Source organism: Tenrec ecaudatus, chromosome 1, assembly GCF_050624435.1.
Source record: "Tenrec ecaudatus isolate mTenEca1 chromosome 1, mTenEca1.hap1, whole genome shotgun sequence".
Classification (NCBI taxonomy): Eukaryota; Metazoa; Chordata; class Mammalia; order Afrosoricida; family Tenrecidae; genus Tenrec; species Tenrec ecaudatus.
Window position 1 is genome coordinate 10333238 of NC_134530.1, and position 135207 is coordinate 10468444.

General features: G+C 55.2%; 7 protein-coding genes, 2 long non-coding RNA genes and 1 other non-coding gene across 14 annotated transcripts; 5 read left to right on the forward strand and 5 right to left on the reverse strand.

Moving 5' to 3' along the window:
* The first annotated feature begins 416 nt into the window (after positions 1-416).
* On the forward strand, positions 417-9030 carry LRRC8E (leucine rich repeat containing 8 VRAC subunit E). Its single transcript, XM_075546072.1, has 3 exons — positions 417-496; positions 3479-3621; positions 3955-9030. The coding sequence occupies exons 2-3, from the start codon at positions 3484-3486 to the stop codon at positions 6226-6228; spliced, it is 2412 nt and encodes an 803-aa protein (XP_075402187.1). The 5' UTR covers positions 417-496; positions 3479-3483; the 3' UTR covers positions 6229-9030.
* Positions 9031-10733: 1703 nt separating this feature from the next.
* MAP2K7 (mitogen-activated protein kinase kinase 7) lies at positions 10734-19009 on the forward strand. Of its 2 annotated transcripts, XM_075546085.1 has the most exons (12): positions 10735-10942; positions 12629-12676; positions 15150-15291; positions 15376-15442; positions 15547-15660; positions 15755-15874; positions 16073-16180; positions 16267-16446; positions 16524-16604; positions 16682-16824; positions 17123-17168; positions 17268-19009. In XM_075546085.1, the coding sequence occupies exons 1-12, from the start codon at positions 10819-10821 to the stop codon at positions 17400-17402; spliced, it is 1308 nt and encodes a 435-aa protein (XP_075402200.1). In that variant the 5' UTR covers positions 10735-10818; the 3' UTR covers positions 17403-19009. The 2 variants fall into 2 exon arrangements, with proteins under 2 accessions (XP_075402208.1, XP_075402200.1); XM_075546093.1 differs by lacking the exon at positions 12629-12676 and having other exon boundaries at positions 10734-10942.
* Positions 19010-19446: 437 nt separating this feature from the next.
* TGFBR3L (transforming growth factor beta receptor 3 like) lies at positions 19447-21931 on the forward strand. Its single transcript, XM_075542069.1, has 6 exons — positions 19447-19516; positions 20218-20354; positions 20432-20743; positions 21311-21437; positions 21541-21699; positions 21864-21931. Exons 1-6 carry the CDS (start codon positions 19447-19449, stop codon positions 21929-21931), a joined length of 873 nt encoding a protein of 290 aa, XP_075398184.1.
* Positions 21932-24287: 2356 nt separating this feature from the next.
* Positions 24288-25040, reverse strand: LOC142444830 (uncharacterized). The gene is made up of 2 exons (XR_012783935.1): positions 24749-25040; positions 24288-24505 (listed from the first exon to the last, which is right to left on the reverse strand). It is a non-coding gene; the product is annotated as an uncharacterized LOC142444830 (long non-coding RNA).
* On the forward strand, positions 24668-27010 carry SNAPC2 (small nuclear RNA activating complex polypeptide 2). Of its 2 annotated transcripts, none has more exons than XM_075546103.1 (5): positions 24668-24889; positions 25424-25534; positions 25653-25721; positions 25891-26155; positions 26221-27010. In XM_075546103.1, the coding sequence occupies exons 1-5, from the start codon at positions 24707-24709 to the stop codon at positions 26577-26579; spliced, it is 987 nt and encodes a 328-aa protein (XP_075402218.1). In that variant the 5' UTR covers positions 24668-24706; the 3' UTR covers positions 26580-27010. The 2 variants fall into 2 exon arrangements, with proteins under 2 accessions (XP_075402218.1, XP_075402227.1); XM_075546112.1 differs by having other exon boundaries at positions 24670-24889; positions 26248-27010.
* A 975-nt stretch (positions 27011-27985) lies between these two features.
* On the reverse strand, positions 27986-29363 carry CTXN1 (cortexin 1). The gene is made up of 2 exons (XM_075536170.1): positions 29217-29363; positions 27986-28853 (listed from the first exon to the last, which is right to left on the reverse strand). Exon 2 carries the CDS (start codon positions 28832-28834, stop codon positions 28586-28588), a length of 249 nt encoding a protein of 82 aa, XP_075392285.1. The 5' UTR covers positions 28835-28853; positions 29217-29363; the 3' UTR covers positions 27986-28585.
* Positions 29364-29930: 567 nt separating this feature from the next.
* On the reverse strand, positions 29931-46683 carry TIMM44 (translocase of inner mitochondrial membrane 44). Of its 2 annotated transcripts, none has more exons than XM_075546143.1 (13): positions 46594-46683; positions 40610-40714; positions 38239-38409; positions 35982-36062; positions 35197-35346; positions 34299-34438; positions 34094-34179; positions 33461-33553; positions 33239-33363; positions 32725-32775; positions 30750-30839; positions 30531-30641; positions 29931-30428 (listed from the first exon to the last, which is right to left on the reverse strand). In XM_075546143.1, the coding sequence occupies exons 1-13, from the start codon at positions 46636-46638 to the stop codon at positions 30309-30311; spliced, it is 1368 nt and encodes a 455-aa protein (XP_075402258.1). In that variant the 5' UTR covers positions 46639-46683; the 3' UTR covers positions 29931-30308. The 2 variants fall into 2 exon arrangements, with proteins under 2 accessions (XP_075402258.1, XP_075402249.1); XM_075546134.1 differs by having other exon boundaries at positions 40610-40717; positions 46594-46679.
* A 16399-nt stretch (positions 46684-63082) lies between these two features.
* On the reverse strand, positions 63083-63272 carry LOC142438055 (U2 spliceosomal RNA). Its single transcript, XR_012782521.1, has one exon. It is a non-coding gene; the product is annotated as a U2 spliceosomal RNA (small nuclear RNA).
* A 5997-nt stretch (positions 63273-69269) lies between these two features.
* Positions 69270-116279, reverse strand: ELAVL1 (ELAV like RNA binding protein 1). Of its 2 annotated transcripts, none has more exons than XM_075546169.1 (6): positions 116205-116279; positions 89700-89896; positions 78511-78614; positions 75192-75345; positions 72491-72716; positions 69270-70594 (listed from the first exon to the last, which is right to left on the reverse strand). In XM_075546169.1, the coding sequence occupies exons 2-6, from the start codon at positions 89869-89871 to the stop codon at positions 70270-70272; spliced, it is 981 nt and encodes a 326-aa protein (XP_075402284.1). In that variant the 5' UTR covers positions 89872-89896; positions 116205-116279; the 3' UTR covers positions 69270-70269. The 2 variants fall into 2 exon arrangements, with proteins under 2 accessions (XP_075402284.1, XP_075402276.1); XM_075546161.1 differs by lacking the exon at positions 116205-116279 and adding an exon at positions 101885-102042.
* Positions 104628-114333, forward strand: LOC142444848 (uncharacterized). The gene is made up of 5 exons (XR_012783936.1): positions 104628-104737; positions 105391-105434; positions 106153-106278; positions 108231-110138; positions 113230-114333. It is a non-coding gene; the product is annotated as an uncharacterized LOC142444848 (long non-coding RNA).
* Positions 116280-135207: the final 18928 nt, after the last annotated feature.

Below are 135207 nucleotides of genomic sequence, written 5' to 3' on the forward strand. Positions count from 1 at the left end.
CCTGCCCGGGCGGAGGACCACTCCGCAGGAGCTTCCTCTCAGTTCTTGGTCCTTGGTCTGACCGGCCCTCTAGCCCAGGTGAGCCGGCAGCAGGGAGGCGGCCCTGCCCTTCCTTCCCAACAGGGTCTCCAGGTGGCATGGGGATGCTCTGGGGACCGCAGCGCCTCCGCCTCCAGGGCTCCGAGATCAGAGTCCTGTGGACCCGGATCCTCCGGCCACCCCCTGCCCCCCTCCACGTCCCACCACCCCTGACCCCGCGGCGCCGGGGGTGGGGGTCGCCCAGGGAGCGCCCAGAGGGAGGCGGGCCGAGTGGGCCGGGGGCGGGGCGGCCGGGGCGGGGCCGGGCGGGGCGGCCCGGGCTCCTGCTGCGCCCGCCCGCCCGCCCTGACTCACCCTCGCTGGCTGGGGAACTCTGCAACTCTGCGGGAGTCCCGGCCGAGCCGCTCCCAGGGACCCAGGAGTCGGGGCCCAGCGTCCGTCCGTCCGTCCCGGAGCGGTGAGTGGGGTGGTTCTCTGTCCCGGGAGGTGGGTGGCTGCTGTAGGTCGGACTGGGAGCCCGGTCGTCTTGTCAGGTGGGCGGAACTGGCCCAGGTGCGGCCGGCGGCTGGCACTGTGGCCTGGGCGGGCCCTTGGGACACGCGAGGAGCTGGGGGTGGGGTGGGGGACAGAAGCTGGGCCATGGCAGGCTCGTGCGGCGCCTGTCCAGGGCGTCGGGTAGGCCCCCCGACCAAGTGACAGAAAGGAGTTCCACAGGCTGGGGTCCACCTTGGGGTTCTGGACCCCGTTCTCCTTTCTGGGAGGTGTCTAGGCAAACAGTCACAGCTCAATCCTATTGCACCTGGAAGCCTCCAGACCCCCTTCCCCCAGGTCCTCACCAGTCTGTCTTCTGAACTTTAAGATCCACCCCCCCCCACCCTCTCCACACACATTATTGGGACGTCCTAGGTTACACCAGAACACCTTGGTAGCTGTGGTCCAGATCTGCAACTATCAGAACCCTCTCCCCTTACCCTCCCCACCCCAGCCTCACTTTCCCCTAAAGCTCCCAGGGGCCCTGCTGACAGCAGTCCCCGGTCTTCCTGGCCCCTGTAGGCTGGGCTGGGTGGGGAGGGGCACTTGGAGTCCCACCCATTTGCAACTATCAACAAGAAGTCTTCATCTCTTTGGGGAGAAGTCAGGGCATGGGGGGAGCTGGGGGTAGGGAATGCGGGGAGGTGGGTGGGCTGGAGGGAGGAGCAGGCCTCTGACTGTGCTGGGGGTAGGGCGCACACCTGGGCCAAGGTGGCCACTCTGGTCACTCCTCTGCCCAGCCCGAACTCTGAGAGCCCTCTCCAAAGATGCCCCCATCTCAAGGGTCTCTCCGGAGATTGATCAGAGTGACAACAGAAAGACAGGACGCAGGCAAGTTCAGACAGAGCATCCCGTGGCTGCCTATGGGCAAGTCATTTCTCTGCACTGGAAAGTAAGGGTCCTGTCCACCACCGCCCTCCACCCCGGCCCCAAAGCACCCTGGTCAGAGGAGGTGCGAGTGGGGTTCCAGTTAGCTGCCGATCTAGGCATCAGAGGTTCAAGTTCACAAGCCCACTCCAGGACAGAGAGGCCTCTCTTGGTCTGCTCCAAGACAGAGGACAAGCTCAGGAGCAGCCCACTGCCAACACATGGGGGTCTCCACAAGTGGATGTGGGTGTGGTTCTTGGCCTTAGTCATCCTAAGTACGTTGTTCTTCTCTGGGTCCCTGGCTCAGCCAGCCTCTCTCTCTGAGCCCTCCCCACAGCCCTGCTCAGGCAGGGGAGGTGGGAGGTGGACAGCTACGCAGAGACTTAATGGCAGGCTTGCAGTGACCAAGTTTGAACCAGCAGACAGATAATGGTACCTCTGAGGTAGCCCCTGACTCTGTGTACGTCTGCACTGTGCGGGCAGGTGGTGGGATTGGGACTCCCTGCGCGCATCCGGTCCACATTTGGAATTGAATCGTCTCACCCCCCCAAACACACACACACACACACACACACACACACACACACAGGCATACCAACTGAGAGTGGGTGTTGTGTCTCTGGGACTCCCCTCAGTTCTCCCGCCGTGTGTCCTGAAACTTTGCCACCACACACTTGCCTGTGCACATGCCAAACACCCCCAGCCATCCCTCGGTGGCTGCCGTGTAGTTGGCTTCTGGGTTTTGTTGTTCACCCCAAGTTTCTGCCCATTACCTGGTGACAGGCTGTCTGCAGCCGAGTGCTCCCACTCGGCCTGGGACAGGATGTGCCCCTGAGCGTGTGGGCTGTGCCCTATGAGGCACTGCTGGGGGACCCTGAGCAAGTGTACACACGCACACACATGTGTGTGATGTGTCATGCATCTGCGTCTGGCCCCATGGAGGGGTGAGGCCCCCCACGAGGCCCCAAGTGTGGGCAGGCTGGTGCTGCCCTCTGCCTGTCAATCCCTGGGCTCAGGTTCGCCGGGGCTGGACTGCCCCATCCCAGTCCAGCTAGGAGCCATCTCCAGCCCTGTGTGAGACAGGGGGGAACTGGCCAAGCTGAAAAACAAGAAATCTTCCCAGGAGGGGGTGGGAGGCCTGAGGGGATCATGTAGCAACCTGGAACCTTGTTCTCTTTGCCTGGGGAGGACTGGGGGCTTCTGGAGGCTGCCGGCCAAGGAGGCCAGGGAATGCAAGAATGCTGAGAGTACAGAATGTGCGGGGCATCCAGAAGGCCCCTCAGAGGTGTGTGAGTGTGTTGGGGGTGGGGGGAGTGTCCTGCTGCCTCCTTGTCTCACCCCTTCAGCACTGGAAGAGGGTCCCTGGCTGTGACTGAGGGTGCTGTCTGGCTTGTTGCCCATTTCCCAGCAGGCCAGTGGGCCCAGGCAGTCTTCGGTGTCTCCCTGGCCCGGATAGTGTGCCAGACCCCCACCCTCTGTCTGCCCAGAGCTCTATTCCACACCGCAGACTGGGCTCAGGTCACTCTGCAGACCTAGGTGTCCTATCCCCCAAGGCTGACCAGCCTTCCTGTGGCCACTCCCTACCCTTGGGGCTGTAACCAGAGCCTGGCTCCAGCCTGCTTTTCCGGTTGGAGGTTGGAGGTGGTGCCCAGAGCAGAGTGCCCCTGAAAAGGGGAGGGGGGGAAGGACACCCCAGGCTGGTCCCAGGCACACACCCCGGAAGTCTGGGGCCTCGGGAAGCACCCAGGACCCATGGGGGTGGGTGGTGAGAGTGAGGTGGGGAATCCTGAAGTCCCCGGTTCCCAGGAGAGAGCCCCTCTGGGGAAGGTGAGAATCAGGAGTCCTGCAGCTGTCCCCTGAACTCAGAGAGAGAAGTCCAAAGGGGCCACAGGTGCAGGCGGAGGGCTGCCAGGAGCAGAAGACAGGTGAGGCCCTGAGCGGCCAGACTCAGGGAGAGGAGCTGGGGCAAGGGAGGGGAGGGTCCTGAGAGCCCGGGCACCCTCCCCTTACAGTCTCTGCGCGGCTCCCTCCTCGCCCGTAGGCAGGATGATCCCCGTGGCCGAGTTCAAGCAGTTCTCGGAGCAGCAGCCCGCCTTCAAGGTGCTGAAACCCTGGTGGGACGTGCTGGCGGAGTACCTCACGGTGGCCATGCTGATGATCGGGGTCTTCGGCTGCACCCTCCAGGTGAGGGGCGGGGCCTCTGGACCGGGGCGGGGCTTCCCCGGAGAGGGGCAACGGCTGGAATGGTGGTGCTGAGGGGGCGGGGCCGGAGAGCCAGGGCCGGCTGGGTCCCCGGGAGCAGAAACTCAGGCACTCACATCTGCACCTGCCCGTGGCGCTGCCCCTGCCGCGTTCTGGGGTCCTCTGGGTCCCGCCCAGGCCTCGGCTTCACCCGGGACGTTCACAGGTTCGTAGCCACACCCCTCTTGCAGACAGACCAAGTGAGGGGTGGGGCGGGCCCCCCCTGGCCTGCCAGCCCCCTCATTCACGCAGCCCGGCCCTCTCCCTCATCCGCAGGTGACACAGGACAAGATCATCTGCCTGCCGAGTCATGAGCCCCGCGAGAACGCGTCGGCTGCCCCGTGCCGGCAGCTGCTGCCGCGGGGGGTGTCCGAGCAGATGGGGGCCCTGCAGGAGTTGAGTGGCCGCAAGAACAACTTGGACCTGCAGCAGTACAATTTCATCAACCAGCTGTGCTACGAGACCGCCCTGCACTGGTATGCCAAATACTTCCCCTACCTGGTGGTCATCCACACACTCATCTTCATGGTCTGCACCAGCTTCTGGTTCAAGTTCCCGGGCACCAGCTCCAAGATCGAGCACTTCATCTCCATCCTGGGCAAGTGCTTCGACTCGCCGTGGACCACCCGCGCCCTGTCCGAGGTCTCGGGGGAGAACCACAAGGGCCCTGCCCCTGGGCGCATGGTGGCTGTGGCTGCAGGTGTGGGGGCGGCCACTAACGGAGGCGGTGGGGGCCCAGGCTCGGGGAAGGCAGGTGAGGGCGAGAAAGAGAAGATGCTGGCGGAGCCGGAGAAGGTGGTGACAGAGCCGCCGGCCGTCACGCTCCTGGACAAGAAGGAGGGCGAGCAGGCCAAGGCCCTGTTTGAGAAGGTCAAGAAGTTCCGGGTGCACGTGGAAGAGGGGGACATCCTGTACAGGATGTACATCCGGCAGACGGTGCTTAAGGTGTGCAAGTTCGTCGCCATCCTGGCCTACAACCTGGTCTACGTGGGGCAGATCAGCTTCCTGGTGGCCTGCAGGGTGGAGACATCGGAGGTCACGGGCTACGCCAGTTTCTGCTGCAACCACACCAAAGCCCATCTCTTCTCCAAGCTGGCCTTCTGCTACATCTCCTTCATGTGCGTCTACGGCCTCACCTGCCTCTACACCCTCTACTGGCTCTTCCACCGGCCCCTCAAGGAGTACTCCTTCCGCTTGGTGCGCGAGGAGACGGGCATGGTGGACATCCCCGACGTGAAGAATGACTTCGCCTTTATGCTGCACCTCATCGACCAGTACGACTCGCTCTACTCCAAGCGCTTCGCCGTCTTCCTCTCCGAGGTCAGCGAGAGCCGCCTCAAGCAGCTCAACCTCAACCACGAGTGGACGGCAGAGAAGCTGCGGCAGAAGCTGCAGCGGAACGCCCGCGGCTGCCTGGAGCTGGGCCTCTGCATGCTGCCCGGCCTGCCTGACACGGTCTTCGAGCTCAGCGAGCTGGAGGCCCTGCGGCTAGAGGCCATCAGCGACGTGGCGTTCCCGCCGGCCCTCTCGCAGCTGGTGCACCTGCAGGAGCTCAGCCTGCTGCACTCGCCCGCCAGGCTGCCCTTCTCCTCGCAGGTCTTCCTGAGGGACCGCCTCAAGGTCATGCGGGTCAAGTGCGAGGAGCTGCGGGAGGTGCCCCTCTGGGTGTTCGGGCTCCGAGGCCTGGAGGAGCTGCACCTCGAGGGCCTCTTCCCCGCCGAGCTGGCCCGGGTGGCCGCCCTGGAGAGCCTGCGGGAGCTGAAGCAGCTCAAGGTGCTGTCTCTGCGCAGCAACGCCGGCAAGGTGCCAGCCAGCGTGACCGACGTGGCCGGCCACCTGCAGCGGCTCAGCCTGCACAACGACGGTGCCCGCCTGCTGGCCCTCAACAGCCTCAAGAAGCTGGCGGCACTGCGGGAGCTGGAGCTGGTGGCCTGCGGGCTCGAGCGCATCCCGCACGCAGTCTTCAGCCTGGGGGCCCTGCAGGACCTGGATCTCCGGGATAACCACCTGCGCTCCATGGAGGAGATCCTCAGCTTCCAGCACTGCCGGAAGCTGGTCACGCTCCGGCTCTGGCACAACCAGATCGCCCACGTGCCCGAGCACGTGCGCAAGCTGCGGAGCCTGGAGCAGCTCTACCTCAGCCACAACAAGCTGGAGGTCCTGCCCACCCAGCTGGGCCTGTGCATCGGCCTCCGCCTGCTGGACGTCTCCCACAACGGGCTGCGCGCCCTGCCGCCCGGCCTGGGCCTGCTGCAAAGCCTGCAGCACCTGGCCCTCTCCTACAACGCCCTGGAGGCCCTGCCGGACGAGCTCTTCTTCTGCCGCAAGCTGCGGACGTTGCTCCTGGGCTACAACCACCTGGGCCAGCTGTCGCCCCTCGTCGGGACGCTGAAGGCCCTCAGCCGCCTGGAGCTCAGGGGCAACCGGCTGGAGGTGCTGCCCGAGGAGCTGGGCCACTGTGTGGCGCTCAAGAGGACGGGGCTGGTGGTGGAGGACACCCTCTACGATGGTCTGCCGGTCGAAGTGCGAGAAAAGATGGAGGCGGAGTGAGGGCCGGAAGCCAGGCAGGGTGCGACAGGTGGAGGTGATAGGGTGTACCCCGGAGATCTCTGCCATTGTGTGCCAGTCTCTTTGTGGGACTGGGGCAAGCGCCCGAGACTGGTTTGGCTGGGGAAGCGACAGGAAGCTGGGGATTTGGGGTGGAACCCCAGGTGTGGGGATAATTCACCATTGTCTTAGTCATGGAACTCCTAGGCTCAAGCCTCACCCCGTCCTTACTTCACCCTGGATCACAACAGCTTCAGCTCCCCTCCCACTCACCCCACCCCATTAGTGCCTCTGGGAAGGGAGGTAGGGGGAGGAAAAATTCCCAATGGGATTTCTAACTCGCTTCCCACCAACAAACCAGTGTGTATCCAGGGTTCTCTCCCATGGAGGGGACCCAGAGAAGAGAGACCAGCTCCCTGACTTTGATGCCAACTGCCTGCCTTTTGGCATTGCTGTTGGTTGGATCCCACCTCCTGGCTGTTCTGTGCATTGGTTTTCTCCACTGTCATCTGCACAGGAGGGGAGCACCAGGCCTTTCTGCCACGTCGCCGCTGGGTGGGTTCCGACCACCGACCTTCTGGCCAGGGGTTAGGTGTGTAACTGTGTGCTCCACACAGACCTTACTCTGAGGCCAGTCCCTTATTTTTATCGGCTGATTTGTGACCTCAGAACAATGACCAATTGGTAGGAGTTGGTGTGAAGGGGGTAGTCCCAGCCCCGCCCACTCTGATTCAGGTCTGTGCTGGGCCCCAGGGTCCTTGGGAAATGCTCACCACCTGGAGGGTGGCAACCTGGATGGCCAGAGCAAGGATCCGGGACTCTTCCTGTCCTACCTAAGGCCCCTGTGTGGAGGAGCCATGGTAGCTTAGGGGTTATGTGTTAAGCTGGCTAACCACAAGGTCAGCTGTTCGAAACGACCTGCTTCTCCGAGGCAGCAAGATGAGGCTTTCCAGTCCTGTGAAGAGTTGCGGTCCCGGCAATCACAGGAGCAGTTTCACCCTGTCCTGTAGGGTTGCCATGAGTCAGAGAAAGTAAAGGGACCTGCTTTCTCTGGTGAGACGTCCTCAGATGGCCTCAGGCTGTTCATGGACTCAGGACGCCTGCTGTGGGGGCGGCAGTGCTCTGAGGACTCATGGGCCAGTCGCTGTCATGCACATTCCACACGGGTCAGAGTAAACTGGGTACTACAGGGTTTACAGTGGCTGGTTTTTCAGTAGGAGATTGCCAGGCCTTTCTTCTGAGACACCTCTGGGTGGGCGCAACCCTCCATTTTTCAGTGAGTGAGTGCGTGCACGGAGAACCGGTGCACCACCGAGCCCTGCTGAGGACCCACGCTGAACTCTGTTGCCACGGCGTCCATTCTACATGATTGTGGCGACCCTGCAGGTGACAGAGCAGAACGGATCTGTGGGAATGTTTGGGGGGGGGGGCGGGGGCGGTAATCACTCAATTATCGTCACAAACTACGGATAATATTGAGAGTGGGGATTCCAGAACACGTCATGGTGCTCATGCGGGACCTGTACACGGAGCGAGAGGCAGCCATTGCAGCAGAACGAGGGGAAACTGCGTGGCCCAAACTCGGGGAAGGTGTGCATCAGGGCTGTCTCTTCTTAACCATGCTTAACTCCATCTCTAAGTTGAACAGATAGCCGGAGCAGTGGGGCTAGATGGAGAAGGACACAGCATCAGGATTAGGAGACTCATTGTTAGGTGCCATCGAGTCTCAGCTACGACCCATAGCACCCCCATGCACCACAGAGGGAAACACGGCTTGGTTCTGTGCCATCTTCACAATTGTCCCTATGCCTGAGCCCATTGCAGCCACTGTGCCAATTCCTTTCCACAGACTCATTAAGAACCTGTCATATGCAGATGACGCCAGCTTGCCTGCCCGAAGTGAAGAGGAAGCACCGACTGATGATGGATGATTTAAGACTACAGCCTTCAGTCCAGATCAACAGTTAAAAAAAATCCTCACAACCAGACCAATAAGCAAGATCATGATAAACCGAGTAAACGATAAAACTGCTACCAAAAAGGTAACAGTTGCGAACGATTTCATGTACTTGGATCTGCAACACTGCCCATGGAAGCAGCAGTCAAGAAATCAAGCAAGGTATTGCATTAGGCAGATGTGCTTCGAACGACCTCTTTAGAGTGTGATAAAGCAAGGCTTTCATTTTGAGGACTGCGTTGTGTCCCACTCATTTCCATCGCCTCATGTGCGTGTGAGAATTGGACAATGAATACAGGAGACCAAACAAGTGATACAGGTGACATCACTGTAGCAAAGATCTTAAGATCATGGACTGCCAGATGAACAACAAGCACAACAAAAATCTATCTTGGGCGAAGTCTGGCCAGAAAAATACTTCGTCCTAGAGACGTGGGGCATTTTGCCAGGAGAGACTAGTCTCCGGGTAAGGACAACATGTTTGGTGAAGCAGAGGGGCCGTGACAAGATGCATAAGGTGAATGAATGACTTCGACAACGGGGACTCACCCCTTACCAGTTGTGAGGCTGGTGCAGGATCAGGCCGAGGTGCATTCTCTGTTTCAAGGCGCTGAGTTAGAACTGATTGGATGCACTTAACAGTGTACGATGTGGAAGCAGATGCCCAGGCCTTGCTTCTATGGTCTCAATGTGTAGGTTTGAACTGCCAGCCTTTAAATGGCTAGTGGAGTACAAACTGGGCGCATGGTACTGAGACCCCTTTCTGAAGACAGAGTGGGACTCGGTCTTTTGAACGTTCCCTTTGGAAGGGAGCATATATTAGCAGGTGCTTAATAAAGAACATACGATGGGAATTCGAATCCTGAACTCTGGTGCTCACTCACCTCCTGTGTGAGCCTCCTACTTCCCCAGGCCAATTCCACAGCACGTGGGGGTGTCACGTGCCGGAGCCAAAGGTGTGCGTCTCTGGCACTGGGGCAGGGGCACGGGAGGGGGTGGAGAAGAGGAGGGACCGTGTGAGTCAACAGGAGGAGAAACTGGCTGTTTATCTTCTGTCTGGATTTCTTAGAGGATCCAAGCTGGACCAGGTATTGACAGCCAGCACCTGGCACGCCTGACCCTGATCTGGGGGCGGTGCTTGGCTACCTGCCAGGTGGCCAAGGTGTGAACCTCCTATTGTAAGGTGACCAGGCGTCCCAATTTTTAACAATTTTTCCCGCGTCCCGGGGCGGTTTAAAAAAGTCCCGATTTTTGGAAAGCATGCACGACAAGCTAGGGTATACAATTTTCGGCTGCCATGTGGCTATTTCGCCAGGATATGAGTTTTATCAATGGTGTTAAAATCTGGTCCCCTTATCCTATTGGCACCTAAGAGCAGAGGTAAGTAGCCGAGGACCAAAGGCTTCTTTCAGATGGGTGTTTTTCCCCAGCACCCGTGTTCTTTTCTGCCGTCACATGGACCCTCAGACAGCTCAATGACTATGCTGTCCAGGCGCCAGGATCATTGCAGACTGGGCCCTTGTGACCCATAGGATTACCATTGGCTCATTTTCAGAAAGACGTACCCAGGCCTTTCTTCCTAGTCTCCATCTGGAAACTCTATAGGAACACGGAAGAGGCCCCTACTGAGGACAGACAGTGACTGTGTGCGTTTCCTTGGGGCTATGAGGTGGGGGAGAATCAAGCTAGGGTCCCCCACATAAAAAGTGGGAATTCTACCACTGTACCACCACTCCGGATGGACTACCTTAATTAGCTGCCTCTAAGGCCGTGGGCATAGGGGCCCGCTGGGCAGAGGAGCCTAAACCCACTATTCTGACTGTCCGGGGGCTGGACTCTATTCCAGGGATGAGCCGGTGAGTGAGTGCTAAAGCTCCACCTAGTCTGGCAGGACACTGGCTAGCCTGGACCCTGTTGCTGAGGTCAGGGGTCACACCCCAAGATTCCGCAGGTCCCACAGCTGGCCCGAGTCCAAACCTTTGCCTTTTGCCCGTCCTCGGCCAACCTCGGGCATGTTGGCATCGGCAGAGGTGGGACGGGCTCCCCACAGGTGCCTAATTATGGTTAGGAGGCAGCGCCGGCTGCGAGACAGGGCGCTGGCCAGCAATAAACATAACAGCGATCCTAAGGAAGGCAACTACCCAGCCCAGGAGGCCTATCCTGACAGGATCGGGCCGGGAAGAGCGCGGCGAGGGAAAAAGTCACGGCTGTGAAGCCCCGGAACCGCTAGGATCAGAGACGCCGGGATGCACGCACGCACCGCGTGATCCTCCTTTGTACGCATGCGCGCCGTCTTCCCAGCCTCCCGAACTCCGAAGGCTGGATTTCCGAACCATACGCCGTCAGCGCGGGTCGGGGACTCGCGCATGCGCACTCCAGTGGTGGCCGGAGGCGCGGAACACGCACGATGCCAGCCACGAGCTCTAGGTGGCGCCATCGCTCCGGCTGGGGCGAAGCACGCACGCGCGGAAGTTCTCACGCGACAAGGGCGGGGGCGCGTCGCGGGCATGCGTTGTGCAGGGCGAGACGGCGGCTCGGTGGGGTCATCGGAGCGCAGGCGCAGTGCGGTGTTTGTCTGCCGGACTTGACGGGCGGCCGGGCGGTGTGCGGCGGCGGCGGCGGCGGCGGCGGGGAAGATGGCGGCGTCCTCCCTAGAGCAGAAGCTGTCCCGCCTGGAAGCAAAGCTGAAGCAGGAGAACCGCGAGGCCCGGCGGAGGATCGACCTCAACCTGGATATCAGCCCCCAGCGGCCCAGGCCCAGTAAGCACGGCGACGTGGGGGAGGGGGCGGGAAGGGCGGAGCGCGCGCCGCGGGAGGCCCCGCCCCGCCTTCAGGCCCCGCCCCCGCTTCCGGGGCGCTCTCGCTCCGCTTCTGCTCCGTCCCCCGGTCCTCAGCCCATCCCCCCGTCGACTCTTGGGGGACAGGGTCACGATGACTCGGGGGACACGGGGGTCAGCGGGGACCCTGACCCAGGGCTGCTCTCGCGCGCCCGGGCGACCTTACCCGGCCTGGGAGCCTAGGTCCCCGGTCCCACGTGAGGACGCCCCACCTAATGACTCTTGGCCCATCACCGTGAACCTTGGTGTCTCTACCACCTACTCTGTCCGCGTCGGGTGCCCTCTGCCAGGTGCCACCGTAGCCACATCCAAGATTTCTCACAAACAGGTTTTTGTTCCCCTACTAGCGGATGACCACCCCACCCCACCCCTTCCAGCCTCACGGACTGCGTGCAGATGACCCCTTCCCCAGCCTGGGCCCTTGCCTTCTGACTTCAGACACACCTGGCCAGGGGACACCTGAGGTCACCTGACGACACATAATTCTTCCCTCCCATCGAACCAGAGGCTTCACCCACTCCTCTGCGGCTGTGTCTAGGGGTCCCGTCTCTCCAACCTGGGACCCACCGACCCTGCCATCTGGGCGCACATCCTACCCACAGAGCCTAGGCCCCAGACACGAACTCCACCCCCTCCCCCAGGCCATCCTGGCCTGCCTTAGCCATCTGGTGACTTTGCCTAGCCCTTCCAGAAATAAACGGCTAGCCCGGAGCCTAGTGACTTTTGTCACCTGGGCTGAAGTGACTGTCCCCTTTGGCCTACCCGCCCCACAATGGGGTCACCTGCGGTCATGAGGATTGTGTGTTCAGCCCAGCAACGGTTCCCACCATTACAGGGGCTTGCCCTGGCTTCTTGTCACCAGGTGCCCCACGGTGGCCTCTCCTACATAACCACAGTGTCCCAGACCTCCTGGGGACTGCACGTAGTCTGCTTCCCTTGAGGTCCACAGAAGACATCCCACCCCCGCCCCGAAGTGCTCCCTCAGCTGGGAGGATTCTGCCTGGCCCAGTCCCAAGCCCTATTTATTCCCTTTTCCTCGTCATTCTTAACCTAGCAGATTGTCCTTATGTCGCCTGGGATTGGGATGTTGTCATTTCCCATGACCCTTGTCACTTAGCTACCTCCCTGTGGGGTCATCTCCCTGGGCCCCATACCAGGCATACCCTTCCTCTCTCCCCCCCCCCTGACCCTGCTCTGCCTAGGGCCCCGTGGGGAGCTCTTTGGCCCCAAGGGAGAGGGTCTTGGGTTTGACAGCAGGCCAAGACATTGAAGGCATCCTTCCTGGGCTCTGCAGTGCTTCCTCCCCTCCCTGAGGTAGATGAGGTAGGGCTGGGGAGAAACCTGGGTGCCTAGCACACACTCTCCCCACCCCGGTCAGAGTGAGGCCCACGGCAGGCAGGCTAGCCTCAGGAGCCCCCCTCCAGGCGTCTGTGTCTGTGTCCGCTCCATCCCTCCTCCCATCTCTGTCGGTCCCCCTCATCTCTGCAGTTTGGTGCCTTGCGCCCCCTTACCCCCACATTATGATTTGATTTCTTTTCTTTTGGACAAATTGGTGTTTCTGTTGTGATTTATGGTGGTGTTGTTTTTTTTCTTCCTTTTCCCCATCCAGTTATTGTGATCACTCTAAGCCCTGCTCCTGCCCCGTCCCAACGAGCAGGTACCGGCCTTTTTATCATCGCTGCTTGGACTCTGCACCGTTGACCTAACGCTGCCCCAGCCGCCCCCTGTGCTGCGCGTGGCCCCGCCCCCACGCCCACCTGCTGCCTCCTCCTTCCCTCTGTCCTCCCCACCTGCTCTCCTGCCCTCCTGTGCAGGCCTGGGCTCCCTGCAGGAGTGGAGTCCGGCCAGGAGCGTGTGTGCACGCACACGTTTGTCTGCGTATGAGGGTCAGTGTGGTCGTGGGCTGGAGGAGTGTGAGTGGGAGTGTGTCTTGTGAACGTGAGAGTCTGAGTGCACGTATAGCGTGTGGTATGAGTGCCCGTGAGTGTGCTGTGAGCGTACGTTGTACGTGTGTGAGGGAATGTGAGGGTGAGTGAGCGGATGTGTTAGTGTGCGTGTGTTGTGAGGGGTATGCGTGTGCGTGAGTGTGTTGGGAGCTGTTTGAGCATGTGTTACGTGTACATGTACAGACAAGTGAGACTCTACCTATGTTGTCAGCATATGGTTTGTGTGCACTGGGGCGCCTGTTGGTCCAGGTGATGGCTGTGCACATTCTGTATTGTCCAGTGGCTCCGTAAACAGCACCTCCTGTGTCCTGGGGACCCAGAGTGACCAGCACAGACCTGGGTCCCCTCTGTGTGGCTCTGACACTCCAGGGGAGAGGAAGCCAGTGAGCCTGTCACCTGGAGTTTGGGATGGGCCAGCAGCACCTTGGAGAAAAGAGGACATAGAGCCGGGAGGGGTCCTTGGCAGTGGGGGTTTGGGAGCGCCTTGAGAAGCGGGGTGTTGTGAGAACCCAGGGGTGCCTCTACTTCACCTGGGCATGAGGGGGTGCAGGAACAATAGTCAAGAAGGTCTGTGGCGACATAGGCGAGGGTTATTGTGTATGTGTGGCTGAGTGTAAAATTTTATACCCACAGATGTCTGGTCCCCCACCCTCTCTGGCCCCCATGTTCTCCCTGCTATGTCCCCTCCCCCTGCTTTCCTGTTCACCTCCTTGCTCTCACTCCACCCTCCGACCTGCTGTGTGGCCCATCACCACCTCTCACCTCTGTTCTCAGGGCCTCTCGTGTCACTGTCCCCTCCCCAGCCCCCAGCAGCCCCTCACTGTTCATCAGAGCATCTTGCCCTGAGCTCGGGCTCCCAGGCCTGGGAACTGCACGGGTCCTGGGTGGCTTCACCAGGTGCATAGGGGGTGGGAGTGGCCCTCACCCCTTAGCTGACAGAGCAGGCAGAGAAGGACTCATGTCTCCCACTTGTTAGGCGTGTCCCTTGAATGCCCAGGGGTGGGAGGGGGTAGGCACAGGCCCTCGGGAGAGGGAAGGGCTGGGGCTCTGATTCTGGTGCTTTCCCACAGCCCCCGGGCCCACAGCCTGCACTCATGCCTCGGCCCTTGCACACATGGGTCGAGCACCTGCCCAGGGCTGCAGGGTAGGTCAGGTAGTAGCCCTCCTGCTCCAGCTGAAGCTAGGGACCACGCTGCCAGCATCCCTGGCATAAGTGTGCCCTGTCTGCCTGAACGGTTCTTGGGTCTTGTGTCCAGCTGCTTACTGAGCCAGAAGAGGCATGCGAGCCGTGGAGGCTCTTGTGGCCCTTGTCCTGCCCAGTCAGTGACCAGCCCACCCCCAGACAGATACACCCCAGGGCCTCTTGTTCCTGGGGTTCTGAGGCCTCACCCAGTTCCCACCCTGCCCTCAGCTTCCCTGTCGCCAGCCCAACACGGGCACCCGGTTCCCAGGGAGGCCATCTGCCACTTCTGTGGCCAGCTGGGTCCAAGTCTTGGCTCCTATCTGTCTGCCTCCTGTCCCCCATCCTTTATGCCACCGCCGCCGGCCTGGGGTGTCTGCTGCCTGCCTGCTGCCTGCCCGCTGCCTGTAGCATGCCCGAGCTGTCCGCATGCAGGCTCCTGGCCTAGCCCCACCAACCTCAGTCCTGTGACCCCTGGAGGGGCGCCACCCCCAGGATCCCACCCTCAGCGCGCAAGCCCTGCCCCATGGGCCAATCTTGGAGGGCCAAGCTGGCCAGGGGCAACCCCCACCCCAGAGCAGAGCTGAACCCTGGGTCCTGCCTGGCCAAGTGCTGTCCTTGGCCCGAGCCCAAGCTGGTCTTGGCACCATCCCCTCCTGGCTGGTACAGAATGCAGACAGGCCTTGGGTCTGTGTCCTGGGCAGAAGGGACCAAATGAACACCCCAGGGAAGCCGCTTGGCAAAGGACCCTGTCAGATCTTCGCCTTCGGGCTTTGTTCCCACCCCTGGGGCCACCCCTTTTCCCAGATCCTGTTAAATGGGGAAGAGGGTGGGGAGCCGGGGCCATGAGAAGGGCCCCAGGTTAGGGAAACGATCCCAGCTCCTCCTGCCCAACTGGGCAGAGGCCTGTGCTGGTCTTCATGCGGGCCCAGGGAGGGGACGATGAGGGCCCCAGCCTGCAGCTGGCAGCTCACCCTGCCCTGCCCTGGCTCTCACTCCCCCAGCCCTACAGCTCCCACTGGCCAATGATGGTGGCAGCCGCTCGCCGTCCTCAGAGAGCTCCCCGCAGCACCCCACGCCCCCTGCCAGGCCCCGCAACATACTGGGACTCCCACCTCCCTTCTTCACGCCCCGAAGCATGGAGAGGTGAGCTGCTGAGCAGGGCTCAGGGTGGGAGGGTCTCTGGCCAGCAGACAGGACCCCTGCAGCCCTCGCTTCCTGTCCCCCCAGCATTGAAATTGACCAGAAGCTACAGGAGATCATGAAACAAACGGGCTACCTGACCATCGGGGGCCAGGTACAAGCATGGGGCAGGCCGGTGGTGGGGACAGGCTGGCTCGGGCACCTTGGTGTGCAGGAGCCGAGGCCCAGTGGACCCTACAGCCTTCGCTCTCCTGGTAGCGCTACCAGGCGGAGATCAATGACCTGGAGAACCTGGGCGAGATGGGCAGCGGCACGTGCGGCCAGGTGTGGAAGATGTGCTTTCGGAAGACGGGCCACATCATAGCTGTCAAAGTGAGCTGTGTACCCTGGCCTATTCCCCTGCAGGGGGGTCGGTGCCCGGAGCTGTCACTGAGTCCGCCTTTCTCCCCTGTGTTTGTCCATGCAGCAAATGCGGCGCTCGGGGAACAAGGAGGAGAACAAGCGCATCCTGATGGACCTGGACGTGGTGCTCAAGAGCCACGACTGCCCCTACATCGTGCAGTGCTTTGGGACCTTCATCACCAACGTGAGCCCGCCCTCCTCCCCAGCAGGCGCCCTGCCCCGGCGGCTACAGACCCTAGCTGGGTGCTGCATTTGGGGGTCTCCTCTGAACCCCATGTGCTGTGCCGCTAGACGGATGTCAGGCGCCCTGCCCTGGTGGCTGCAGACCCTAGTTGGGTTGCTGTGGTTGGGGTCCCCTCTGACCTCCATGCTGCACCCCTAGACGGACGTCTTCATCGCCATGGAGCTCATGGGCACGTGCGCCGAGAAGCTCAAGAAGCGGATGCAGGACCCGATCCCGGAGCGCATCCTGGGCAAGATGACGGTGGCGGTGAGCACTGTGCACCTGATGGGCGGGGCGGGCTGGGGCTGGCAGGCCGTAAGTGGTGCCCCCCCACTAATGCCCCCACCCCCCAGATCGTGAAGGCGCTCTTCTACCTGAAGGAGAAGCACGGCGTCATCCACCGCGATGTCAAGCCCTCCAACATCCTGCTGGACGACCGTGGCCAGATCAAGCTGTGTGATTTTGGGATTAGCGGCCGCCTGGTGGACTCCAAGGCCAAGACGCGCAGTGCCGGCTGTGCCGCCTATATGGCGGTGAGTGGCAGCCCGGACAGGGGGGCAGGGGGCATCCAGGGCAGCCTGGGGACAGCATGCTCTCTTCCCACCCACAGCCCGAGCGCATCGACCCCCCAGACCCCACAAAGCCAGACTACGACATCCGGGCCGATGTGTGGAGTCTAGGCATCTCGCTGGTGAGTAGAGGGGGGGGCGGGGCGAGGGGGCCCAGTGTTCCCCGCCCACTGCTCCAGCCTGACCACTGGCTCTGCAGGTGGAGCTGGCCACGGGACAGTTCCCCTACAAGAACTGCAAGACAGACTTCGAGGTTCTCACCAAGGTCCTCCAGGAGGAGCCCCCCCTCCTGCCCGGACACATGGACTTCTCGGGGGACTTCCAGTCCTTCGTCAAAGACTGGTAAGCAGGGGCCTCCTCAGGCCTGCTGAGGTGTGGGGTGGTGGCCCGCACCGAGCTGCCCGTCTGTGACAAGCAGAGGGACGTGAAGGTGAAGGGACTGTGCGCTTGTGCTGGTGAAGAAGCCCCCAACTCCGTTTCCTCCGGGGTCCCTGTTGGAATGGAAAGGGCATGGGAAAGGGACCAGCCCACACCGCCCTCGGAGACCCAGGCTCCCAGGGCAGCAGGGCGGGCAGGTGGAGATAGCCTGACCCCTGCTCCTCCTCACAGCCCTCACCTCGCCTCACCCCTCTCCTTCCAGCCTTACTAAAGATCACAGGAAGAGACCAAAGTATAATAAGCTACTTGTAAGTACCATCTCCGACTCTCCCCCAACACCCCCTTGCCTCCCCTAGCAGCTCCTCTGGACAAGGCTTACACTGAGCCCCTCCTCCTTGGGCCCACAGGAACACAGTTTCATCAAGCGCTACGAAACGCTGGAGGTGGATGTGGCGTCCTGGTTCAAGGACGTCATGGCCAAGACCGAGTCACCCCGGACTAGCGGGGTCCTGAGCCAGAACCCCCTACCTTTCTTCAGGTAGCTGCGTGGAGGCGGCCAGCCCTGCCATGGCCCGAGGGCATGGCCACAGGCCCCCTCCCCCACCTGGCCACCTAGCTGCCCACCAGGGGCGACTTGAGCCCTGGAGGCCACCGAGGACTGAGGACAAAAAGTAGGGGCCGCCAACCCACCCCTGACTCCCTGCCTGGCAGCTGTGGGCTGTGGGCCCCCAGGCCCCGGGGCCAGCCAGTGGAGTGCGTCCCCGACAGACACTGTGAACTGAAGGAGGTGGCCTGCCCAGACTCGCTATTTATTCAGTTGTGACCTCTGGGCTGGAGCGGCCCAAGCGCCGCTGTCCCCTCGCCTTGTCCAGCGCACCTGTTGCCATCTCCCCTGCCTGCCAGTCCCCAGGTGGCTCTCTCCCTTGTCTCCCTCTCGGTCCTAGTCCCTCTCCTGGACCAGGCCTGGCCTCAGTGGGCCCCCAGCAGGGCAGAGGGAGCGGTGCAGCAACCCAGCCATTGGAACGGCCGCCAGGCCAGGCCTGGTTCTCTCTTTGATCTCAGGGGGTCCTTTTTGGAGTTTATTGTATTTTATTGTACTTGGTGGGGTGCGGGGGGGGAGGGGCGGCGGGCCGGGGGAGGAGGGAGAGCTCGTGCTGGCGGGCTTGGTCGGTACCTTCAGAAACTTAACCAAAGTCATGTTGAGCTGCTTGTGCTTCGGGCCTGGCCCTGGGCTGTGGGGTGGCAGCACCGCTGCTCCCTCTTGGGTGGGGCTGTAGTCTGACCACAGCTTGGGGTGGGTTGAGGACCTCAGGGCGGGGCAGTGGGAGCCAGGGAGGGATGGTGGTCATGGGTGGACGAGAAGAACAGAGCAGGGGCTGCAGGGAGGTGGGAGGTGGCCGTAGTGGGACCCAGAGAGGCTAGTGGAGGGCACAGAGAGTGGGTGGGAGGCTCGAGGATGTGTGACAGGGACAGAGGCAGGAGTGTCGGAGCCAGTGGGGGCCGGGTTTGGTTTGCCCCTGAACCTCCCTCTGCTCACCCATTCTGGGGCACAAGGGCCAGGGCTGCCGCAGCAGCTGGAGAAGAGGCCCTTTTTGTGGGTGATGCATACAAATCAAGTGGACAACGAAACAAAATGAAACAAAGCCCCACACACACCAAAGGCAGCAGGGCAGGCTGTGTCCTTGTCCCTGGGCCCCTCCCGGCGCTGTGCTCGCTCCGCCCCTGGCCAGGGGAGGCTGCCTGCTGCTGCCCTGTGTCCCCTTTGTGAGGGGAAGGACCCAGCCCCGGGGCAGCAGGGCTTACAAGGCCCGAGGCCCAGCTGCCTAGTTTGGTTTTATTTAACTTTTCTGTTTTGTGTGTGTGTGTCACCCTCCACCCTGTCCCTGCTGCCCCTTCAGTGTTAAGCAGGAACTTTGGGGGAGCTACCCTCCCCTACCTCCCTGCCTCTCCCATCCTTCACTGCTCACCAGCCGGCCCTCCAGACTGGGCAGAGGCGGGTGCCAGGTGGGCAGGGGCTTGGGGGCGCCGGCCCTGTGGCCCCAACCCCTTTCTCAGGCCGCCAGTATTGCCCCGACCCTTTTTAAAACAAAATCCCCATGTTTGTAAACCTTTAGACGCTTGAGAATAAACCCCTCCTCTTCCTCCCTCACGTGGTGCTGTGTGGTATGAAGGGACCCAGCCTGGGGGGTGGGACATGCCTGGTAAAGTGAGGTTTATCAGGTGACTGCAAGGAGGGTAGTCTTGGGGAGCATAAGATGCCCAGGACTAAGTGGAAGGTAAGAGGTCCAAGATCACCCTGAGATGCCTATCTGCTTCTGGAAGGTCACAGCCCTGGAAACCCCATGGAGCTGGTCTGAATTCTGCACTCACGGGCTGGCTGTCTTGGGAGTGGGGGAGGTGTGTGTGTGTGTCCATAGTCACAGGGTGGCCAGTAGGAGCCCTAATCCCTGGTAGGCCTTGGGCTGAGGCTCCAGTGTCCCCTGAATCCCCCGCCCCCACTCCCTGCCAAGGCCAGGGTCACCTACCTGTGCCTTCCTGAGTAGGTGCCTCTTACTGGCTACACACATGCACAGTCTGCCACACAGCATGCTGCCTGCCGGGCTCCTGCTGCTGGCCCTGCTCCAGGGGACCGCTACCCTGCGCAGCGAGCTGATGGGTACGTACTATGGGCTAGGGCCACTCTTCCTGTGTGCCCTCACCACCACCACCCATAACTGGGGGCAGGGGCTTCACCTGGCCTTTAGCTTGACCTAGATGTCTGAGCACCTTCTGTGAGCGGCAGGGGATAGGCTGTCTAGACTGCTGCTCAGGAATGATGGCCATGCGGAACATTCCAGAACCCTCTGCCTGAGGGCAGGCACCTGAGTTAAGGGACCCCTGCCCTCTCTCACCTGCTGGCCTCAGCCTGGCTGGCCTCTTCCCCCTTAGCCTTGGTGAGGAGCCTGGACAAACGAGCCCCAGATTTTGGTGGCCTGGTGACAAGTTGTTCCCTGAGGGACTAGAGTTAGGGACCCCCATCTCCATTCCTTTAGGAAGGGAAGGGGGAAGGGTTGGCCCGCCTTCCCTCCTACCCCAGCCTGATGTACCTCAAGAGAAGCCTACACCCCTAGAGTGAAGTGCCTCAAAGGGAGGTCTATGATCCCCCAGTCTAGCCACCACCTGCAGGCAGCTAGTTATCCAACCTTTCCCGGGCTACAGAGCCCCTGCCACATTCTTCAGGGGCGGGGCGGAGGACAGCCCGACCTGTGGGGTGGCCAGGGTCAGTCAGGCTGGGGATCTCTACCAACTGAGCATGTATCCTCATGGAGCAACAAGGTCACTTGCCCAGAGGACCTAAGAGGCAGTGTCCCCTACTAGCACCCCCATTCCCAGCGGCTCCTGGGCCCTGGCTGCGCCGGCCCCTCTTCAGCCTGCAGCTGTCGCACACACAGGATGCCTTCCCCCGTCTTGAGGGGCCGATCGAGGTGCCTGCGGACAGCCGAGTGTTCGTCCAGGTGCGGCCCCAGGGCCTCCTGGGGCGGGAGGGGGTGGGGCGATGGGGGCTGAGTCTGATGGCGCCCCTGCACCCCAGGCAGCCCTGATCCGTCCCTCCCGGCGTTGGGGCCTGACCCTGCATCGCTGCTCAGTGACACCGTCCTCACGGCCTGGCCCCGGCCCCGCGCTGGCGCTGCTGCACGGGGGCTGCCCCGCGGACCCCTCGGTGCTCTTTGCGCCGCCGCCGCCGCGGTTCGGTGCCGCCCACCCCGCGCGTTTCAGCTTCCTTCTGCGGCCCGTCTTCAACTCCTCCATGCAGTTCCTGCACTGCCAGCTGAGCCGCTGCCGCCGCCTCCCGGGAGCCCGCCGGGCCACGCCGCCGCCGCCTCTGCCGCCCACTGCTGGGAACGTGGGTGCCGGGCCCCTCGGGGTTTGGGGATCAGGCGATGGGGCACTTCTGGAGTCTGGGTGTAGACACTGGATTCACACAGGGCCCCCTAAGGGTTCTTCAGGGGCCAGTGAACATTGGATACACTGTCCGGGAAGCGGGTTGCAGGGACCCCTGAGGGCCTGATGCCGGGGTTCTCCTGTTGATTCTGAGGTTAGGGACTAGTGGGGCTGGCGGAGGATGGCCCCACCCTTTGAGGCTGGGCTGGGCTGAGCGCCCCTAAGGCAGTGGTTCTCAACCTTCCTCATGCCGCCACCCATTTCTTACAGCTCCTCATGTAGGGGTGACCCCCAGCCATAACATGATTTTCGTTGCTACTTCATCACTGTCATTTTGCTACTGTGATGAATCAGCAACCCCTGTGACAGGGTCGTTCGGCCCCAAAGGGGTCGCAACCCATGGGTTGAGAACCGCCGCCCTAAGAGGTGGGCTTTATGAGTCGGACTCCTAGACACGTGGGTGGTTTATCTGTTAAGGGTGAGGCTGGTGCAGGGCTGGCCTCCTGACGCTCCTTCCCCCCACCCCCAGTGTCTGCCTCCGGATGCGGCGTGTGCGGGCGCCGGCAGTGGCATCGGCGAGAGCCTGGGCGCCCGCAGCCACCACCTGCACACGCTGACGCAGCCCATCATGGTCACCCTGCCGCGGCTGTCCCCACGTGAGCCGCAGGCCTGCTTTGCAGGAGACCCTGGGACCAAGGAAGCGGGGTGAGGTGGTGCCCATATCCCAAGCCCAGTCTCAGCCTTCCACTCCCCGCCCAGGGCCGCCCAAGGGCGTTCCAGGCAGGACCGCGCGTCCACAGTCCGTCACACGAGCCTCCCTGACCCTGGAGGTCGCCCCGGTTGTGGCGCTGGTGTTGGCCGCCTTCTTGCTGGGCGTCGCGCTGGCCACCGGCCTCGGCCTCGTCTGCACCCACTCAGGTACCAACTCCCGCCGGCCAGGACTCCTTGCTGGGCGATCCCAGAACCGGCTGACCGTCCCCTGCAGACCTGCCCCTGCGATGCCCGCAGCAGCCCCCAGGGGGCGGCCGCCCCGGCCCAGCTGGCTGAAGCCCCGACTTCTCAGCTGCCTGCCTTTCTTCCAGCACCCCCATCCCTTGGGCCACCCCCGAGGGCCACCCGCAGCAGCTCTCAGCCCAAGAGGTCCCAATGAGACAGGTAAGAGAGAGAGAGAGATTGAGATTGGGGTGAGTGGGGAGGAGAGCTGGGAGAGGGGATGGTCAATCTTAATTTGCGCCCTGGCCCTGTTGGAAGGGTTTTACTTTAATCCCAGAACACCTTTTAGGGTGTTACAACTGCAATGCCCACTTTAGATCTGAGAAGAATGAGGCACTCTCTGAAATGAAGGAATTTACCAAGATTTACACTTGGTGGTGCTGCGATTTGAACTCATGCAGGGGGGTCACCTGTGGTGGAATGTCTGCTCTGTGGGGGAGAGGGGCCCTCCGGCCCTGAGCAGGCCATAGGCAAGGAGAATTCCGGAGCCAGACGCAGACACCACTCATCCAGCTCACACACAGACTGACCCAGGATGTCAACGGCTGACTGGGAAAGAGATGGTCTGCACAGTACCCCTCCCTACCCCCATGAGCCTGCTCAACTTCAGCCAACTGCCCTGTTCTTGTCCCCTCACCCCACCCCACCCCCACCCCCAGCAGGACCAGATCAGCCAGGAGCCTGATGAGACCACCAGGACCTCTGTCACAGCCCCCGCCTTCCCTCCCCCTGGGCTCTAAACAAACCTCCTAACTGCACTGACCTGCTGAGTCCTTGAGTCTTTGCACTGGTGCAGGGCAGGGGTGGGGGCGAGCCCGAGGCAGGGCTGGGTAGGGCAGGGTGAGGCCTGGGACCAGAGCTTGGGAGCATTCCTGATTGGGAGAGGTCGAGGTCTGGGATGGGAGACACATCGCGTGTATCACACCAGGAGGCACCCTGGGACACAGTGGTGAAGGGGCTGGCTGGTAAGTCAAGGTCAGAGGATGAACCCACCAGCTGTGCCCTGGGGAAGGCGTGCAGCCCCTTCAGCCAGGAGGTACCCTGGGGCAGTTCTCTTACAGGGTGGCTGAGTCGGAATCAGCTCTCCTTGGTACAGGTAGATGCACATGAGTACACAGGTGGCCGAAATGCTTTGTCCCAATCCTCCAGTTCCACCAGCTGCCCTCGCACCTGTCCAGTTGCCATCAATTCTCCGAAAGCCAAGCCTTCTTTGCTCAGGGATTCCGCCTCACGCCTCCACTCTGCTCCTAGATTTTCAAGTGCATTCCTTAAACCTCTCATGCGGAAGCTCCTCTCTGCAGGAATCACCTGCCCCAGCCCTGCGGTCAGCTCTGACACATAGTTTCCCAGAGGGCAGAGTGAGACTGTAGGATTCCCATGCTTTCCGCATCTGGTTTCAAACTGCTGACCTTGCAGTTGGCAGCCTAACCTGTAACCCACCACCAAGAGCGTCAGTTGGTTTTCGGTGCCATCGAGTCGGCTCCAACCCACAGCGACCCCGTGCACAACAGAAGGAAACACGGCCAGACCTGGCACCAGCCTCCCAACCGCTCCTATGCCTGAGCCCGATGTTGCAGTCACAGAACCAACCCATCTCCTCGGGGACCTTCCTCTTTCACTGCCTCTACTTGATTTGGCAGGACCACTGCAGGGAGTGGTCTCCGGGCAACGTGGCCAAAATGCATGAGAGGAAGTCTTGTCATCCGTGCCTCTGAGCAGCATTCTGGGTAGACTTGTTCCCAAGCACATGTGCTGGTTCTCTTGGCCGTCTCTGGTACTTTGCAATATTCTCCCGCACCGCAACCCAAACACATCGATTCTTTTCCATCTTACTCAACCTTCAACTCTCACCTACATATGATGCAGCGTGGGTCAGGTGCAGGAGCCCCGGGGGCACTGTGAGTTATGTGTTCAGCAACAAACCACGAGGTTAGCAGTTTGAAACCAGCAGCCACTTCACCGAGGAAAAAAGAGGCTTTCTACTCGTGTAAAGAGTTACAAGTCTCAGGAACCCACAGGCGCAGCCCTACCCTGCCCTACGGTGGTCACCATGAGTCAGAATGAACTCAATGGCAGTGAGTTTGAGTTTGGGGTCAGGTAGGCCGTAGTCCTCAGAATAGTCTTGCTTTTCAATACTTTCCAGAGGTCTTGTGCAGCAGATTGACCCGGTGCAATTGTTTGATCTGTGGATTGCGGCTTCCACGATGGTGGATCCAAGCAAGATGAAAGTCTCGCCCACTTGAGTCTTTCCTCCATTCAACCCCCCCCCCCCCGCCCCCGAGACCATTAGCCCCATTGTACAGACAAGGAACGAAGCTCATCGAGGCCAAATCATTTGTCCACGCTCTTGGTCACGACGGGGGGGGGGGCGGGGGGGGCCTTCTGGCCCAGGTCCACCCCACTACAGAAAACAAAGCATATAGATGATTAGGGATAATCTGCTCAAGCGACCCCATGGGGCAGAGAACCTGCCCCATAGAGTTTGGATGGGGTTGTAATAATTTAAAAGCAAAACCAATAAAAAAAATTTTTATTGTGGGAAATTGAGGGAAGGTTTAACAGAGCAATAAGTTTCCGTCTGAGGTTTGATCTTTCTGCAAGGCCCGCAGAGCAGGGAGGCGGGTTGTAACCATTGGTATCTACATGCTGAACCGCTGTGCCACCGGCGCACCATAAAGCGTGGAGTCAGAGTTTCATGAAAGTCCAAGAGCTCAGTTTCCGTTCACCCTTTCTATTGGAAATGAGATAAAACGCGAGACGGTGTGATTTGTCTACAACATTCCCCAGCCCAAGAGGTTCCCTCCGGGCCCAAAGCGAGAGCCACGCCCCCGCCTGCGCCCGCCTCCGCCTCCGCGCGGCCCTTTTTGGCCCCGGCAGCCGCCGTAGCTCCGCCCCCAGGAGCGCGGCCGCTGCGCCTCCACGGCCGGGCAGCATGAAGCCGCCGCAGCGGCAGCGCGTGGCCCCGGCGCGCTACCTGGGCGCGGTGAGCGGCCCCGCGGCCTGGAGCATCCGCGAGAAGCGACAGCTGCTGCGGCTCCTGCAGGCGCGGCGAGGTCAGCCGGAGCCCAACGCCGCGGACCTGGCCCGCGGGCTGCCGGGCCGGAGCGAGGACGAAGTAAGGGGCAGGCTGGGGAGCGGGAGCCGGGCGGGCCGAGGGCGCGGCTGCGTCCCCCGCCCCCCAAGTTGACACGCAGTCGGTGGAGTGCGGAGGCTGAGAGACGGGGCGGAGCTCGGAGAAGTCCGGCCGGGGCGGGCTTGGGAGTAGTGGGCGGGGCGATGGGCGCTAACCGAAGTTGCGGAGTGGGCGCGGCTAAGATGTGGGCGAGACCGAGGGGCGGGGCAAACGGGTGGGGAGAGGGGAGCGAGGGTAAGGGGGAGTAGAGTGGACGGATTGAGCAGGAGGCCGCAGCAGTACGGGGGAGTATTTGACGTGGGGGCGAGTTCATCGTTCTAACGAAGCTAGTCTGGCTCTGGGGCTGACCTGCTGGCCCGGCTACAGGCTAAGGGGCACTAGGTGCCCTGAAAGTACAGAAGAGGGCTGGCCCAGGGGTCTCCGAGTGGGCAGCGGCTGTGGCTTCTCCCCATTCCCGGGGCGTGTGGAAAGCCCAGTGGACTTCCTCGTGCCCCCTGCCCGCCCCCCTCCCCCCAGGTCCGGCACCTCCTCCAGCAGCTCAAGGGCCGGGTGGCCCGGGAGACCATTCAGAGGCTGCATCCAGGTGGCCTGCTGGGTCGACAGCGGCAGCCCCCAGCGCCCATCGAGGTGAGGCAGGTGGCAGGGAAAGGCTCCCCCGAGCCAGACCCTGGGGGTTAGGTTGGGAATCAGGGACGGCAGGGCTTGGCAGACCCCTGAAGGCTGCACCCTCTTGATGCCGTGCCAGGTATGGACGGAGCTTGCTGAGAAGGTGACCGGCCCACTGGAGGATGCCCTGACTGCAGCCTTCTCCCAGGTACTGCCTCTCCCAGATAGGGTACCCCCTACCCACAGTCTTTCAGTCCAAACCAGATGGCCCAGCTGTGAGCCTGGCCAGTCCACGGACAGCCTGAGCCACAGGCCCCATCTGAGAGGGTCTGGTGAAGGGATGTGGGGGCCTTTTCTCTGATGACCACGTCCAACAGGTGCTCACCATCGCAGCCACCGAGCCCCTGAGCCTCCTGCACTCTCGACCTCCGAAGCCCACTCGGGCCCGTGGGAAGCTGCTGCTGAGCACCCCCGGGGGAATGGAGGCATCAAGCCCTGAGGGCCCTGCCACCCCAAAGGCCCCCACTGAGTCCCCAGCTGGCCCCTCCTCGAAGGAAGACTTCCCTGTGGACTTTGAGAAGATCTACAAGTTCCTGGCATCCTTCTCACGAAGCGGCCCAGGACCGGAGCTCTCTGCAGCTGGTGAGTGTGCAGCCAGTGGGCCTGGGGTTGTGGGCACACTCAGGTTGCAAGCCAGTCCCCTCTAGGTCGCTCCCTCTTTGCTTCCTCCCTAGAGTCAGCTGTGGTCCTGGACCTACTCCTGTCGCTGCCCGAGGAGCTGGCCCGCCTGCCCTGCACAGCCCTGGCTGAACACATGACGGGAGCTTACCTGCGCCTGACGGCCCCCCAGCCCAGCCCAGCCCAGGGAAGCCCGGAAACCAGGACTGAGGATGGGAGTACTGGCTCCAGGGGGCACGAGGCACCCAGCCAGGCCACTCCCCAGACCTCCGAGTGTGCTGGGCCCAGCAAACCGAAGTCAGCCTGGCAAGCAGCTGGGGTCTGCCCCCTGAACCCTTTCCTGGTGCCCCTGGAACTTCTGGGCCAGGTGGCCACTCCGGCCACATGAGGATCCTGGCCTGCAGGAGCCACATCTGGACAGCATGCTCCCTTCTGGCAGGGGTCAGCCCCCGGGCTTATGGACCCATTGTGGTGGAGGGTCCTGAACTCACTGCCCAGCCCAGTGTGGCCTGGAGGCCTCAGGAACCAGGCACAGTTGGGGGGAGGACACAACCAAGGGGGGTGGAGGTGAGGGTGGGGCAGGTGCACGTGCATGGAGAACCCAGGCTACAGGACAGACTGACTGAAGGCCGGCTTTCTCTGCTGCCAAGCCCGTGTGGCCTCCTTCCTGGCCAGAGGCTCCAAGGGCTGGCACCTCATACAGCCAACCCTCCACCGGCCACCTCTGTCCCAGAGCTTCCTCAACTTCTCTGTCCTTGACTCCTCAGACAAGTCCTGTGCACTCCCCTCTTGTCTTGTGAATAAAGTTCTGACCAGTCAGCCTGCTTGCCTGCCTCCCTCCCCGTGAACTTGAGGTGGGAGGGTGACGTGACACCAGAGCCAAGGAGTGTTCAGACCTGGAAGAGGGCCTCTGCTCCTGGGGCCACTGTCAGGGGCGCGCAGTGGTTGCATGGTTGTGTGATGAGGCGACCTTTGGGGACAGTGGAGAGCTGAGGTCAGACAGAATGGAGAGGGAGGGACTGCGGAAGTGGTTATCAGGAGGTGGGGTCCCAGCACACAGCCTGGAGGGGAGAGGTCTGCTGACAGGAGGGGCCCCAGCAAAGACCCTAAATTCCAGGAGGTGTTGCCCTGTGGAGGGGAGGCAGGACAGGTCAATTTGCGGAGTGTGAGATCAGGATTCTTCAGCAGGAATGCTGCATGCCCTTCAGGCTCCACCCTCTCCCTGGAGTAGCCTCCGCCCTCCAGCTCCTGTGCTGTCAGAGTGGGTGAGTTTCTTGCCTGCGGGGCCAGAGCTTGCACACAGCCTTCCTTTTATAGAATCATGTTCCCCCACACATTGCACACGGCTCCCCGGGGGCGCACAGCATCTCCTGGGCGAGGAGCCCAACCAGCACACTCCGTGGGCAGGGCCGTGCTGCACCAGACCCACGGTTTCTAGGCGCGCATGGTGGTGGTGGGCAGCGGGGGTGGTGAGACTGCTGTTGTGGTCCCTGTGCCAGGAGGCGGGGCTAGTTCATAAAAACAATACTGCTGGTGAACGGAGTCCCCCCCACCCACCCATTCTCAGTGGCCTAAGTCCATCCAACAAAAGGTGAGGGAAAGGTTGGAGATGCAGAAGACCCTAGGGATGTCGGACAGACCAGCCCTGTTATCTCCGAACCCCAGGACTCTGGACCCCGGTGGCCTGGCATGTAGAACGGGGCTGCTCTAGGGGGATCCAGCTCTCGGCCCTCCCTCCAGACTTTTACAAGGAGGCGCCAACTTGGCACCCCCTGCTTGGCTTGTAGGCAGTGCTCAAGAACAGCTTTTTATTTCCATCACCTGCCTGAAGGCAGGGAGGAGTGAGGGAGGCCTGGGAGAGGTGGGAGGAGGGGTCAGAAGAGGCAGCGGGTGGGTAAGGCGCAGGGATGAGGAGGGGCAGGGGGCTCTGGCCTGCCAACGCTCGCTCACGGAGGCCTGGATGTGTCCCGGGCACCGCAGCGACTGTGGTCGTTCCCTGGGCGGGACGCTGGCCCCAGGCTCCATCTCCGGGGCAGGCTGGATGCACAGCGGCATGCACGTCCACTCCGTGGGCTCAGACGTGGCTGCCTAACACCTAAGGGGGATACGAGGGCAGGGCGGAGGGGGCACGGCAGGGCTCCGAGCCCCAGGAACACGCTGGCACTCATGCCTGGTGGCAGGGCAGAGCAAAGCCACCTGCGCGCTTGGGGCGCTCCCAGCTGAGGATTCGAGTGGGGGGCCAGCCATGCTGGTGAGAGGTGGAGAGGACAGGGCAGGGCATGAGGGAGGCTTCCGCTTGGCGGCGACGGGCATCGGGGGGGGGTGCGAGGGGAGTTGGGGCCGGGGGCGGGGTTCTGGGAGACCCGCGGAGGCCGGCCCGGGGCGCGCCCGCACTCAGACCAGCGCGTAGTCGAACTGCCCGCGCTCGAGCGCCTCCTTGTGGTCGGTCCAGGACGAGGCGGGCATGCGGCTGTAGGGGTCGAGCAGGATGCGCACGCAGCGGACCATCAGCAGCACCAGCACCACGAGTAGGCAGAGCACGAAGGCGAACACCGTGCGCTGCTCCGCGTCCAGGCCCGCGCCCACCGGGGGCCCGGTCGACGGCGGGAGCGGCTCCGGGGACAGCGTCCACGTCGTGCTCATGGCTCACATCGCCGGGCGCCTGGCGGCACGAGAGGAGGTTCGCCAGGGCCGGGATAACCGCAGTCCCGCCGCCACGCCCTTCACCTTGCGGGGCCCCACCCCGCGTCCGCACCTCTGTCCCTGGGCCACGCCCATGCTGGGCCGCGGACTCGCCGCCACCGCCCGCCACGAGGGGACCCAACTCCGGGCGCGCGCGCAGATGGGGGTGCTGGGAGCCACAGGGCGAACCCCAGCCACCGGGCCGGCGCACAACAGGTGCGACGAGCGGTCGCGGCTCGGGCGGCGCGCGCGGGGGCGAGTCCCCTTGTCCCCGCCCAGATGCCTTTGTTCTGGTGGCTCTAGACCCCCTCCCCCACCGCCCCCGGTCCCGCGCGCCCCTCACCCTGGGCTCGACCCGGCGGACACGGACCGCCCGGCGGCCGCGCTCTCCCAGAATCCGTGCTGGCTCCGCTCAGGCCTCTCCCAGGAGACAGCAGCGGTGGCGACGGCAGCAGCGCGCCTCTGGCTCGGCTCAGCCCACCCCACCCTACCCCACCCGCCCCTGGAGCAGCGGAGACCAGGCAGGCGAGGGCGCGCGAGCAGGGCCGCCGCCGCCGTTCCCATGGCGACAGGGGCGGGGCCTCCGCGGGGCGGGGCCGCGAGGGGCGGAGGCTGCGCGGGCAGCGGCGCGTGACTCCGCCCGGGTCCTAGGAACTCCGATGGTTCGTCCAGTTTGGAGACGCTAACCAGAGCACCCAGTACCCTTAGCTGCCTCACCTCGCCGCCAGGGACCCTCTCATTCAGAAACTCCCCCAGGTCTCTAGGGGAGGCCTGGCCCCTTTTCTTTCTTATGGGAGTCTCTTCGTCTTACGGCACCGTGGCTGCTAACCTAAAGCTTGGCGGTTCGAGGCCACCCACAGGTGCCTCAGAAGACGGTCTTGGCTATCCGCCTCTGAACGCTCACAGCCTGGAAGCAGCGCAGTCCGCTTCTCTGCTCACCGGTTCCTCCTCCTCCTGCCCTCGCCTCGGCCGCAGCGACTCAGCAACCGTGACTGCCCTGCACACCGCTGCCCCCAGCCCCCCTCCGCACACACAGGCTGAACAGTCAGGTTGCTCCTCTGCACTTTGGCATTTTATTATTTCCAAAATTCTCAGACGCACATACAAGGAAGGGCACTGTTCAAATAAAAGCTAGTGGCAGTCAGCCGCTGCCTGGCAGGGTCTGGGCCTCACCACCATGCTTCCAAGGGGCTCCACGCCCCAGGTCAGTCTCGGCAGCGTCCAGGCCACCAACCCTCTCCGGCCAGCTTTTGATGGAGCCGGGGGTGGGGGTGGGGGGTGGGCTGGCGCTGTGGGGAGGGTGTTGGCCCGCAGTGGCCCTCCGCGCCTGGCCCTTCCCTCGATGCTGGCTCTGCCGGGCCGGGGTATCTGCAGAGGCCCCAGGCTGAGGCCAGTCCACCCGTCTGTCTGCGGTGCGCAGGCGGTGCAACGGCACTCAAAGGATCTGCTCCGAGCTGGAGGCCGAGATATCGAGCAGCCGCCACGCGGCGTAGGGGTTCAGCTCATCCTGGTCCCGGCAGAGCGCCCACACGTAGAGCATGCGCAGCACCTTGTCCTGCAGAGACCGGGTCTTTTAGAGGACGTCCTGGAACCCGCTCCAGCAAGCTGGCTCAGGGACCCTCTGTCACATCAGGTCTGCCGCACCTGCCCCACTCACCGGGTCGCCCTCAACCACCTCGCCCTTGGCGTTCTTGACCACCATCACCAGCTGGGCCTGGAAGGTGATGATCAGCACGGGTCCCTGCTCCATCATCTTGCCCATGGCCAGCTGTGGGGGAAGGGCCAGTGAACCGGCATCAGCTGTGTGACTTGCCTCAAAGACCACCCCCCCTTGATCCGCTCCGTCCCCCCTCCCCCTCCCACCAGAGGCACTGACGTCAATGTTGTCGATGTCTAGGATGCGGGAGTGGAACTGGAGGCCCAGCGCCTTGGCCTGCTGGATCGGGTGAGCCATCTGGCTGTAGGTCTGCAAGTAGAGGACCCGCTGTGTGGGAATGTGTTTGCGGGGAAGGGGTGCCTACGTGCGGGCTGAGATAGCCCTGGGGCAGGCAGCCAGGCCCTGGGGAGGCCCCCCTGACAGGCAGCTTCTGAACTTCACTCTGGGCTTTCAGCCTGGAGGCTGTACATGCCTCTCAGAAACAGCTCCTGGTGCCAGGGACTCAGGCAGCCAGGCCGGCAGGGGGCCTGGCCTATGGGCCCAAACCCACCTCACTGCCATCAAGTTAGTTCCAGCTCAGAGCCACCCTTCAGGACAGGGTAGAACTGCCCCTGTGGAGTTTCTGTGATTGTAACTGTTAACGGGCGTAGAAAGCCTTGTCTTCCTCCCAAGGAGCAGCTGGGGGTTTCCAACTGCTGATCTTATGGTAAGCAGCCCAACATGAAACCCACTGCACTGCCAGGGCTCTCAGGAAGAGGACCGCACCTCTCTATTAGGAAAACAGCTCGGGGTCCAGACCAAGCCTTGTGTGCAGCCGTCTCGCCCCTGCCCGCATGTCCCCCCTCAGCCTACCCCCGGGTGACTGGCCAGCCCCAGGCTGAGAGGAAAAAGGTTCTTGTCACCACGCGACATGCCACATGGGTCAGAGCACACCTGGGCGCCAGAGGGTTTGCAATGCCTTTTTTCAGAAGTAGATTGCCAGGCCTCTCTTCCGAGGCGCCCCAGTGGACCCAAACTTCCAGCCTTTCAACACTCACAGCAACCCCAGTCTGCCCTGTGGGACGGAAGCCCTAACCGCTGAGCATGACCTCAGCTGCCCCAGGACCCGGCCCAGGACACGTGGGGCTACACGTGCTTTCCCTCACAGCCACGCCGGAGCTTGGCAGACAACTGCGTCGGAAGATATTCCAACAGCACAGACTTTTTATGGAAATAACCTCTGCTAGGGAAAAACAAAGCCACAAGGCGCTAATCCTGCTTGCCAGCTTTCTTAAAGAACGCCATTTCAAACCCTTCCCCTCTGGGCGAGTGCGGGCAACTCAGGCTGCCTTTCTGGGGTGTCTGGGTGGCAACCTTTGTGGATCATCAGCCCTATCTTAAAGGCCCCAAGTCAGAAAACTTGGAAATGCCAGTGGGATTAGTCACCATGCAGGGGAGGGTGAAGGATGGATGGGCCTCTGAACCGGGCCCAGGACAGCACCAGCCGCCGGTCTGCTGGCTTTACACACAGGCTGTCCCCGGGCAGGGAGTGAGCAGGGTGAGGCGGCAGGGAGGCCAGGCGGTGGCCCTTGGCCCTCCTCAGGACAAGTTGCTCGGCTGGCGTGATGCAGTCCTGTCTGTGCGGTTGTTTCGGGAACTGGTCAGTGGGGCTCATTAATCTGTGTCTACAGCACAGGCTGCCTCTGTGGGGGCTTGACCCTCAGGACTCAGTCTGTCCAAGGGAAGGCAGGATCTGGATCGCCACAGTCCTTCTGTCCCTTTCCTCTGTCCCCCTCCCTCTCTGGCCCCTTTCACTCCCTCCCGCTCTGTATCTCTGTGGGACACAGACAAGGGCAGGTAGATAAGCACTCCGAACCACAGCCAGCAGGACTAGGATTAGGGGTGGGGGGAGAGGTGCCCTGCCTCTCCCTCACAACACCAGAAGGTCCTGGAGGCAGTCCAGGATGGCCATGTGGGCAGGACAGTCGAGCTTCATTAGTGAGGGTCCCTCCCTGAGGGAGGAGCGTACTGTGGGGGTTCCACAAGGCCAGCGAAGGGCCCTAGAGGTCCAGCAGGCTTCCTTGGTGGCCAGTCCTCAGGCACAGAAGCAGGCAGGGCTGGCCTGTTGGACTGTGCTGACCCTACAGTACTGGCCTCGACCCCCTCCCCCGGGCCCACCCAGGTGGGCAGAGCTCTGCGAGAGGGTGGGACTTACGGCCTCGTAGCACCAGTCTCTGAGGATGTCCAGCTCTCCGCAGATCATGGCCTGAAAAGGGGAGGCTGAGGCTCAGTGGGAGATGGGACCCTGAAGGAGGGAGGGGCTCCACAGGCTGGTGGAGAGAGGGAGGTGGCCAGTGCTGGGCTCTACCTGTCGGTCCAGGGACTTGGCTACTCCAGGGCAAGATGGTCCCACACCCTGGGCAAGGACTAGAGAGTAGCTGAGGGCAGAGTGGCTGCCCCGGGGGCAATGGGATAGTCCCACAGCAGCCTAGAGCCTGGGCTGAATCCTGAGAGAAGGCAGTGCCAGGGCCTGTGCAGGGGCTGCAGGCTAGCTGGAACCCTTGGCATGGGGCCCTCGTCTGCGCTCCAGCAGCAGGCTTGGTTTTGAAGGCTAGAACTGGGGAGCCTAGCCTGGACCTGGGGAGCCAGGAGGCCACTGGGTCTCGGATGACAGCAGTGAGGAAGCACTTCCTGGTGGCCCCCGGCCCCCCATGTGGTGCAGTGCCCACCTCCAGCACATTGGGGATGATGTCAGTCTCACACTGCTGCAGGAAGCGGTCCTTGTCAAAGGTGGGGTCCACCCGCAGAATCTCTGTGAGAACCTCGGACATCTCCGTCTTCGAGAAGAGGCCCCCTGGAGGAGCCGAAGGGAGGGTGGGTACTGGGCTGGGTCCCTCTGACCCACCCACTTCGCCATGGCTGGCTGGCTGGGGGCGGGGTGGCTCACTCACCCAGCAGGTCTGTGACTTTGTCGGTGAGCGCTCGGGATGCACGGATGAACGCGTTGTCGCTCTCATCGTATTTCATCTTCATCTCAAAGAAGCCTGTGGGGGCAGGGCGAGGTGGCTCAGGGGCTGGGCAGCGCACCATCCACTTCCACAGGCTGTGGGTGGGGGGCCGGCCTGGCGCTTGCCACACAGCACCCGGGGTCTCTCTGAGCCTGCATCCTCTGTCCACGTCCAGGAGCCTGCCAACCTACCTGGCCAGGGCGCCGTGGCCCCTCAGCAGGGCCTAGAGGGGCTGTGTATATTATGGGATGCCACCCTGCTGGCTGGTGCTCCCACTACAAAGGAAACAGGCCTCGGTGACCCTCACGGGGCCACGGTCCCATTGGCACCCACAAGTCCCACACCCCACCCGTTGAGGAGCTCCAGCCCAGAGGGGCTGCCCCAGCTGCCCACCCGCTTGCCTGGGGTTTGCCTGGCACTGCCCCTGCGACCAGGTTCTATTCCCCCGGCGCCCTCACTCTCTGCACTTGCCCTGTAAGGGACGTAGTCACGTGGGCCTGGGGAGGGACTTGCTGACCATGGAAGGAGGCACTGCCCCTCCCTCCCTGCTGCCACGTCCCCAGCCTGCACACTCACGGTTAAAGACAACGTTGTTGTCCTTGAAGTCCCTCCACTGCTGGTACCACTTGGAGTCTTTGTGCAGCACGACGCCCAGGGCCTCCCTGGGAAGGGGCAGACAGGTGACTGGGGGGCAGTGGCGCGCGGAAGGCAGGACGGCATCCCCCCACACACATCTGAGTGCCTCTCGGCAGAGCAGGGCAGGCAGCCTGAAGGTACGTACTCATTGGGCTCAAACACCTTCTCTGCCTTGAGCTTCTCCCCCGCGAACTCCGTCCTTTTCCGGAGCCGCTCGGGCCGCCGGTAGGACCCCGTCTGGCCTAGGCCGCTCTGGTCCAGCTCCTTCCTCACGGACTCCACGCCCTGCGGGGACGCACGCACGCACGCAGCCTGGCCCACACGCGCCTCACCCCCCAAGGCCAGGCTCCGCGTGCCCCATCAATCAGCAAGCCCTCCTGAACAGCACATGTGTCCAATAGTCCCCACATGACCTTCCGATTCATTCTGCACACCCTCACATCTACTAGCTCATGTGGGCCAGCCACCCCAAGGTCATCTTAAGACCTGCCTCAGCTCGATCCTCACCCCCCTCCAGAGGTACCCCAACAGGCCTCCAATCACCATTCTCTGCTCCTGCAGGCCTACGACCCCTTCTAGCCTGAAGGCCTGCTCCCCACCCCCAAGCTCCCTGCTGCACCTGAACTAGAACCTTGCCCAGCTTGCCTTCCCTTGGGCCTGGTCCCACCTCAGGCCACCAAGCTGCATGGTATCTCACAGAGCCTTTGCCCACAGGCCCACCCTCCGCTCCTGGAGGCCCGAGAAGCTCAGAGCCCCTCCCACTTGGGCTTTCCCCTGTGGGCCGGTGAGCAGTCTGTAACCTCAAGTCCCCTGGGCCATCATAGCTCTCAGGGGAGGGGTATCCAGTGGTCCCTCCTACCAGGTTCCTCAGGGAAGCTGGTCCTCCCAAGGGCTGAAGCCCAAGAACCGAGGGAACTTCGACCTCCGGGTCTCAGATGAGCAGGAGGCCTGAGCCAGGGATGCTCCTGGGCAGCCTTAGCTCCCCGGGCCCACAGCCCAGCCCCTGCCACCCGCCAGCAGTGCTGGGCCAGGCATGCACTCACCTGTGAGAGAGCCTTGAAGGCTGCGGTCTGGCCCAGCTTCTCGCCACCCTTGGACACCGACTCAGCCGACTGTTTGGCCGTCTTGGCGGCTTCTTCCACACCTTCCTTGATCTTCCGGCCCAAGTCGCTCTTACTGACCTCATCAAGACTCTACTGAGCCGGAGACAGCACAGGGGAGGGGTCAGTACAGCCCCTGGCAGCCCAGCACTGAGGCCAGGCCAGCTGACACCTCTGGTGTCGGAGTGGAACTGCAGGTCACTGGGCCTTTCTCCCAAGGTGCCCCTGGGTGGATTGCAAGCTCCACCCCTTCGATTAGCCATGGGGTGCAGTAGCTCTGCCTCTTGGGCCCTCAGTTGGCCACTGGGTGCCTTTGGCTTGGACCCTTATTAAAGGCTATGGGCCAGATGCTGGGCCAACGGGCCTCTCCCCTAAATAGGTGGTTGTCGCCAGACCTCTGTACCTGCCCAGCTAAAAAGACTCCGGCAATCTGTGTGGAGTGGGTGGTGGTGAAGGAGGGGCACGGTGGGCTGCAGCTCAGAACCGGAAGGCAGAGTCAAGCACAGCCCAGGCCAGAAGGCCAGCCCACCTGCCTGGAGGCTGCCCTTCCTGGGAGCCTACCTGGCTCAGCCTCCTGTGCCAGGAGCATCACATGTGAACTCAGGCAGCCGCCATAGAGCAGGCTGGCTCCATCTGTCGGTTGCCTCCACCCGCCCACCCGCCAAGGCGCTCTCCTTGCAAGGGTCCCATGTGCCCTGGCTGCAGCCCAGCCAGCAGGCGACCCTCACCTCCTTCACTGTGCCCGTGATCTCGCCCAGCTTCTTCCTGATCACCTCGCTGGTCCGGACCGTCTCGGATTCGATGGTTTTCTAGGAACAACACATTGCTGCTCTGTGCTACAAGTCAGGCATTAGCCCGGGCGCCTCTGCTTGCTGCTCAGTGTGAGGGGCCTTCTGGGCTGGCACAACATGGCCTAGGGGGTCCCCTTGCCAGGTAGCTGGGCTCCCCCTGGGCACAGGAAACCCACTGATGGTAGAGGGGTGAACTCGGGCCACCTGCTACTTGTCAAAGTGTTTCCAGGTGTGTGTGTGGGAGGGTGATGCTCTCAGCACCCGCACTCCTCGGTCTCTGGCCCATCAGTTTTTGGCTGATTGCAGCAAGCAGGGGGATGGGCTTCCCGTGACATCACCGAGGGCCCCGTCCGTCCTCAGTGACCACTTTTGAGTGAGACAGGCAGCAGGTCCTATGCAGAGGAGCAAGGACCCACGAGGGAGGGGTGGGGCTGAGAGGGACAGGCCCTTCCCGAGCCCAGTCCTCCTGACCCCTGAGCCTCGAGGCAAGAAAGTTCTCCACCTGACGGCTGCCACTAGGGCCCCTCTGTTAGAACAGTACCAGGAAGCCAAAGGACCCTGGGCTAACCAGCTTCCTGGAGAAAGGAGGTCGCTCTTCCACCAGGGACCCAAGTGGTAGGCAAACTCTACCCCCGACCCCTGAAATTAGCTTAGCTAAGTGACAAGAGATGCCCTTGGAGCTGATGACCTGAGGTGGGGTGGGAACACTGCAGCTGCCTCAGTGGGTCCTTACCCAAGGTCCAACTAATGGCCACAGCGCTGACCGTGGCTGGAGCTTAGCAGCTGCCCAGCGAGAAAACATAGCAGCGATGGACCCTCTGCCCCAGCCCCACAGCCCTCGCCCTTGCTCAGAGCCCCAGCAGGGAAGCTCTTGGGGACAGCCTGGTTCAAACCCAATGTGCAGTACATCCTCTCCGGGACCTGTGGAGATGCTTCCTCCGACATTGTTCCACGCTTGCCTGCTTCTGATGGAGAGCCTGCTACAGAATCCTCTACCTAACTGCTCAGCAGTGGGAGCTGGGCACCATCTAGTTCTTTTGGTCTCATGGCAAAGGAGGGAGTTGTTCGTGGAGGTGACTGGACACACACTCTCCCCTTCCTCCTCTGCTTCCTGCCTCTTCTACCTCGGTGCTGTCAGCAAGTGGACACCAACTGGTGTGCCCTGGAAGGCTGCTCATGAGTGTTTAGCCGCCCGTGAACTAGGAGGCAGACCCCAAACTCCAGTGCCGGCAAGTCAACTCTCAGTCATAGCAACCGATGTGACGGAGAACTGCCCCTGAGGGTGTCTGAGGCTGTCTGTGTTAAAGAAGCCAATGGCCACACATTTCTCCCTCAGGGCAGCCGTTGGCCTCTCCTGACCATCTTTTGGTTCGCAGTCAAACGCTTAACCACATAGCACCACGAGGCTTCTTCCAAACTCCATGTTCAAATTCTCATGAGACCTGACTGTGTTAGTCGGGCCCAAATGAGCCCCTACAAACTACTACCCTGAGCACATCTTTAAACTAACACAAGGTCACCTTGGAATGATATGGCTGAACCCAAAGCTTCTTCAACTGGAACTGTATGTCAGGGGTCACACCAAAAACGTGGCAACAGTAAAAGGCCTCTGAACGCAACACCCAAGAGTTCACTCAAAATTGAACGCATCTGAAATCGGGGGTGTTCCCGGCGGGGCTTGCCGGCGCTGCACACTCCTCGGGCTAAAGGTGTTGAGAATGGTGAACGCTTCAGAAGCCCTGGTTGAGCCCGACTGGAGAAGACTGCCTGTCTGAGCAGGCCGGTCCTCTGGAAAGGAAGGAACGAAGAGGAGACCCACGGGAAGCGGTTGTCGAGAAAGGTCACCTGTGGCCCTGAATTGTCCAGGTGGAGACTGTGCGTGGTGGAGGTTCTCACTGCCCCCTCCCCTTGACCCGCCTCTTCATCAATGAATGAATGAATGAATGGAGAAAGAAAGGGGGCAGGCTTTGAAGCGGATGGTCAGGAAGGACCTGAGACCCTGCATTTCACAGCAAGTCCTACGTGAAGCCTGGGCTGCTGGCCAGTCTCCCCCTGGATCCGGGAGTGTGGGTGGGCCGCTCCTGCCCCTCGGTGCCGTGGGTTCTCCCTGACATGAGCCACCCTGTCTAGAGCTGGGCTGGCTGGCTGGCTGGGCCCCAGGGAAATGCTGGCACGGAACTGAAGAGGCACTCACGTATTTCCTTCGAGCTTCCTGGAGCGCATCTGACTCTTCCAGCTTCTTGGCCTCGTCACGGAATTTTTTAATACTTTCCTTCATTTCTTTGTTTTTGGCTAACTCCTGTTTGATGTTATCCATCAAGCCAGACAGGAAGCCCTTCCTGTTGCCAGAAGAATAGGATTTGGACTGGAAAAAAATGTGAAAGAGGAGCGTTTGGAGAGAAGCTACGTACAGACATCAAAGAACAAAAAATCATGTCATTGTGAATGAGGGGGTGTGCGGAATGGGGACCCAAAGCCCACTGTAGGCCACTGGACATCCCCTTACGGAAGGGTCTCAGGGAGGAGACGAGCCAGCCAGGGTGCAGTGTAGCAACTTTCCTCTAGTTCTTAAATGCTTCCTTCCCCCACTATCATGATCCCAACTCTACCTTACAAATCTGGCTAGACCAGAGGATGTACACTGGTACAGATAGCAACTGGAAACACAGGGAATCCAGGACAGATGATCCCTCAGGACCAGTGGTGAGAGTGCGATACCGGGAGGGTGGAAGGAAGGTGGGGTAGAAAGGGGGAACCTATTACAAGGATCTAGGAACTGATACCAAGGGCTCAAGTAGAAAGCAAATGTTTTGAGAACGATGATGGCAACAAATGTACAAATGTGCTTGACACAATGGACTGTGATAAGAGTTGTATGAGGCCCCCCAAAAATGATTTTTTTAAATTAGACCAGTAGATGGTTGCCTAATTCCTGGTTTATGAAAGGAGAAAATAGAACTAATACTTTTTTGGTGAACAGATTTGATTTGATTGCACCAATGACAGGAGTCAGCTTCATGCAGACTTGCTGAAAGAGAGAGAGAGGGGAGCTACAAAGGGCAGAGGTGGGGATGTCTGCTCAGGACTGGTGTGTGCGGGCAGTGATGGCCTCACTCTCTTCCCCTGGCAGATGTGTTAACTGTCAGCGGCTCGCTCTCGGGTGAACCTGAGCCAATGACCAGAGACGTAGTGACGCCCCTGAGCTCCCTCCTTCATGGAAGAACGCTAAGGACAAGGCGCAGGTGCACCTCAGGCCACGAGAGGGGGACCCTGACGGGAGGAGACAAACGTGAAACAGAACCTCAAATTCTGGATGGGGAGGAGTCAAGTCAACAACAGACTTAGTGGGTCAGAGACTCCGAGACAGCAGGCCTGAACTGAAGCCGCCCCCGAGGCCCGTTGGTAAGTGAGCAAGAGACTGACTCACAAACTAGAGGCTGTCACTCCAGAGCACTGGGCTCCTTTAAAAATCGCCAGACAGACCACCTGGCCAGCAGGGACTTTCACAGAGAAGGGGAGGGGACTGGGAAGCGAGGCACAGAAAAGCAGGACTCCAGAGAAGGTCCACGTGTGGTGACAGAACTAACCAATGTCAGGAACAACTTGTGTTCAGGTTACTGGGGGGCAGTGATGGGAGAGTGAAAGCAGCTCGGAGTCCTCGTGAGATTTCGGGCCCTGGTCCCAGAACAGGAGTTGGAAAGATTCCGGGGTTCTGAATCCCCAGGTTGCCACCCGGGGTGACTTCCTGGGAACCCAGGGTTGCGATCATATCCTCCCCACTCCACTCAGACAACGGTCCTTTGGGACCACTCCAGGGACCCGGGCACCAACTTGCCCAACCCAAGGGCCTGGAGATGGACACAGGCCTCCCTCTGTGCACCCACAGACCGAGTCACAGGGAACCCAGGCACAGCTTCCCACTTCTGGGAGACCCCAGCCTCTGCCCGGGGCTCTAGGTCAGCAGCGCCACCTCCAAACCGCTGTCTTGCCACATGTGTGTGTGTGACCGAGAGTGGCGTCAGAAGATGAGAAGTTGCAGTGATCAGGGCCGCGTCATGGGAAGTGGCACATCCCCAGCCACAGCAGTTGGGGGTCACTCTGCCAGTCAGCAGCAATGGACTCCTGGCCTTCATTAAGCCACAAGAGCCTGAGCCGGGATGACACAAGGCTTCAAGCAGCTCAAGCAGGTAGGGTTAGCTGTCGGCAGGGGCTGTGTGCCCACTGCACAGCAACCCAATCTGCTGCTGGGGCATTTTGCTCTGAATAGGAAACCAACAGCGCTGCCCCGCTCAAAGGTGGCAGTCATCCGAGGGGCCATGAACGTCCCGCTGATAACCCAGTCTCCCGAGTCGGGCCCGCAAACGGTCAGGCAGGGCTTTAGGAGAGCGCCGTGACAAGGGTGAGGAGTGACTAACGCTGTCTCACAAGAAGTGGTCGACAGCTTCCCCAGCATGCTCGGCTAATCCCCAAAGGCCGGGCTGCACACCCCTGTCCTGTCCCTACTCTCTCTCCGCCAACCAAGTCTGGCCTTTCAGATCCCCCCACTGTCAGCCTGCACCACTCACCAGGGCCAGCGCTCCACCTGGCCGGCGGATCTGATAGCTGGAACCATGAGGCAGCGGCACTAGGTTGTGGCTGGGCAGAAACTGGACTCCATGTCCCAGGCATCTCTGCTGAGAGAAGAGGAAGTTCCGTGAAAACATGGAGGTGACGGGCGGTGAGTCTGCCACACGTCAAACACCCTTCAATTTCCCCATGGCCTGCAAATGGGCGGCTCCAGCAAACCATGCATCTACAAGTGCCAACCTATAGGGGCAGCAGCCTGGATATGGTGTTCGAGTGAGTTACCATCAAGTTGGCTGTCATGCCTGGCGACCCACATACAAGACAAGATGGCCCCTGGCCCCACACCACCTTCAAGATCTTAGCTAGGCTGCAGTCCGTCATCGCAGCTCCTGTGTTTTAAGTGCCTCGCAACCTGGCGTGGAGCCCTGGCGGCGCTGTGGGTTAAACATGAGGCTGCTTACTCAAAGGCCGGCAGCCCTAAAACACCAGCGACTGCACGGGACCATGCAGTCTTTCGGTAAAGATTTACAGCCTTCTCCTGTAAAGTCAGTCTCGGAACTCCATGGGGACATACTAACCTGTCCTACAGTGTTCGTAATGGGAAGGTATCGACTCGAGGGCAGCGGGTTTGGGTTTTTGCGTTTTCTATTATTATTCTACTTTGTCTTCTTTTTAGCTGCCGCTGAGTCTGTTCCAACTACGCGACCCAAAGAGCAACAGAACAAACTATGCTCTTACTGGCGCCCTCCTTTACCTAGCATGAAGGCCTGCTCCAGGGACGGGCCCACTTAGAATAACAGGTGCAACGTATGCGAGACCAAGTCTCACCGCGTTTGCTTCGAAGGAGCATTCTGGCTGCACTGGCTGCAAGACAGGTTCGTTTGTTCTTCTTGAAGTCCACGGTACATTTGACAGTCTTTACCAAGCGCGCCAATGCTTTACATTGCTTCTGCATCGCCCGGCGTTCAGATGCACACGCGGTGAGTGGAAAGCACCTTTTGCAGGGGGGCTTGTGCACATCTGCTCCGTGCAACAGTGCTGCTGCCCGAGTTCTTGACCGCTGCTTCCATGGGTGCGATTCGGGATCCAAGTGAAATGAGAGCCTTAACAATGTCAATCTTTCCTTCAGTTATTACGCTGTTGTCTGTTGGTTCGGTTGTGAGAATTTGGTGCATTTACATGGAGATGTAATCCACACTGAAGGATGTATTCTTTGATCTTCTTCAGCAAATCCTCCCTTTCAGCCAGCAAGGTGCGCCAACCTGCATACTGCATACCCTCTAGCTGTGATGCTGCTTACTTCAGACAGTCCAGGTTCTTCAGCACGTGGGTCGAGTAAGTATGGTGAAAGGACACAGCCCACACCTGGCCCGATTTTAAACCCTACAGTATTTCCTTGTTCTGCTCACATGGCTACCTCTTAGCCTCTATACGGGTTTCACATGTGGACAATTATGAGTTCTGGAATTCCCATTCTTCACATTATCCATAGTTTGTTATAATCACACAGCCAAATACCTTGGCAATAGTCAATAAAGCACAGTTAAATGTTTCTGGCATTCTCTGCTCTGAGACATGACCCATCTGACATCAGCAATGACATCCGCCATTCCCATCCTCTTCTGAATCCGGCTTAAATGGCTGGCAGTTCCCTGTAAAGGTACTACTGCAAACATGTTCGAATTATCTTCAGCAAAATTTTACTTGCATGTGACATTAATAGTATTATTCAAGAACTTCCACATTGTTGGGGTGCCTCTCTTTAGAATGGGCACTACTATGAATCTCTTCCAGTCAGGGTGGCCAGGTAGCTGTCTTCCAAATAGACAAGTGCATTCGGTGCTGCATTGGTTCGTTGAAACATTCCAATGGCTATTCTGGAGCCTTGTTTTTCATCATTGCCTTCGGTGTAACTTAGATTTCTTCCTTCAATAAGTTCTTAGTCTTAGGCTACCTCCTGCAACAGCTGAATGCTAATTTTTCATACAGTGACTCTGTGTATTCCTTCTACCTTCTTTTTAAAATATTGATAGGTAAAATTTTAATTTTAATTCATATTAATTGGATTATTGGTAAAATTACTTTTATTATTTTAATTAAAAATGCTTTTATTGGAGGCGCTTACATCTCCTATCACAACCCATACAACTCCAATGTGTGAAGCACATTTGCACATATGCCGCCATCATTTTCAAAGCATTCTCTTCCCACTTGAGGCCCTGATATCAGCTCCCATTTCTTCCCCTGCCTGCCCTCCCTCATGAACCCTTGATAATTAAGAGATTAATTTTTCCATATCTTACATCGTCCTCCATCGCCCCTCACATACTTTTCTGTTATTTGTCCCCCTGGAAGCATCCTTGTGATCAATTCCCCCTTTCTATCCCCACCCTCCTGGTATCTCTACTACTCCCCTAATCCTCCCGGTATCTCTACGCTCCTTGTCAGCCCTGAGGGGTTTATCTATCCTGGATTCCATGTTGCAGGCTCTTACCTATAGCAGTGTGCATGCTCTGGTCTAATCTGATTTGTAAGGTAGAACTGAGATCATGATAGTGGGGGGAAGGTAGCACCAAAGAGCTACAGGAAAGTTGTGTTTCATCGGTGCTATACTGCACCCTGACTGACTCGTCTCCTTCCACCTTCCTTTGATACTTCCTGCCCACAGTGCCATTACTATTGTAACTCACGGCTTGATTCTTATCTTCATGTTGTGCTTAAGAAATGCTCAAGTCCATCGGTTTTGAGTTTCTAATCCCAGGTCTTTGTATATTTCGTGACAGTATTTTCTTTCTTGAGCTGTCCACTTAAATGATCTGTTCAGCTCTTCATAATTTCCTCTACTCGCTTTAACTACTCTTACGTTCAAGAGCAAATTTGCGGCTCCTCTGACGTCACTTTGGTCTTTTCTTTTCTGACATCACTTGTCTTTTTGATGACATTGGGTTTTCACGTATGATGTTCTTGATAGGTCCCACAACTCATTTGGTCTTTAGTCATCAGTATTCGCTTTGTCAATCTGTTCTTGGGGTAGTCTCTAAATTCAATTGGGGTAGGCTCAAGGTTGTATTTTGTTTCTCCTCTAATTGGTTCAATTTTCTTCAGCTTCAACCGGAACTTGCATATGAGCATGGCTTGCTGACATTCCAAAGTCACCTCATGGCCTTGTTTTGGCTGAGCTTCTTGTCTTTTCACAGACGTCGCCAATTTGTTATGTGCATTTTACTTGTTGCAAAGGGGATGTGTGCGATGAACGTCTTAGTCTTAAAACATTCAATCATGCAATCTCTAATGTCATTCCTGTCACCAAGGCTCTGCGTTCCAATGACTGATTCTTTTTCCATTGTTCCCAACGCCTGCATTCTAAACACCGATAGTTACAAATCCATCGTGATCGCATGTCTGATGGGTTTCTGACTGAAGCAGCTCGAAATGTTCAATTTCTTCACCACTGGCTTTAGTGGTTGGTGTGTGATTTGGAAACAGTTATACTAACTGATCTTTTCTGGTAGGCATACGTATCTTACCCACGCACAGGCAGTATCGACACATTCTTTCTGATGAGGAATTTGTCATTCCCTGCACAGTGTCAGATTTAAAATGGGCGACCAGCCCATTTCCGCTCGCTAATGCCTAGGAAATCGATCTTTACTGCATCCTACGTCATTCTTAATGACTTCCAACTTTCCTGGATCCACACTTCATACATTCCACGTTCTGATTATTAATGGGTATGTCCAGCAGTTTCTTCTCATTTTTAAGTTGTGCCACATCAGCAACCCTTTGCCCTGCTCACAGGATAAAGATCGGCTCTCCTTTGAGGAGGTAGCTCTTCCCCGGACCACTCTGAGTGCCTTCCAACCTGAGGGGCTCGGCTTCCTGCACTAAACCAATGTCCTGAACTCTTCATAAGGCTTTTAGTGGCTAACTTCTCGAAAGTGAGCTGTCTATTCCTTCTCAGTTTGCCTTAGTTGGGAAGCTCTGCTGGAACCTGACCCCCATGGGTGACCCTACAGATAGCTGAAATACTGGTTAGCACAGCGTCCTGTATCCTCGCAACACACAAGCCATTACAAACTGACAGATGGGTGACGGAGTTTTAATATGTCGGCACTGGATAGCTGAAAGGTCAGCAACTTAAACCCACCAGGAGCTCAGAGGGAGAACAGAGCCGTCTACGCCCATAAAGACAGCAGCCTATGAGGCACGTCTATTTTGTTCGACAAGGTCATTATGAATCAGAATCAACTTGGCAGCAATGGACCTGGTTTTCGTTTCAATCCTAGAGTGGGGGTGGGGGGGGTGGAAGGCACTGAGTCTCTTCTTCCTCAGTGGTGGATTTCGGGAGCAAACACTGAATGTACAGTGTCCCAGGCACAGCCCTGGAAGAAACCTGCAGTGCCATGGCTGAGCATTCCTTCCACCTCCTGATGAACTTCAGCTCTGAAGGAAGGACCAGTAGGTCCCGCTTGCCCCTGGGCCCTGCTACCCAGCACAAAGTCTCCACCCACCCAGCCCGACGTCATATGACCTCACAGAATGACGCTCCCATCTGCATATTGGGTGGTGCAATGGTTTAAGTGCTTAGCTGCTATCCAGGTGCTCTGTGGGAAATGTGGTGATGTGTGCCCATCAAGATTGTCATCCTAAGGGGTTGAGTTAGTTCCAATTCACAGCTACCTTATCTACTACAGAATGAAACCCTGCTAGGTCCTGTGCCATCCTCACAATCACTGCTAAGCAACAGCCACTGTGCCAATCCATCTCACTGAGCAGCGCCTTCGCTTTCACTGACCCTCTGGTCGATCATAGGAAACCCCACAAGGCAGTTCAACTGTCCTAACAACAGTCCCTTCCCCCACATTTCTTACTGCCCAGCTCTGAGAACCCCAAGGAATGTGCCAAACCATGATCCCCTGTACTACTTGAGAGTCACTCGTGGGAACTCAAATACAGCAAGACCAGTGAGTCAGAACTTGACAGGCCTGCCTTGTTCTTCTGGGTCTTGCAAGGTTTTTTTTATTGCCGCTATCAGCGTGCAAGCTTACCCTTTCTCTATTGCTTGCATTACTGAAAAGCATTTCAGCTTTCCTTCTCTGACAAGTTCTCACCTTACCTGGCTTCCAGCTTTCGCAGGTTTTACTCTCATTTTTGTTCTTAAGAGGTCTATATTCAATAGCCCGCAGGGCCACTGATTTTGGTCTCAGGCCAACATCTAAGTGGATAGTTGCCTAATCTTGGTGACAAATCTTAGGCTGGTTCCCTCTAGGTTTTGTGACCAAATGGATATTCAACCTCTAATGCCTGAATCAAAAGACATGCAGCCAAGAGAAAATAAAAACAACCCGGCTAAGCCAAAGGCACAGCCTTCCTCCAGCCTTGGATGCTTTAAGAGCTTTACTAGAGTCAGACTGACCTGGACAGACACCCTGTTAGCTCTCAGCCTATGGGCAGGTTGCTCAACCTGTGTGGATTTCTAATTTCCTAGTCTTACAACAATCTTACATCAGCCACAGGAAGAGTTCTGCACGCCCCGCTCCAATCCTGAACTTCACTATTGAGCCAAGCTCTTGGTTCCGGGGAGAACCACCTCACACCCCAACTCCACGTGAGGGCTCCCCAGAGGCCAGGCAGGAAATAGCCTCGGTAGAGGACCTGGTAGATGCATTCATGTCACTTTGCCTTCCCCTTCCTACTTATTCTCAACTGGCCGCCGTCACCACAAGTACACGGGGCTGAGCAGTAGGTGAGGAGAGAGCAGCTCCCCGCCGAGCTGCACCTCTCGCACCCCGGACCCGGAGCGTCCGCCTCTGCTCTCAGGCCTCGTTCTGGATTCCCCAACCGCGGACTCGACTGACCCAGCCTCTCTCCCAGCCCAGGGAAGGGAAACGGGGGCCAAAGACCTGAGGAGACGGAGGTCGTGGGAGTCCGCGGACCTGGAGCCCCCGCGGCGCCCGCCCCGCCTACCCACACGCCCGCTCACCCGCGGGCACCGGCACCAGCCTCCCCGCAGCGCCGCGGCCGCCATGTTGGACGAACCCGTGTGACCTTCTCCCGGCGCGGCCCGATGGCGTCATCTGTGACGGCCGCCAGGCAGGACCTCAGAGAAGGAAAAGCTTCTGATTGGACCTAGCTCCCCAGAGGGGCAGTGCCTGGAAGAGGGAGGTCTGTGATAGGGCGGGGCTTAGGGGGCGTGCCCAGCGAAGCTAGCTAGGGGGCGGAACATTGCTAGAAGGGTTTCCGGAGGAACGGGGCCTGTGACTGGATGTGGCCTCGGAGGGCGGGCCCTCCTGTGAGGCAGAGACCTACGGTTGGGCGAGGCGATTAGAGGGCGTGGCTTAGGGGCGTGGCTTTAATCCGGAGCGGCCATTCAGCGGCCAGTTGCCCAGGGAGTTGGAGGGGCAACCAGAGAGTCCAACAGGACAGACTCAACTGAGTGTGACTGACCGACGGGCGTACCTGATCGGCCGAGACCGACTCTAGCTCTCAAGGGCAGTGACTGAGCGTAACCAAGAGAGCAAGTAGTGACCCTGAGAGGGCTGTGACCGACCGACGATGCCAAACAGAAGATCCGAGTGACCACTCGGAGACCTCTGATTCGTCTGCGACGACCGACTCCGAGGCGTCCTTGGGACCCACACTGAAGCCGGGGCCGCCTGCTGCAGGGACCTTCTCGCCGCCTCAGGCCGTGGACCCCTAGGAGAGGACAGGAACGGCGGACGCGCCTCTTCCCGTCGGCTCCGCAGCTGCCGCTCTGTGCACAGCGCCCAAGGCCGTGGCGAGGGGAAGGCCCGACTCTGGAGTCTCCACACACGTCATAGACGACACTTCGGTGTCACAAGGAGCGTCCCGCCTGACAAGCAGACTGTGGGCCCCTGTCGCCCAGGACAGGCTGACTGAGTACTGATCCTGTGGCTGACTCGAAGGTCACTGACTAGACCAGAGGTTCTCAACCTTTATTATTATTTTTTTTTGATTTGCTTAATATTTTTAAAAACATTTTATTAGGGACTCATACAATTCTTTTTTTTCTTCCCCCTCCCCCTCATGCAATCCATACATACATCAATTGTGTAAAGCACATCTGTACATTCTTTGCCCTCATCATTTTCAAAGCATTTGCTCTCCACTTAAGGCCCTGGCATCAGGTCCTCTTTTTTTTTCCCCTCCCTCATGAGCCCTTGATAATTTATAAATTATTATTTTGTTATATCTTGCTCTGTTGGATGTCTCCCTTCACCCCCTTTTCTGTTGTCCATCCCCCAGGGAGGAGGTCACATGTAGATCCTTGTAATCGGTTCCCTCTTTCCAACCCACTCACCCTCTACCCTCCCAGTATCCCCGCTCACACCCTTGGTCCTGAAGGTATTATCCGCCCTGAATTTCCTGTGCCTCCAGCTCCAATCTGCACCAATACATCCTCTGCTCTATCCAGACTTGCAATGTAGAATTCGGATCATGATAGCTGGTGGGAGGAAGCATTTAGGAACTAGAGGAAAGCTGTATTCTTCATCAGTGCTGCATCGCACCCTGACTAACTCATCTCTTTCCCTAGACCCCTCTGTGAGGGGGTTTCCAGTGGCTGACAAATGGGCTTTGGGTCTCCACTCTGCACTTTCCCCTTCATTCACTATGGTAAGATTTTTTTTCTGATGATATCTTATACCTGATCCCTTTGGCACCTCGTGATCGCGCAGGCTGGTGTGCTTCTTCCATGTGGGCTTTTTTGCTTCTGAGCTAGATGGCCGCTTGTTCACCTTCAAGCCTTTAAGACCCCAGACACAACCTCTTTTGATAGCCGGGCACCATCAGCTTTCTTCGCCACATTTGCTTATGCACCCATTTGTCCTCAGTGATCGTATCATGGAAGTGTGCACCCAATGATATGATTTTTTGTTCTTTGATGCCTGATAACTGATTCCTTCGGAACCACGTGATCACGCAGACTGGTGTGTTCTTCCATGTGGGCTTTGTTGCTTCTGAGCTAGATGGCCACTTGTTTATCTTCAAGCCTTTAAGACCCCAGACACTATATCTTTTGATAGCTGGGCACCATCAGCTTTCTTCACCACATTTGCTTGTTCACCTGCTTTGGCTTCAGCAGTTGTGCTAGTAGGGTGAACATCATAGAATGCCAATTTAATAGAAGAAAGTATTCATGCATTGAGGGAGTGCTTGAGTAGAGGCCCAAGGTCCTTCTGCCACCTTAATACTAAATCTATAGATATAGGCACATAGATCTATTTCCTCATCCTCATATATATTTGCATATGTACATGTCTTTGTCTAGACCTCTATAAATGCCCTTCTCAACCTTCTTTTAATACAGTTCCTCATGTTGTGGTGACCCCACCAACCATAAAATTATTTTCATTGCTACTCCATCACTGTAATTTTGCTACTGTGATGAATTGGGCGACCCTGTGAAAGGGTCGTTCGACCCCCAAAGGGGTCGGGACCCACAGGTTGAGAACCGCTGGACTAGGCGGACTGACTAGACCGCCTATGACTGATGGACTGTCATCTTCTAGAGGCTCTGACTTTGTCGTCCAGGACTGATTGACTGAAAGGGAGTTGGTCCTGACTAACACCTATGATGGTCCCATCAACCACTAACTAGTCCAATTGACTTGACTGGCTGGCTTATGACCTTTAAGCTTGTCAATAGTTGTCAAGCTGACTGACTGACATTCGGATGAGACTGACTGACAAAGTAGAGAAATGATGACTGCCATGCTGACTGACCTGACTGAACATTTGACCCTGACAGACGGCATGACTAGACTGACTGATGGACAGTAGGGCAACCCTCCGTGTTGAATTGATAATGAAGCAAGTTTCAGGGGGCCTTTCAGACTATGAAGGGCTAAGTAAAACAAAACAGAGGCCTGGTGGCAATTGATGTCCAAACAAAGTAGCCAGTGAGAATGCTATGGACCACAGTGGTCCAGTTCCATTGTGCGTGGGGTCACTATGAGTTAAGGGATAGCTCCAGAGCAGCTGCCACCAGCAATAGACTGACAAGGGGGACTGATTGAGATAGTTAATTATGGTTTATTGTGCCAACCTGGCCGATAAACACGTGGGATTAATTGAAGGGTGGAGAGAAAAATGGCTCGGTGAGTCTCGGCTTTCTAGTTCTCGGTCTCTTGCTTTGTGATGGTCAGACCAGGGTGCAGCTGCCTTAGCTGGTTCCCTGCTTCAGCTGGCAAGGCTCACTTCCTTGCAAGACATCCTTGAGGAGAAGCTGCATGGACCTACCCAGATGCAGCACTGAGTGCTGGAGCAGCCGTGTGGAGACCTCTGTCAGTGCTGAGATGTTTGCACACTCACTGATTTGGCTTTCTTCCTGCAGTCGGCGTCATTTCATCTCTTTTGTGAGATGGAGGAGGACTTTGTGGATTGGTGTCAGACATATGGGTTAGTGTTGGACTTGTGGTCTTGGGCAGCACTGGGTTGGGATGTTTTCTTGATGTGCACTTAACCTTTATATAAAACTCTCTCTTATTCATGAGTTTCTGTGGATTTGTTTCCCTAGTTTACCCAGACTAACATACTGACTTCTTGTGCCTTTCTTTTCTAGTGACTGTCTCACTCAACCTGACAGATATCAACCAAAGATTCTAGGCAACTCTCTCTCTCTCTTTTTTCCTTCAACTAACAAACGTTTTTTCTCTCAGTTTAATGAGCTAGAAGCCTGACGTCATGGTGCCCGCTCTGGAGGAAGATCTTTGTCTCTTCTGAACTTCGGCTCTTGGATGATCATCATTTAGCTTGGGATCTGCCTTTGCCTGCGAGAAGAGGTTCTTAATGCAGCGACCATGGGGTCAAAGGATGTGCTTCACTCCTGAATCTTCTTTCTTAATGATAGTTAGACCCCCCTTATCTCTGCTTTGATCCTTTGTAAGATAAAAAGCAGGACTGGAACAAGAGTGGAACTTGAATGATTTAGAGTTAGAATGGTATGAGTGGGGCTTAAGTCTCAGCCCCTTATAAGGCTGTGACTCAAGATACAACCCAGTCCTGTCTCACTAACACATAGAGGTTAAGATTCACAACATGCGTCACAAAATGGAAGATGACTACACAGTCCTAGCCAAGTTGAAACGCATATTTTGGAGGGGGGCACAGTTTATGAAATGGGCCTTCCTGTAAGAGAAACAGTTCTCTCTGTAAGACTCTGAGGTGTATGGAGGAGACTGAGTAGCATGAGATGAAGTGTAGAGGCCACATTATGTGCGACCTGGTCTCTGACTGACTGTTGACTGAAGTGACTGGATCTGACTGACTGTCCGACTGGTCTTATGTGTCCAGTGGACTAAAAGACTAGTCACAATGAACTCGGGCTGACTGGCTCTGATTCCCTGGCTGATTAATTGATGGTTACAGTTTCTGGTTGGCTGATGAACTAACTGACTGCCTGAAGGACTGACTGACTGACTCTGATTAGACACACTGACCATGATGATGGATTCTGATGGGTAGACATGGCGATAATGACAAATTGCTTTGACCAAGCATCTCGAGCCTTCCTGGAGGGTGTCCTGACAGACAGTTGGGCACAGGCCATGGAAAGCATCCTTGAACCTTTGTGAGTAGGCAAGAAAGTGGCCAGCAAGGTTCTACGAGGGCGAGAACGGGCGCGTCCACACTTACACCGCACTCGGAGGGGCTTCTGGATTAGAGTCCAAAACTGTAGGTCAAAACTAACGCCAGGCTGGGAGGGAGCAGCCCACTCTTCCATCAACTCTGTGTGAATCGACACAATTTCGCCGGGAAGAAGCTCAAGTCTTTGTCATCTCTGCACCTGGGACATTCTCTTCCATTTGAAGCATTCCACTACCAAGGCCCAGCCAGCACTGGGACACAGCCATGCAATCGGATGTCCACAAGGCTTAGGCAAGGGGCCTGCCTCAGTGCAGTAGTGAATGGGTGTTGCCTCTGCCACTTGTTGTGTTATTAAATGGTGATATGGGCTTATGGGACTCCATCCGTTGAAGGATGGGGAACAGATCTTGTATGATTTCAGCATCTCACAGACCTGTATTCTCTGGTCTTCAGAGATGATCTTGAGGTGGGAGTAGGAGTGAGGGCTTCGACTTTAGCTTTGTTTTAAATGTTTGTTGAACTTCCCAGAGGAGAAAACGGGTTAAGTGGTTGGGACACACAGGATTCTTGCTGACGAGGACTAGACATTTTCTTTTCTTTTCTCTCTTTCTTTCTTTCTCTCTCTCACATTTGGTTTGTTGTAATTGGAACCAAGTGTGTTGAAGGAGTTTGTAGAAAGCCCAAAGATAGGTGGAGGAAGAAATTCCCTAAAAGAATGGGCAGCACTGGCTAAGAGGTAGGATGAGACTCTAAAGGCCCTTTAGAGAAGACAGGTGGTGTCAACAGCGTCCTTGCCTTGGTGGCCGGCCTTTGCATTTAGTGCTATGGAGGTCCTCGGTAACACGGGGAAAAGGGTTTTGTTGAGTGGGTGCACGGATTCAAGATGCGCAGCAGCACAGCAGGCCTCCAATAGCTCCCAGGGACGCCGGGCTATTTTCACTGACCCTGGAGCCAGACATAGAAGCCAAATAAGCTGGAAGGCAAAGAGGTGCAAAAGAGAGATGGTCTCCGTGTCTCTCTTATAAAAAGGCTATACCCCAAGGAGGCCTCATCAGGCTGTGACTTGACCAATAGACTGGACGCCATCCCTACCTCCACACAGAGTCAATCAAGGTGGCAAAACATCTAATCACAACTGGACCTTTTATTGTTACACACAAGGTTTCAGTGAGTCAGAACTGGCAACTCACAACAATAAATAAGTGATAACATTTATTAAAAGTAAAGGTAATCGGTACTCAGAATGCATTACCTTCTACTTATTTTGTACTCCTACAGTTACTTACATCTACACCAGGTGGCTCACACTTTTCCAGCATGCGAGCTACTTATACAATGATCTCCCAACGACAAAGATGTCAGACATTCTTATTCCTATTTATTACATTTATTCATAAATGCATTGAGAATTCTTTATATGTATACATTGTCTGTTTATGTACCTTGCGTAACTGCATGAGTCCATATTGCACAACACAATTAGCCAAATACAGTTTTTTTGTCATCACCTGAGTTGACTCTGATGACTTGCACTGAATGGAGTGAGCCAGGGATGCCTAGTCCGGACAGTAGCTGCTGACAGCCAGCCTCAAGTACACTTACAAAGGATCATCAGTCGTGGTGCGACGGTACTTGGACTTCATGATCTTGATGTGGGAAAAGGCTGACTCACATGAATCAGTAGAGTTGAATAATGCAGTCAGGGAGGTAGCACATTTTCTCATGTTTGGGTACTTTCCCTCCGCGAGTAAGTTCCAGAAAAATCTCCCATTCCGTACGAAAGTGATACATTTTTGTCTTCTTAGTTGGTCCAGCTCCCCCACTCATTATATTTAAGAGAAAAAAAACAAGGTCTAAAAATTGTTGATAACTTGTCAGTTTTGCAGTTGTTTGTGCATACGTTTGACACCTAAGATTGCATCTGATTGGCTGCGCTGTATATCAGTTAAGTGATGGGATTGGTGATAGGCTTATGTCTATTGTTTTAATGCCATGCAATCTACCCACACTACATTTGCAATCGACTAGTAGGTCGTGATCGACGTATGGAGCACCCCTGATCTATACCGTTGATAGGGTGGAAATACAATCTTTTCAAAACCCCAGTGGATGACATGTTAGTAGTTTGAAATTGGTCACGGTGAGAATGTTTACAGTAAGGAACTGGCAAGTATTACAAATCAGAGCTTTTTAATTGGTTGGTTTAGTGAGCTGGTTTTTAAAACACTTGCCAGCGACGCACTGGTTGCTGAGGAATCTTTGCTGGGGGTGTGTGGAAGGTGTGAGAATGACGGCTGAGGGAACACACGGGAAGGAGTGAGCGTGGCTTATTCTCCCCAGCTCTTTATTTTGAAAGTTTTCAAAGCTACAAAAAGTTTCAAGACTAATATAATGAACACATGCATACCCTTCACCTATCATTTTGCCACACTTGCATGAGTTCTCTTTCGGTGTATGTGTGTGAGGGCAAGTCCAAAAGTATTGCTACACCAACTGATGTATGGAATGTTCTAAGGGCAGTAAGAGCCCCCACTAAAATTATTTCATAAATAATTAAAAATTATTGATACAAGTGCAGAGAAACTTTTATCCAACAAAATCCTCAACCTGTGAAGTTATTGTTTCTTGACAAGGGCCTCTCCATCCACGTCCGTCCACTTCTGAATACGGTGTTTCCCTCTCTCACCAGTCCCCAAAGACTTCTGCTCTCTTCAAATGAGACCATGTCAAAATGGCAGTTTGAGCATCCTCCAGCGACTCAAAGTTCTCTTGTCCACGTTCTTTTGAGTTTGGGGAACAAAAAGAAATCTGAAGGGGCAAGATTAGGGTCATAGGGTGGATGGGGTAAGGTTTTCAACAGAAATCCTTGTCAGAAGGTTCTCGCTACCCAAAAAGAACGAACTCATGACGAAAAAAAAAAAAATAACATCCTCAGCTTAACTTTCCTTTGAGAGACTCGATCAAGATGACCCCTCTGGAATTCCCAGAAAAGCCACCACAATTTCTGAGCTCACTTCTCCTCCAAGACACTGTTTTGACTGGCAGGCTCCAGAACAGGACTAAGACTGGCGTGCTATTGAGAGCGTGTCTGCAGCCATCCACCAAGCTCAGAGACATGTTGACGCATGTTTATGTTTGGAATAGACCCGTGCCAGTGTGAACTGGAACCCTATAGTAACAATAGTTTTTGACTTACCCTCATACATGAGGTGACTTTAAAAAGTTCATGGAAAAAATGGAATTGAAAAATGATGGATTTTCCCACAAACTCTTTACAGCCCATATATATATTTGCTAAACCATTTGTCATTTGGACATCAAGACACATCACCCTTGAATTCTTAAGAATGCTTCTCCTGAGAGCCCTTACCATAAGACTGTTATCACCACCAAGACCTTCAAGAACACTAATTGAATAATTAAAAGCTCAGTGAAACAAAACTGTATTTTTTTTAACTAGGATCCAATCAAATTTCACTCATTGCCTTTGGTTATCGTGATTCCTTTAGAAAAGCCTCGCTTTTTCTTTTTCGGTCTTTTACTGCATCGGCTGTTTTGAAGGCCTGTTGTCATACAAATGCCCCACTAACATGATGGGCATAATTAATGTCACTAAATTTAGTGTACGTGTAAAAAAGAAATGTTGAAATGGCTTTTGTTAGATGTCTTTTTACCACCACCACCGAAGATCCCATTTTGACTTTGGCTAAATGGCTCCATGGTGATTGGATTCTGAGTTTTGTTAAGAATGTTCCATGGGTGATAGGTACTTCCCACAGCATAACACTTCACCCACTCTTGATGACATGGCCTTTGATGGCTGGGTTAGGGGGTTGGCTGTTTTTTAATAGCAGAGGACAAAGTGTATTTACATGCTGAGTGGGAAGACTGAAGGAGGAATGTACAGAAGAGTAGAAGAGAGGGGTGCTGGATGGAGCAGAGCGTCAGAGAAGACACATGAACACAGTTCTGAGTTTTCTGGAAGAGAGGAGAGAAGGGGGTTGGAAAGCTGGCCCTGACGCAGGAGGGCGCTGTGGGGGTGTTCTATTTGGACAGCAATTCAGCCTGTGGATGCTCCTCATCCATAACTGGGCTTCCGCTAGGAAGGTCAGGCTATGGGGCTCTATAGGGGCCCCTGGTTAGGTAACTTACCCAAGTGAGTTGGATAGATTGGATTCTGAGTCTCCACCTCTGTCACCATCTTGGAGTCCCTTGGAGTCAGTCCCAGGGACTTGTACATCCTCATGTGCAACAAGGGCTTCATGAAGTTGTCTACTGTCAAAGTGAAGGGCAGGCCTTGTGATTTACAGCGCGGAATCCCTGGGAGGTGCCCGTGGCACACAGGGTTGGCCGCTAACTGAAAGGTTGAGAGTTTGAGTCCACCAAAAGGTTTTGTGAATCACCGGTACATCTAGAAAGAAAAATAATCAGACCCGTATGGCAAACCCCCTAGAGCACAGTACTACTCGGACACACGTGGAAGAGCTGTGACAGCTCGAGCTGAACACAGATGCCCGTGTGATTTCAACCCAGGAGAAACGGATTTGTGTTGACCAGGTGTCCAGGTGCTGTTGCTGTTAGATGCTGTTAAGTCCGTTCTGCCTCAGCGCGACCCAAGGGGACAACAGCACGAAGCTCTGCCCGGCCCTGTGCCATCTTCACCACCATTGCCAGCGTTGGTAACCACTGTGTCAATCCATTGCTGTGAGGAGCTTCCTTTTTGCTTTCGCTCACTCTCTCCTTTGCCAGGCATGACGTCCTCCCGGGGTCTGGTCCCTTCTGTTAACATGTCCAAACTACAGCCATGTGCCTCATCCCGCTTCTTCTCCTGCAATCGTATGAAGGGAGAGTGCTCGTTGTGATATCTGCATCCCAGAGGACCACCAGCTCAGTGGCTGTGCACTGGAAGAAAGCCCGAGTCAACTCATCTGGGTCTGCCCCACAGAGCAGCTGTCTCTCTGGCCAGGCTCTGCCTGCAGGCTCTGGAGGAGCCTCCACTCCCAGGCTCTTCCAGGGCGCTGGCAAATCTCATCCTTCCTTGTTGACGGGCTGCGATCCCTGGTTTTTGTTGTTCATTGTCAACCAGGGGCCGATCTCGGCTCCTAGAGGCCACCCGCACTCCTTGCTATGGGGCCCCCTCCAGCTTCAGCCAGCAAGTCCTTCTTGTGCTTCCAATCTCTCTAAGTTCCTATCCTGCTGCCAGCCAAAGAAAACCCTTCCCCTTGGAGGGCCGGTGAACTTGGATCCATGGAAGGTAATCATGGGCGTGACAATGCCTTAGAGTCACAGGTTCCACCCACACTCTCTAGGAAGAGGACGATACACAGGAGCGCAGTTGTGACGACCTCACGCCTAGCTATCACCCCTCTGTCGGTGGAGCCTTCTGTGTGGCTAGGGTGTGGACCAGGGTTTAGCAGAACGTCCAGACCAAGATGGATTAACAGAAAGACCCAGTATCTGTTTCTGGAAGTCAGCAGCGATAATCCTATGGATCGATCGCACGGTTCGATTGGCAACCCATTGTGGGGATGGCTCAGCATGGGATTGCCATATGCGGGGACCAACTTGTGTTAGTCTGGGTAGACTAGAGAACAAATTCATAGACAGTCATATGTATATAAGAAAGAGTTTTATATACAAGAGCAATTGAATATTGAGAAAACGTCCCAGCCCAGACCAGATCAGAGTCCATAAGTCCAAATTAGCCCATATGTCAGATACCAATCTATAAAGTCCTCTTCAGACTCATAAAATACACGCAATTATGCCGAATGCAAGAGGATCACAGGCCAGTGGGTTGGAAGTCTTGTGGATCCAGTGGTGTTGTAAGCGTCTCAGCGCTGGCAGGGGTCTCTACGTGGCCTCTCTGGCTCCAGAGGTCTGGTTGCATCAGGGCAGGTCCACGTGGCCTGTGTCATGTGTCTTGTCAGTAGGAGTCTCTCAGGGAGTGAGCAGAGAGCGAGAAGTGTCACCCTCCTCCCAGGAAGAAATACAGGAGTTCCCAGAATTCTCAGAAGGCCATGCCCACACAGAGGGCTCACTGGTTATATCTTGATGGACAGGCCAGACCCCACCCCTTCACTTGTAATCCTCTCAAATTGACATCAGATTATGTAACTGCCAGACAACTTGAGGTGCGGCTGAGAGTTTGTAACAAATTAGCCTGGATCTGAATGGCTTGCAACAGTAAGTGTTTCCGACCCACTCTCTGGGGGTCAGTAGTCTGCGGTGGGTGTTGGTCCAGGGTATCTCACACAGCTTTAGACACCGTGGCAGTGGGTGGCAGCCTCATCTCAAGGCTCAACTGGGGAAGGACCTGCCACAAAGATCACTCATTGGTGGTTGGAAGGAGGCAGCTCCTCAGGCTCTGAGGGACGAAGGAACTCAATTTCTCCCTGGCTGTTGGAATGGAATGCCAGCTTCAAGAATATGCGAGAACACTTATTTAGAAGTGAGTTTACTCCCCTCCCAGGGGGACGGACAACAGAAAAGTGGGTGAAGGGAGACATCGGTCAGTGCAAGACATGAAAAAATAATAACTTATAAATTATCAAGGGGAGGGAAGGGAAAAAATGAGAAGCTGATACCAAGGGCTCAAGTGGAAAGAAAATGTTTTGAAAATGATGAGGGCAACAAATGTACAAAAGTGTTTGACACAATGGATGTATGGATGGATTATGATAAAAGTTGTACAAGCCCCCATAAAATGATTTTAAAAAGAATTAAAATTGCAAATTTAGCACTAGATTTGAAAACATAGGTATTTAACTGACTATTTTCTCACTGTATATGATCAACAAAGCCTTTTTATAGACTTTACGGTTGGGAAAATAGATTCTTGTCTGACATTCTTTTCTGACAACAACAAAAAGAAGTGAGTTACTAGGTCCAGCCCACCCTCAAAGGGAGGTGCGTTAGGCTGGGATCTCTAGAGAAGCAGAATCAGTGACGTGGAGATAAGTGAGAAGGAGGGGAAGAAGAAAGGAAGGAATTTTGTACCTAGAAATTGGCTCACCCAGTGGCCGTTGCTGTCGTTGGGCACTTGGAGCCAGTTCGGACTCCTAGCCCCGCTCTGTGCATCGACTGACATACCGCCCGGTCCTCACAGTTGTTGTGATAGCCCATGCTGCAGCCACTGTTTCAATCCATCTTGTCCCAAGGTCATCCTCTCCTTCCCCTCTACTATACCAAGCGTGATGTCCTTTCCAAGGATTGGTCTCTCCTGATAACATATCCAAAGTCCCTGAGACGAAGTCTCACCATCCTGGGTGTACTTCTCCCGAGACATGCTGGTTCTTTTGGCAGTCCAGAGTGCACCATCGTTCAAATGCCGATTCTTCGATATTCTTCACTACTCTCATAGTTCAAATGCATCGATTCTTCTTCGGTCTTCCTTAGTCAATGTCCGACTTTCACAGGTGAGGACACTGAAACCACCCTGGCTCGGGTCAGGTGCACCTGAGGCCTCAAAGTAACATCAACACTCTATAAAGAGGTCTTGTGCAGCAGATTTACCCAGTGCAATGTGTTTTTTGAACTCCTGACCGCTGCTTCCATGAGCAGTGATTGACACATCAATCTATTCTCAGTTTATTATGCTGTTACCTATTGGATCAGTTGTGAGGATTCGTGTTTTCTTTCCATTGAATTGTAATCGACACCGAAGCTTGTAACCCCTGATCTTCATCATCAAAGCCCAGTCTGGAGGTGTTTCCTGACTCCTGTCGCCGCTGGGACCAACAAACCAGGAAGCAGGAAGACCACAGGATGGTGGCGGCAGATGATCCAGGCTCAACCAGTCAGGCTGCAGAGTCTAATGAATTCAAGCTTGGCAGGCAATATGGTAGGCTGCTGATAATTCCCAGGTTCAGTGGGTTGATGGATGATCCCACTGAAGCAAGATCTAGACCAGAAGGAAGTGAGTTAGCTTCCTCACATCCCCGATGAAACGTCTTCAGTTGTATCAAGGCTGTGACATGATTTGGGGAGAGGACTCCACCCTCTTCTTCCCAGACCAATTTGGCTGCTCACAGAAGATCCCATGATCACATTGTATTAGGTGCAACCAAGTTGACACAAAACCTAACCACCACAGGAAGGGATTGCAAAGATACAATAGCAGGGGTGGGGATTCTTGATAGCCTTCTTAAGAGGTTGCTTACCATGCCCTGCCTGAGAGCACACAGAATTCTATTATTTGGTTTTCAAGGGACTCAAGTATAAAATCAGTTGCCCACTTGTTGACTCTGACTCATGATAACCCCATGTGTGTCCAAGCAGAATTATGCTCATGGATTTTCTCTCATAGAGACCCCCTTTTAGTAAATCCCAAACAGGAGATTATTAGCATGAGGCCAAAGTTCGTGGCCATATTGCTAATTGTAGAACATAGTAGAAATAATGGAAATTCATCACAAAATCATGATTAGTGGTGGGTTAATGGATTAATCAGTTGAGTGCGGGGACTACAGAATTGGGAGAAGTACATTATTGTAGATCAGAAAAACTCACAGGACTGGTTCCAGGTCCCTGAGACCCCCCACCTCTGTCAGAGTGTGCCTCATGACTCTGGCACCCCAATCAATTCCTACTAAAGGCACCAGGTGTTTTTCAGAAGTCAATGACCAAGTAGGATAGGAGCCCTGGTGGTGTAGTGGTTATGTCTTGAGCAGCTAACCTCAAGGTGAGCAGTTTGAAACCATCAGCCTCTCTAAGGGAGAAAGATGAGGCTTTCTACTCCAGCAAAGAGTTACAGTCTTGGAAATCCACAGGGGTGGTTCTTCCCTGTCTTAAAGGGTTGCTCTGAGTTGAAGTCAACTCGATGTCAGTGAATTGAGTTGAGATGACCATGCCCTTCTTCCATAGTGCCCTTGGGTGGGCCGGAACTGGGAACCTTGTAATTAGTAGTTGAGTGCCACTTGTCTGCACCCCAGGTATCCTTTTGGCTGCACACCACTTCAACCAGGGAGACTGGCCTGGTGGGGAAGAACTTGATGGTCCCTCTGGGTTCATGGAAAGGTCCACACAGGCTGTGGCTGCCAGGCTGAGGCTCCTCCCTCCACTCCTCTTCCTCCCCTGCTTCCCTCAGGCCCTGAGCTGCTGGTTTCTGCAATCTCCACCATCTGTCTACCTCCTGGCTTCCTTTCCGCATTTCCCCGCGGACTCCCCCATCTCCTGCTGTACTCCTTGGGGGTACAGGAACAGCTCCCGGCACTTGCCACGCCTCCTCAGTGGAAGACTGCGTGCTCGGCACTTAGAAGCGGCACTGTCTTCAACGCCCCCCTCCTGGCTACCCCTCAGAGGTGGGTGGGAACACCTCCAGCCTTGTGTATGAGGCATCCGGAGCTTCCACATAGGTCACATCAGAAAGAGAAGCTGGTGGCTGGCTGGGCACGGGCAAAGTCGATTTTCTTAGGCTGGGTTCTCTAGAGAAGCAACGTTAGCGATATTGTTTGTTTTTTAATCTGGATCGACACAGAGTGATTTCTATCAAGGAAATTGCTCCCACGGTGGTATAGGTGGGCCAGTTCCAAATCGGTGGGTCAGATGTCAAGCTGAGGGATTCTCCCACCTTGAGGGGCTCTGGGGTCAGCAGGAAGACCACAGGCTGGTGGCTACAGGAGGTGAATGAATCCAAGGCCAACTGGCCAGATTGCAACTGGAGAGACAAATGAATGTGGCTTCCAAGATTGGCAGGCAATATGGCAGCCCTTTGGCTCACGTCCAACAAATCCGAGGTCAATGAACCAGATCCAGCAAAAGCAAACGACCTTGCTTCCCCACAGCATCCACTTATATAGGAAGCAGGCCGCACCCCCACGGCACTTAATTCCATCAGGTCTAGCACCTGAGTGAATGTGTTGCATATACCCTTATCTTGTCCCATTGAGGGAGGCTTGCAACTGACTGACTGTGAATATATCCTGTTAGGTCAGCCAATGAGGGGTTATACTAGATGTAACTGCTAAACCACTGAGAATCCTGGCCCAGTCAAGCTGGCAAAAGCTGATTATCACATCGACTGACTGCAAATGTCCACCACATTGACCAAACACCTCTACGCACTAGCCAGGAGAGTGGTTGACTAAAGAACTGGCCATCTGAGCTGAGGGCATCCAATCATCCACTACAGGGGAGACCAGATGAGAGGGGCCCCCTGAGAGACTGAGGGGCCAGGCTGCCCACATCACCCTGAGCAAGGCCCTTCATCTTTTGATACCTTGGCTTTCCCATCACTGCTGCTGCTGCTGCTGCTACACCTACACCTGTTGCCTCTGAGTGGGTTGTGACTTACGGGTACTCCCTATGTGTCAGAGTAGAGTTTCTCCATTGGCTTTTCCTGGCTGTAATCTTTACTGACTGGAGCGCCCGTGGCACATTTGGGAGGCTGGTGGTTCAGCCCCACTGTGTGTGGCCGGGTTGTCTGGAGAAACAAAACCAGCGACATTCACGTTTGCATTAAGAAAGCAGCTTTCTATCAGGAAGTCGTCTGTCCAGCAGGCAGCCCCCCGCCCCCCCCCCCCAGTCAGCCCAGCTCAAGTCCATGGGCCCAATGCTAGCTGGAGCTCCCCTCAGACGCATGTAACTGAAGGCCGATGGGTGCAGAGTCGGGTGGATCCAGCGTCCAACAGCTCTCAGGAGCTGGCTGCCCCTGGTGGGGGGAGGGGGGAAAAGAGAGAGAGAGAGAGAGAGAGAGAGAGAGAGAGACATGTCCCCGGTGTCACACCTCCCAGGAGGCACCATCAGGTTGGACTCCACCCTCACACAGGTGTTATGTTGACCTAACATCTAACTGCCACACCTGCCCAGCGGCTGCATGGGAGGGAAGAGCTAGTGACCTGCTCCCCTAAAGAAGACCATATAGAACTCCCTAAGGGACATCTCCACTCTGGTACATGGCGTTGCTATGGTTCAGAACCCCCTGGACAGCACTCAGCATTCTTTAGGGCAGCAGATCACCAGGCCTTTCCTTTGAGGTGCTAAGACCCAGTCTCCTTGCTTCAGGCAGGCTCCTGAAACTTTCGGGAGGAAGGACTGTGGCAGGACTTTTGGACAGCAACCCTGCTGGCAGGATCATGTGGAGCAACACGTATTCATGGCAGCAAGGGCAGTCAGCACCTTTGGGCAAGACACAGTTGTTTGTTTCTTCTTTTTCTTTCCATCCCCCACCCCCGCCCTTGACCTAGCTTCTCCATAATCATCAAAGCTGGCTCCTTTAGGTATGAAAGCTATTTTGCTTCTCAGAGGTCTTGATACCCACCAGGATGGCCATTCCCAGGAGTCGTGTTCACAAGCACTCAGGTGGATCCTGTCAGCATCTCCAGCGCCTTCCTACCCAGGCCCCGGCAGGAAAAGGTGGGAGCCGCCAAGGCTTTGGCCACAGGCGACACATGAAATGATTGAAGTAATTCACCGCCCCGGCAGCCTGGTTTGAACTGCCGATCCTCGGGTTAGTAGGTAGGAGCAAATCGTCCGTTCATGCAACTGGTCTCTGGAGCCTTATCTGTAACAAGAACCCCAGAAGTTATATGTACCTGCCGGGGCTCAGTTTATTAAAGTACGGTAGTCTCTTTTAACTAAATCCCCCGCTCGCCACACAAAGGAGCTGAATCTATTTGGGTCGAACTTTTCAGTGTCCTGGCTGCCAAAGCAGACATGGTGTTTCGGAATAGGATGCCGGGAATCTCAGAAACCAATCAAAACGGAGTCCAGGTGAAATATGTGTGAACTAGAAACTGCTTTTGGGGTGGGCGTTGAGGGCTCTCTGAGGTTTAGCATGTTTTTCTGTGGTTTCTGAAGACCTGGATTCTTTTTTTTTTTTTTTTAACCAAATTCTTACTTTAATACCATGAATAAAACCCCTAAGGGGCTGCACCATTCCTGGAAACACTGCAATACCAGGTTGATGCGCAGAGAGGATGGAGCAAGCTCCTGACCAACTCCTACTTGCAAAAATACATTTAATACACCGTCCTCAGATAGAGGACATATCAGATATTAAACTGATAAGAACAGATACTACACTTGATCTTAGCCAAAAGGCCGAGAAGTGATGACCTGGATTCTTTTCAACAATTTGTGTGGCCATCTTGAATCATTGGACTTGATTGGGGTTGGGAAAAAAAAAAGAGCCAACTGTTAGTGCCACCTCAAGCCCCAAGTCCCCTTGCTGTCCGGCATGTCCTCATGCACAGCAACCTTATCAGACCGAGTAGGATTGCTCCCTAGGGTGGGTTTGTGAGACTGGGAGTGGACAGCGTCCTTTCCTCTGTGGGGCAGCTGGTGGGTTTGAACCCCTGACCTCGAGGTTAGCAGCCCGATGCTTAATCCACCATGCCACCAAGGTTCTGTTTGTAATGCCCAGCGATCTTAATAAGACACTGGGGAGGATAATATTAGCTGCCTCTCAGGGTCACTGGGGACCCATGTCAGCCTCGCTGGGGCTCCTCCGGGTCAGTTCCAGGGGAGGATGGGACTACCGGAGAGCCCACTCACTGGTGCCCTGGGGCTGCTGGGAGCCACACAGTTACTTTCATAGCACGGGGTGTCCACCGCCCCACTGGCCTCAAACCAAGAAGATGGACCCTCAGCGTTTAACCAAGCCAATGGCCGCTGAGCCAGGCTGACGGCACGACGGTGCCTCCCAAGGGTTCCCAGAGGTTGACTTTTCAGACAAAGGAGCCCGGTGGCACAGCATGTTAATCACCTGGCAGAAAGCAGGAAGGTGAGTTGTTTGAACCCTCCGGCGCTTGACGGAATGAGATGTGGCAGCCCGAGCGTCCGCTTCTGTCCGGATCACGGCCTTCTCTGTCCTTTAGGGGCACGCTGAGTCAGAACCAACGTGATGGCCGTGAGTTTGGCTTTTCAGAAGCAGACTCCCAGGCCTTTCTTGTGCGGCACCTCAGGGTGGATTTGAGCACCCCCCATCTTGGTTGGCTGCCAAGCACCATCCAGGGATGCCAGTTAGCAAGGGGCTTCTGGGAACTTACTCAAGCTCTCTGCTCCCGGGTCTCCCCACCTGGCCTGCTCTGCTGGGCTCCAGGCCCAGGGCAGAGGACAAGTCGTCAAGTCAGCGTGCCCCCCCTGGTTCCTATCAAGCTGCCCCCTTAGCATACTGGGGGTCTGTTAACGACAAGCCACCAGCCAGGTTCTCTAGGGGGCGTATTCCTCCACCGGAAATCTGCTGGTGTGGCTGTGGAGCTGGTTTGGGTTCATAGAGACCTCATGGGACTAATGGTAGAACTGCCCCCATAGGGATTTCTGGACTGAGGACCCAAAGGTTGGTGCTTCAAACCCACCAGTCACCCTGCAAGAGGACGAGGGGGCCGTCTGCTCCAGTAGAGGTGGCAGCCGTGGGAACCCTCTGGGCCAGTCAGTTCTTCCTTGTCATCCGTGGTTGCTGAGTCTCAATCGAGTGGAAAGGAGTTGCTTTGGGTGATCTTTCTGAGAGCAGGGGAGAAGGACGACGCTTTCTGCTCCTGTAGGGTTGACTCACGCTTGCGGTCCTGGAGTGGCTTCTGAATCACAGCGACCCTGCAGGACAGGGGAGAACTGCCCCCGTGGGATTCTGACATGGTCACTGTTTCCGGGAGTAGCAAGGCCATCCGTCCTTCCCCATCGAGTGGCTGGTAGCTTCGAATGGCTGACTTTGCAGGTGGAGGCCCCATGTGCAACCGGAACTCCCCCAGAGCTTCCCTATGCAGCGTGACAGTGGCGGACACCTCCCTGAAATGACTGAGGTTGACAACTGAAATACATGCCCAAGATGGAAGAAAATAGGCTTTGAGCCTAAAAACAACAACAAACCTTTCCAAACCAAACTCACGATGGAGTGGATGCTGACTCATGGCAGACCCTCCGGGGCAGGTAGAATGGCCCCTGTGAGTTTCCGAGGCTGTAACTCTTCGTGGGAGTAGAAGAGCTTCGTCATTCTCCCAAGGAGTGGCTAGAGGTTTCAAACTGCGGACCTTGCTGTTAGCAGCCGGACACAGTCACCACTACAGCACTTAGGCGGACTCTGGAATTACACTGTGGAGATGGCCCCAAGGCCACTTGGTAGGACGTGGTAGGACTATGACTCCTGTGGGCCCTCCACCCATCTGTCTGGGCAGGCTTGAGATCGCCACGATGCCAACTTTCCGCAGAGCTTCCAGACAAAGGAGGACTAGGAAGAAAGGCCTGGAGACCTACTTCTGAAAGTCAGTCAATGGTAAGTCCCACTGGGCCAGTGCTGACTCACGGGGATGGTGCAGGACTGGGCACTGCCATGTCCTGCTGGGGGTGGGGTCACGGGCATCCGGGCCAACCTGCGACCGTGAGCCCCAATCTCTGAGCCCCGGGGTGAGGCAGCAGTAGGCAGGGAAGGAAGCAGGGAAGGCTTCCCTAGGATCACTCTCCCTTCTCAATTGAGGTTCCAGGGGTCAACTCCACTTTCTGACCAGCTGGAGACTTCCTGCAGACCCTTCCCTGGGTGGAGGGGAGGTTGCCCCCTGCGACACTGGGAGGAGAGAGGCTTGAGGGAGGAAAGCCAGGGCGCCGAGCCCCTCGGCTGGTGCTACAGCCCCCGCCCCTCCATGGAGCCTCAGTATCTGGGCCCATTCCCACCAGGATCTCCGAGGTGGGCATTTTGAGCCCACGTCACCAGGTAACCTGCGGTAGTGTGATGCTGGGCCCAGGAGGGTCCAGTTCTGCCACCAGGTGGCTGAAGCTGATGTAAAAGCAGATGAGCGGATGGTATGGGACCCCTTCCTTCCTCAGAGCAGGCTCAGGAGGCCCCTGGGGCTCTGGGGGAGGAGGGCCAGGCCCGGGCTGGCCCTGTATCCCCCGGGAAGGGGTTACCAGACGCCCCGGTTTCCACCACCAGCCCTGGATCAGAGCCCCTTGTCCTAGTCTCTTTAGAATCAGGACACCCACAATCCCAGTCGAGGGAGTGCAGGGTGTGGGGCAGCGCCTGGTACTCTGGACCAGGGCTAAGGGCGGGAACTCTTGTTTGGGATCGGGATATCCCAGACCGATCCCACTCTGTCCAGCCTTTCCAACTCCACTCTCAGGGCCTTGGCAACTGAAGGAAGATGTCTACACAGCTAAGAACAATTGTTTAATCACATTTTTGCTTGTTTGGTGTCTGTTTTTCCATATTTCCATTACATGTCAATAGAGCCAGCTCTGTAAAAACTCTGAAACTGGTGCAAGAGGTCCCTTGTCTTTGAGAAAGCCATTGACCAAAATAAACCAAAAAAAAAAAAAAAAAATTCACACGTCACCGAAAGTTTGCAAAATGGTCTTCTTTCAAAGCTGCTTTATTAATCGGGTATCTTCTGAATTATCAAAATCTAGGTTTGCTTTTTTGGGTCCCCCCTCCCCCTTCTAAAACACTAACGAACATTTATTCACAAGGATCAAAAGGCAACGGAGCGGTGGAGACCTGATGGGGGCCCTTCTGAAAATCCCCAGCGTGGTCACCAGGAGGGAGGGCGAAGGGGGCTGGTTACAGACATATCCTCCAAAGAACACAACGGGCCTCGCTTGGTTGTTGGCGTTCAGACAGCAGTGCCACGCTTTATTGAAAACAAACCCAGGTGAAAACAAAGTTAAAAGGGGGGCGGGGAGGTACCTGAAAAATAAAACGATCTCATATAAAACAAATCAATAACGCAACATAGGCTTGTACACACATCGTCTATCCCGACTGTACAACATGGGTGGGTGGGTGGGGGGGGTCGGGCGCACCTCCCTGCCCCGAGCCAGGGGAACCGCGTATCGGCAGAACCTTCGGGAATGAAAACACGTCCTCTCAAGTCACCGCTCAGACTTGCCACTTACAAACCACACTCGTTTCAACGACTGAGTGAGCGAAAAGGCGGAACACGGTCCCCCCGGGAAGGTCTGGCGGCTGGGTTTGTGGGACAGCTGTGCAGGGGGAGTGCCCTGCTCTGGTTCTGGGCCTCGGATGGCACACAGGTTCCCCCGATGCTAAATGAGATTCTAAATGCCGCTCAGCAGGAAGCACTGTGACTTGGGGCCTGCAGGGTGCTGGGGCAGCAGGGTCAGGGTGTGAGTTGGGGCGGGGGGGGGGTACGTGGAGAAGGGCTCCTTCAAGCTGACTCCCTAATTACACACAGAAGTCTGCAAAGCATACGAGTGGCAAAGCCAGGTGACCCGGAGCAGCTGAGGGTGTTAAGGAAGATGTGGGGAGTCAGGGGGAGCCCCATGTTTGGAGGGAACCGAGATAACTGTTTGCTTACAACTATCTTTGGCTTCATCTACTTCTCTCATCCAGAGGTGACCTGCTGGTGGCCAAGGTCCTGGCCTGGACACTGTGGGCCGACCTTCACCCCAGGCCTGGGAGGGTGAGGTGGGGTGCATCGGTTTACAGACCCCAAGATGGAGGAACACCACCAAGCAGCACCTGTCAAAAACCCAGGGGATCCTCTCTCAGACCTTCATGCAAGGGGGTGGCAGGGGAAGGGACAAGGGACCCGTGGGCAGGGAGTGTCAAGGCACAGCCAGCAGAGGGAGCTGTGGCTTGGCAGAATAGCCCACCGCAGGCAGGCAGAGTCAAGTGAGCAGAGGTGGGTGTCCTTCCGGGCCGGCTGTGACTCCAGGGGCCTCGGAAAGCTCGGGGCAGCATGCAACGGAAAGATACTGAGGGCGCTTTCTCATGACGCTTCAGAGCCCCCTTGGGGGTTGTTTCCTGGGCCAAAAGAGAACCTTGGCAAACTGCCCACTCAAACCCTTGTTTAATCCAAAGTTCCCGAGAAAGAGAGCAAGCACTTCAACTTGGTGAAATATGGGCTAAGTCACCACTGTCTTCAGGGCATTCTGATTTCGTCTGGATGGTGATTTTAACAAAAGACCTTCCCTTGGCAAGCGAATCTAGAGCCTGCATCGATGGTCCAGACAGTGAGTGGCCTAGCCCCTGGAGAGTAGCAACCCCTGCCCCACCTCCACTCAGGCAAACATCCCTCTTACAGCAATCAGCCCTATGGGCCTTTCCCTGCTCTCGGAGAAGACAGGCACCCGTCTGTCCCAGCACCAGTCACCAATGTGGTTCTGGGAGGGGAGGTGAGGGGCTGGCTGTGACCCATCACTGTTTTCACAGTTTAGACTCAAGAAGGAATTCTCTTGAGAAACAGGACACTATCGGAGGCTGACGGGAATGGATGGGGCGACTTTCAGGAGGAGGAAGCCACCTATGTACAGAAGTCACAGCCTCAGGTGTGCGCGCCCTCCCCCCAGCACAAGGCCCAGGAGAGTGGCGGCTGGTAGGGAGCAGCCTGGAGTCAAGCCCCAGCTCCCTGCTGTGGCTCTGGGTGGCCAGCAGTGACCCACAGGTTGGCTTCTACTGAGGACTGGTCAGTGTGCTGGAGCCCCTGGGGTCCGCCCCTCCTTGGCACTTAGCTGACCACGGCGGTGACAAGGCCTGGGAATGCACTTGGCCTTCGGTGGGACGAGTGGCTGGCAGTCACAGGTCAGAGAGGGGGGCCCGCAGTTAGGCATCGAGGCCAGGGGGCGAGAGGACGCCAGGCAGCAGACAATGTTGACATGACCCAGGGGCTGCTGGGAACCCAGATGGGCTCTGGGGAAGGGAGCCTGATGCCCGATTTCCCTTGCCAGTAAATAAATAAATAAACAAAGCAGATTAAATAAATATATAAATACATAAATAAATAATTCCATCATTTCAGTCTATCTAGAACTAAAACAAAGACCAGAACCCAAACATGTTTCACATGTTTAGTCTCGCAGTACAGTTAAAATCTGCTGGTACGAAGTTATCCCCCACCCACCCACCCCACCCCTGCGTTTTTGGGGTTCTCTTGGCATGCCAGTTATGTATAAAAATCGGATCCCGATCCCAAAGAGCTGCCGGGAGCCCAGGCCATGCCTTGGCCGCTCCCTATCGAGGGCGCAGGGTTTGTGACCTGCTGCCTTGCCCCCTCCACCAGCACCTTCGCCTCGGGCTTGGTTCTGCGGCCCTGACTCATAGCTGGTCCCCTTCCCTAGCCAAAACAGAAAGAAAAGGTAAAATAAAAAAAAACAAAACAAAACTCGAGCAAAACAAAATCAAATTTAATGGTCTTAAATGCAAAAGTAAAAACAAACAAAAAACACAAAAAAGCAAAAGAAAAATTAACAGAGCAACCCAAAGTGTCAAGGCAGTCATGGAGAAACCACAGTCAAGGCGTTTGTTAATAGCTAACTGGCAAGAAGTTAAGTACTTGTCTGCAGGGGGTTCACACGAAAGCAAATTTCCCAAATGAAAACAACAAAAATCCGACTAAAATAGGAAGGAAAGCCTAGTGCTCACGAGAAGGGGATGCGAGACACGGATGCTCAAATGTTTATGGTGGAGAGCAGGCGCCACCACGGACGTGCTCACTGGGACCTCAGGGCTGCGGGGGGAGGGGGAGCCCCCTGCCCCGGGACTGGGCACATGGGTGGTTCCAGGCTGACTGGAGAATACTCGGGGGCTTCCCTGAAACTCTTTGGTCCGTCCCCACTGGCAGCAGGGCTTCAGAAACCAGTGTGCCGGGTGGAGGAGCGGTGGTGGCAATGGGCCTGTTTGGGAAGCAGGGAGGGCATCAATCGCTGAGCAGGGGTGGGGGCAACTGCGAAAACGCACATTCGACATCTAACACCTTTAGTTTGAAAACTTAAACTCAAAGGTTCTTTTTTTGTTGCTTTTGCTAGTTTGTTTCTGCGTCTGCAGTTGGTGGGCTCGTTAGATGGCGGTCGGCGGTCCGACACGTGAAAGCATGCTTCAGGAGACCGCCCTCCGGAGGGACTGCTGATGAGTGCGCTCTACTTGGACTTCTGGCTAATATGTATCGTAAAGGAAATAACTTAAGAAACTTAAAAGTGGCCTAACGTGGTGGGATTCAAACATTTGAACCTGTCGGCTGCATCCCAGAGTATAAAACCTGTCACTTCTCATCTCGACTAAGACAAACACTTGTGAAAATTGGCGCAAAGTGAGTCGTACACTAACAAAAAAGTTTCAACTTCGGTCACTCTTAATTATCTATTCCGTACAAAAAGCATGAGCGAGTTATTTGTGGGACTTGTTGGTCTTGAAGGAAACCTGTAAGATTTTGTCCCCCAGGCGGTAGCCGTTCAGACTGGCGATGGCCATCGCAGCTTCTTCATAGTTTGTCATGGTCACAAAGCCAAACCCTTTGCACTTGTTGGTGTTGAAGTCGCGGATCACTTTCACGTTGGTGACGGCGCCGAAGGGCCCGAACATCTGCCAGAGGATGCCCTCGTCGGCATCCTGCCCAAGGTTGTAGATGAAGATGCACCAGCCCGACGACGCGTTGCCCGGGACGTTGACGCCAGAGAGCCCGCTCATGTGATCCACGCCCATCGGGGAGAACCTGCGACAGAAAGCACAGCTCGCAGTCACGGTCAGACAGCAGGCCCAGCTACACTGCTCAAGGCTTCAAGGACACTGGATGCCTGAGGAGGGGGAGCCCCAACGAACCTCAATTCAAGATCCCAATGGATGGCCTCTGCAGTTGCTCCCTCCACATGCAGCGGGGTAGGAGGCTGGCCCACGTGTCAATGGCCGCCCCCCACCCCCTTTGCCAGGTGCTGGCCAATGGAAACCCTGTCCCCCGACTCTACATGGCACGCGGGGCAGTGGGAGGGAGGGGACAGCGTATGTTCCATTTCTTTTTCCAAGTTCTGTGCCTTCGCTCGTGGCAGCCGAGTAGTGGCTGGTGAAAGCACCCCACGGGGCCAGAGGGCTGGAAGGAGGCCTTCCCACAGCTGAGGGGTGCTGGGACATGGGCAGAGCCCGGGAGGGACACTGGCCAAATGTAGAGTCACCCAGCTCCACCTTCCCAACAGAAAAGAGCACGCCTTGTCGAGCCGTGTTGACACTGTAAGGGCTCAGGGCGACGGCTGACAGACACCAAGTCCCGGAGGCTCCGCGCAGGCTGAGGTCACGCTGGCACTGGGGCCACCCACCCACCCTAATAAAAACTTCCCTTCTACAGCCCAAGAAGTCTAGCTGTTAAGTTCCTGCGGAGGCTTTAGGTCCTGAGCCTAGTTGTCAACAAACACGGAGAAGGTGGTGGTCTGGGTCATGGACAAGCACGTGGCCAGGTTGGTGGGTAGAAAGCAGCTCAGAGGCTGCCCTGGAAAAGGACTTGGTCTGAGCTGACTTATCGGGAGTGGCCGTGGCCCCCAAGGCCCAGTTTGCCACAGCCACCTTGGAGGAAACTGCCTGCAGACACCTGGCCACTTCTCCATCCACTTTCTTGCAGCTACGAAGCAGAAGAGAACCAGGTTTGTACCTTACTAAACTTTCACCAAGTCACACCCCTTCTTATCAGTTATTCTTATCGGCTAGCCCTTCTGAAAAGTGGAGCGGATTTCCTAGAGCAGCCAGGAAGCCCCACCCCAGAATTCCGCCCTGGGAAGGAAGACAGGCCTTTCCAGATGTGAGCAGAGCAGGCTACAGAGTGGGCCAGACAGGCTAGGCCTCCCGGGCCCGAGCCACCTACCACCCCTGCATCCAGTGCTCGCTGCTATCACCACGTGCGTGACCAGCTCCTCTCTGAGTCCTGATTCTCTGACCAAAGTCCCCCCACCCCGAGCTTCCCCAGGGAAGCTGCATCCCCACTGCCCAGGCAAGCAGAACTATGGAACCAGTGAGCAGACTGTTCACACTGGCCTGCTGGTGAGAAGCCCGGGTAACAGATGGAGCAGCCTGGGCATCTGCAAAGAGCAGCGTCTCTTCCGACAGCATTTGTGGGGACGCTCAGGACAGGCGGACATTGCTGCTTCAAACACGGCAGGGAACCGAACAGGCTTGACTGGCAGGTCAGGAGCTAAGACCCGGCACCTTTCTGACCAAACCCGGCCCCCCTGAGCCGAGCTGTCTGGTGAGGGCGGGAGTCCCGGTCACAGACTACTTGCCCTGGGCGACTGGGTCTTGGCAGACCAGACACGGTGTAAACATCATTGCCCATCTCTTGCGAGGGTCCTGAAACGTGAAAACACCTCCCTCAAGCAGCATCTGTGAAACGGCTCACCCTCTAGGGCACTGGCCAAGCGTCCAAAAGTTCTAGAAAGACACCACCCTTCTCTCCCAGGGTGCCCAGCACCCATCGCTGCCATGGCCTGCAGCTCCCCTCAGGCACTTTCAGGGTGGGGCAGAGGCACCAGGCGGGGAGAGCAGCCAGTCTCTCGCCCCCAGAACTCCTGGAGAGCCCATGAGCTGGTCCCAGCAGTGGGGAGAGAGATGGGCTGTCCCTCTGACCCACCTGAATCTCTGCGCCTGGTGGTGCACGGGCCCTCCGAAGCGTCTCGCGGGCGAGTGGTACAGCTGGGAGAGCAGCGCCACGTTTTTGTTCTGGTTGGGATTGGCGGCGAACTTCACTGTGATGGGCTCGGAGGAACCTGGGGGTTTATGACCATTGAAACTGGTAATTGCCTCTTCTGCCTCCGACCGTTTGTCAAACCGGATAAACGCAACCCCTCTGGACAAACCTTTTCAACAAACCAATAAAAATAAAGTTAGGGGAAAACAAAACAAAACAAAACGTTTCAAACTGAAAAACAAACGTCAAATCAGTCTACTGCGCTCCAGAGTGATTTCCTGATCAATGAAATAAATCAAAACAGAACCTAAAGATGAAAACAAAGGAACGGATTTAAAAATAAATCGTGACTGATAAAAAACGAAGGCCTTTAACTTGCTCCTGAGCCCCTGTGGGGATGCCACTGCCCCAGTGATAATAACAGCTTTGTTGCAGATGTGCCCGTGGGAAGTCCGACCCCTAAAGAAACGTGGCCCCCAGCAGGATCACACCCACGTCACATGGGTCACACATGCTGCCTGCTGAGGGCACGGAAGCTGGAGCAGGCCTGGCACCCATCTGTCCTGTCCTAGCCCGGGCTCCCCTTCGGCTTTCCACCTCCCCAACTCCCTGCCCACAGTCACCTCTACTGCAGGGCTGGAGGCCCTCAGAATCAATTCAGGCCACTAGCCACTCCCAGAGGCTGTTCAGGCATAAACAGAGGAAACCCGGCCATCCAAGAGTCCTAAAGCCCCACCAAGTCTCCACACAGGTACTTCCCCTCGGGAGCAGCCCAGTACATCTCCCAGGTGGGCCCAGGCAGCTCCTAGCAGGTGTGGGCCCCAAGATGGTTTCAACGCATCCCAAACGGTGCACTGTGGGGAGATTACACTCCAAAGTGTCCATGTGAGCTGGGAAGTCCGAGCAGCTGAACCCACCCGGAATTCCAGTTCACGAGAAACACCTGAGAGTGGGAAAGCTGGCTGAACGTGGAGGTGCAACTGACCTGAAGGCAAGTATGACTCAATAGGTCGAGGCTGGCCCACCCTTCCAGAGAGCCACGCTAAAGACCACAAAATAAAGTCAAGTGAGAGGGTGCCCAGGTGGGGTTTCTCCAGAATGGGTTTCAAATGAAGCTCCCTCCCCCACTAGAAAGCAGGAGAAACCCCAGGAAGAAAGACCCTTCTGTCAGCTTGGGTGGGGCACTAGACGACTGGACTGTAAACGTGACTGTTTTCTCCCTATGGATTTCCAAAATAAAGAACAGATACCAGGAAAGACACGTTGTCCAGGTGAATACAGCTCAAATGTCACAGACACCAATGCTAGAGCAGCAAAGAGACCTATACAAACGGCAGTCCTATCCATCAGGAGGGCAGTCTATCCTGTGTGACGGTGTCGTTGGGGATCCCCATGTCTGTAACACGGAGCAGCAAAACGGCACAGCAGCCGAGCTGTGCTTCTGAGGGTGGTGATCCCCCTGTCCCACAAGCTGGGAAAGGGCCATGCAGAAACCCCTTCGATCCCCGTTCCCCCGCGTTGGAGCCATGGCTTAGGGAGGGGCTGCGCTTCCCAGGTTCACCTGGGGCAGTTCTGAGGAGGGTCCAGTACTCTAAGAGACACAGTGAGAAAGGAGGCCAAGTCTCCACCAAACGGCAAGGGGTCATGTCACCCCTTTCTGGCTGGGGGGACCCCAGGAAGCAACGTGGTAGGACTCCCCCAAACCCCAGCACCAGCATGACTGAGCAAGGTGGCCCTGGGTGGATGTTGGGGGCTGCCCACTCCAAAGGCCTCTCTTAGGATGAGGCTGGGAACACATGCAGGTACTGACAGCCTGAAGGTCAGTAGGTGGGTTTTGAGATCACAGAAACCATCGGTGCAGACCAGTGGGGTTGATGCCTTGAGCAGAGCACAGGAGGTGGAGTGAGTGTGTGGATATGTGGCCCCTACAGCGTAGGCTCAGAGAGGGTGTCTGTGCAGGCCACAGGCAGCAGCCAAGGCTCCCAGAAAATACTAGTCACCTGAGCGTGGGGCCAGGCTCAGGGGTCCTGAGGCCCCACCTCACTGACTGCAATTGTGGCTGGTAACTGTACCTCTCGTGCCTCCCACAGCAGTACACCCCTACTCAAGCCAAGTGGAGCCTCCACACCCTCCATAGCTTGTCTAGTGGTACTCCTTTCCAAGGGAGAGTCCCCAAAGCTGCCCCTTCCCAGCTCTGTAGGCAGACGTGGTATCTGCAGTGCAGGGCTGGCCGTGCCAGGGGAGGTGCGCTGTCAGAGAGAACATACAAAAAGCCACTGAGGGCAGCAGCTTCCCCAGGTGGCACACATCCTGTTCTGCTGGGGAGAGAGATCAGGGGCCTGGCCAGAGTGGTGGGGAGAGATGGGTGGGACTGGCCAGAGGGCTCGCTTGCTTCCCTGGGAAGGGCTGTTGAGGGTGGGTGAGAAATAAGTCAACTGTGGAACTTCAAGGGCTGAGTGTGGCTTCTAGGTCACCAGGTGGGCAGCAGCCTTTTCATCCACCCAACCCCTGTACCCGGCAGGGCCTTCAGCACCAGCGTAATCAAAAGTTGCTATCTTCTCATGCCTCCTCTTCTCTGTGACATCACCAACAGCGCAGTCTGCGCTCCCTGCCCAAGGAGGTCATCGAGAGAGGCGCGCCCTACCTGTGGTCTGGTCCACGAGCACTCGAGAGTTGATGATTCGCCCGAACCGCGAGAACATGTCCTCCACGTCTTTCTGGGTCATGGTCCTCGGGAGGCCACTGATGTACAGGTTGGCATCTTTGATGACCTCGGAGCTTGGGCGGGCGTACGACACCTGGGAAAGAAAGCCACTTTCCAGGTTCAGGGCTGATGGGGCCGGGGTGGGCTCAGTGCGTAGTTCAGACCACTCACAGGGCCAGCGACACCCAGCAGTCCTAACCATCCCCACTGCTGACCTGAAGGTACCTGGCCTGACCAGGGCATAGGAAGGCCTTGCCCCTGCTAGGGCCGCACTGACGGGAGTGAACGTTTAAAGAACATCCAACTCGCCATGCTGTGATGGAACGGCTTGCAGCCCAGAAGAGGAAAGAAGCCAGTCCCACGGACACAGTGAGGGTGCCCAAGCTACACTTGACCAGGATCGGAGCGCACAGGGGTGCCTGGAGGCCCCAGGTGGTGCAAAGGCTTACGCTTGGGCTACCAACTGCCAGGCTGGGGGCTGAACCCACATAGGCGCACCACGGAAGAAAGGCCCGATGATTTTCCTGCTGAAAAACCAGCAAGTGAAAACCTTACAGAGCTCAGGTCCCAGGAGTGGGAACCAACGGCAGCAGCCGGCTTGGTCTTGAAGTAACAGATTAGTTTCCTAGTTCTGGTACAATAGCTGTTATTGCGAAGGACCATAGAACCTATTCTGACTCACAGTGACCTGACTCACAAGAGAGGGAAACACTGCCTGGTCTTCCAGCACTATCCGCAGAGATGTTCTTGAATATGAATCCTATTGTTGCAGCCACTGTGTCAACCCACCTTGTCCAGGGTCTTCCTCTTTCTTGCTCCCCCTCTGCTCTACCAAGCATGATGTCCTTCTCTAGGGGCTGGTCTCTCCTGATAACATGTCCAAAGTACATGAGACGAAGTCTTGCCATCCTTTCCTCTCAGGAGCATTCTGGCTGTACTTTTTCCAAGATAGACGTGTTGGTTCTCCTGGCATCTAAGTCCATGGTACTTTTGATAGTCTTCGCCAATGCCATAATTTAAACACATCAGTTCTTCTCCGGTCTTCCTTACTCCATGTCCAACGTTCACATACATGGCGAACAAAAACGCCACAGCTTGGCTAAGACACCCCTTACCCTCAAAGTGATGACTTGAAAGAGACCCTGTGCAGATGTGCCTGGTATCCTGAGGGCCGCATCCACAGCACTGACCGGGGATCCAAGCGAACAAAATCCACAACAATGCATGATAGTCGTCCACACTGAAGACTGTAGTTGGACAGTATGCTTCCCTAAATGTTTAAAGCCCACTTTACTTCCAGCAAGGTTGTGCCATCTGTACCCCACAGGTTGTAAAGTGCACCTGCCTCCATTCCTGAGGTCCTGCTTGCCTCCATACAGTCCAGCCCAGTGCTCAGCACACGAAGAGAAAGCCCAGTAATCTCGGAGTCTGAGAGGAGGGCAGGCTCCAGACGGAGGGCCTTCCTGTCTGGTGATGTTTCCAGCAGGTGCGGCGATCCCCGAGCTCCAGGGCTTGTAGATTCCCCTGCCTCCTCTCATGAGATAGGCGTCCTGGTGGCATAGTGGGTTACACACTGGGCTCCTAACCACAACGTCAGCAGTTCTAATTCACAGGTCAGCTGCTCCTCGGGAGAAAGACAAGGCTTTCTGCACCCTGAGAGAGCGAGTCTCACACTCAGGAGCAGTTCTACTCTGTCCTATGGGGTCGCTAGGACTCAGGCTTCCAGGCCCACCTCTCTGGAGGCCCTTTTAGAAGAGAACCCCAGGTGTTTCTGACAACCTTCGAGGGACCCAGATGATGAATTTGGAGGTGTCTGTTGGTGGGGTGTATTGAACTGCATCCCCACCAGATTATAAACCCAAGCCTCAATCCCTGGTACTTGTGGATGGGACCTTGTTTGGGCCTGGGGTCTTTGCATATCTCAGCCTGCTCCTATGAGACAATAGCTCAAAAGCTCAGCTGTTCACTACCAGGCTAGAGGTGTGTCTACCTGGAAGTGCCCTCAGAAGAAAGGCCTAGACACTAAGACCCCGCATCACAGCGTGTGGCTCTGATGCCCACAGGGTCGCTGGGGGTCAGAGTCAGCTTGATGGCAGCTGGTTTACTTTTGGGTTAAGTTATAGTCTCGAGGTGAGGAGGCCCTGGACTTAGCGAGAGCTCTACACCCCAAGATTCAAGTCCCTTTAAGAGAACAAGGGACACAAAGTCACTCACACATGGAGGGTGGCAGTGACTGGGCAGTAACAGTGAGGGCTGGGATGACCTCCAGGGCTGGCCGGCCACACGGGAAGTGAAGATGAGGAAGGGCCGGCAACACTCAGGCCTGGGTTGGAAGCTGCCCAGCATGCGGGTGTGTGGTGGTGTGGCGCTGGGGGCAACCCTAGGATACCCCTCCACTCTGACCAAGGAGCCAGCTGCAGGCGAGGGTGAAAGTTCTGACAGGCAAGCACCTGCGCGGCCCAAGGTGGCTAGCCAGGCACAGCCCTTGCAAGGGTGGATGGAGTCTGAGGAGCAGGGGCTGCCCGGCAGTGGGACCTGGACTGACAGGAGACAGAGTGAAAGATAGAGTAGCCTCTGGCTTCTCAGGGACAGAAGAGGCTGAGGTGGTGGGCGACAGGAACTACCCAGGAAGGGCGGTCAGGACAGCAGACTTGTTCCTAGGAGGCCCACTGCTCCTTTTCCTCAGACTTCGCTCATCAGCCCCATACAGTCTGTAGCTCCACCTGAGTGGCTTCTGCATCTCACTTTCCTGCCTGCACCTACCCCATCCCACCCCTGGCACTGTGAGGATTCTGGGCTTGCTCTGTTCACTGTCTGGCACACAGTAGGTGCTCAGGAAACCGGTGAACAGACGAGAGAACTCATGGCTATGAGGAAGCAGAATGGAAGGGGGGCAAGTGTCCAGGTGGTGTGTCACCAAAGCAACAGCCACACGTGAGTGGCTGCAGGGAGGAGAGCAGAACACCAAATGGCAGCTCTCGCGGTGGGAGGGGGCTGTCCCATGCCAGTAACCTTCAGGGACCCTTTCCTGGCCATGGCTTGGTGGAGACGAAGAATGGCATGAGCCACCAGTCCCAGACTGGTCACTACCAAACATGCACATGACAAGAAATGGTCCTACCGCAGGGCCCAGGCTCTGAGGCTTCACCTCATGGGCACCCCAACACTTGAGGTGGGAGGGTCACTCAGCCCAGCCTCCTGCCCCGACAGGAAGCAGTGAGATGGGATGCAGGACAGGACTGGGAGGTGAGGAGGTTACCTTAATGGTTTTGGACTGGAGCCTCAGGCCGTTCAGCGTGTTTATTGCTCTCTCCGCGTCTTTCGCAGTCACGTAGTTCACAAAGCCATAGCCCAGGCTGTGTCCTGTGGGAGAAGGTGCAGACACGAGTCACGTGGGCAACTGCTTGCCAGCCAGTGGCAGAACCCGTGTTGTGGACAGACCCTGAGGTGGTCGGCTTGGACTCCCGGGCACCCAGGTTTTCCCTAGGGTTTTCAGGGCTGGTTTAGGAAAGTAGTGCCAGGTCTCTCTTCTGCGGCCCCTTGGGGTAGACCTGGACCTGCACTTGTTGGCTAGTGGTCAAGCACACACAGAGGCAGTCCAGACAGCGACTCAGAAGGAGCCCTGGGACACACCCACTAGCCGCTTCCCTGGAGAAGCGAGGCCGCCAGCTCCTGTACAAGCCTGACAGCCTGGGACCCCCGGGGGCAGTTTTGCGCTGCCCGGTAGGGTTGCTGTGAGTCAGGGCGGACTCAGGGCAGGCTTGGCTGTCTGGCTTAGGGGCTTGAAACGAACCCAGACTGAGCACCTGTATTTTTTTTTTAAAACCATGAAGTGTTTTATTGACAAATAACGTGTGTATGGTACAATGGATGGATTAAAAGAGTCATGCCATCCCTACCACACTCAATGAGCTCCCCTTAATGGGCATGTAGTCACTCGGGGGGGGACACCACACAACAGGGCCCCCCGGAAACAGACACTGGCAGCTGTTCTGTTTCACGGATACGTATGTATGTGTAAATACACAAACATATTTAACCAAAGATAAAAAAACAGGAATAGAAGCTATGCCCAAGGAAAAAAACTTGAAGAGAAGGCGCCAAAGTCACCTCTAGGGAGCGGGTTCCTGGGGTTGGGTCCATGCAGCTTGAGTCCTGGCCTCACGGGCAGCCACTCAACCCGTCTGCCCGAGGGCCCTAGAGCTGCTAGGACACTGAACGAATTTCAGCTGGGCTTCCAGACGACAACGGAAGGGGAAGAAAGGGCCAGTGACCACTCTATGGGCCCCCAATGATCTTCCACCATGGAGCCTGGGTGGGGCAGAGCCCACTGTGCGTGGGGCCGCTGTGAGTTAAGGTGTGACACAACCCAAGCAGCTGACATTACCCTTCCACTTCTTTGGCTAACTTAAATATCTTCTGCAATAACCAAACGCTACCTGTGAAAATAAATGGTTATTGAACCCCAGGCCCATCTTGCCTGCCTCCAGTGGGCCAACACAGGCTGACAAGTTTCCTGGGCTCTGGTCCCACCCAGTGCTGGGTCCTTTCACTTTCTCACAACAGAAGGAGGCTACTTTGGTATCTATACTGGAATCACCTCAACTCCCTGCCATTGAGTCCATTCCAATGCCCAGTGGCCCTAGAGACTAGGAACATACTTTACAGGCACCAGAAACCGAGTGCAGACAGATGCAGACACGCCCAAGTTACAATAGCAAGACAATGGAAACAGCGAAATGCCCATCAGTGGGAAAGCAGAGAAACTAGCGCTGGGGATGAAACCTGGATGGGTTTGGAGGACGTTAGACTGAGTGATTTAGTCAATCAAAAAAGGACCAAACAATAAGTTTTGTACCAAGAAAAAGAGATTTTAATGGTTCCCAGGAGAGGGATGGGTGGGAGGGGAAGGGGAGCAATAGGCTATAGGGTAGTCAGGTGCTAACGGTGTTAACTGGGTGAACAGGAAGATCAAGGTCTACAATAGAGTGACAGGGTGCTGGTGGTGGGGCAGTGGTGGCGGGGATAAGACAGGCCAAGCCATTGGGAGGTTTGAGAAGCTGTTTTTTAAGTTACTGAATGCAACAATCCCCATAAGTAAGTCCCCACCTAACTGACAATGCCGTTTGAACCAACACACACATGAGAAGATACTAGAGGGACGCCCTGCCCATCAGGGCAGCCCCTGGCCCCGCCCTGCCCAGCTTCATGCCTGGCACTGTGTCCAGCTTCTCCTAGCTGGTCTCCACTCCAAATTGGGGTGAGTACAGGGAGAGCTGGAATACTTGAGAGAAAACTGGGGCTCCAGATAGGACGTCTATACTCATTCTCCACAAAAGCCTCCTCAGGCACAGGCAGCAGAGGCCACCAGCTGGCACCTCACACAGCTTGTGTGTGCAACACTTCCAGCAAAGGCGCACGGGGACCACGGGCACCGGACAAAGGGCTTCTGACTGGGACAGAACTGAAACACAATCCCCACCCAGGGACTCTGAAACCTGAGAAACAACACATTTTCAGAACCTGAACCAAAGTGGAAACCTTTAGCTTTTTGCTTTGCTAGATCCAGTTCCACTGGAGCTCTAGGTATGGTGGCTGTCCCTGTCCCTGCCCTCTCTTCGCCTCCCAGGCCTCACCAGCAAACGGAAACCAGAACAACCGCAACCAACTGGGACCTTGACCTCAGCCTCTCTGAATTAGAGATCTGGAAGCGCAGGCTACGCTGGGTAGACTTCCAGGGGAATGGAAACGGGATGGGGGAGTATAAACACTCAATGCACATTCCTCACACTTGTCAACCGTGCTACGTACACCCAAGAAACAGAAAATGGGGTATGATGTTTGAAGATTCTATTTTTGCACTTTATCTTGATTCAAATTTATTAAAGAATTGATGAAAAGCAAAAATGGAATCCTCAGAAATGATATGCTACTTCCTACCTCTTGAATTGGAATAGCACGGTTTCCTACACACTGTAAGGAGCCCGGGTGCTGCAGCGTGTTACCCACTGGGCTGTTAACCACAAGATCCCACTAATTCGAGGCCGCTCCTCAGGGAAAGGAGAACCTTTCTGCTCCCCTGAAGTTACAGTCTTGCAAACCCAGAGGGGAGGCAGTTCCACAGTTCTTCCCTGTCCTATAGGGTCGCCATGAGTCACAGTCTATTCCATGGCGGGGGCTTAGGTGTTGGGCTGCTAACCATATGGTTGGTGGGTCAAACCCACGAGCTGCCTAGAGGGAAGGAGGAGGAGGCTGTCAACTCTAAGGAGCAGTCCTATCCTGTTCCAGAGTGCTGCTCCAAGTTAGCACTGAACCCACAGGGGCAGTTCCACCCTGTCCCATAGGGTTGCTAGAGTTGAAACTCGATGGCAGTGAGTTTGATGCGGTTTGGGTACATTTAAATCGGGTATTTCTCTCCTACCTTGAGATGTCAAAGAAACACCAGCAATTAGGGAGAAGAAAGTCACTGTGGTAGACTGGTATTTCACTTCAAAGAGCTGGATGCCCTTGCTGTGAAGGGAGTTTCTGCTTCAAACGGGGATGGGGAAACGTGGAAAAGGGAGGAGCGCGAGCCCGTGACTGTACAACTGAAGTTACCCATGCTTCCACATGTTACTGGACACACTGTAGTAAGTACTGACTCCAATTTAGTGCCAGCAATTTCTTTCTTTTAAAATTTTTTAATAAATCATTTTATTGGGGGCTGGTACAGCTCTTCTCACAATCCATACATCAATTGCATCAAGTACATGTGTGCATATGTTGCCATCATTTCCAAAACATTTTCTTTCTACTTAAGCCCTTGGTATCAGCACCTCTTCCCGCCCCCCTCCCTCCTCCACCTTCGTGAACCCTTGGTAATTATTTTTATTTTCATATTTTACATGATTCGCTGTCTCCCTTCACCCACATTTCTGTTCTTTGTCCCCCTGGGCTGAGGGTGGTGGTAGTGGTGTTGTTGGTTGTACGTTGATCATTGTGATCGGTTTCCCTTTTCTCCCCCCACCTCCCCCTACGCTATTGCTAATCCCATTATTGGTCCTGAGGGGTTTATCTATCCTGGATTCTGTGTGTTCAGAGCTCTTATCTGTACAGTGTACACGCTCTGGTCTAGCCAGGTTTGTAAATCAGAATGGGGGTCAAGATCGCTAGGGGCAGGAAGCATTACAGAACTAGAACTAGAGGAATGTTGTTTCATCGGTGCTGCACTGCACCCTGGCTGGCTCGTCTCCTCCTGTGACCCTTCTGTGAGGGCATGTCCAACTGTCCACAAATGGGCTTTGGGTCTCCATTCCAACCCCGCTCATTTGAACCAAAATGCTTGTTTGTTTTGGGTTTTTGATGCCTGATACCTGATGATACCATTGACACCCTGTGATACCACAGGCTGGTGTGCTTCTTTCATTTGGGCTTTGTTGCTTCCCTGCTAGATGGCCTCTTGTTTAACTTCAAACCTTTAAGACCCTAGACACTATATCTTGTAATAGCCAGGCACCACCAGCTTTCTTCAACACATTGGCTTATACACCCATTTTGTCTTCAGCGATCGTGTCAGAAAGGTGAGCATTACAGAATGCCAGGTTATTAGAACAAAGTGCTCTTGCATTGAAGGAGGACTTGAGTAGAGGCCCAATGTGTGTCTGCTACCTTAATATTTAACCTATAAATACATGTACATAGTGTCTTTTGCCTCCTAGGTCTTTGTGCAGAATAGTCACCACAACGGGTGACACACTGGGCTACTGACAGTCGGTGTCTGGCTTGAACCCCTGGCCGCTTTCCGGGAGGACAATAAGGCAGTTGGCTGCGGGTCAGAAGTCCTGTGGGGTACTTCTGCTCGGCCCTCCAGACTCAGCAGCAGCAGCTGGTGGTTTCTTCACACTGTCAGTCTGACTTGGTTTGCCCACCACGTGACACACTCGCTGCCTTCTGGGCCATGCCCACTGATGTACAAGTTTTTCTTAACCCTTGTATTCTTGGAAGGCCCAAACCCGAGACAATTCATACTGGGAATGTTTTCATGCTGAGAACATGTGTGAAATGTGCAAGACGGGCAGGGCTGGAGAGCAGGCTGCGAATTCCAACAAAAGCAGTGCACAGGAATGCATGCAAAGGAGTGCCAACGGGCAGACCAGGAAGGCTGAGTTCTGGATGAGCCAGGTAAAGAAACCCTGAGAGGAGCTTTCCCAGAAGGTGAAATTAGACAGACATTTCCAGAGGCCTGTGTTGACCTCGTTACTGATAATTTTTGGTTTCATGGAATATTCAGGACGCCAGGTTCTGTATTTAATCCAAGTACTGCTTCAATCAGCCCCAAATTTCCCATCAACTCACAGACTGTTAGGGAAAGGAGACTTCATTTTTTTCTTATACTGTAGCTCCCACATCACTAGCAATCTAGAAAAACGGGCTTTCTCTTTGAAAGTGGAATTTGGTAGGAGGTTTGTGGGTCAGTTCCAGGAATGAATGCTGGATCCTGCCAGGACGACAGGATAGGCCTGTTGACACTGGGAACGAAGGGCACCATCGATTTACAACTGATTGATGCCGTAGCCACGGGCTTTGGCACTCATCTGATGACATCTGTGGCCGGGTTCAGAGATAAGAGTGGAAGCGCCTGGCAAATGTCAGCACAAAAGGACGAACTTGAAGACCCGGGCCTGCAGACAGCAGCCAGCGTCTAGTGCAGAGTCAGCGACAAGGCTCACCAGTCCACCACGTTACTGAGTCTCGCCTGGTAACGATGGGAGGATCTGTAGGACAGTGTCTCGAGCTCATCTGAGGTCAGCTTCTGCCTTGGGCGGGCAAGTTTGCAGCAGGTATTTCCAGGAAACCTGTACTGGATTGCCGTGCACACATCACATTGGAAGCCTCACTATGAGAACTCTGCCCTTGACGTCCTGCCCCCCCGCACACCCCCTGCACGCTGTGTCTTTCATGATACACCTTTTAAGATCAACCTTAAAAGAGCTACGTGCTCATGGCAGACATCTTTACTGGCTAATCTCCACTATGGTCTGGTTTGAGGAAGGTTCAATTTAAAGTTCAAAGATCTCAGAGCCATGGTTTCAAAACCGGCCTTCCAGCTCCTGAAATTCTATTCTGCACCGTGCTCCCTTGATAAGGATTCTTTTATGGAATCTTGGATCAAAATGTTGAGTAATGGGAGCTGGGAAGCATGCAGAGTTCTTCTGGCCTGAAGGCAAAGGAGGCAGTTGTCACTGAAAACAATTAGCCACACCAGCTACTGCCTCTGCCTGCCTCGCCTTCTTCCTGGACTGCTCCAGGTGGATAGAGACCACTCCATGGGTCTCAGACAGACAGAGACCACTAGCAGGGTCTCTGATGGCCTGAGCAGGCTTTTCAGACTTCAGGCACCACATTTCAAAGGTGTCTGGTTGTACTTAAGCAGGCTCAGTCCCTTTTTTGGGTCACTGTCGCAAATATGTCAATCACCCCGACTTTTGTCAATTCAGCTCCTCTGGGTGTACAACAGACAGCATTTATAGTCAGTTATGCAACTGGACCCTTAGCCAGTATGATGTCCCATTGCCCTGAACCAAAACTCAAGCTCTGCGCTCCAGAAGCAGTAAGCTTCCCTAACCTCCTCTCCACTGGTAACCACTAGGAAACTCGGGTCTCCGGCACATCTGCCTTGTCTTCTCAACCACCGTGAGGCCACATAACTAACATGTGTCCTTTGGTGACCACCTACTTCACTCAGCAGAGTGCTTTCCGGGTCCCTCGCTGGTGTGACCCAGGACTTCACTTCTCCATGGTCTGGGTGACTGGGACAGCCTTGGGGTGTCATTCGGGAGTCTATAGATCACCCCCTACTACGGTTTTCTTGTGTTACACCGGTACAGCATCCTTCCTAAAACATCTGGTGATAGTGACATCAACTTCTAGCTGAAGTGTGCTTGTCAGGTGTCCACTGTGGAGCTGGTGCTCTGGGCCAGGAAGCTACCTTTGAAGCCCATATGGCACACGTCACATGGGGAGTGCGGCTTTGGGCAGAGCTGCTAGGAAATGCGACATAATCTGCACAAACCTCTTCTTCTGACGGAAAGGAAGACAAAAGCTCACCTCCTAGGTATCAAAGACCCTTGGGCAGCCTGGGGTCCCAGGGCAGCTCCTAAGGGCAGTGGGCCACACCCCACTCCCAGCTCCGAGAATTGAGGGGCTTCAGGTGGGTTCTCGGGTCCTGCAGAGGCTCTGCTGGCAGGTTAGCATCCAAGGACAATGAATAACTCCAGCCCCCTTCTTTAATTCCTGCCATGCCCAGCGCATCAGCCTGTCCTCAGGAGGGACCCTGCCACTGTGGGAGGCACGGCTCATGCCCACAGGTGCCCCCTCAGCACCCCAGTCCAATGTTCATGCCTTTCCAACCCCTTCCTCTCTCTCAGCCTGGTCTTGACTTGCAGCCGAGCAGTCAGACAGCCGGGAAACTCCCTCAGGGGCATCATGGAGGGAGAGGAGCTAGCAAGAAAGCCCCTTCTATCTTTTGGGAGGTGGGCACAGCCCACTCCTTCTTATAAGGGACCATGAGTGCACAAGGGCTGTCACTGACAGCCAGCCAGCAGGTGAGGAAGGGGGTGAGCTCACTAGTTAGGCCTCAAGGAAAGAAAACGGACAGAGGACCAGGAGGGAACATTACCACAGAAGCAGCAAAAGCAGCCGAACCCGCTGCTGGCCAACCAATCTCGACTCAGGGCCATGAGTTACACTGTGGCAACGGCTCTCCATGCTTTCCAGGCCTTCCTTCAGGTACTGCTGGGTGAGCCTGCACTGCCGCCCTGGAGGTCAGAACAGGCAGGCCCTGACATATCGGGACCTGCTCCAGAGCTTGACAATGTGGCTAATATTCCAGGACAGGGAGCTCCTAAAGTTTCAGGGTTTCTAGTACATATGAAGTTGCATGGAAAAGTTTGCAGTATCATGAGGATACTGGGAAAATTGGCGCCAACAGGCATGCTCAACAGCTTTCAATGAGTCAAAAATACAGCATCTGCGAAGCACTTTACCGATCAAGAGACACGCCAGACACACTTCCACTATCTGGACTCACACAGGCAGAAGAGAAGTCACCCTCATGGGGGCTGGCACAAGGGACCTTGGAAGGGCTCACCCACTTCACACCACCCACTCCCAGGAAGGGCCCAGGGGAGGAGTCAGCTGGGAAGAAGTTGTCGGTCTACAAGGGGTTGGCAGGATGGGATCAGCGGGATCACAGCCAGGAAGTGGCTCTATGTAGGAGGCTGGCGAGCACATGATGCCAGGGTCCTGTCTACAGTGGGGACACTGGGAAAACTGTGACTGTATGTCATGTGACTGGAGGTACCTCGGGAAGCACCCATCAGGTGACCATTTACAAATGTTCCAAAATGTAGGAGGTGAGTCCACCCAGAGGTGGGGCCTCAGAAAAAAGGTCTGGCAATCATCTACCTCTGAAAACTCAGCCAGTGACCAACCTTTGGAGCAAAGCTCTACTCTGCACACCCATGTGGGTCGCCAGGAGCTGGAACTGACTTCAGGCTCTTGGTTTGGAGCTGGGTTTTTTGCCTTCAAGAATTCCATTGACACATCATGCTAGAAAGACCCAGGTGTAGGCCCATGGGCACCCAGCAGTGCTGAAGCAGGCCTAGGTTGTCAAAAGACCCCTGGGTGGTAGGGAGAGCACAGGGGTGGACCAGGAGGCCAGTGCAGGAGTGCAGGCCAGGGAGCCTGGTGTTCTGATGTAGGGCAGGGGTGATCAAAGAAAAGACACGAGTCAAAAAAAGCATCCAGAAAGACCAGCACCAGGATGCATGTCAGAGATCTTGTGTGGATGGCTGGTGGGGACCCTGCTAGGGTGGGGACCCAGGACAGTGAGTAGCAGGCTAGCAGGGTGCTTGGGAGGCCAGTCTAGAGGAGTCGGGCTCAGAGTAGCAGTGAGCCGTGGGAGTCTGCTACCAGAGTGCAGGTCTGGGAAGAGGAAAGGGGGCTGGGGGAGAAATGGGAGATAAAGGCAGGGAGGAGAAGCTGGCAGGAGATGGAGCCTGGCAGGGCTTGGGGCAGGGAGAAGCTGGGAATGTGTGGCTCAAGAAAGGCAAGGTGACCAGAACCAGCCAGCTCTGTGGAGGGGAGAGGGGCAGAGCCAATAGCCAGAACAGTGGCTTTCACTGGGGATGCTGCCTGAGGGTGTGTGTGTAGAAGGCCAGGGTTGCTGCTCAGCACCCAACATCCTACCTGTACAGGCTGAGCAGCCCAAGGATCATCCAACCCAAGCATAGAGACCAGTGCCGCAAATGCAGGTGGTGGGGACTTGAGCACTCACTCCTCCAAGGAAAATCTCCGATAGTGAACATGGACATGGGAAACCGCTCATCACCCCACTGGAGATCACACTTGAAACCACACCAAGGCAGGTACCAGCCACGTGTTAAGGATGCGGCAGACCGGTCCCGTCCACTGCTTGCTGGGTCAGAGTAGTGCAGCTGGGAAAGCAATTTGGTGATTTCATCAAGAGGAGCCCGGGAGGGGTGTGTGTGTCAGGGTCAGTAGTTATATGCTGCGCTGCTGATCTGCAAGTCTGGTACTTTACCGCTCCGTGGAGAGACAGACAAGGAAGAATTAAGTCTTAGGAATTCACAGGGGAAGATCTACTCAGACCTACAGTGTTGCTATGAGTCCATGTCAACTCAAAGGCAGTGATTTTTCAAGAGTGACAGCATCTACATGACTCTGAGGACACATGGACCCTGCACACCAACCCCTAGGGCTAAGTCCTAAAAAGGTGGACATGATGCAGGTATCTGTCAACAGACGTCTACTAACAGTGTGACCGGCCCGTGGAGGGAGGTGCTGGTCCTTGTGGGCCGGTGCAAATGTGCCAAGTGAAATGAGGGCGGACCACTGTGCGCAATGAGGAGAGGAATGGGAGGCACTGCTCAAAGGGGAGAGGATCGTGGTGGAGGATCAGTAACATGAGGTCTGCAATTAATGGCACTGAGCTGCACGCAAAAAAAGAGACAACAAGCCATAGGTTTGACATGTAGAACATAATTTTTATATGAAGAGCAAGCAGGAGGTGAGGGTCCTGCATGGGTGGTGGAGAGGGTGTCAGGAGTCTGAAGGGTCATTCAAGAAACCCAGGACAACAGGCTACTTGCCAGTCTTTGGCTCCAAGAGAGCAGGGGGTACAGGGGAAATCGGCTGAGAGCAAAGGGCCTGGAGGAAGAAGTCATGGAGAAGCGAGGAGCAAGGGGCCAGGTGTGGGGTTTGATTGGCAGGTGTCTGTTGGCTGGGATGCCAGGTCTGCCCTTGGTGGAGCAGGCAGCCTGAGCTCCATCTGGAGGCTTTATTGAACGGCCCCAGAGCTGGGGTTCTGCCTGAGCCACATACAAAAGGGCAAGGGGCAGAAGACTTGGAGGCCCAGCCCAGGGACAGGTAGTGATGGTTCCACCCTGATGGCAAGGTGACAGATGTGACAGGGCTTTCCAAAGACCCCACACCTTCACCTCCCCAGCTGCTGGGGTGAGGAGCGGGGAGAGGTAGTGCTTGGCTTCTGTAAAGAAGGCAGCCTGACGAGCCCCACAGGGCAGGTGTCCCGTTATCATAGTGGAGGGAGGGGCACGTGCATGCCCAGGAGGTGGAGCGGAACCAGCAGCTGTGTGCAGGCTTGCTAAGTTTTCTCTGTGAACTGAGGTGACTTCCAAAGGGCGCTTACAGCTTTCCCCAGGTCGTAAAGCCTATCTCCTTCCAACAGGTCTCACCAAAGTTGAGTCTTCTCACCTTCACAGCTCCTGTTATTCCCAGACCACACCACGGGGACAGGTGGCACCAAGGCTCAGAAGCAGCACTGGGGCTCAGGACCCCCACCCCCCCTGAAGAGGGCAAGGACTTGGAGACAGCCCAGAATTTTAAAGCCCCCTGAACAGAAACCAGAACCACCCGCTTCCAACAAATTGGTTACAACCCTGAAGGACAGACAGAGCAGAACCACTTCCTAGGGTTTCCGAGACCCTCAATTGTCCCGGGAGCAGCCGGCCTCACCCACTCCGGCGGGGTGAGTCTGAACTGCCCACAGCACCCTTAGCAGCCCCATGAGCAAATGCCCTCAGTCTCCTCCCAATGCCTAATGTGATACAAGCTCTTGCCTTACGAATGGATTCTGTCTCTTTTGAGAACCTGGGACTAGTCTAGCCCAGTCGCTCTCTAGTTGAGTCTGATCCACAAGCCAAACTGTGCTCCATGGGGGTTGTCAGGGGCTGATTTTTCAGAAGCAAAGCACCAGGCCTTTCTTTCAAGGCACCTCTGGGTAGAGCCAAACCACAAACCAACCTGAGCAGTCGAGCACATTAACCATGACCACCACTCAAGGATTCTTGGGGGCCAGGACAGTGGACCCAAAGCAAGGGAGATCAAATTGCACATCAGCCTGGCATGGCGGGTGCCCGGCTTCTTTACCTGCTACTTTGTCCCGGATCAGCTTGGCGGACTCCACCTCCCCGATGCTGCTGAAGAGGCTCCGCAGCTCATCCTGCGTCATGTTCTGTGGGAGATAGTTGACGATCAGATTTGTTCTCCCGATGTCCTCCCTGCAGTCTTCGGCCATGTGGTCTTCATAACCATTAGACATGGTATTTTTCTTCCTTTCTTTTAATCTGCAAAGAAAAGGAGAGATCCAGTCAGTCATTGTCAGAAGACGGCACTCAGGGGGGCGTGCGCCTGGAGAGCCTTCCACAATGATAGATGGGTCGCCCACATCCACTAAGAGGGCTGCACAGACACTTGCCTCTCCTTCAGCACCAAAGGGCTGGGCCAGCTCTCTAGAACTCTCCGGGGTGTTTCTTACGACTCTCTACTGATTCCAGCTGGGCTGAGGGGCATGCCACGGACACTTTTCACTGCCTAACTCTAGATACTGTTCTGTGGCCTGCAGATGTGGTGACAGAGGTAAGAAAGCAGTTTGGATTGATGACCCGTTGGGGCAGCCCAGGCCTGACTGCTATTGGCGCAGGGACTCCATGTAAGTCAGCAGAGGTCCACCCCAACCCCACTCTCCAAGTCCAGGTGTTCTGTCAGCCCACCTGCCCCTCCCTCATATGGCTGTTAAGAGTTGCCCCCTCTAGTCCCTGCCCCAGGCTCATGGCAACTCCAAACACAATGAAATGAAATGCTGCCTCCATTGCTGTTCACTAAAAGATTTTTCGAAGTTGGTTGCCAGGCCTTTCTTCCTAGCTCCAGTCTAGAAACTCCGCTGAAGCTGTAGGACGTCAGCTTCCATGGGCAGATTGGTAGAAGCTGAGCATGAGGTGTATTGGTTAGGAATCACTTGGGTCTTCCCCCCAATCCACTGGTCTCAAAACACACAGGCCATGTCCTCCTGTGGGTCTCCCCATCTGCAGACTCAGTGGGGGTCCAGGTCCCAGGTCAGGAGCATGCTGCCTTCTTTAAATGCAACCTGGCCCTTGATCCATAGGGATCGAGCCCTCTCTCAGAGCGTGCCCACGTGGCTCAGGGGAGGTACAGTTTATTCTTGGGGAAATGCTTCAGGTCTCCCTACCCCTCCACAGACGGCATGCACAGTTCCTGCAACGGCCAGACCACAATTTCTACCAATTATTTCAAATGGGTCTAGGCTCCCAGATCTTGCTAAAACAGGCTAGGATCAAATATGTAAAAGAAAAGCTAAGGAAGGCCCTGGGCCTGCCCACCTGGTCCCAGAAAAGCTTGCAGTGTTAGCAAGGCTCTAGGGCAGTTCTACTGTCCCATAGGGTTGCTGCAGGTCGGGAGTGATGGGCTCAGGCTCTGGGTGCCTCCCGGGGGCTCGGCACAGCAAGAGGCTGCTTCACCTGTGTGAAGGTAGTCCATGAGGGAAAGATCAGCACCGGGGCTGCTGAGTGAGCCTGAGGCCCAATCTAAAAAGAAGGGGACTTCAAAACCTGTGGAAGAACTTTTTCCTGTCTCTTTTCATTCCATTTCCCCATAAACTTTTTGAAGCCCCCTCATACACACTATTTGGGCTAAGGGCCGGGGGCTAAAGAAATACCAGTTTTCAGGAGAAAGAATGGGACCACTAGAGGCTGACCAAAAAGGGCCACAAATATTAAACCAATTGTGGCCACAAGACACATGAACAACACACACACACACACACATACACGTTTATCCCAGAAGTGTGCCCACCATTTCTCTTCTGCCTCTCATCCCCTCTTGGTCTTTACCCTCTCCTAAGAGCCAGGCATCGACTCGTACATCTGGCTTTCAGTGATAATCAACTGCACAACATGGACCCAACTCTTACTCTCCAGAGGGGGTGTTCTCTACAAAAAGTGAACTAACACAGGTTGCCAAGCTACAGCCTGGGGTCTAAATTTGGCCCACTGCTTGGTTTTATAAATACAGTTTTATTGGCACACAGACACGCTTATTGGTTTACTTATGACCTGGCGGCTCCTCCATAAAATGAGCGAGCTGAGAAGTAGCAACAGAGACCCTGTGGGCCATACAGCCTAAAATATTTACCATCAGCCATTTCTTACAGAAAAGGTTTAGCAACCCTTGTTCTAGTTGGTGAAACTATAAAACTCCTGGGAGGAAATCTTAGTGACGTTTGATTAGGTGAAAGAGTTCTTACACATGACACCAAAAGCCCACCCTATAAAAAAAGGGATACATTGGACATCATCATAATGGAAAACATCTGCTTTGCGATGATTTAAGATTTCAAAAGTGTGGCAGAGCACACATTTGAAAAAAGAACTCCCGTCTAGGATTGCAAGGGAGCTTCAAAAAGTTTATCTGGAATTGGCATTGAAGTATAATGGAATTTTCTCAAATACTTGCTGAAGCTGCCTCCTATTTCGGGAGGAAAAATTCCCAAAGCTTCCCCCAAGCTCCAAATGTACTGCCACTAAGAGAATTCTGTTCCACTGTGACACTGTAGCGACCCTGTAGGACAGGATAAAACCACCCCTGTGGGTTTCTGAGAATGTGCTGCATATACTCGTGATTAAGCCAAGTTTTTTTCAGCCCATTTTTAATGCAGTTATTGTGGTAAAATTAGGTGCCTTGGCTGACATTCGAGTCGGCTTCTACTTGAGGCCATACTGTAACTTTTTACAAGAGTAGCAAGCTTCATCGTGCTCTCAGAGCGAATAGTGGCTTCAAACTGCTCACTTGGTTAGCAGCCCAAAGCGTAACCCAAGCTAAACTTATCAGTAAGAAAAGAAAGAACTCACATTTTCAAGTAGCCTAAGATTTGAACAGACACTGTATCTTAGAAGATACACAGATGGTGGAATAGCATATAAAAAGATGCTCAATATCACTGCCATTAAAAAAGTAACCCCCCTCCCAAAAAAGGGTAAAAACCCAACTTACTGCCCATGAACTGGTTCCAACTTACAGCGACCCGCTGCAGGGGCTTCTTACAGGGGCACACACTGTTATCTTCTCTTGAAGACTGACTGGTGGGGTTGAACCAGTGACCTTGGGGTTAGCAAGCAAAATGCCCACCCCACACACAATCAGAACTCCGATGTAAGGGAAATGCAAACGAAGACCCAGTGAAACACCACCACACACCTACTAGAGTGGCTGCAACAGAAGAGTGAACGATCTCGTGCATGGAGGGGTCCCAGCCCTGACAGTGTAGAACAGTTTCGTTGTGTTGGGGGTGCCAGCCCACCTGCTCAGGTCTCTTCTCCAGTGGGATCCTAGACCAAAGCAGTTCTGTTCCCCACTGGCTCCAACCCCAAGGGACCTCCACTGCCACCCACCTGTGATTTGAAAGGCTGTCCCTCTCAGCTTGCCAGACTACTGTCTGTCCCCCTCACTCAGCATATTTAGTAGCAGCGAGTCAGCCCAGCTCTGCTCTGTCCTGTGCTGGGATCACACGAGGGCCTTGGAGGAACAGCAGTTTGTTCTTATTGCTGAGAATCTGGCAACTTCCATGCGCCGTGAGCAGCAAAAATAAACGAATAAAAGGCTAATTCAGCTGTCTATGAAGATTCAGCCAAGAAAAGCCAGGGGGTGCTCAGTCCCGCTGTGACACAGGGGGATGCAGGAGTGCCAGGTTTCTGTGGCTTTGGGATCCACATCAAGGCCACACTAGCTTACTCATGGCCTCACCTGCTTCTCTAGGGCCCCCCAAATCCTCAAGTGCAGTGTCTTTGATGCCCTTGTTTCCTTGTTGTCCCCCTCCCACTCAGCTTTAGGGTCTCCCCAAGGCGCACACCGTATTACTGTGTGAGTCCCTCGGGCAGTAAGCACACATCCAAGGGCAAACCCAGGGTGTCACGCCAGAGCACGCTGGTCTAAGAATCGTGCAGGTTTGGCACATTTCTTTTCATGCGAACAAAGGTGAACATTCTAAACCAGGGGTTCTAAACCTGCCTGATGCTGCGACCCTTTCATACAGGTCCTCATGTGATGATGACTCCCCAACCATAACATTATCTTTGTTACTACTTCATAACTGTAATTTCCCCAACCATAAAATTATGGTTACTGCTTCAAAACTGTAATTTTGCTACTGTTACGAATCAACGACCCCTGTGAGTCATTTGATCCCCAATGGGGTCACAATCCACAGGTTGAGAACCACTGTTCTGAAGAATCCAAGTCTGCTGCAGGATCAGGAAGGAAAACCTGGGTGTCCCCTAAGTCCTGTGTGGCCCTCACTGTGAGGGGCTGCCAGGTCATAGCAACTGTGTAGCCCTGTGCCATCATCAAGTCATGGGTCTCCCTCTTGGTTGCTGACCTCCGATTCCTACTGATGGGTAAATGGTCCAGTAACTGGACCTGTCTGACCTCTCTGAGGGCCTCAGCCCTGGTCTTGGAGTCCTGGCTTGGGCAACGCTGTTGACATCTAGAGAACACTGACTGCATTCTGACTCCTGGGGTCCCATGTGAATCCAAGTGCAATGGGCTCCACAAAGTCTGCAGAGGCCGACTAGGGGAAGTAGATCACCAGGCCTTTCTTCTGAGGCGCCTCTGGGTGGACCTGAATCGCTACATTTTTGGTTAGCAGGCGAGGGCATTAGCCATTTGCACTAGCCAGATTCCACTGTGCATGGAGGAAAGATGTATGTACAGATCTATCTATGCGACAGAAATACACACAAGTGAGGCATACAGAGCAGGGCAGCAGGGGTGGCTCCTATTAGGTTATGTTGAGAACAGGCTCATTTTATAGCCTCAGGTCATGCTTTCTACACTATCTGGGCCAAACACAAGTAGAACAGCCAAATCAGTCCCCAGGCTTGACCCTGCCCTTTGCCACAACCTAAGATGACTTGTGTTCTTCAAGGCAAAAGTCTTAGGAATGAAGTCACCCAAGGACCGCTCTGGGGCCAGACCAAGAGCTGAACATACATCCTGACCCAGTTCTAACAGCCATGCGCAGCAAGGACTCGGGGGACCAGTGCAGCTGTGTCCTCTCTACTTCCCATGGCTGGGGGAGGGAGGGCAGCACAGGGAAGCACCAGAGAAATCACAGCTATTCCATCGCCAAGGTGGCTCTGGGGACTAGGCCAGCTCCCCAGCCCAGCTAAGACCGGGCTTTTTCCTGGCTGCTTGAGGCTCCTGCCGTGGGACTTTACCAGGGGACAGTAAGAAGACCCCAGACTGTGGAGGCAAACAAGTGTGAGCTGTTTTAATACTCCCTCTAGTACTAGGCAGTGGGCACCTCCCAGGGGGCCCCAGCTCCAGGCCTGGAGTGTGACCACCTCCTCCCACCCCTAGCCTGTCAGTATGTGGAGCTGTGGCAGCCTGCGTTGCTGTGGTGCTGCACACAGGCCAGCAGCGGGCTCCCTTGGGGTCTCAGAGGTGCCACCAAACTAAGGTGGGTTATGAAGCAAGACCTGGCAATTGCTGTCCAAAAATCAACAGCGAAAATCCTATGGCTTAGACCTCGTCTGACACTCCGGGACACATTGTCAGCAAGGACTACCACTGGAGCCGGGCAGCAGGCAGTAGAGAGGGGGGAGGAGCAGCAAAGGGGAGATGGGCTGATGCAGTCACTGGGACAGTATACTTCAGCTGACCGAGTCAGCCGAGATGGGCAGGACCTAGCAATGCTGCATCCCATTACTACATACCTGGTCACCACAAGTTGGCGATGACTCAACTACTGTAACCACCACATGCTTCCCTGTCGTATACACCACCAAAGAGGGGATCTATGCCCCTTTTCCTTGGGATGCTGGAAGCCACCTCATATCGGGTTCCATTATGGATGACCCTGGGCCCCACCAAATCCAGCCGTGTTAGCCCAGGCAAGACTTGTAGGTGCAGCATGTCAAGTGACAAGACACACTGGGAGGAACTGGAAGCACTAGTCTGTCACCCCTGCAGCACTGCTAAGTGGCAGGCCGAAACAAGATAACTGCTGTCAGGTCGATTCTGACCCAAGCCCATGTGTGTCAGACCTGTGCTCTGCAGGGTTTTCAAGGTGTGGTCTTTCAGATTGCCAGGTCTTTCTTCTGAGGTGCTGCTGGGTGGATCTGAGCTGGCTCTAAATCGCACCCATAATCTTGGTTGAATGGGCTAGTGCTGGGAACCTATTCCACTTCCACCCTCTATCCTCCTGCATCACCCACAAACCAAGGGGACCCAGGCCCCATGCTTCAAACTCCCTGGACCCTGAGCTACTTCATTTCATGGCATAGCCACACTTGATCCCTAAGCCACCGCACCCACCTCTACAGCTCATCAAGGTCCAAGTTCTGCCACTGTCCCACCTGCGCTGTTTCCCCCACCGGCCCTGCCTTCTAACCGCCCGTCTTGCTCAAGTCCCTGCCAGGTCTCCGGGGGGCGCTTACCCTCAGCACCTTGCCTTCTCCAGTGCTCCGTACAGCCCCTCAGTCCTGGTGGCTGGCTTCACCACCCCTGGGCTCCTTCCTTGCCCTGCTGCGACAGTGTGTCCCCAGAGAGTGTGTGCTTCCAGGAGCTGCATCGCCAGGCTCCGCAGGGATTTTGGAGGTAGAGCAGTGGTTCTCAATTCCTGGGTCTCGACCCCTTCGGGGGTTGAACAATCCTTTCACAGGGGTCGCTGATTCATAACAGTAGCAAAATTACAGTTATGAAGTAGCAACAAAAATGTTATCGTTAGGGGGTCACTGAGGAACTGTATTAAAAGGTCACGCAGCAGGAAGGTTGAGAACCACTGCCCTAGGACAGTGAACAGGCGGTGAAACTGCTTGTAATCAATCCATGATGACGTGGTGGCTGAAAGTGGCAATTCCCCGAGGCTCTGGTGAGCCAGGAGATAGAAGGGTGGTGGTGGGGGCCCTCGGAAAGAAGTGAGGCCTCCATATACCCTTAGCCAGCAGAGCCCCAGTCCAGTTCCTGCCTGCACACTGACTGAGAAGGATGGATCCCCAGGTGCTCTCCAAAGAGGGCTTCTGTGTGGTTTTTACTTTTACTGTGCATCATCCTTTTTGCATTCAACAAGTTCTCAAACCACCCTAGGGCTTGGCCCACCCACCTTTGCCCACATCTCCTCCGCGCCAGTAGGATACTGTCCTTCCCTTCACACAAGTTAACCCCTGCCTACCCACCAGTCTATTGCTTCCCCTCTCCTCCCAGCCCTGGGAGCCATCAAAGTTCTTTTTCTTTCGGTATGAAAACCTTTTCTGGTTTCCATCCCCCCAAATAATATTGGCCTCCTACAATATTTGTGCTTTTGTCTGATTAACTTCACTCAGCTTAATGTGCTCCAAATCCCATTCCACACGTGCAGCAGTCTTCTTGAGCAAAGTGTAGGATTCCACTGCGTGCCTGTACCCAAGTTCATTAACCCTTCCTCCACCGGTGGCGACGGTTGTCTGCATCTTCATGCTCTTGTGAAGAATGTGATGAACATGGGTGTGCGGGTTATCTGTTGGTGCTGCAGTCCTTGTTCTGTAGTTTTCAATGGCTGTTTTTTTGTTGTTGTTGAAAGGGTCTCCAGGCTTTTCTTATGAACTGACCCAGCCAGATTTGAACTATTTATACCCCTTGAACTGGGAAAAAAACCATCCAAACCCATTGCCGTCAAGTCAATCCAGACTCATAGTGACCCTACAGTACAGAGGAAAACAGCTCTGCTAGGTTTCCCCAGGTGGCATAGGGAAGATGCACTGGACTGCTAACCACAAAGTCGGCTATTCAAAACTACCAGGTGCTCTAAGGGAGAAGACAAGGCTTTCTACTCCCATAAAGACTTCGTCTTAGAAACCCACAAGGACAGTTCTAGTCTGTCCTGTAGGGTTACTTTGAACTGGATTCGACTAGCCGGCAATGAGTTTTTTGAGTGAGGGGTTCCAAGGTTGTAAACACAGAAGCAGACTGCCACAACTTTCTTCCTTCTGCGGACCCACTGGGGGGTTTACACTGCCACCTTTTCGCTTAACAGCTGGATGTGTAGCCACCGCACACCCAGGCTCCTTCTACATATGGGTGCTGCTTATGACCTTCCCATTCTGCCCACCCACCAGTGATTGACTGTGTATTCTCACAAGAAGTACAGGGAATCTGAGGGAGCAGCTGCCCTGTCTCTGTAGTTACTGGGTAACTCTCCCATCCAGCCCCTTAGGCAGAGACCAGGCGTCATCGCCCACACCCACCTATGATAGAGTCCTGTGTCGCCTACTCATTGGGTCTCCTCTCCAATCTGGTTTGGATTCACAATTCTTCCTACCTACTGGGGTGGTGGTGGTGGGTGGTGGGGACTAGTAACCAGACTGGCCTTCAATGTTACCCCCTCCAGTCCTTCTTCCTGTGAGCAAATGACACTACCTGGCTTTTTCTGACTGCTAATGTTCAATGGTCACCCCTGGCCCAATCTCCAGGGTAAATCCTAGGGCATACAGCTCCCCAGTCTGACTGCCTCACCTTCACTCCTGCCTCAGCTCACCTCAACCTTTTAGCCCCTGAAGTACCAAACCAAGGCATTACCCACTCTGTAGCTTCCCAGAGGGCATTCCTGCCAGATGCAAAATCCTGCCCTGGGGTCACTGCTCTTTGCCTGGCTAATGGCCTCACTACCTCCAGGAGGCCTTCATTGATCTTTCAGGGCTTCCTTACCAGCCAGTGCATAACGACCCCCACATTCCCCAGACAAGAGAATGACCGGGCTGCCCCCACAGCTGCTAGTACACGGCTGTGGATCAAAGCTGGTTTTCTTTCTGCCTTCGGCCAACCCAAAGCCTCCGCTGGCCTCACTGCTTCACCGCTGCCACCTAGTGGCCACGGGAAGAACTGCACTTCCCTCACCACAGAGCGTTTCCTTTGCTTCAGTAAACTGAATGGGAACGGAACGCCGGTGAGGAACAGTTGATGCTGGTGGGGGCGAAGGAAGTGTGGGAGTTGGAGGAGACTTCAAGTGGTGAGTGAGCTCCGAGATGGGCCAGGCAGCAGCAGCAGCAGAGGAGGAGGGGAGGGCCGGCAGTAAGAGCAACAGGCCACCAGACACTGTGGTTGGGCGGATGAGGCCCAAAAGGAGGGCAGGGTTAGAGTGAAAAGGCCCTAGAATCCCCAGCTCTGGCTGCTGCCTTACCTCATCAGGTCCCAGAGAGGACTGAGCAGTTTCTACGGTTTTTCCACATTTGATCAGGCGCAGTGCAATCAGACACTGAAAAAACTCACTGCCATCGAGTCAATTCTGACACATCGTGACCTAGAAGTCGGTAGAACTGCCCTTGTGGGTTTCTAAGACAACTCTTTATGGGAATAGAAATTTCAGTCTTTCTCCCAGAGTGGCTGCTGGTTTCAAACTGCCGACCTCGCTGTTAGCAGCCAAATGCATGACCACTACGCCACTAAGGCTTTAATAAGAATTCAGGCTGGAGTGTGGATGGAGTGCAGGGATGGCCGCAGGAGGAAGGCCACAGACGAGGAAGATGGGATTTTCACAACTTCCTCATTTTCCACATGCTGGCCCTTGACCTCAGACTCAACCCATCCTGACCGACAGACAGTCTGTCCCTGTTCAAAACCAGCCGCTCACCTACATATCCCTTCCCTCCACACTTGATGCGTGGGTCTTGATCTCTTCCCAGACCTTGATGCTAAGGGGTTTTGGAATAGGCTGTTAGAAGTTGATGCTCAATGACAAGTGTCTGGAATTCCTGGAAACATCGCCTCTCGGGATGTCATGGACCCTCATCAAAACAGAGACAGTCCCTAACTTAAGACGAATTTCAGCCATGACCAATGTACTTAGGAACCTTTTGTGTGTGTGTGTATGGGGGGGGTATCTAATCGTCATAAAGAGAGCTTCGATAAGTTTGTGGAAATTTTCCATTATCTTTTAACTCAAAATGCTCATGGACTTTTTGAAGCACCCCCCACCCCACTTCCCATGTACTACATTATACTGTTGCAGAGTGCAATTTGCTGATAGGATTCTCAGACTTTCATAGATGTTCACTGTTATGGCTTATGTAGATACTGAAAATAACTCTCCCATCGAGCTGGTTCCCACTCATAGCAACTGTATAGGACAGGGGGGAACTGCCCCTGTGTATTTCCAAGACTGTGATTCTTTAGGAGAGTAGGTTCCAGCAGAGCAGGTGCTGGTTTCAAACTGCTGACCTTCTGGTTAGCAGCCCAACATGTAACCCACTATGCCACCAGGGCTCCTACTCTGGTAACAGAAGGAAATAATAAAGAAAACTAACGAAGAGCCATCAGGACAGAAGCCAGTTGTAACTTGGGCACTGCCTGTGTAAGCGCCATTAAGACTCCCTTAGTCAGGAGTAAGGACTGTTCAGAAAGGAGCCCAAATCCAAATCCTGGCTGGGCAACTTTGCTGAGACTGGTCATTACTGAGTGAGAAAGAGCAATAACACTGCAGGTGCTGGTGTGTGTCAGGGATATCATTCATTCTCAAGAAATACTGGTAATTATTTGTGACATCACTTATTCCGTGCCCAGCACAATGCTACTCACTGCCGCAGTCGATTCTTACACATTGTGATCTTGTAGGGTTCCCGAGAGTGCATCTCTTTATGAGAAAGCCTCGGCTTGCTCCTGGGGAATGGCTGGTGCTGAACCTACTGTATCACCAGGGCTACTCGACACAATACTAGGAGTTTCCCAGGTGCTCTGGTGACGGAGTGGTTGTGCATTGGGCTGCTAACAGTGATTCGCTGTTTGAAACCACCAGTGGCTCCTCAGGAAAGACAGGAGGAGCCTTCCACTTTCACAAAGAGTTTGTCTCAGAAATGGACAAGGGCAGTTCTATCCTGCCCTGTACGGTTGCTACGAGTCGGAATGGGCCTGATGGCACTTGGTTTGGGAGGGGTTTCTCAACTGTGTTCCCAGATCCACACAAACACACATGTACTCCTATTTTACAGATAGGAAAACTAACGGTGGAGCTCACAGGCAACCTGTCCAAGCTCTTGGGGGTCATCAGGGTAAAATGATGGGGCCGGAGGGGCACATGGCCCCGCAATTCTGCTTCTAAGGGGATGTGGCAATCAATGTCTGGCGACACTTGAGCCTCCCGATTAGAAGGATGTTACTGACATCTAGTAGGTGGAGGAAACCTGGTAGCACAGTGGTTAAGCACTTGGCAGCTCAAAAATGTGGCAGTATGAAAAGATCACACAGCTTTGGGAAACCTTTCCTCCAGGGCCTCTATGAGTCAAATGCGCTCGATGTCAATGGCTGCTTTTTTTTTTGGTGGTGGTGGTGGTTAGCGGTTGGAGGCCAAGGATGAAGCTACGCCTATAAAGCACAAGCCAGCAAGCATCACCAACAACCCCCATCAAGAATTATCTGGCCCCAAGTGTCTGCAGTGCCTGGTTAAGAAACCCTTCGTGGCCTCATCAACCCCCAGCTCTCCACTTATGGGATCAATGGCCATCAGGCTCTCTCACTAGAGTACTTTCAGTCAGGGGGCTCTGTCCCTCCTGGGTCGCCCTTCCCTGACTGCCCCACACACAGTAGGTCCCTGGGCTCATTCTGATAAGCCAGGCAGCAGAAGGCACCGGAAAAGGAAGGTTGAGCATCCATGCCCTATTGTTCAACTGCGTGCAGTTTGTATTTTCAACACACATTTTACAAATCCCAATGTCCTACACGCCCCAAAAACAGCTTTGTTAGAGATGGCGCTCAAGGAAAAAAAATAAAGTGGAAGAAAACGAAAACCCATCTTCCTAGGACCCCCGTACAACCTGGGGGTGAGGGGGGGGGTTGCGCGCTTCGAAAAAGGACCTCCGTCGGCCGCAGTCCTCTGACAACGACCACAAAAGAATCTGGAAGATTTCCCGGGGGAGCGAGTCCGGGGGCCGCGCGCGACCTCTGCGCGCAGAACGCGCTCCCCAATTCCCCCGCCTCTGGCTTCACTCTCCCGCCCCCGGGCGCCCAGGCTGCCGGGGCCCGGGCCCTGCGCTCGGCCCGGCCTCCAGCGCGTGCCCACGCCGCGTCCCCCGCGTCCGCCCCTCGCGGCGGTCGAGGAATCCGGCCCGGGCTCTGTCGCCGGCGCCCACACCGGCCGCCCCCGGCCCGCCCGCGTCTCGCGCGCGTCCCCTCCCGGCCCAGCGCGGCCTGGGCCTCGGCCGGTGCAGGCCCGCGGGCGCCCGCGGCCCGGCCAGGCGAACTCAGGCCTGCCGTGGCCTACCCCGCCTGGCACCGCCGAAGTCCCCCCGCCTCACCTGGGCGCGGGCGGGCGAGCCCGGGGCTTCTCTGGGGCGGGCGGGCGGCGGCGGCGCGGCGCTAACGGCTCCGCTCGGCCTCGGTAGCGGCGGTGGCGGCGGCGGCGACGGCGACGAGGCGGCGGCTCCTCCTCAGCGCGCACGACCCGCTCCGGCCCGCGGCGCGGACACGCCCCCCCGGCGCGCGCGCCCATTGGCCAGCGCCCGTCACGGCCCGCTTCTCATTGGTCAGCGCGGCTGTCGCGGCGCCCCTGGCGCGCGAGAAGGTGGAACTTCCGGTCGGCGCCGTCCGCGAAGAGCTCGGCGGCCGGCGGAGACGCGGGCAGCGGCGGCGGCAGCGGCGGCGGCAGCGACAGCAGCGATGGCCGCGGAGGGGCGAGCTGAGGTCCAGTCCCGTGGAGGCTGGGGTCGGCTGCGGGTGGTAGGCCGAGAAGCGACGGCCCTTATGGAGAACCCGCCGGGTACCTGCTGTTTGGCCTGCCGCCCTGCAAGGTAGGAACGGTCACTCCGCCAGAGGTAAGGAGATAGGACCCGGGTTCGAATCCTAAACCGGGTGTTTCCGCGCTGCGTGCCGTTGGGCAAGGGCTGACGTCACCTAGCCTGGCCTCAGTTTCCTGTGTTGTGAGGCGGTGGTGTGAGGAGCAGGGCCTGGGATGTGGTTAGGCTTCCAGCTATGTGCCCAGAGCTAACGGACCTCCCTGGGCCTCTGACATTCCCATTAACATTTTATTGAGCGCCTACTGGATGCCTGTCACTTAACCGAACACTCATCGGGCTGACGGTCTGCATGAGCGCTTAGGAGAAATACAAGTGCGCCACGGGTGCAGCCATTTGTGAGATTTCAATATTCTGATAGCCTTGTTCCAAAAAGAGCAAGCCAACATCCCGCATCTTTTATTTATTTTTTTGATTTTCAGAACGCATCTTTTAAGAACGCATTTTAGTCACTCGGTTGCGTCCGAAGTATTCATTTGAAATGGAGCCAATATAAGACATGAAGAAGGCTTTTCCCTCTTTTTTTTTCTTCATTTGGACGTGTCTTTAGAATCTGCGGTGGCCTGATGGGCTCTGTGTTGGCTGGCTAACCTCAAGAGCAGAGGTGCAAACCCCGCAGGCGATCCGTGGGAGAAAAATGAGGCTGGCTCCTCCAGTAAAGGTTTATAGCCTCAAAAAACCCCGTGTAGGGTTACCACAGGGCGGGGTTGACTTGAGGGCAATGGGTTTAGGGTTCGATGGGGTTTGATCTTCAGACTCTGGTGTGTCTTTTCTATTCACAGCACATCTCAAGTTGGATTGGCTACTTTTCAAGGGGCTCAACCACTGCCCAGCGCCAGCGACTCTCTTTGGGGACCATATCATGCATGAGGAAGCAGCAGAAAATAAAGCCAGGGTTGAGAAAGGGGTCAGATGAAAAGTAAGAATGAGGGAGCGAGATGGGGAATGGCAACGCTGCAATTTACAGGAGGATAGTCGAGAGGGCCTCGTTGCCTCGGAGAGATATTGGCATTTCCTGAAGGTGCTGGAGAACTTGGAACCAACAATAAGAGATGATTCACTGTTTGTGCAACACAGTCTCCGAGAGCTGTCCGCGTCCAGTTCTGTAAGCGCTACCACCATTTGATTTTGGGGGCCCTCGATGTGTGGCCAGTGCTACTGAGGAACCTGGGTGAAGGAAGGTATAAAAAAAACAACGCCTGTACAGCGGTGTGCATACCGAGAACCCAGAGCTTGGAGAAGATTGAAGTTGTGGAGGATTTTGTCTTGCTTGGATCCACTATCAATGTTTACGGAGCAGCAGTCAGGATCAAATGACACACTGCATTCGGCAAACCTTCCACACCAGACCTCTTTAAAGTGTCGAAGAGCAAGGAAGTTACTTTGAGGACTAAGGTGCACCTGACCCAAGTCATTAGTATTTTCAGTCACCTCATATGCTTGTGAAAGTTGGATACTTAATAAGGAAAACTGAAGAAGAATTTATGTATTTAAATTATGATGCAGACAAACAATACTGAAGGTACCATGGACTGCCAAAAGAAGAAATGTCTGTCTTGGAGAATTATAGCCAGAATGCTCGTTAGAAGCAAGGATCAGGAAACTTTGTCTCCTATATTTTGGACATGTAGTCAGGAGAGAGCAGTCCCTGGAGGAGAACATCATGCTTGGTAAAGTAGCAAGGCAGCAAAAGAGAGGAAGACCTTCAATAAGATGGACTGACAAAGCAGCTGCATCGCTGAGCTCAGACACTGGAATAATTGTGAGCATGGAGCAGTGGTACAAGACCAGGCAGTGAGACTCACAGGGGTCACCGTGAGTCCAAACCACCTCAACCGGCAGCTCACGACAACAGTACCAGCCTCCAACTTAGGTTCCTTTAAATGTGAGCATCCTCAGGTACATAGACCCCTAGGACTTGTGCTTCCCCAGGGGGACGGCCCCAGTTGAATGCCAGTGCAGCAGGCCCTTGGAAGGGGCCGGTTGAGGCTCATTAAATGCTTAGTGTTCATTCTTCCCTGTAATGTGGTGGTCCCCATGAGGCTGAGGGAGGACCATTACTCAGTCATTCGTTAGTCCCGTTACCAATGTATAGAAGCTGGAGGAGACTGCACAGAGCCCCCATACTTCCCTTGAGGATTCAGTCCTTCCTTACATGAGTAGTGGTGCCAGTGAATGAGACCAGACTAATACGGTGTATGTTAAGTGGTCTGGGCTTTTATCGAATATCCTTTCTCTGTTCCAGGCTGCCACCCAGAAGGCCATGTAACATTCGGTTTCCTGCTGCCTTACGCCCCACTTGACTGCGGCCGCTTTCATGTGTGGATGCCCCTGGGCTCTTTGAGGAAGCCTCTTCAGGTAAGTTGTCACTGCTAACTGAGGAGAAGTGGATGGTTTCCCAAACAGGATAAACAGGGCTGGGGGCACTGCTGCTTCAGCGCGAGCATTCCCACCTTCTGTTCAGAAGGCACAGCTTGATTTTGACCAGCACACCACATGCTAGGAAGAAAGGCTTGGTGCTCCACTTCCAGAAATCAACCTGTGAAATTAGGTGTTCATGAAACAGTTTAGCAGGAACCCTGGTAGCCTAGAGGTTATGAGTTGGGCTGCTCACTGCAAGGTCAGCAGTTCGAAACTACCAGCTGCTCCATGGGAAAAACATGAGTCTTTCCACTGCCGAAAAGAGTTACGGTCTTAAAACCCACAAGGGGGAATTTTGAGAACAACAAGGGCAACGAATATATAAGGGTGCTTTACTCAATTGATGTATGTATGGATTGTGATAAGAGTTGTATGAGCCCCAATAAAATGATTTATTTTTAAAAAAGAGACACAAGGGGACCCTACCCTGCCTGTTATTGTTAGATGTCATTGAGTCAGTTATTACCCATAGCAACCTTCTGCACCACAGAACGAAACCCTTCCTGGTCCTACGCCATCCTCACGATGGCTGAGCCCACTGTTGCAGCCGCGGTGTCCATCCATCTCATTGAGGGTCTTCTCTTTTTCAGTGCCCCTTCACTTTACCAAGCATGATGTTCTTCTCCCTGGACTGGTATGTTCCCACAATACGTCTAAAGTACGCAAGATGATAAGGATGCAGTGAGTCAGAGATTAACCCACTTGGAATCTCCAGAACACAAGTTCCCAAACTTACTCGGCCTATCACCCTTGTTTCCAGAAAGAAAAAGTATTTTTGCTTAGTTCCCCCCTGGCAGTTAGAAACGTTTGTGCTAATCCAGGATAAATTGCAAGGATCTGCTTTTGCAGCCCCCCAGGATCACTCTAGTGCCCCCCATACTGGCCACATTGGTAAACACTGTTCTAGAATGTGTACTGGTGTCATGTACTTATAAGAGTGAGTCAAATAGTACTACTACTATTTGAGTTTGGGGGTTACAAACCGCCAGGTCAGAAGGTCGAAACCACCAACCACTCCACGGGAGAAAGATGAGACTTTCTATTACCACAAAGAGTCCAGTCTCAGAAACCTACAGGGACAGTGCTCCTGGGCCTATAAGGTGAGCCAGAATTGACTCAATGGCATTGAGTTTGGTTTGGGATCATCCCAGTGCCCTCCAGGGGGCGCTGTCACTTCGGGAAACACTGGGTTACCCAGAGCAGCTGGCAACAGGGCCTTCAGAAGCACACAGAGCTGGAAACAATAGCTTCCCACACGGACGTTTTTTGTTCCGTTTCTGTGATTTGGTAGCTGTGCCCTCGCACTGACCCTGCTGTGGAATACTAACTCTCCTGACGCCTAATATCCACAGAGGCCATTCCTGGCCCGCAGTGCCAGCTAGGCATAGCACAGGAGGACCAGACCCCATCCTGGAATGGCCAGATCAGCAGTTACAGCGGAGACTTGAAGGGTCTCACAGGAGAAGGGGGTCTCTCAGGTAGGTTGGAGCCTGGGACAATCGGAACTGAGGAGGTCAGTGGAGGAGAGAAGACTCATGAGTGAGCAAGGGCTGGTCATACGGGGCCTTTCCAGCCACAGCAAGTGGACACATAGTCCTTCGAGAAAGGGAAGTACTGTAACTTGTCTAGGTGCATGTGGTTAGTAAGTGACAGAGCCGGGATTTGAACCTGGGTCAGCTTCCTCCTAGAGTGCTCTTTTTTCTCTCAGTCTGGATCCCGTAGGAAGGTCTTGGCCTTCAGTTTGTGTGTGTTTTGCTTAGGGGTAAGAAGCTGGGTGAGAGGTTAGGGAAGGAAACGCCAGTTCATGTGAACCTCTGTAATCCCAGAGTGCCCCTTTGGTGAGTTGCTGCCGGGTTGGCTGTAGTTCACGGCAACCCTGTGAGCAACAGATGGAAGCAGTGACCCCATATGATTACTGGCAAGTTCAGGCCTATCAGGGCTGCAGGATCTGCTCTCCCTCACCAAACATGGCATGATTCATAGGTTCCACTGGCTAATTTTCAGTTAGCCCACCAGGCCTTTCTTACTAGTCTTAGCCTAGATGAACCCCTGAGTACTGTCCCCAACAAGTGATCCTGCTGGTGCTTGGAACTCCAGTGACAAAACTTCCTGAGTCCTAGCAGCATGCCAGCCACCTGAGTAGCACTAGTCGGGGGTAGGGGGGGAGAGTGCACTTAATTTCTACGTTCTGGTCCTTTCCGTTAGCAGGTTTGTGGGGTCAGGCCAGCCTTGAGAACGTCACAACCTGAGGGAGAGACGGGCACACAAACTAGTGTGGCAGGGACCAGCAGCACGCGAGCCCTGGGTCTGCCAAGTGGAGAAGGGGGTCTTGTGGACCGAGGGCAGCAAAGGCTGGGATTTGCCTAACGGGGGCAGGGAGGTTTAGGGCGAGGGGGGATGTGTGCTCTCACTTACATGGGATAAGAAAATATGTGGTAACAGTTGGGAGGGAGGCAGAGGGTGGTTTAGGGGCCCGAGTTCACACTCACAGTGGTGGAATGATTTGGGCAAGGACCACGAGAATGGGGGCATGGCGCGAGAAAGGTCCACGACACCGAAGTGTAAGCACGGGAGTTGCACCAGTTGTTCCATTTGTTTCACGTCAAGTTGATAAAAGAGAGTTCATTCAGGAAAGACTTTGGTGGTGTGGGAATTACGCTGTGAAATGCCAGTCCCTTAGTGAGCTCTCTGGCCTGGGAGTCCCGCCTAGGGTTGATGGGGAAGCCGAGCAGAGTAGCCCCCTGGGGTCAGGCCAGCGTCCTGGCCGGTCCACCTGTGTGCTCACCCAGGGCCGAAGCCCTCTATCACTGTGGCCCAATCCCCAGGACTTTATAGAGGAGGGGCCCCGAGTTTTAACCCTGCAACAGGCTCGGGCCAAAGACCCCAGAGGGCCCACAAAGTCAAAACATTGACCACGGAGCCCCTTTCAGGAAAAGGCTGGCCACCCCCTGTCCCCCTCAAGCCCAAGCTGCCTACTTCTCTTTCCCAGCACCTTATGAAATGGGCCTGTTCCTCGGCAGAGGGCCTTTACCCAGGTGATGACATGAAGGACCTCGAGGGGACGAGGAGCCTCGGGCTGCTGGGTGGCCTGGGTTATCACAGGGCCCTTCCAGATGGAGGCAGCAGGGCCAAAGACAGCAAGAGGGGAAACTGCTGTCCTGCTCACGGAAGGTGAGGCAGGGGCAATGGGCCAAGAAGGCAGGCAAAGACAATCAGTTATCGTCCCCTCAAGCCTCCAGGAGGGACTGTCCCCAGGGAGACCCACGTCAGTTTGGGTTGTCTCAAGCCACCAAGTCCATAGCTGTGTGTTAGTGGGACCACAGGGGACTGACTACCTGTCACAGGCACTGAACCTCTAGTAAACTTGCCTTTTAGCCTGGCGTTTAGAGGCGAAGCTGATGTGATCCTTTGTGTGTTTGTTTGTTTGAAGGAGGAGAGCCAGAGGCATGCTGGGACAATGAACTGAGGAGGAGGGAAGCCATGAAGGCAACCGAGGAAGGAAACGTCCCAGGGCTGGTGACCTGCGTCTGTGGTTGCTGCTAAGGCACCTCGAGGGGAAAGAGCCCTCTCTTCAATAAATGGTGCTGGGAAAAGGCGGTCCGTGCCTCACAGCACCCACACTTCCCAAGTTAACATGATCAGCCTGGAGGTGCAAACCTAAACCACAGGAGTGCTTAGAACGGGTGGGGAACATCGGGCTCTGGCCATAAAAGGTCAACATCACACGCTTCACCAAAGAGAAGCCGTTCTAACCATTACATTAGCCGTGAGTTAGTGAAATGTTTTGACCAGTATGGCCCCCAAATGATGTTCTAAAAATCCAACTGGCCCTTGTCAGAAAAAGTTCCCCACCTCTGCCTCAAGAGAGCAAATAGGGGCAGTGCAGTGTGGCCTAGCTGTCACCTGATAAACAGAAGCATGCACAGCAAAACACCTCATTCAAAAATAGGATCTTGTAAAAACGAAACATTTGTGCATCCAAAGATTTTGCAAAACAACATGAAAAGACAAGCTACCAACTGGAAGAACGTCTGCAGAGAGTGCCATGATTGTAGTGGCCCAAATCCACAGAAGACATTTGACAAGAGCACAAAGAACACAATCATAGAAATGGGCAGAAGATGAACACACAAAAGAGGACATTTGAGTGGCCTCCAAACACTTGGAAAGGTCTCAGCCTCATGAGCCATCAACCCACTGCCAGCTAGTGGATTCCAACTCAGCATAACCTTGTGGGGCAGCATCACGCTGGCAGGCTGCCTCGTCTTTCGCTGTCAGAGTGGCTGATGGGCACAAATCGCCAACCTTTCAGTTAGGAGCAGAGCACTTTAACCACTGTGCCCCCAGGACACCATCAGAGAGATGGTAATCAAAACCACAAACGAGATGCCATTTCGCCCCCACTCGAATGGGCAAAGAATGTGGGAGAATCGGGGCGGTGTGGGGGGCGGGGGGATGGAACCCACGACTGTCAGGTGGGTGAGACTGCAGAATGGTCCAGCTGTGGAAAACGCACGGCGGTGCCTCAGAAATTGGAAATGAAAACAAACCATACTAAGTGCCATCGAGTTGGTTCTGGCTCACAGTGACTGCAAACGGTCCTCACAGTTGTTCCCATGCCAGAACCACTGATGCAGCCGCTGTGTGTCAAGCCCTCTCACGGAAGGACTTCCTCTTTTCCTAACCATGTCATTGGAACCTTAGAATTCCATCTCAGTCGATCGCTAGAACCTCCTTAGACCAACCGTAAATGTTCCTGCTGCCAAGTCGGAGCGCCCCCTGCGGGTTTCCTAGACTGTGAGGAAACAGCCCAGTCTTTCTCCTGAGTTGCTGCTGGGGGTTTCCAGCTGCCAACTGGTTTGCCAAGTGGGTCAAGTCACAGCCCACCTCATAACCACTGCACCTCCGGGGCTCCCTGTGACTCAGCAGTTCCACTCCGCAGTACAGCCCCAACCGGCTTGAAAGCAGAAAGCACCCCCCTCCCCCCAAAGAGGCTTGGACACCAGTGGTGGGTGCAGCAGTCTTGCCAGGAGCTAGGTGGCAGAGACAACCCGTATGACTGCTAAACATGAACCAGATGAGCAAATGTCCATACCCGCAGTGGACACAACTTGGCCAACCGGCGAAATGATGTCTTGCTCAGGCTGCAGTTTGGACGGAGCTCAAAGACGTTCAGCGGAGTGAAATAAGCCGAGCACAGCTATAGTTTGCCCTCGCTTGAAAAGCCAGGAGAGGCAAGACCAGTGTCCTAGTGGCTACCAGGTGCGCGAGAGGGTTATTGCTTCTGGAGTGTCCAGCTCGAGTTTCACGGTGAGGGGACCCGGAACCTGGTTAAGAGGTAGGTTGGACACTCGTGCACCAGCACAAGCTGGGGTGAGAGACATCGGCAGATTTGGCTCCTTGGTTGGGAGATTGGAGTTGTGGTTTCCTTGGACAGCCAGTTAATGGGCTTAATAAGGTGTCTGATGCTGCTGCTGTTCTATCCCTTTGTGGTTTGCTTAGTGCCTGAGGTCTGACAAGCTTGCTCCAGGCCATTCCTGACCCAGCCCAGCCAGTGGTCTCTTCCCTTGGCCCTAGGCTCGGCAAAGGAAGAAGGCGTGCAGGAGGAGGCAGTGGCTTGTGTGTTTATCTCCTTGGCCCCAGGCCTGAACTGGATGGTCCTGGCTCTCATCACTGAACATTTTGGTCCAAGATATCCTAGTGCAGGGGTCCTGAAACTTTTTAAATGGGGCTAGTTCACTGTCCCTCAGACCTATTGGAGGGCCGGACAATAGTTTTTTTTTTTAATTATGAACAAATTCCTATGCACACTGCACATATCTTATTTTGAAGTGAAAAAGCAGACGGGGCAAAAACACCCAGCGGGCTGGATAATGTCCTCGGTGGGCCGCATGAGGCCCGTGAGCCGTAGTTTGAGGACCCCTGATCTAGAGGAATCCTTATCAGAAGGGGGTAAAGGCAAAAGAATCTCAGGTGTTTATGGACTCTAGATTTAGGGAGGCGCTCTGGTGGTGGAGTGGGTCATGAGTGGGCTGCTGACCTCGAGGTCAGCAGTTCAATATCCAGCTGCGCTTCAGGAGAAATGAAGGCTTTCTACTCCCATGAAGAGTTAGTTTCTGAAAGCTGCAGGGGCAGGCTTGCCCTGTCCTGTCAGGTCACTGAGTGTGGTAGTGAGTGAGAGAGCCTGACCTCCCGAGATAAAACATCTGAAGTCATCCGAAAGCCGAGTCATGTTGGGTGCTGTCCAGTCCGTTTTGACTCGGTGACTCTGTGCACAACAAGGAAACACTGCGTGGTCCTGCGCCCCCTGGCAATGGTTTTGGGTTTGAGTCCACAGTTGCAGCCACAGTGCAATGTCCGTCCATCTTCTGGAGGGCCTTTGCACTGTCCCCCTACCAGGCATGATGGAGAAGTCTCCACGCCTTCGCTTCTAAGGGCCAACTCTGGTTGTCTTGCCAAGACGAGCAATGGTTCGATTACATAGTAGAAAGAAGCCTGCCCCGAGTGATGGGCTCTTTTAAGAACCCTCTGTAAGAGACCGAATCCACAATAGCAACTGGAAAGATTAGACAGGAACCTTAGGGCCTTAGGGTGGGGCGGGGGTGGGACGAGGAACAGTCCAGGGAGAAGGCTTGCACAGCACAGACTGCTGAGTTGTCAGTGTGAGAGCCAGTTGCTATGTGTTTTGCTCCGGCTTTCCCCGCAACAAACTACATAAGGAAAGAAAAGAAATGGAGTGTGGGGGTGCTCCGCGTCTCAGAGGTGGCACCCGGAGGGAGGTGGTTGGATCGGGAGAATGGCTGGCTCGTTACCACACAGGGAAGGTGGGGAAGCCTAGGGCCCCTGACAGAGGACAGAAGCTGCCAGCTCAAACAGACCCAGCAGGCCCGCTGGTGGCGGCAGGCTTTGTGGCACAGGAAGCCCTGTTTGCTTTCATTAGACTCACTAATGAAAGTGAGGAGCTGGCTTCTGGGTTGGGGGCTGGGATGGGCAAGGAGATTGGTCAGCATTGAGGAGGAAGTGTCCCGCCTCTCCTGGACTGCAGAAGGGACCCCCAGGTTGCTGACCCAGCTGCACGGGGCTTCCCCAGCAGGACTTTCACCCAGCCTCTATCTGTGCCTAAAGCCAAAGGCCGTACCACCTACCTCTGCTTGGCAGAGTGCCCGAAACAAAGTTCCCCGCATGCCACAAACAGCACACTCAGCTGCCAGCCACCATATTGGAGGCTCAAGTCTGCCCAGAGGTAGCTCAGAAGAAAGGCCTGGTGCCCTACCAGAAAGCCAGCCAGCCCTCCAGAGCACTATTCTACTCTGACACCGTGAGGTCGCCCTGAGTTGGAATGGACGAAGGCAGTTGACCACTGAGACGGCCCCTCCCCGGGGTAACGTGGGTCTCTGACCCCAGCCAGCTTGGGCCCCACCCATAACCCTTCCAGGCCAGCAATTCACGTATGCATTGTTATATAAGAGTCGTGAGAGCCCCCAATAAAATGATCTTTAAAAATAAAGGAAAACTAACAGTGGTGGCCACTTTCCCTCCAGTGGGGTCCACAGGTCGGGTACAGCCCCAAGCAACTGTGTGCCTCTGGTCACTGTTGACCATGCCCTCTTATCACTGTAGATACTCCAATAGCGCCCACTTTCGCTTTCAGGCGCTGCGGCCCCTAAACCCTCAGTCACCTTTGAGCCTCCAGTGACTCACTGGGATGTTGACATTCACTTTTATTTTAGCTTTCTATTTTTAATCCAGCCGTTCCTCGCTCTTGTTTTTTCCCTCCTGCTTGGCTCCTAGTGAATGTTTTACCTATCCTTGTTGGGCTTTTGCAGTGATTTAAAAAATATTAACAGACACAATTCAGTGATTTCTCTTACCATCCAGAGTGGCGTAGCTTTCCCCACCATCGTTCCAGGCCCCTCCCCCCAGGGAGGAAGCCCCGCCCCCATCAGGCAGTGGAGCCCATCCCCTTCCCCCCCAACCCAGCGAACCTCTCTCTCCCTGTGGGTTTTGTCTCCTGACACAACGTGACTGTAGATTCGGCCAGTCCATCACTCCTTCCCACCCCCCCCCCACCCCCAATCACGATCCGTTGAGTCTATCCAGCCATCCTTTGATGGACATAAACATTGCCTCCACCTGTGACCTGAGTGTGAATGTTGTCGGTTGCCCTCCGGTCGGTTCCAACTCATAGCAACCCTATCAATGTACAAGAGAACGAAATGCCATGCCGCCCGGTCCCGCACCTTCTCTCCATTCTTTTTTTTTTTTTTAATCAATCCCTTTATTGGAGCTCTTTTTATAAAAAAACATTTTATTAGGGGCTCATACGACTCTTATCACAATCCATACATATACATACATCAATCGTATAAAGCACATCTGTACATTCTTTTCCCTAATCATTTTCTTTTTTTTTTCTCCTTTTTTTACAGGTATCAGGTATCATCACATTCCATAGTTCAATCACATCAAGCAGTGCTGTACAATTGCTACCAAAATCAGTTCCCAAACATTTTCTTTCTTCTTGAACTCCTTGCTAGCAGCTCCCCGTTCTCCCCTCCCTCCCCCATCTCAATTGTCCTTAGGTGTGAGCCCATTGTTGCAGTCACCCTCACTGTATGGGGTCCATCTGGTCAAGGATCCTCCTGTCCTCCCTTTTCGCTGCCCCTCTACCATGCAAGATGCACTACTCCAGAGACTGGGCTCTCCCAACGTGGCCAGAGTCTCCCCATTTTTGCCTCGAAGGAGGAGTCTGTACTTCCACGGAAGACGCTGGTTCTTGTGGCAGCACCATAATGAATAATATCACTAGGAAAACTTGCATACACTTTCCTCCCTCTGAATACCTGCTTTCCGTTCTTTTGGGCAGCTACCAGAGACTGGAATTGCTGGCCATTAGGGTCATGCGAAGCAGCCCTGGTGGTGCATTGGTTAAGCACTCAGCTGGTAACCAAAAGTTTGGTGGTTTGAACCCGCCCAGAGGTGGCTTGGAAGAAAGGCCTGGCAACCTGCTTCCAAAAGGTCGCACCCCTGAAGACCCTTACAGAGCACGGTTCTACTCTGCATGCGTGAGTTACCAGGGGCCAGAGTTGACCCCAAGTTTCCAGCAGTGAGGACCACATGGCCAATGTCTACTAGCTTGCAGAGAGGCTAAGGGAAGCGGAGACCTCTGGCCTAGGTAGGCCGTCAAGTTGTCCCCACCCAGGGACTCATGGAATATGGGACAGGGCCCGAGGACCGAGCAGTGTCTATTTGCAACATGGTACCGATGGGCACATGGACTCAGCAGGTCACAAGTCGGCATCAACTCAGAAGCTACTGGTTCAGTGTAAGATGGGACCAAGGTCTCAAAAGAGCACAAACACTTTATAAGACATCTGACCATTGGTTCTCTGTAAGGTGCCCTCACCTGCTGCTGCCAGACCAAGAGCTCCCGAAGAGGGAGGGGTACCAAGTACCCCAACAAGGGTTCCATCCCAACAACTCTGCCCTAGTTCAGTGCTGGCATAAGTCAGGCATCTCTTTATCTTTGCTGCTCAGTGTCCCTATTGCTCGTATAAAACCCGCCTGTATTTATCTTTGGGGGGTGGTTGGCAACATCGCAAAGAAACCCACAGATAAATGTTCACAATGCAGTTTTTAAAAGCCACAACGAGTCAAAGCATGCCCTGAGCCTGAAGCAGAGCTGGTCAAAACCCTGGCATCCTGTCGCCCCCATCACCGCTCCCCTCATGGAAGGGGCTGGATCCCAGGGACTAGCCCTGCGGAGGGACATGGCACAGTCCTCCTCTGCACCAAGGTCAGGGTAGCACGCATGCCACTGCTTCCCGCACCTGCCTGTGACGTTAGCAAGGCTCTCCGCATCGCATCGGGCTCCTGCTTGAATTGTGAATCAAACATCAGCCAATCTTTTCTCTGTGAAAAGAGTGTGGTCCTGGGGACTAGGATATGTCATAGGTCAGGGACTGCCTGTGTTCAGAATACCACATACCATCCTGCCTCAGCAACTCCTGTATTCCTTGTGGTATCGCATAACCTCTGCCCCAACAGATAAAGATCTCCCTCCCACCACTGGGCGTGACTGCAGGGAGGTCAGAAGCACCCTGGGAAGGCCTTGACAGCGAAAGGAGAGTGAGCGTAGTTTTCGCTATCTTAAAAGCTCCTGCAGGTTGATAACAGCAAAAGGAGCAACGGGCAAAACAGAGAGACTCAGGGCCCCAAGGAGGCCAGAGGGGTCAACACACAAGGGAGGCCCAAGGGCAAGGGTCAGAGTCAGCCCAGGTGAAGGGCCTTCTCAGTGCCGCACAGACCCCGCCTTGTGCTTTCTAAGGCTGCGGGGTGGGGGAAGGGAGGGAGACTCAGGAAGAACCTGCAGGCCATCCATACTCAGCTGGGGTATGACCCTGTGGTAGTGGTGGAGGAGGTGGAGGTGGAGGTCATAGTGGTGGTGAAAGCAGGGCTGGTAGAGGTGGAGGTGGTGGAGGTAGTAGAGTTGGTGGGTGCAAGTGGAGCTGGTAGAGGTGGAAGGGTTTGGGGAGGAGGAGGAGGCCCCAATCGGATCCGAGTAGTCCTGGTGATAGCAGCCTGTCCTCCCGGATTTCCTAGGCTGTTCCTGGTGGGAGAGTGTGTTACCAGCGGAACTGCTAACCACAAGTGAGCGGGCCAAACCCGCCCGCTGCTCCCAGGGAGAGGGATGTGCCTGGCGGGCCCCATAAGGAAGCCTTACATACAGAGGGTCAGTATGAGTTGGAATCAGCTCTAGGCGGGGGTGGGTGGTGGGTGGGAGGGTGTCACGTTTTTGGTTTGGTTTTGTTTCTGTGGGGGGCGTAACAATTACCAGTGCAGAGTACCACGGCCTTTCTTCTGCAGAGCCTGGTGGGGGCTTTGTGCCATTGCCACCGGTGCTGGTTTGCAGCCGAGCACAGCTCCGACAACCCCCCCCCCCTGTGATTGGGCCACTAGCATGACTCTGAGACACCAAGGGGGAGTCAGGGTCCCTCTTGTAGGGTCTTTCCCCCCAAATACAAGCATCTGAGTCGCTGGCCCTGATTGGATGGGGACCTGCTGGTGGGCTGCCCAGGTCACTGTCTGCGTGTCCCAGTAGAGCTGGGCTCAATGGCTGGACTTTAGGAGGCCATGTGCCAAGCCTTGCCTCCTAGGGTCCTCTGCAAGGATTCAAACTCCCAACCTTTCCTTTCCTTTAGCAACTGAGCTCCTTAGGACCTCAGCCCTCGGGGGAACCTGTCAGTCACTACGGAGATCACCTCAGCCACCTGAGCCAAGCAGGGGATCTCTTCCTCAGTGGGCCCACCCAGGGCACGCCAAGGGAACCTGCTACTTTTGCCCACCCGCCACCCAACCTGCTCTCAGGAAGCTTCCAGAAGATGCCGGTCAGCTGCCCACTCACCTTTCCAGGGGCCAGGGCTGCTCTGTGCTGTGGGAGAGCGTGCCTATTCTGAGTTCCTGCTTCCTGCCACCTCCAAGGAAGCCTTTCTCCTTTCTCCTCCCCTTCCCCCTGCTCCCCCCTCCCCATCCCCCTTTGTCAGAGAGAGGTCTGGGCCAGGAGCCACATTCCAGAGACAGGAGGGCTCAGCCCACACAATTCTCACTTCCGGAGCATCTGAGGGTCACCTGGAACTAGAAACAGCTTCTCTCTCCCCAGAAAGCAGGGAGGCGGAGGGGGGAAGAGAGGTCACCCAGTTGAAATTCCCGTGCCCGCTCCAGGAGTGTCCACCAGAGGGGAGAAAACTCTGTCAATCTTCCAAAGGCCAGCCATTGAGAATGGTGGGGGAAGGGAGGGAAGGGGGGTTGGTCAGGAACCTGGAGACCAAGCCCCAAGATGCTCTTGTGACTTGGAACGACTAGATGGGGAAAACAGGAGGCCAGGTGGTATCATCGTAACATGTTGGGCTGCCAGCTGCAAGGTCATTTCAAAGCCACCCGAGGCTGACTCCTCCTCGGGGTTTCCATCTCAACAGTGCCCAAGCGTGCTATGAGTCGGCATCCACTTGATGGCAGGGGCAGATTTTCTAAGAGGGGAAAACTCAGACAGACAAACTCACTGCCATTGGGTCCCACCTGACTCACAGCGATCCCATAGGACTGCCCTGTGCTTTCCAAGACGGCGAATCTTCAAGGGAGTACAAAGCCTCACCTCTCAAGGAGCGGCTGGTGGTTTTGAACTGCTGACTTTGCAGTGTGCAGCCCAACTCACTGCCCCCTCGAGTCGGTGCCGACTCATCGCAACCCTATAGGACAGGGCAGAGCTGCCCCTGTGAGTTTCCGAGAGTAGACATCTCCGTCTTTCGCCCACGGAGCTGCCTGGTGATTCCAAATTGTTGAACTCCTGACGGTCAGCAGCGCAGTGGGTAACCACTACACCTCCAGGGCTCCCCCCAGGGAGAGACCCCACTTTCATATCTATAGTTTATAGAGACCCACTTATCAAGTCAGACCGTAGAAAGACACGCTATCCGATGAGAGGGAGTCCATCCTGTGCAAGGCGCCCTAGAAACACGGCCACGAAAACAAGACGTGGCAAGCAAAGGATGTTGTCACACACGATTGGCAGGAGATGGGCGCCGCACAGTCACAGGTGCGACTACAGATGCGGGGCCATGACTGGGACACGCACCCACTGCAGATTAGAAAAGCTGCCAAAATGGGTTCAGGGCCCTCTGACCACCTTCGCCAGGGTATAACTCAGGGCCATGTGGCCCCAAGCCACAAAGGCCCACTCCCATCAAGTCGATTCCAGTTCATAGTGGCGGTCTATAGGGTCTGTGAATCTTTATAGGAGCAGGCAGCCTCATCGTTCCCCTGTGGAGCAGATGGTGGCTCTGAATGACCAACCTTGGGGTCCGCAGTCCCACCATTACCCAACAGCGCCCCTAGGGCTCCTCATTCCAAACACAGGACTCAAGCCCATGGAAGAGCTGCCCCTGTGGTTTCCCAAAACTGCCACACCTTCTGGGAGAAGAAAGTGGATGGTCTTATGGTCTTGAGCCCAACGCATAGCCACTTTGCCATCCGGCCTCCTGACGATGCACCTAGTCCGCCAGTTTCCATCAAGGGCACATCTAGGCAAGTCCCTGCGGGTGAGACTGCCCCCGTGGGTTGGCCAAGGGAGTCACAGCGAACACACCCCGAAGGCAGAGCTTGTCACGTGGGGCTGAATCTGTGTTGGCGTTGTTAGGTGCCATCGAGTCGGCTCTAACCCATAGCAACCCCGTGCACAACCGAAGGAAACCCTGCACGGTCCTTGCCGTCCTCACAATGGTTCCTGTGCCTGAGCGCATGGATGCAGCCACCATGTCGGTTCATCTCATGGAGGGCTTGCCACTTTACCAACCATGCTGTCCTTCTCCAGGGACCGGCCTCTCCGAACAGCATGTCCAAAGTCTGGAAGACGGACTCTTGCCATCCTGGCTTCGAAGGATCACTCGGACCGTACTTCTTCTAATAAAGACTGGTTTGTCCTTTTAGCAGTCCATGGTCCTCTCAGTAGTCTTCCCCAGCACCACACTCAAATGCATCGATTCTTCTTCGGTCTCCCTTATTCAGTGTCCAACTTTCACAAGCCTATGATGCGATGGAGAATACCGTGGCTTGAATCAGGCACACCTTAGTCCTCAAAGTAACATCCTTGCTCTTCGCTACTCCAAATGGAGTTTTTCTGCTGCAGATTTACCTGATGCACTATGTCTTTTGATCTCTCGACTGCTGCTTCCATGAGCATTGATGGTGGAGCCAAGAAAGACGAAATCCTTGCCAACTTCAACCTTCTCTCCATGCATGCAAACCTTATGAATCCGTGTAGAGATTCAACAGGAACTTGGGGCTCCCACTGCAAATCATTGCTATTGTTCATTGACATGGTGTCTGTTCTGACTCGTCGTGACCCTATTGATGTACAGCAGAACAGAATACCGCCAGTTCTGGGCCATCCTCACAATTGTTCTTTTTAGAATTTGCCATTTCTTCTTCTTTATTAAAAAATCATTTTATTGGGGGCTCATACAACTCTTAGCACAATTCATCCATCCATCCACTGTGTGAAGCACATTTGTACATTTGTTGCCCTCATCATTCTCAAAACATTTGCTTTCTACTTGAGCCCTTGGTATCAGCTCCTCATTTGTCCCCCTCCCGCTCTGCCCCCAGACAATTGTTCTTATGTTTGAGCCCGTTGTTGCATCTACTATGTCGATGCATCTTATCGAGAGTCTTCCTCCTTTCCCCACTCCTCCACTTTCAAAGCATGATGTCCTTCCCCAGGGGTGAGTCTCTCCTGAGAACTTGTCTAAAGGATGTGAGACCAAGTCTGACCCTCCTCCAGTCGAAGGAGCAGATCCTGGCTGTCCTCTGCACCTCCAAAGTCTTTGAGTTCCCAAGAAGGACCTCACTGGTGGTGTGTGTCTGTGGAAACAGAGACACACACGGATACACCAGTACGTGGTGTAGGTACATAATCTGGTGGCAATTTGAGGATTTAGAGTGTAGAAGTGGAGTCTAGCCTGTCAATCAGGATGTAGCCAATGATGAGGCCTCTGTGTGGGCATGGCCTTCTCCTAAGGATTCTGGGAACTCCTGTATTTCCTCCTTGGAGGCGGGAGACATTTTCTCTCTCTGCTCACTCCCTTGGAAATTATCTACTGACAAGGCTCACTCCTGAGGAATGGCGAAGACACATGGAGAGAGGCTGATAGAGACAGATCTTTCGAGCCTGAGAAGCCACGTGGAGTCCCCTGCCAGCACTGAGATGCTTACAGTGCCACTGGATCCACAAGACTTCCCACCCACTGGCCTGTGATTTTCCTGAACTCAGCACTATTACATGTGTTCTGTGAGTCTGAAGAGGACTTCATAGATTGGTATAGGACATTGGACTTATGGGCTTGATCTGGACTGGGCTAGGATGTTTTCTCGATATTCAACTGCTCTTGGATATAAAGCTCTTTTTTAGACACATATGAGTGTCTATGGATTTGTTTCTCTCGCCCACCTGGACTAACATGTGGGTATGCAGTGTGGTAGTGAGACAAATGGTTAAGCCCTTGGCTACCACTCAAGTTGGCAATTCAAACCCATCCTGAGGGCCTGGAAGATCTCCCTGTCACTGAGTCGATACTGACTCACAGTAATCCAATGAGCCTCAGAAGACAGGTCTGGCGACCTGTTTGCTTCTGAAAGTCACAGCCCTGGCAACCCTATGGAGAAGTTCCCCTCTGTACATGGGGGTGAGTTCTCATGAGTCGGAACAGAATCAAGAGCCCAGTTGTCTCAACAGTGTGTGCGCATGTGTGTATGCACACCCACCTACCCATGGGAGGGCTTCCAAAAGTTCATGGAAAAATGGAATCGGATGATAATGGAATTTTCCCACATACTGTGAAGCCACTTCAGACATGTGAAGGAACCCTGGTGGTGGTGTGGGGTAAATGTTGGCTAGTTCCTGCAAATATCAGCTGCTCCGTACGTTGCTCAGCGGAAGCTGTCTGCTCCCATAAAGATTTATAGCTCAGAAACCCCGTGTGTGTGTGTGGGGGGGGGGGTGGTCACTGTGAGTTGAAGTCCACTCAATGGCAAGTGGTTTGGGTTTGTTTTTATTTTACACTCTGTTCCCCGCCTCAACCCCCACCCCCCCCGTGTGTGTGTGTGTGTGTGTGTGTGTGTGTGTGTGTGTGTGTGTGTGTGAGCCCTGGTGGGATAGTGGTTACACACTGGGCTGCTAACCTCAAGGTCAGCAGTTCCAAAGCACCAGCAACTCCCAGGAGAAAGATCGGGCTTTCTACCCCCGTCAACAGTCACTTGGTCGCAGAAACCCACAGGGCGAGTTCTACTCTGTCCCGTAAGGTTGCTGTGAGTCGGCATCAACTCGGTGGAAACGAGCTGGGATTTAAACTCGTTTATACATATGAATCCTTTGTGGAGCAAGAGATGGAAAGAGGGCCTGATGATGAAAACACAAAGCCAAACTCACTGCCATTGAGTCGATGCTGACTCATAGCGACCCTCCCCCACCCCCACACCCCCGTGGGTTTCCGAGACTCTGTTTTACGGGAGTAGAAAGCCCAGTCTTTCTCCCGTGAAGCTGCTGGCAGTTTTGAACTCCCGACCATGTGGATTGCAGCCCAGTGTGTGACCATGACACCACCAGGGCTCCTTCGGATTACGAAGAGAGCAGTTTTTTGACACCCTAGAGCAGGGTTCCTCTAACTTTTTAAACAGGGGCCAGTTCACTGTCCCTCAGACCTGTTGGAGGGCCTGACTATAGTTAAAAAAAATGAACAAATTTCTATGAACACTGCACATATCTTATTTTGAATTAAAAAAATGGGGCAAAAATACCTGGCAGACCGGATAAATGTCCTCGGCGGACCACATGTGGTTCGCGGGCTGTAGTTTGAGGACCCCTTGCCAGGCTTGGGAGAAAGATGGGGCTTTCTACTCCTGTAAATAATTACAGTCTCAGAAACCCATAATGGAAATTCTACCCTATTCTACAGGGTCACTATGAGTTAGAATCAACTGCATAGCCATGAAGGGGTATACACACAAACACACACGGTATATATATGTGTGTGTATATACATGGTATACATATGTATATATATACACATATATAAGGGAATACATATTTGTGTTCCATTATCTTTCAATTCCACAAACTGTTTGAAGCTCCTCATCTGTATCCCTGGTGGTGCAGTGGTTGAAGTGCTTGCCTGCATACCAGATGCACACCATATCCATCGCAGGACCCCACATCCTAGGAACCAAGTTCTTGAAGAATGCTCCTTAGAAGGGAGGATGGCGAGGCTCCATCTCACATACTTTGGACCAGTCACCTGGAGAGAAACCAGTCCTTAGAAAAGGACACCATGCTCAATGAAGCAGAGGCTCGAAACCCGAATGAAAGCCGAACACGATAGTGGGAAAAGAGGAAAGTAAAAGGAAATAGAGGAAGGAACTGGGAAGCAAAGGGCATTTATAGAGGTCTAAATACGGGCATATACATATGTAATGTGTTTCTATAGGAGGATAAGGAAATAGATTTATGTACATATATTTACATGTTAAGTATTAAGGTAGCAGGCAGACATTGAGCCTCTCTCTACTCAAGTACTCCCTCAGTGCAAGAGCACTTTGTTCTAATAGTGCAGTATTCTGTGACACTCACCTTTCCAGCGGGTACATAAGCAAATGTGGTGAAGAAAGCTGGTGGTGCCTGGCTATCAAAAGATATAGCATCTGGGGTCTTAAAGGCTTGAAAGTAAACAAATGGCCATCTAGCTGGGAAGCAACAGAGCCCACATGGAAGAAGCACACCAGCCTATGTGATCATGAGGTGTTGATGGGACCAGGTATCAGGTATCAAAGACTCAGAACAAAAATCATATCAATGTGAATGTGGGGGAGCACGGAGTGGAAACCCAAAGCCCATCTGTAGACAACTGGACATCCCCTTACAGAAGGGTCATAAGGAAGAGATGAGGCAGTCAGGGTGCAGTTTAAAACCGATGAAACATACAACTTTCCTCTAGTTCTTTCATGCTTCCTCCCTCCGCCCCCCCACTATCATGACCCAATTCTGCCTTACAAATCTGGCTAGACCTGAGCATGTACAAGGGCAGAGATAAGAGCTGGAAACACGGAATTCAGGATAGGTAAACCCCTCAGGACCAATGAGAGTAGCGATCCAGGAGGGTAAGGAGAAGGTGGGGGGAGAAAGGGGGAACCGATCACAATGATCTACAGATAACCCCCTCCCAGGGGACAGACAACAGAAAAGTGCATGAAGGGAGACAGCGGTCAGTGTGAGACATAAAAAAAGAAATTTATAAATGATCAAGGGTTCATCACCGAGGGAGGGTGGGGGAGAGAAAAAGGAGCTGATACCAAGGGCTCAAGTAGAAAGGAAATGTTTTGAAAATGTGTACAAATGTGCCCGGCACCGTGGATGATGTGTGGATTGTGATAAGAGTGTACGAGCCCCCAATAAAAGGATGTTTTACAAAGCAGAGGATCATTGAAAAAGAGGAAGAGGTTCAATGAAATGGATTGAGCTAGAGGCTGCGACGTCTGTGAGGAGGTGCTGACTGGCAGTGTTTCGTTCTGGCAGACGGGACGTGGGTCGCTACGAGTGAGGACCACCTGGATGTTACCTACCAACAACCACCCCCTCTAGCCAGTGACTTCCTCCACCCTGGCAACCAGCAAGGAACATGCCTACTCTTGTGGAAACCAAACCCTTTGCCTCAAAGGTTTTGCTGTGAATTAGGCGGGGACTTACCTGTCGAATTATCAGGTTTGCATCCAACATAGCAACTTTTTAGACTTCCCATTGGCTTGCCCTGTTCCCCCTTCCCCCGTCATTTTCTACCTCCCCCCTCTTGTAGAATAGACCTTCCCCTTCACCCAAGTTAACCCCTGCCTTTTCTCTTTCCTCCTTCCCCTCCCACCTCTGGTAACACACAAAGCCTGTATCCTTTGGTGGAAAAGCCTCTTCTTGGTTTTTAAAGTAACGGTGGTCTGTCATCAGGTATTGGTCCCTCTGTGTTTGACTGACTTCACTCCGCACCATGCCCCCAAACCCATCCCGGCCGTGAGGGGGTTCTACCCTTGTGCTCTCGTTCTTTAACACGGCGGAGCATCCATTGTGAGCAGGTACCCAACGTGTGTCTCTCTGCCCTTCCACCCACGGACCTTGAGTGTGGTTCCTTTCCCCTGCAATTGTGAACGGTGTTGCGATGGACATGGTGTGCCTGCGTCTGCGCTTGATGCACCGAGTGGTGGGATTGGTAAGTCACAGGACATTTCCATTCCCATTTGTTTGAGGAAGCCCCGCCCGGGGGGGGGGTTGTCCCATTTTACAGTCCCGTCAGCAGTGTGTGAGCATGCCAGCCTCTCCACTGTCCTCCAGCTCGTGTTACTGTCTGCTTCTTCGAAACGACTCTGTTGGAGATGACAAATGGCGTCGTCACACTCTGCATTAGAAAGAACATTTCACAGGGAATGTTCAGGAAAAACAATGCTGGCTGTGACAGGGCAGTGTCTGTACACCTCCCAGGAAGACTCACCAACACAACTATGATTCAAATGTATACACCAACCGCTGCTGCTAAGAAATAGAAGCAGCGTACCAGCTCCCGTCTCAGGATACATGCTGTCAGGGTGCATGGCTAACGACCGGAAGGCAAGAAATTGGGAACAAAGAGGAAGGATCCGTAGTTGGAAAATAGTGCCTTCGTGGTAGAAAGGACGCTGGAGATCCAATGATAGGCTTTTGCAGGACCAACGACTGCGTCATGGCAGAAACCATTTCTTTCACCAACATACACGGCGACTCTACTAGGAGGGGCATAGTGGTTACTCCTTGGGCTGCTGACTGCAAGGTCAGCAGTTCGAAACCACCAGCCACTCCGAGGGAGAAAAGGGTTTCTAATCCTGGAAAGAATCAATGTCTCAGAAACCCACAGAGGCAGTTCTACCCTGTCCTATAGGGTGATTGTGAGACGGCATCCCCTTGAGGGCAGTGTTTGGTTTTGGGGGGTTTATACACACGGGCTTTGCCAGACGGAAGACACAGGATTCAAATTGAGAACATCAGTGGGAAGAGCATAGGAGTCCTGGTGGTGTAATGGGTTACACCCTGGACTGCTAACCACAGGTCGGTCGTTCAAAACCACCAGCTGCTCCACAGGAGAGACTTTCTGCCCCCGCAAAGAAACACACAGAGGCCACTACTACTTTGTCCTGTGGGGAAGCCCCATGAGTCAGAATGGACTCTCTAGCAATGAATTTGGTCTTCTGTTTTGGTGGGAAGAGACCACCGCCACCACCACCACCAAAGGCTGTCAGAAGAACACACACATCTGTCCTGGGAGAAGTATAGCTAGAACCCTCCTTTGGAGTGAGGAGGGGCGAGCTCATCTCGCGGACTCTTCTGGCTATGTTGTCAGGAGAGACCAGTCCCGGGAGGGAGAAGGACATCCTGCTTGGTGAAGTGGAGGGGCGGCGACAAAGAGGAAGGCCCTCGAGGAGATGGGTGGACACAGTGGCTGCAACACTGGGCTCAAATAGATGGACAATTGTGGGAGTGGAGGACTGGGCAGTGTTCCCTTCTGTGCTCCCAGCCTAATGCAGGGCTTCTAACTGGCCCCAGGTTACCAACCCATTGGGGAAGGAGCTGTCTTTGTTATGTTAATGGAGGGTTAGCGTAGCGGGTGGCTTTAGTGTAGGGAGTAACTGGTGCCGCCAAGGCTGCACAGAGTCCCTCTCTTTTGAGATCAACAAGAAATTAAACCAGAGAGTAAGGTGAGTTGGGGCACCATAGACCCAAGACACACGACAATGTTCACGGAACCACCAAGTTCAAGCTAAAGGGACAAAGAGCTCCCCCCAGAGAAGACAGCAGCACACCTCACCCTCCAGCCCGCCCTGACTGCAGACCTCTAGTCTTCACAACTGTGTGAAAATAAAGCCATCCTCCTCTGCCTTTATGTACTCTGTTATTCACACACACACACACACACACACACACACACACACACACACACACACACACTCCACAGCCATCAAGGTGATTCCGACGCATACCTGCCCCTCCCCCATCTAGGGTTGATGAGGCTGTAAATACTAATGGGAAATGACAGCTTCATCTTTTCCCCAAGGCGCAGCTGGTGTGTTAGAACCGCCCACTTTGTGGTTAGCTAGTCAGCGCCTACGTGGCAGAGCCACCAGGTATCCGTATGTCTGCTATCACTCACCGCCGCCAAGTTCATAGTGGCCCTATATGAGGGACCCTATCAGGCAGGGTGACCCTATAGCCAGGGCAGAACTGCCCCCGTGGGTTTTGGAGGCTGTTACTCTTTACAGGGGTAGAAAGTCCTGTCTTTTCCCGAGGAGCAGCTGGTGGTTTCAAACTGCTGACCTTGCAATGAGCAGCCCATCTTGTAGCCACCATGCCACCAGGGCCCTAACTAAGGCAGAAGTCACCTTCTAGTCCATGAGAGTGGAGTCCCTGGGCAGTGGCAACAGTTGATTCACTCAGCTGTTAACGGCAAGGCAGCAGGTTCACGCCTCTCCAGAGGTGCCTTAGAAGAAAGGCCTGGTGACTGACTTCCAAACAACCAGCCTGGAGCCCCCTACACCTCACAGTTCTACTCTCACACTCATGCGGTACCATGCGGTGAAGTCACCCCGATGGCACCTGGTTTATGAGGGATTGGTGGCTCACTGGTGGATTTCTTGCCCCCATGAGGGAGCCCCCCGGGTCAATTCCCTGCCAGTGCACCTCATGCACAGCCACCACCACCTGTCAGAGGAGGCTTGTTCAGTGGAGCTTCCAGACAAAGAGAGACTGGGAAGAAAGGCCTGATGATCAGCTTCTGAAATTCAGCCCATGGATCCCGATGGAGCACAGTGATCCAACCCATGTGGTTCCATCATGTGCAGGGTTGCCACCAGGTAGGGCTCAGCTAGACAGCTGCTAAGCATATATTCCAGATGGTAACCTGTCTTACTTAGGGGCAAATGATCTAATCACACACAAGCAGCCCGGGTGGCACTGGCAGCTAGGTATTGGACTGCTAACCGAAAGGCTAGTGGTTCAAACCCATGCGTTGCTCTTTGACAGAAAGATGAGGCTGTCCACTCCTGTTAAGACTGACAGCCTCAGAAACTCCAAGGAGCAGTTTCACGCTGTCGGTTTGGGTTGGAATCGACTCAAGGGCAGTGGGTTCCGGTAACTCCTGCATCCCAGCATCTAGGCCGGTGTTCGGCCACACAACTGGACAGTCTAGCCAAGCTGTGTTGACCCACAAAGTGAACCAGCACGTTTTTCTGTCCTAACCCAGCCATGCGTTTTCCATCGCCCCACATGCATGTGAATGTTGGACATTGACTAAGGGAGTCCGAGGAAAACCCGATGCACTTGAATTGTGGTGCAGGGGAAGCATATTGCCCTGGGCGGCTAAAAGAACAAACGGACCTGTCTCAGAAGAAGTGCAGCCAGAAAGCCCCTTAGAGGCAAGACTGGAGAGGCTTCATCTCATGTGCTTTGGATATATTGCCAGGAGAGACTAGTCCTTGGAGAAGGACATCGTGCTTGGTGAAGGAGTAATAGTAGAAGTCGTTGTTGTTGTTAGATGCCACCGAGTCAGTTCCAGCCCATAGCAGGAAAGACTGCTGGGTCTCACAGTGCTTCCTCTGCCTGAACCCACTGATGCAGCCTCTGTGTCCGTCCATCTCCTTGAGGGGGCCGTCCTTGCTTTTGCGGCCCCTCTGCCCACAGTGCTCTGTCAATGCCCGGCTGTGGCCCCTGTAGGGTGATCTTCACAACATGTTCCTTGCATGTGATTTCAATGATCCTGTTCTGTAATTTGAGCCTCCTGTGGGGTCAGCTTGCTTTGGCAGGGGTACCCATATGGGTCTCTCCCAGTCAGTTGGCCAAATGGCCGTCTTCCAGATTCCCTGGCACAGAGGAGGGGGAAAGGCCCTCGACCAGATAGCTGGCTCCAACGAGGGCTCGGATACAAGGACAATGGTGAGGATGATGCAGGACCAGGCGGTGCTTTGTTCTGCGTGCACAGGCTGCTAGGAGCCAGCCAAACTCAAAGGCACCAAACAACTACTACTAACAAAACAGCAATAACAGTAACACTGCCCATGCAGGTGGCAGGTCCCGGGCACCACCACCACCACCCCCCCCGCCCACACACATACAAGTGTCAAGTCTATGATCTCTTTCCTCCATGTCCAGCCCACCCCTTGGCCCCAAGCAGGTGTCCCATGAGGACTCGAAATAACATCCTAACCACACCCACATATGAGATGTAGAGGTCTCACCTGCCTGTTTTTACTTTCTAAAAAAAATCGGGTTAACGTAGTTCAGATTTCAAACGTTTATATAACAATGGGGTTTTTAAAAGCACATCTTAGAATGAAGTTTAATATTTAGGGTTCCTTTTAACTAGACCTGTTGGAAAAGACCGCTTTGCCTGCTGAATGATCCCTCTGCTGTGACAGCGCTCTGAAACTTCTGCGCCCCTGGGCCCCGCTGCTTGCCACCCCCCAAATCTTCTAGGTACCACGTGGCCCCAACTCCGAATTCATTTTCAGGGGCGAACACCCATCAGCTCATTCCGCTCAGAAAAGCCAGACTGTGATTGTCAGCACTGGGGGCATTTCAGGGCATTCCTGCGCAGCCACCCACCGGAATTCCCGAGGGGGCCCCATGGTGTGCGGGTCCCTGCGATGTTCAGAGGAGTCCCCATCCGCCCCCCAAGACTGTAGATGGCTTGGACAGGAAGGGGACCTTTGCTAAGTGTCGGCAACAGGTCCCAGACAGGCAGGGTCAGGAATCGGAGAGGAGAGGGGAGCCTGGCCCGGCCGCCACGCCGCGTCCCCACGCCCACAGCCACGCGGAACCGCTTCCAGGCCCAGCGTCGCGCACCCGGGCACGAGGCTGGGTATCAGGTGTGGGAATTGGGGGCTGCGACCCCTACCTGACTGATGGGCAGCGAGGGCCCCCGCGGCCGCGACATGTCTTAGGCTCTAGGGGGCGGGGAAAGTAAGGCCCGCCCCTGGCTCTAAGCACACCCACAAATCCCGCCCCCAGCTTTCCTGGCGGCCCGCCCCGAAGGTGGGCGAGGGATTCCCAGGAGCGCCGAAGTGACAACAATAGGGTGCCACAAACGAAAGTCACTCAGGGACCCTGCAGGGTCCCACGGCCTCATCTTTCTCCCTGGGAGCTGCTGGTGGGCTCGAACCCCCAACTTTGGGTTCACAGCCGAGCGCTTTGACCACAACGCCACCAAGGCTCCGTCCACCACCCAAACAAAACCCACAGCCACGGGGCCCTGTTTCAACTCCAAGCAACAGGACAGGACAGAGGCAGAGCGGCCCCACTCTTTGCAAGCCGACGGCCGCATCTCTCTTCCTGGGATCGCCCGGGTACAGAACCCTGGTGGTGCAGCGGGTTAGGCACTGGGTTGCCAACCTCAAGGTTGGTGGTTCAAATGCACCCTCCCAACCTCGGGAGAAAGAGGAAGCTGTGTGCTCCCGTAAACATTTACCAAGTCTTGGAAGCGGCTCTGGGTTGGGGATTGACTTGCTAGCAGTGGCGTTGGTCTGGGGCTCGGCAGTTGGGGCTGATAGGTGGTCCTGAAAGCACTACAGGGTGCAGTCAGTACCCCTGATGACTCAGGTGTGTCCCTCCCCAGGCTACCTGGTGGAGGGGGCTAGTCTTGAGGGAGTTCTGAGGATGCTGCTTGTCTCCCGGGGTCTTGGGTCTTCCTGGTTCCCCAGGGCAACCTGCTCTTCTTCCGGAGCCAGGTCACTGCTTTGATGGTGTGTTTGTGCATGTGTGCGTGTGTGCGTGTGTATACAGCTTGATGTAAAGGGTGCCTGGCAGGCCACACACCTGCCTCTTTAAGGCGTGGCTTTCCTGTGTTCGCTCTGTGATGCTCCTGTTCCAGCCCATTCTCACCAGCCCCCAAAGGAGCCCTGCACCCATGGGTGGCCTTCCTCTCCCTCCAGTCCTCAGGGTGCCACAGGGAAGCACGCTGTTCTGCTAACCACGCAGCTGTGAGGGACAGCGGCGGGTGGTTTTCCCTCATGAATAAAGACGGCGATCAGCAGAAGCCTCTGCCCACTGAGGTACTCTGAGTCCGCATGACCACGGGGACATTTGCCACCAGCACCTCTGGCAGTCACTCAGCTCCTTTTGGCTCCATAGGGCCACGTCGCCTCACAACCGGGCCCTCCTGGGCAGTGCGGTCCCCTGCAAATCTGAATGGGGACCAAGAACCTTGGGGGTGTCAAGTGGAGGGCCTCTCTGGCTTCCATGCCTCCTGAAGTCTGAGTGCAGGGAGGAGGGGGGGAGGTAGAGAGCCCTTTAGGGAGGATTCAGGGGTGCTGGCCAGCAAGGCTTAGAAAGGCTTAGAAGGGGGTCCTAGGCCTGCTGGACCTGATGTCCCATATCATCCAGGAAACCCCTCAACTGTCCCTCATTCTAGTCACTCATTGAGAGAACCAATTTTATGAGTGTCTTTCCTGGGCTGCTAACCATGAGGTGGCAAGTTCAAACTCACCAGCTGCTCAATGGACAAAAAGGGAGGCTGTCTTCTCTGGCAAGGAGCCAGACTCGCCTGGGTGGCAGTGGCCTTGGCTTTGGTCTTGGTGTCCTGCCTCCCAGGTGTGCCCTGATAATCTAGGAAGATACGGGAGAAGAGGGGAGGGCTGGGGAAGAGAGTGGGACGGGTGGGGGAGGAGGAAGGAGGGCGGGACTGTGACTATAAAGGATCGCTCCCAGCCGGCCAGCCAAGCAGGACCCTGAGAGTCCAGCAGATGCCCAGCAGCTCAGGAGTGGCCAGACTTGGGGGCCTGCACGTGAGTATCCCTCCACCTGGCCCACTGGGGCCTGGCTGGAGATGGGGCTGCCCAACTGCTGGCTGCTCTCCTGCCCTGGTCCTCACTCACCCCACCCCATCTCTCCAGGTAGCCACAGAATGCTTCAAGGAGTCCAGAGAGGGGGCCCTTTCTGCATCAGGAAGCTCTGGCTCCTGGCCTGCTTGGTGGCCTGCCTCGTGGGGGCTTGTGCCGTCCATGCCCAAGGTACTGCCCCAGCCTCCACTGACTTCTTTTGCTGGCTCTCATTCTTGGTTGGCCAGGTGGGGGGTGGGGGTGGGAGCAGTGAGTGCTTTAGGGGGAGGAGGCAGAGGTTCCTAGTCCCCTTTCCCTGGGAGGACCCTAGCCGGCCTAGCAACTGGGGGGACAGAGGGTGGCCCCCAGCTGTGGCTCCTAGTTTCAGGATAGGCTGCTACCTCTCAGCCTGCAGAACCAGGTTTGGGCTTGAGACCAGAGCTCTGGAGAACAGGTAGGTCGCTTCTGTCCCCTTCAGACCCCACTGCCTGTGCAATGTGGCTGAGCGTCACTGGTCACCTCTTTCCTCTGCTGCAAAGTGAGATTCTTAATCCTCACTGGAGGAGCCTGAGCTATGCACTGGGCTGCTAACGGCAAGGTCAACAGTTCGAAACCACCAGCCTCTCTTGGAAAGAAAGATGAGGCCTTTCTACTCCTATAAAGAATTATAGTCGCAGAAAGCCGCAGGGGCAGTTCGATCCTGTCCTATGGGGGTGGCTGTGAGCCGCCATTGACTGGATGGCATTGAGTGAGTGATCAGCCCCCACCGAGGCTCGCAGGAGTTGGGGCCGCGAGGTGCTCTGCCCAGGACAGGACAGCGACACTGGGGCACACGATCATTACTCTGGCAGTGTCTAAGCCCAGGGTTCCTTGCACAGAGAACCTCTTCCTCAGTAGCAGGGGCTCAGAACTTGTGTGAGCAGGAGCCACATATTCTCTAGGCTGGGCGTGGGGGTGGGGAGCACTGAGACCCAGAAACTGGCAACCCAGGGCCCCTGGACAGGATCGGGCCCCCTGGGCCCCACCTGTTGCTCCACCTGCACCGGGACTGGGTTTGAGAGCCCCAAGCCCTGCCCCCAGTGTTTGTAGCCTTTGCCCAGGACAAAAGGCTGGGCTCTATCCCTCATCCTGCTATCAGAACTGACCTTTTGATCTTGGGGAAGGGCTGCCCCCTGGAACGCTCTCTGGGCAGGGGTGGGTGGATTGCTCAACCAACCAAGGGAGACTCAGGCTTCCTCATGCTTACCAGTTTGCTGTGAACCACTGTGTGTGGGCTCAGCACACCCACATGGCATGCTCCCCGCAGCTTAGCAACGAAGCCCCTGTTAGCCTTCGGACATCCTGCTAACTGGCTCTGCCATCCACCCGTCAGTCCGTGTCAGGGCCTGTCCTGTCCGTCTGGAGAGGCTTTGCTTCTGTGGGGTTAGGAGAGACAAAGACCCCAGCCAGCTGGGGAGCAGCTTCTTTGATGTGGTCACAACACGCGAACTGGATCACTCCAGCTTGCAAGGAAGCGTGTACTGACCTTGCTCAGTGTCTACATAGCCACTGCAGGGCCTCAGTCAGGGGCTTCAGTCAGGGGCCAGCGACCCTCCTGTCTCCCAGGGCCAAAGCTGGGAGATGCAGGGGGGTGTCACCCCTCAGTCACTCTATCACTCCTCCTGCTGGGCTGCCCCCAGGCTCAGCAGTGGCCCTGGAAGGGAGGGCTGGGTTGCAGAGGGCTGAGCCTGTCTGTCCAACATCTCTGTTGGGTGTCTGGACACTGGGCAAGACCGGGAGCTTGTCAGAGGATCCTCGGGTGGTGCAGATGGTTGGTTGAGGGTTCAACCCTCCCCACAGTGCCGTAAAAGCAAGGCTTGGTGGTCTGATTCCACAAAGAGCAGAAACAAGCAACCCCTAGGGAGCAGGTCTACTCTGTCCCGTGTGGGTTGGCATTGATTCAACAGCAATCAATGACAACGAAAGGACAGGCAGAGGGGGAGCCCCTGCTTGGGGCGGCGATGCACCTGCTCTCAGCTACCTTCTGCCCCAGGTCAGGAGTGGAAGTGGCCTTGGGCCCTGGTTAATCTGGTGATATTGGGCCATCTGGGGCTGATGGCCCCTCCAGTCCATCAACCGCTCTGATATTAATGGGCCAAGGGTGATCTGGCACTTCCTTATTGCCAGGGCTGCCCCTGGCCCTGCCGAGCCTGGGAGGGTCTTGGTACATTCGTACACTGTACAAGCATGCGTCATTGTACCTGATCGAGCGCGCACCTGCGCCAGGTGCGCACTGCGCAGCAGCGAGCAAACGTGGGGCGCGTGATTGCAGGCACCTTTGAAGACTGCTGCCTGGCTCACAACAGACCCGTGAACCCGGCGCTGCTCCAATGCGCCCACGGTTACATGCACCAGGAAGTCAGCGAGAGCTGCAACCTGCCTGCCGTGATGTGAGTCTGGTGGGTGGGGGGCAGGGTGGGTAGCTGGGCAAGGGGACGCACCCACTGCTGGGCACTCCCCTCACCCATTCGCCTCGGCGCCCTCTGCACCCCGCTGCAGCTTCGTCTTGGGACATAGGAAGGTGTGTGGGGACCCACAAGCCTTGTGGGTGCGGAAAAGCATAAAGCTCCTGGAAGCCCGCAGTAAAGTCGGCAGGAAGCAGTGCGCAAGCTTCCGGCGGCCCTTCAGAGGTACAGGTGCCTGAGACCCCAGTCCCTCAGCCCAGGGGCCCCTGGGCAGCTCAGCTCAGGGGAGGGAATCAGATCCCAGCATGCTGGCAGCTGTCCCCTCCCCCCAAAAGGGCCAGTTGCTGGGGGAGGCGGGGAGTGAGGGAGTCCGCTGCGATGGAGCATCCAAGTGTTTTCAGCCTGAACATCGTCAGTTGCCGGAGTTGGAAACGCAGGCAAATGGGAAATTGATTAGTTATTGGCAGATGGGTCACTGGGGGATGGTTTCAGGTCCGGCTGGATCCAGGGCTTCCAAGAGCATGGCTGCAGCTCTTATCTGTCCCTGCCTTTGTCTCTCGGACAGGCTTTCACCCTAAGCTGAAGAAACCGAGGACCCCGTCTCCAAGTTTAGTGACCCTGCCTAAAGCAGCGAGAAAGAAGTTCCCTCCCAGACAGCAGCTGACCTAGGCAAGGATGTTCTTCATGGGCCCCTCTCTGCGCCTGCCACTTCTGCTGGGGGACAGGGTTGCCTTCTACCCAGGTGGCCGGGGGAAGTCCTCCTGTGGGACCAAGGAGGCCTAGGTGAGGGTGTCCACCCACACTCCCATTCTGGCCCCCATCACCTGCCAGGTTCTCTGCTCTCTCCTGCAGGACTGTGACCCCGCCATCACCAGCCATCTGAGCCCTTCCCGGCAGACCTCAATTCCTGCCCTGTGCCAGTTCATCTCCCCTCCCCCCACCTGCCCCTCTGGCAGCTAGAAAGAGGGACCTGGCCTTGTGTCGAGCCCCTTGCCTGAGTCCCTTGTGGGGAGTGGGCTTTGCAGTAAAGAGAATCCTAACGGATACATCACCCACCAGGAGCTTAGCCACCACCCAGACCATGCCTCTGGGCTTTTTGCAAATCTCTGGTCCGGTCTGGTCCGGTCCAAGGAACCTCCCAGGAGGGGCTTTCCCAGAGATAGATAAGAACTCTGGCAACACCCACTGAGATCCTGGATCCAGCTGGACCTGACGCCACCCTGCCAACAATGGAGGATTTCCCTGTTTGCTTGAGTTTTTAAATAAACCTTTGGTTTTGGGGGTACCAGTCTCTTTCATCACAGGGGACAAATTTTTACCCCAATTTGGAGAACTGCCCATGGTTCCAAGTGTCCTACCTCCCCCACCCCCACCCCACCCCTACCGTCTACCCCAGATCTGTGCCCTTGGTGTTCACAGAAGCAGCTCCAGACCAAGTGTGAGTGCAATCCCACAATACCCAGTACTGATCTTGGGCACACTACTCGCTCCCTGGGCATCACTTGATAAGCTGGGGATCCGTGTAGCGGCTCTGCCTCTGCCCCAGGGATGTGCTGAGGCCAGCCAAGGGACAGCTAGGCCCAGACACACTGATGGGAAGGTTGGTCCGAATGGGAGCAAGTACAGAACCCTGTGGCTGGACAGGAGGGACTGCTCTGCTGGCTGAGGCAGATCCAATGGGGAGAGTCGCTTTCCCAATCCCCACCCCATCCCGGTCCTCGCAAGACTTCAGCATCCCCACCCACGGAGGAGTCAAGCGCACTGAACGACATGACCCCACGGACGTGGAATAGGCCGGTGTCTCATGCAAACGGCTTGCACCCCACCGCTAGTGTAAAGACTGGCAACTCCAGCCTGCCTGGCGGGGGTGCTGCGGAAGACGGGCCTGGCAATCTCACAGCCAAGAAACCCCTGGTGGCCCAGGCACACACAGGGTCGCCAGGAGTTTGAATCAACTTGAGGGCCATGGGTTTGGTCTCTGGTTTTGTAGCGATTGTGGCTGATGCATGACCCCGAGGTGTGTGTGTGTGTGTGTGTGTGTATGTGTGACTATTGAAGGGAGCACCCAGTGTCTGTTCAAGGTGGTGGAAGACTCTGGAAAAAGGTGAGTGGTAGTGGCTGGTTCAGCCTGATTAGCAGAACCAAGGTGACAGATCGCTTCTGTGAAGATGGTGGAACTGGCGAAGCTTTGATGCATTCCAGAAGCCCTGGCGACAACGTCCCGGTTAGGGCCATACCCACAGGTGGGGGGGGGACTGGTCAGAATACAGACTTAACCCAAAATAACTTCATTGTCGTCTCTGCTTCTGATATAAAATCACTCTCGGAGACCTGGCCCAGCCTCCCGGGGGTGGTGGTGTAATGAACGTGTGTACTGGGTGTCCCCAGCACTGCTCCGGCTGCCTGCAGGGAAGGTGTGGACCTGGCCCTGCTGGATGGTTGGAGGGGGCCCCACCGCCGTCTTCAGCAATCTCCATGAAAGATGGGGGCTGGGCTTGCCTGAGGTCTTCCAGTGTCACTCCTGAGGTCTGGAGTCTGGCC

Excerpts from the sequence above, each read along its gene's own strand:
- ELAVL1 (XM_075546169.1), bottom strand. The coding sequence starts at position 89,871 with ATGTCTAATGGTTATGAAGACCACATGGCCGAAGACTGCAGGGAGGAC. Across the intron at positions 78,615-89,699 it reads GATCCGGGACAAAGTAGCAG|GACACAGCCTGGGCTATGGC; the intron begins GTAAAGAAGCCG and ends CTTCTCCCACAG. Across the intron at positions 72,717-75,191 it reads GCTCGTGGACCAGACCACAG|GTTTGTCCAGAGGGGTTGCG; the intron begins GTAGGGCGCGCC and ends TTTGTTGAAAAG.
- TIMM44 (XM_075546134.1), bottom strand. The coding sequence starts at position 46,638 with ATGGCGGCCGCGGCGCTGCGGGGAGGCTGGTGCCGGTGCCCGCGG. Across the intron at positions 34,180-34,298 it reads AAGGTGTTTGAGCCCAATGA|GGAGGCCCTGGGCGTCGTGC; the intron begins GTACGTACCTTC and ends GCCCCTTCCCAG. Across the intron at positions 33,554-34,093 it reads CAACAACGTTGTCTTTAACC|GCTTCTTTGAGATGAAGATG; the intron begins GTGAGTGTGCAG and ends CTGCCCCCACAG.
- MAP2K7 (XM_075546085.1), top strand. The coding sequence starts at position 10,819 with ATGGCGGCGTCCTCCCTAGAGCAGAAGCTGTCCCGCCTGGAAGCAAAG. Across the intron at positions 10,943-12,628 it reads CCCCCAGCGGCCCAGGCCCA|TTATTGTGATCACTCTAAGC; the intron begins GTAAGCACGGCG and ends TTCCCCATCCAG. Across the intron at positions 15,661-15,754 it reads GCCACATCATAGCTGTCAAA|CAAATGCGGCGCTCGGGGAA; the intron begins GTGAGCTGTGTA and ends TTGTCCATGCAG.
- CTXN1 (XM_075536170.1), bottom strand. The coding sequence starts at position 28,834 with ATGAGCACGACGTGGACGCTGTCCCCGGAGCCGCTCCCGCCGTCGACC.
- SNAPC2 (XM_075546103.1), top strand. The coding sequence starts at position 24,707 with ATGAAGCCGCCGCAGCGGCAGCGCGTGGCCCCGGCGCGCTACCTGGGC. Across the intron at positions 25,722-25,890 it reads TGACTGCAGCCTTCTCCCAG|GTGCTCACCATCGCAGCCAC; the intron begins GTACTGCCTCTC and ends CACGTCCAACAG. Across the intron at positions 26,156-26,220 it reads ACCGGAGCTCTCTGCAGCTG|GTCGCTCCCTCTTTGCTTCC; the intron begins GTGAGTGTGCAG and ends AGTCCCCTCTAG.
- LRRC8E (XM_075546072.1), top strand. The coding sequence starts at position 3,484 with ATGATCCCCGTGGCCGAGTTCAAGCAGTTCTCGGAGCAGCAGCCCGCC. Across the intron at positions 3,622-3,954 it reads TCTTCGGCTGCACCCTCCAG|GTGACACAGGACAAGATCAT; the intron begins GTGAGGGGCGGG and ends CCTCATCCGCAG.
- TGFBR3L (XM_075542069.1), top strand. The coding sequence starts at position 19,447 with ATGCTGCCTGCCGGGCTCCTGCTGCTGGCCCTGCTCCAGGGGACCGCT. Across the intron at positions 20,355-20,431 it reads ACAGCCGAGTGTTCGTCCAG|GCAGCCCTGATCCGTCCCTC; the intron begins GTGCGGCCCCAG and ends CCTGCACCCCAG. Across the intron at positions 20,744-21,310 it reads TGCCGCCCACTGCTGGGAAC|TGTCTGCCTCCGGATGCGGC; the intron begins GTGGGTGCCGGG and ends CCCCACCCCCAG.